The 123110-nt window shown below is 36.0% G+C and overlaps 1 protein-coding gene across 1 annotated transcript; it reads left to right on the forward strand.

Moving 5' to 3' along the window:
- Positions 1-26350: 26350 nt before the first annotated feature.
- LOC107561068 (uncharacterized) lies at positions 26351-93081 on the forward strand. Its single transcript, XM_016245410.1, has 19 exons — positions 26351-26489; positions 39173-39315; positions 42049-42191; positions 46716-46829; positions 53477-53558; positions 53782-53833; positions 54739-54851; positions 58089-58184; positions 63848-64036; positions 66033-66186; positions 70142-70253; positions 74084-74187; positions 78902-79020; positions 79185-79246; positions 79493-80388; positions 81534-81760; positions 85345-85504; positions 89082-89240; positions 92761-93081. Exons 1-19 carry the CDS (start codon positions 26351-26353, stop codon positions 93009-93011), a joined length of 3315 nt encoding a protein of 1104 aa, XP_016100896.1. The 3' UTR covers positions 93012-93081.
- The last annotated feature ends 30029 nt before the right edge of the window (positions 93082-123110 follow it).

Genomic DNA, 123110 nt, shown 5'->3' on the forward strand with positions numbered 1-123110 from the left:
CACATGCATGGGGTGTTGCTTCTTCCTGAGGCAAATTCCCATCTCATCATGTCTTCCAAACACACAGAATTTTCTCTTTTATCGGAATTCTTTGTCTCTGTCTCCCTCTGTTTCTTTTCTCTCACTGTTTTTCCCTCCTTTTCAATATAGCTGATACTTCTACAGGAATAGTTGATGTGAAAATGAAAATGATTATTATTTATTCACTGTAAGGTCATTCTGAACCAATATTATGTAAAGATATGTTGACATACTCTACCTTTCAAAAGTTTAGAGTTGGTAGGATTTAAAAAAAAATAGTCTTATTCTCACCAAGGCTGCATTTATTTGATCAAAAATGCAGTAAAAAATGATTTTTGTGAAATATTGTAATTTAAAATACCTGTTTTCTATTTGAATATATTTTAAAATGTAATTTGTTACCGTTAGGTTTCAGCATAATTAATTTAATGTTATTAAATGCTAATTTAATGTTATTTTGTTTTAAGTAACAAATGTTTTTATTATGGTTTTAATTCTTGTTGTTGTTCTTCTTATTATTATGATCAATGCTTAACAGTTGTGCTGCTTCATATTTTTTGTGTGGAAACCATGATACTAATGTTTTTCTTTTTCATTTCAAAGGTCATTTGTATCATCATAAATGTCTTTACTGTCAATTTTGGTCAATTTAATGCATTCTTGCTGAATGAAAGTATTAATTTCTTTAAAAAAAAATCTTACTGACACAAAAAATGGCTAACTTTTAACCTGAAGGCTACATAAATGACAAAAATATGATTCAGACTAACTGTGCAATCAGTTCAGGTCGCAGCAGTTGTTCCAACAGTCAAGTTACTTAAATGCATATAAAAATAAAATCCAAATATTTGTAAATTAAATACTTTAATGACTGACTAAAAATGACTGGTCGTCACCTTATCGTATGTTACTTCGGCAAGTTTCCATTGTTGATATCTTTCTTGATTATGAAACTGATAATGGGAGTTTTGTTTTGCTAAAGTAGTCCATAATATTAATATATATCTACCGTTCAAATGTTTGGGGTCGGTAAGATTATTTTATGTTTTTGAAAGTCTCTTATGCTCCCCGAGACTGCATTTAATTGATTTCAGTGATGACATCTTTCTTGATCATAATAGGTGTTTTGTTTTGTTCGACTAGTAATGCCTGTTTTAAATACCATTAATTATACCTCTGGTGAACAGCAGGTTTTAGGGCCCAGTGTGGATTTGATTATTTTTGGTGGACGGGTGGCGAATGTCACTGCAGTGATGCTCCTGGCAGACATAACCGCCTCTCATCTCTCATTCTGCCCATGTCCCGCGGTCCTCCTGTGCCCTATGGCCCTCTCGTCTCGCTCGCCCTCATTTCCTGGAAGATATAACCAGCAGGGGGTGTTTGAAGAGGCTTCGTCTGTATCACCAGTGCTATTTGGCATCTTAACATAATGTGCTTGTCTCTGTCCAAGACTCATCAAAGAGAAAATCAAAACAGCTCGCTTTTATCTCTGTCCGGGTGTCTCAGAAAGACACGGAGCAGTTTGTGTTTATGTAAATGCAAGTCTGTCTGTCTGTGCGTCTGTGTTGAACGCTCACGCTCATCAAAGACGATCTCAAACAAATTCGCTGGGGCTCTGAAAAAGAATGTGGGAATGATAAAAGCTTCATTAGTAGCTGCTCTTGTTTTATCAAAGCTGGCTGTGTGATTGTGTGTTCACTTCCTCTCTGTGATGCTGAATGCATGTTGCCTTCTTCCAAAGGAAACAATACATTTTATACAGCGTAATGAACTCCGGTTCAACTCCACGAATGCACACAAACACACTTTAATAATGCAAGTTATCTCATTCTACACAGTCATTTCAGGAGGCAAAAACATTTTTGCTCAATGGTTTGAGTTTTGTCAGTGACGGCACAGACTGAAGAAAATGGTACTATTCGGACTGTGACATTCTGCAGTACAGTGACCACTATAATTTGGTTGGCCTATGCTCTTTCTTCTGTGCATAATAAAATAATTTCAACTCAAATTTATATGTTTATGTTTTTGTTCTATTATTTTTGCTTGGTGTTATTTTTTATTTCATTCTTTGCTTATGTTATTTGTCTTGTTATTTTGTTATTGTTGATTTAAATTTTTTTATTTTAATATCTGTATTTTATTGTTATTTTATATTATGCTTTATGTTATGTTGTTTTTTTATTTGTTGTTTTATACTTTTTTTATTATTTAATTTTTTGCTTATGTAAATGTTTTGTTATTTTATGGTGTGTTTTGATGATTTTTATTATTGTTTTATATTTATATTTGTTTTTTTTTGTATTTTATTTTCATTATTTTTTGCTTTGCTTAAGTTAAATATTTTGTTATGTTATGTTTTTATTGTTTTATATATATTTTTTGTTTTGTTAATTGTTTATGTTGCTATTGTTATTTTGATTTGTTTTGCAAGTAGATGTGCATTTTATAAGCAGACTTGCATCATTGTGATGCCAGGTTTTGCATTGGTAAACGCCACTCACATTTTCTTCATAAAATCTTTAACAACATTATATTTTTATAGATTAATGAACCATCTATATCCTGCATGCTATAGTATTTTGAAAGCCATAAAAAAGTAGGTCGCACCAGGGTTCAGTTTGTCCTGCATTTCAAAAGAACACTGAGGAGACAATTAGAGGGTGATAAAGTGGAGATGAAGAAGCATGCAAAACATTGTGTGTGTGCATCTGAAAGAGAGGACACACTGCAGTGTGAACGGAGCATAACTAACAAGCTATTTGAAACATTCCTCCTGTCTGAATTATCCTGATGCTCAAATTATATTATGTTTACTGGAGCGTCCCAGGCTTGGATGGCGGCGCAGTGAATCTGCATAAGAGAGAAGCCTCTTTTGACTGTTCCTCTCCTCATCAATATTCAAACTCACTGGGTTTTTCTCTCACACAGACGTGGCTACGACAGCGATGCCCGCAGCCAAGCACACATCAGGACTGTGGCTGCACGCTGTAGTGAGTTTTTCTACACAAACACGCGCACATTTTTACACTGCTCTTCAAGTGTTCCTTGACTCCATGATTATGCTTGCAAAAAAAACCACACAATTTGTTAATTGTATAATAATAAAAAGAAAACAGAATACAAAAAGATTAGAAAAGCTAGTGTTAGTTTTTTTTAAGAGTTTGAGTAGAGTGCAAGTCTAAAAGGGATTTTTATTTTAAAGAATAGAATTAGAATAGAGAGTGCTAGAGTTAGAGGGTCAAATAAAGATGGAAGAGATGTGTTTTTAGCCGATTCTAACATTTAAAAATGTTAAATTATTTAAAAATGTAATTTATTCCTGTGATGGAAAGCTGAATTTTCAGTGCCACATGATCCTGCTTCAGACATATTTCTTAGTTATTTTGAAAAAAGTTGTGCTTCATATTTTTATTGAACCTGTGATGCATTTTTTTTTAAAGGATTCTTTCATTAATGGTAAATTTGAAAAATAGCATTTATTTAAATTAGGAATCTTTTGTAACATCATAAATGTCTTTGCTGTCACTTTTGATCAGTTTAAGGCATCATTGCTGAATAAACGTATTTCTTTTGTATATTTTTTGAAATAATAATAATAAAATAAAACACTTAAAAACTTTTGAATGGTAGTTCGTTTATACAATTTGTGACCGAAAAATTCTTATGAGTCAGATTTTATCAATAATTTTGTTGATCCAGTTCACAAAACTAATCTGTGAATCATTCATAAATTGGACTGATTTGTTTTTTGAATTCAAACGATTTAGTGATCTGATCATCTGATTTACAACCAAAATTTCTATCTGTTTGCCACACAGAGCTGTCTTGTTACTTAAAAAGACTTGAAATATAGCATGCACGCAGGATAATTAAGTTCATTTTTTAAGCTTAAAGCTTCATTTTCCATTGATTGTTATTGCATGTTAAAAGACCAATCAGAAAAGTCTTCTTTTGAGTTCCACAGAGTCTTACGATCTCAGACCGAGGGCTCTAGTTTGAGAAGTTTTATTGTAAGGTAAACTACTCCTTCAGTCACACATTAACATTATGAATCACAAGGTTTAGTGTATGATGTTCACTCAGGAGAGTTGAGACACTGTCTTTTCTGCACACCTCAGCAGCTGCATTAGCACACTGATTGGAAAGGATGACTAGCGTGTACGGGACAGTTGTTCGGGACCTTGAATAAGTATATGGCCAGTGGGCAGATGAATAATGGAAGTTGAGTTTCTCCGCACCAGAAGCCATAACACAGACGTCTTTAGCATTCCTCGTGTTGCTCTCGTGTGATCTGCGCCTTAGTTTGACAAGCACAATGAGAACTTTTGATGGTGTTTTTTGTTAGGAGCTGTGACAATGAGATATAGATAAACCACAGAAAACGCCCTGCGGAAACTTTGAGGCTTGATGGCAAAACCTTTTTAACGTATTCACTTTGCAACTTAACTGAGCTGTCAAATGCTCTGTCTTTCAACCAAACCTTTCACTGAGCAGAATATCAATAGAGTTGATGTTTAACTCTTTGGAAAGGTCGCTGCTTATTCTTCCTCCTTGTTGTAGGCATTGCTTTACACATCATTCAGGTCCTCTTGGGAAAATTGTATATGAGCTCAGAAGCTGTACGTAAAGAAATAGTTCATTCAAAAAATTAACATTTGCGGAAAACGTGTTCACCTCAGGCCATCCAAGATGTAGATGAGTTTGTTTCTTCATCAGTACAGATTTGGAGAAATGTAGCATTACATCAGTGGCTCACCAATGGATGCTCTGCAGTGAATGGGTGCCGTCAGAATGAGAGTCCAAACAGCTGATAAAAACATCACAAGAATCCACAAGTAATCCACTCCATCAGTTAACATCTTGAAAAGCGAAAATGATGGATTTATTTCTAACAAACGCACAGCTTTTTTAACTTCAAACTGTGGCTAAAATACCTGTATAATATTTATTTCTCCCGTGAAAAAGTTATCTCGTCTGAATCAGGAGAGAAATCTGCAGAGATCAAGGACTGTTTACAAGCCAAAACGATTCTAAACATATATGTGGGTGGATTTTGATGTGAGAGGACAACAGGACTTTTTCACCGGAGGAAGCGTTATTATGGATTACGGACTCATATTTTAGCCAGAAGCAATGGTTTAAAGTTAAAACACCTTAATGATCAATTTGTTTCTTACAAATACTCAGCTTTTTGCTTATTGGGATGTTTTTATCAGCTGTTTGGACTCTCATTCTGACGGCACCCATTCACTGCAGAGGACCCATTGGTGAGCAAGTGATGAAATGCTACATTGCTCCAAATCTCTTCTGATGAAGACACAAACTCATCTACATCTTGGATGGCCTGAAAATGAGGACATTTCAGCACATTTTTTAGGCGAACACTTCCTTTAAGAGGTGATTTCGGTCAGAACCAAGGGACACAATTTCAGATGTCTTTCTCTATCAGTTACTAACAAACCCAGGAAGCTTTTTAGGAGCACTTTAACACAATGAAGAGTAAAGGATGCACATTAGGTGTGTAATTGAATCTTAATTTGTGTATTTTATCATCAGCCACAGAGAATGAGGAGAAATGTTGTTTGGTGGTACAAGTCTGTCTCATAAACTGACTAAATGAGTAGTGTATTCTGGCAAGCTTCATTGCTATTCTTCATTAAAAGTACATAAAATGAGTACAACAATCACATTTTAAAACTTATGATTGATACTAATTTGCTTCTGACATAATTCTTTAATTTTTCATATTCAGTGCTTGAAGAAAATCCAGTGCTCATTAGGTCTTTATGGTCTCGTTAATTCCTGCTTAACTTGTAAATACAATCATTCCGACGTGACTTGAATGCACCATTCGTCAAGTCCTCATTTATTTGCTTCATTCTGGACTCTTCTGTGTCTTGTAATAACTTCAGACCTTTTTCATGGAGGAGCAGCTTCCAGATGAACACGGATGATGACGGTACAGTTGAAGTATTTATATTGTAAAAGCATGGTGTTAAGTTTGGGTGCAAAAGATTGGGGTCAGAAGTTTTTTTTTTCTTTTTTTGAAAGAAATGTTCATTTTTATTCAGCAAGGATGCATTGAATTGATCAAAAGTGACAGTAAAGACTTGTATAATGTTACAAAAGACTTCCAATTCATATGCATTCTGTTCTTTTAGAATTCATATTCATCAATGAATCATGCAAGCAATAAACAAACAAACAAACAGTATCATGTTTCCACAACTGTATTAACCAACACCGTTTCCAAAATTGATTTGAATAAGAATGAATGATTTTAAATTGAAAAAAGTATTTTATTCACATTATTTAATATCCACAATGCTGTTGTATATTGTGCAATATTGTAAAAATCAAAAATAGTTTTTACTTTATTTTTAATCAAATAAATGCAGCCAAAAAAAATCAAATCAAATATGATATACCCCCCATATGATTGTAAAGCGCTTTGGGTGTACAACAATACACAATAAAGCGCTATATATATAAATGCATCATTCATTCAAATAAAAAGTGTTATTTTAGTATAATTGAGATATCATATTTTTTATTTTTTGAATTTGTTTTTAATTATTATTTTTTTGTGTTCATTTTAATTTGAGGTAAGTAGTTAGTTTTAGTTAAGTGTTAGTAATTTAGTTGTTTGTTTTTGAATTTTTTGTATTAGTTATTTATTAATTATATAGACATTTTAAAATATATCTGTGTAGTTTTTATATCAGTTTTAGGTTTAGGTTAATCAAGTTAAACAACATGAAAATATGAAACGTTACTTAAGATCTAACTGAAGTAAAATAAGCAAATAATTAAAAAAAAATATTTGTTCACATTAAATTTTTTTTCCATTTAATTTTATTTTATAATTTCATTTTAGTTAACTATAATACGCCTGCTTTCAAAAACATTACAAAATCTTACTGACCCCAAACTTTTGAACAGTAGTGTACTTCAAATAATACCATGGTATTAGCATGGTAAATGTACAAAAACTGTTGTATGACAAAATATTTGTGGTAGTTAGCTTATACATAACCTTAATTCTTAGTCCTAAAAGTGGTTCTTCCACAGGAGGGCAGATCTAGTGTTGTTTTGCAGTTCCAGTGGAGGAAATATCTTCTTTTGAGTCCCACTACATAAATAACGTCATGATGAGAGAATTTCTATTTTGAGGTGAACTGTCTCTTTGACTCCAGGTTGCTTCAGGAGATTGTTCCTTAAGTTGCTTCAAATGGAAAAGTGTCTTCTGAATGAATGATAATCGTGAAAGCTGATGCACGTCTCTCACGTTAGCCATAAACCTCCCTCTCAGTTAAATCCATCGATTCTGCTTGTAAGCACAACTCAAAAAAATCATTTCCATCTTCGTGACGGGTGATATTTTCAGGAGAGAAATGTTCCCGCTCATCAGCGTTACTGTCGGATGTACCCTTTTGTCCTTGAGAGACAAAGCGTGCCTGACATCACAACAGGGTGATTGATGACTCGAGAGCGGGGTGTTTGTCAATTCCTCATAATTTTCCAATGAGGATGGATTGGATATTCATTCTCATTTTACTGCTTTAACAGCTCATGATAGTTTGTGGCCTCACATTTAGCTGTTTCGACAGCACGCTTGTTTGATGTAATGGCCTAACAGACCATGTAATGGATTACTACCGTATCTCTGCAGGAGAAAGTGGCAGCAGTTCAAATACCCGTCTGTCTCTCTTTGATGATGTGTTTCAAACTTATTTGCCTTTTATAAACTTAACTTTGTGGATAGGGGTCAAAGGTCTAGCTGGTTTGTTGGTGTTCTACACTACTGTAGTATGCAACCATAAATTGCTGTGTCAGCATGTTTTCTTTATACCAAATATCTTGCATATGTAACATAGAATCATATTTTTGTTACAAACAAAGTTTGTTTCTGGTCTGACAACTGTAGTAGACCAATTTGTTTTTCAAACAGCTTCATGTGTCGTAGTATATGTGCTGACTGAATAGAACCAAAACATTTTATTTTAAAATAGTTTTAGGTTTTTATTTATTTAATTTTATGTATACTTTGTCTTTGCATGTTAGATTCGACATTTTGTGAGCAAAAAGTTAGTTTTTCTCTTTTGATGGCCAGTTTAAAGAGGGGTGTATTTATTTATTATTATTTTTTTATTTATTATTACATTTTTAGTTGTTTTTATTTTTTTTATTGATTGTATGTATTGTTCTCTTAATTGTAAGCATTAACACATATGAATGGATTATTTTGCTACATTTCAGCTTGCTTATTTTTTTTACATACAATACTTTTGCATACAATACTTTGTTTACAAATATTATTTATTGATTACTCTTAATTGTAAACATTTACAAGTGAACCAATCATTTGGTTTAAAAAAATGCATACGATCATTTAGCATGTTAATCATTTTAGCATAAAAATATTTATTTATTTTGCTCTTAATTGTAAACATTTACACATGTGAATGGAATGTTTTGCTGCATAATTTTATTACAATATTAATTTCATTTATTACAAAAGGTAATTACAAACTTAATTTTAATTGTTGCGTGTAAATTGCATTTTAAATCCCCTAGTTTAATTTCTCGAAAGAACCACATTAAACACACTTTTGTGTATTATTTGCAGAAATATAGGTTTCGGTCAAACCAAATTTACATCAGGAGATTACTTATCTATAATTTACAGATAAAATGATATTACCTGAATGAATTTAAGAGTACTTGGAGCACAGCAAGATTCATGCTTTCTTTTTCAAATGCATATATTATTTATGACTGCACATTTCCTGTTAATACTCTGTGATGAAATATAGAAGAGCTTATTTACATCCCACATTGCTCCTCTGCAGGAGAACACGCATATGGAGTCAGGACAAGCTGTAAATGCGCTGCATGTGAGAAATGTGGTAATCTGCTCTTGACAAATAGTGAGATTAACCTCCTACATCATGCTGAGCCAAATATGTGCACTTGAAATGCAGATGCATTTTTAATAAGGGGCCGGAAGCTTAAGTCAGCATTCAGGATGACCTCCGGATTCATTATGTGAAGCTAACTTCAGCAAGGTTTGGATATATATTTATATTCCACTTTTATCCTTTGATCCAGTGGCCTCATCTCATTTTGGGTTTGATTGCAGAGACTTTTGTGACATTTAAAGTTCTTTCCCCCGCCGACGGAGCAGATTTATGAGATTTCCAGCGGATATGAGGAACGTCTCGCAACTTGAGAACTACATCAGGGTTAATAACTCCCTGAGGATCCCTGTGAGATCAATTATTCTGACAGACGTAGCAGAATCAGGGATTTTCGTGAGTATCACAGGAACAAATGCTAAATATGTGTAGCTGCTGTTTTCATTTCATCTCTGTCATGGAAACAGAATTAACTCTGTTTACTCAAGTTCACTCTCAGGACATCCAAGATGTAGATGAGTTTGTTTCTTCATCAGATATGGAGTTTAGCATTACATCACTTGCTCACCAATGGATCCTCTGTAGTGAATGGGTGCCGTCAGAATGAGTCCAAACAAATGGTAAAAACATCACAGTAATTCACACCACTCCAGTCCATCAATGAATATCTTGTGAAGCCAAAAGCTTCACGAAAAGTGTGTTTGTAAGAAACAAATCCATCATTACAACATTGTAACTTTAAACCAGGGCTCACCAAACTCGTTCCTGGAGGGCCGGTGTCCTGCAGAGTTTAGCTGCAACTTGCCTCAACACACCTGCCTGGAAGATTCAAACATACACAGTAAGAGCTTGATTAGCTGGTTCAGGTGTGTTTGATTAGGGTTGGAGCTAAACTCTGCAGGGCACCGGCCCTTCAGGACCGAGTTTGGTGACCCCTGCTTTAAACTATCACTGCTGGCCAAAATATGAGTCCATAATCCATAATAACACTTCCTCCAGTGAAAAAACATTTCATCTCTGTCATGGAAACAGAATTAACTCTGTTTACTCAAGTTCACTCTCAGGACATCCAAGATGTAGATGAGTTTGTTTCTTCATCAGATATGGAGTTTAGCATTACATCACTTGCTCACCAATGGATCCTCTGTAGTGAATGGGTGCCGTCAGAATGAGTCCAAACAAATGGTAAAAACATCACAGTAATTCACACCACTCCAGTCCATCAATGAATATCTTGTGAAGCCAAAAGCTTCACGAAAAGTGTGTTTGTAAGAAACAAATCCATCATTACAACATTGTAACTTTAAACCAGGGCTCACCAAACTCGTTCCTGGAGGGCCGGTGTCCTGCAGAGTTTAGCTGCAACTTGCCTCAACACACCTGCCTGGAAGATTCAAACATACACAGTAAGAGCTTGATTAGCTGGTTCAGGTGTGTTTGATTAGGGTTGGAGCTAAACTCTGCAGGGCACCGGCCCTTCAGGACCGAGTTTGGTGACCCTTGCTTTAAACTATCACTTCTGGCCAAAATATGAGTCCATAATCCATAATAACACTTCCTCCAGTGAAAAAAAGTCCATCTTCTGCTGTCCTCTCACAACCACGTATTTCTTCAAACCTGTTTTGGAGTGTTTTGGCTTGTATAACTGTGCATATTTCTCTCCTGATTTAAACACGATGACTTTTTGACTGGTTCCTTGCCGCTGTCGCCTCTGGCTTGCTTAGTTGGGGACACGCTTTAAACTATCACTGCTGGCCAAAATATGAGTCCATAATCCATAATAACACTTCCTCCAGTGAAAAAAGTCCATCTTCTGCTGTCCTCTCACAACCACGTATTTCTTCAAACCTGTTTTGGCTTGTATAACTGTGCATATTTCTCTCCTGATTTAAACACGATGACTTTTTCACTGGAGAAAGCAATATTATGGAGGACTCGGTTTGAGATTTAAAAATGTCTTTGATGGATTTATTTCTTACAAACCTGCAGCTTTTCACTTCTCAAGATGTTAATTGATGGACTGGAGTGGTGTGGATTACTTGTTAATTATTGTGATGTTTTTATGAGATGTTATTCTGACGGCACCCATTCACTGCAGAGGATCCATTGGTGCACGTCGATGTAATGCTACATTTCTCTAAATCTGTTCACATGACGAAACAAACTCATCTACAATGGATCGCCTGAGTGTGAATACGTTTTCAGCAGATTTTCATTTTTGAGTGAACTATTCCTCTAATACAAGATCCTGGTCTCCTCGGAGACAACTTTCCTTTCCGGTGACATCACTGGTGAGCTGTTACTTAGTGTTAACAAGCAGCCAAAGTTAAACAGCAAATCTATATAGAAAGATTTGAAAAAGAAAGATTAGGAATGGGATACATGGAGATGCTTTGGAGGGTGAACTTGACTTTCAGCCTCCACATCCAGGTCATAATCCTCCTCAAAAGTGTGTGCCAGTGGAGTTTCAGGTGATTTGACTGCGTTTTTAGTCGTGTTTTTTATTTGTGACTTTTCAAAAGTGTTTGTCTTTGCAATCTGTGTTAACTAGCTAAAGACAGACAGCTTAGACCCACAAGCTCTATTATATGAGCATCCAAATGAATCATACCTCCTTGAGGAATCAAGTGTGTGTGTGTGCTGTTGTTTGTCCAGATGAGTGTCACACCAGAAGTTTAGACAGACCTGCTGGTCACCTGTTTGTCCTTTTTTGTCTGTTTCTGTAACAGCTGCTCGGTTTTGGCTGTACGCATGCAGCTGAAATTATTATTATTATTATGTGGAACCTTTCCATTCCACAAATGAAAAAAGGTTTTTAGATTATTGCATTTAATAATAATGATGATGATGATAATAATAATAATAATAAATACTTGATATTATTATTATTAGTATTCACATTTATTAATAAATAATAATAATAATAATAATATCAAGTATTAATTATTATTATTATTACAACACTTGGATTATTTAAATTATTATTTTGCATGGTAATGGAATAATAACAACAACAATAATAATAATAATGAGATTAGTGACATTAATTCACCTCTATATGCTTGAAAGAAACCATAAAATCACTTTAAAATCAAATAGCAATTCTTTTTTTTACATTTATTTATTTTGTATTCTTGCTATTATTATAATTATAATAATAATAATAATTATTATTATTATTATTATGTGGAACCTTTCCATTCCACAAATGAAAAAAGGTTTTTAGATTATTGCATTTAATAATAATGATGATGATGATAATAATAATAATAATAAATACTTGATATTATTATTATTAGTATTCACATTTATTAATAAATAATAATAATAATAATAATATCAAGTATTAATTATTATTATTATTACAACACTTGGATTATTTAAATTATTATTTTGCATGGTAATGGAATAATAACAACAACAATAATAATAATAACAATAATAATAATAATAACAATTATTATTATTGTTGTTGTTGTTGCTGGTGGTGGTATTAATATTATTATTAAATTAAAAATGTTATGCTATACTTTATATAATTTTATGTATAACATCATGATTATATATTATACTATTATTATTATTACACTCATATGTGTATATTTGTGCTTTATAAAAAAAACTTTATAAAATTTAGATTAAAAACTTTATATTAAAAGGCACAAAATTATTGATAAAATGATTGATTTTATTTCATGTGGTCTTTGTTGAAACTGCAGTCGTTTTGGTTAGTTTTACATTATAGAGTCAGCAATTTTATAAATATTCAGAGTTTCCAAATTGCAATTATGAGTGTGACAAAGACATGGATGATTTTACTAATCTGAAACTCCTAAAGTAACCCCAAAATGAATGGAGCATGAAACTGTATTGTGACTAGAAGTTGTTTGCAGTATCTTTCAGGGGCGCAGATGGGATTTTTTTAACTGGGGGGGACCAAGCTGTCAGCAGTCAAATTTTTTCAGTCCAGAAACATCACCAGCTCTGTCATAGATGATAGTACACGATCACTATGGTTATCGCTAAAGGCACAATTGAGGCAGCTACTAGCTCCTCATAGGACCCCGGGGTCAGGAGTCGTAGCACATACACACACAGAGAACGTAAACGTAGATGGCAGCACCATCGTCATGTGTGTTTAGTTACAACAGAACAGCGTGTAGTGAGAACGTGGGTACAAAGTAATGGTGACCGGTAGATTATTATTGTGCTTCAGCCCCGACCCGATCCTGAAGCAGTGGCGGCGATAATTAAAGGTGCACTAAGTGATTTTTGCCAAACGATGTTGATATTTGAAAGCACCAAAACAAACAGGACCTTGCCCCTATTTTGACATCTCCACCCCACACGTACGTACGCAACCATGGCAACGACGATGGCGGAAACAAGTGAAGATGACACACAAGCATATTCAAACAAAAGCCAACACGAATAAGTTGTGTGAAACGAAGCGAAGTCAACGTTACTCACCTATCAAGAAGAAACAGCACAACCTTGGGGTCCGATTCGAGCCCTTCCCGCTCCTTGAGTTTCTCTCCACTGCTAAAAAGCTGCTCCGATATTTACGCGGGTCCTACCTCTTGCCTGATCGTAACCCTTCGTTTTAATGTTTTGTTTCTCTGATATTTTCCTCTTTTTTTTTATCTGCCATCTCTCTCTATCTATAGTCGATCTGCTAATATCTGTCCTGTGCACTCAAATTTAGCGCTCTCTTCTCTCTGTCAGTACAAGACACGCCCCCTTACTGCTGATTGGCTACAAGGGACCTTTTTCACATTTCCGGGTTTCTCAGCAGCGGAAGTCGTCATAGTTGGGTTAACTTGAAGAGCAGTGAATGGGAGAGTACCACAAATATATTTTTTGCATTCCCATTTGCTCAAATAGCAAAAGAAAAACTCCACGATAGTGTTTTCATGACTTTCAATAAGAGGGAAAAAATTGAGAGAGAGACTGTTAACGGTTGTCAGAAGAGAGAACGATGTCAAATTTACCGTCCCTCCCATAGACGCTGCATTAGAAACACCCTCGCATTAGCGTTAACTGTTTTTTTGTAATTTGATGCAAAGGTGATATAATACAAAGAACAGTGTTATAAATGTACATACATTTAAAAAAAAATACAAATGTGAAAAAACTTTCGAGGATTTATGAAGCTGATGACCGTTAAACGCCTCATCACAGTCTTGTGAAAAGGGTCCATTATCAAAATAAAATACAGTTAAAGAAACAAATAAAAAGTTACACTGCTCCGTTGTGCAACATTTGTTGCGTTCAGCGTGACCAGCTGTGCTGATATAGCCAATGTAAAGGATGATGAAGTACAAAGCCTGGCCTATAATAAATATTTTAGCATCCATATATGTCGTGAATATGGAAACATTTGGATTCGTGCCGAACGAGAGAGGTAGGCATCAGTTTCACCTTAAATTAATTTGTTTTTGGATTGACGTTTTTATAGCCTAAACACATAGCCTTAACTTTAGAGGATTTGTTGTGGAGAGAAACTAATTGTGTTTATAATGTTTGTAAACATTTTGCTTTAGCCTACCAGCATTTTAGCCTACATTATATCTTAATGTAATGGGGCTAATAAAATGCGCCGCGAGCCTATACGCGACTTTTTTTCACTCTCAAAACGCAATCTTATACAAGGAGCGGTTTTTAACAATGCAGCAAACATGTTTATATATCTTAAAATACTTTTTTTTCTCTTTTTCTTTTTTGAGTAAAGAAAACGCTGTACCGACGTCAGCTGACATTGATATTTGTTGTTTTTAGGTTGTGTAACCAAAATCTAATGTTAAGTCAATGTCAAATTGGCATCAAATACTGAGGTCAACCCGATTTTCATTCTCAACCAAAATGCAAAGTTTGTCTGACGTCATTTCTAACACCAACCTGACATTATATTGACGTCCTGTGCCTGCTGGGTACACTTAAAAATAAAGATCCTTTATTGGCAGCTGTGGTTCCACGAAAATCTTCTTTAAAGAGATAGCTCACCCAAAAGTGAAAATTTGCTGTTAATTTGCTCACTCTCAGGCCATCCAAGATGTAGGTGATTTTTCTGCTTCGGTAGAACAGTAAAGAAGATTTTAAGCTGAAACTGTGGGCCTTGGTGATTCATAAAATGCAAGTCAGCGGCTGCCCATCTTTGATTGTAAAAAACTTTATCAAGGAACACAAAATTAACACCCATGGCTTCTGCCAATATATAGAGGTCTTACGAAGCAAAACAATCAGTCTGTGCAAGAAACTAAACATTACTTACAACATTAATACCTGGAATCTATATCTTCAGGCAAACGGAGTGATGTCCGGCTCACAAACAAATTATTCTTTTGAACCGGGTCTTTTTGGTGAACTATGAACCAGTTCGGACTGAACCATGAACAGTGATATGCACATGGACTTGATACGCACCGAGGACTTGAATGAAGGGCTGAAATGAAGGTTTTGAATTCTCATTGTTTATATAAAAAGGTAAAAAGGTTAAGACTAGTTTATTCACTTTATATGCTTTAGACATGTAAAACATACACGTTTCGCACCATTATTGGGTGATTGGGTGATTTAATTGCATATAAGTTTTGTCATTGCGTGATTATGTAAACAAACTGTCTGAAAGAACCAGTTTACAAAAAATAAATCGTATTTCCCTTTTGCCTGAGGCTCTGGATTACAGGTAATAATGGACTGTATTATCGTTGTTATTATTATTACTTCGAGAAGTACATTCTACTCTACAATAGTAATACATTTCTGCACTAATTTCTTTAAGTTAAGCCAAACTTTTATTTTGGCAGATTGTAGTGAAGTGACCTTTGAGTTTCTGTAAGTATGATATTTGGTAAAGTGACTCTCAAAGCAGCTCTGGGGATGAAGTTTATGTGTTCTTGAGACAGAAGATGCTGAAAACAAAACAACATTATGCTTATTTGACTTCATGTTTCAATAGCATTTTTTTGCAGTTTCACATAATATTCATGCTAGTCCATATTGTGATTTGATTGCGTGTACAATGATACTTTAATTTATTCATCCAAATTCATTCCGCATTATAAAGTGAATTCCATTCTTGACTGCATTCAATGATTTAGTCCACATTTTCTGCATCATGGAAATAGTAAGGCGCTACATCTGTGTAGCAGAAAGGTGAGACATTATATGTACAGTCAATGTCCCTTGAAGAGGACCATTTCCAGACTGTTTAATTGCATCTTCACATCATGAAATGTATGGAAACCATTAAAGGTTGCACAGGCAGCAAAAACCATGTTAAATGGACGATTTTATGTCCAATTCATTGTCATTTATGTTCAAGTTTTCTGAACTTGGACCTGCAAATTTGCACAACAAAAAGACGTTTAAGCAGATTGACCCCTCAGTATGAAATTCTTGTACTGGCAATGCAAGTTTAAAAGGATGCAAACTTCAATTAAGAAGAGACACTGTGGTTTGCAGTTGTGGGAAACTGATGTAGATTTTAACATTCTGAATTTATAATTATTACGCAATACAAATAATTTTGCACACCTAAAATCTAATGTGGCCACCCCTTTAGTCTTCATTTATTCTCATTTTTCTGTTCACTGTCAGCGTTTTTTCAGTTCTGGCTCTTCTAAGAGGTATTACATGGGCTTTCTCGATCTCATTACGCATGACGTTCTCACTCACTGGCGTTTGGCCCCATTTTGCCACCGTTAAGATGGGCTGTTGGGTGCTGCGTTTTCACTTGAACTAATCTGCTAAAATGATCTCAGTAATGCATGCTGGATGAATGCAGCAAAACTCATTATCATTCTCGCCTCAATCCTTTTGCAAACTCTGAGCTTCCTCAAGCTGCCTGAAGAAGCATGTTCATGAAGGGGAAAAATACGCCACTGTACTCATCTGAAATTCAAATTCGCCCTGTACGAATTATTTGAGGCCCAAATTCTCAATTAATTTTATCCACAGCGTATAATATATGTGGTGCATACAGCTTTTGGTGATATACAAAAGCAGTAATTGCCTGAAAGGCAATTTTGTAGTCTTGTGCATGTGAGCTCGTGCCAGTATTAGCATTTCAAATTGAGTTATGTGCTTAAACAAGCAGCGGAGATGCTTCTGGTGCTCTTTTCAAGAGACCACTGCTATTTGTCTGGCATACCATAAAACTGCAGTCGCACTCTTTTTACTCCAGTATTTGTTTGAACACTTAAAAAACATACTACCATTTCAAGTATGTTTCTTCATCAGAACAGATTTGGAGAAATTCTTTGAAGTGAATGGGTGCCGTCAGAATGAGAGTCCAAACAGCTGATGAAAACATCACAATAGTCCACAAGTGATCCACACCACTCCAGTCCATCAATTATGTTTTGTGAAATGAAAATCTACATGTTTGTAAGAAACAAATCCATCATTAGGACGTTTTTACCATTTTAAGTCCTCTATCCATAATGTTGCTTTCTTCTCGACTGAATCAGGAGAGAAATCTGCACAGATCAAGCACCGTTTACAAGCAAAAACAGATCTAAACAAAAGTGTCTGTGGATTTTGATGTGAGAGGACAACAGGAGATGGACTTTTCCACTGGAGGAAGCGTTATGATTATAGACTCGTATATTTGCCCTAAGCAACACATTTTGAAGTTAAAATGTCGTGATGGATTTGTTTCTTACAAACATGCAGATTTATGCTTAACAAGATGTTAATTAATGTACTGGAGTGGTGTGGATTATTGTGATGCTTTTACCAGCTGTTTGGACTCTCTTTCTGACAGCACGTGAGTCATCAGTATTTTGTAATATTAATGTAAAAACTCTGTATCATGCATATATTCTTAAAGTTACTAGTTACTCAAAAGGTGTGCAATAGCATATCGATTATCCTCAAAGCTAACAGACATGAACTAGGAACAACACCAACCTGACATTATATTGACGTCCTGTGCGTGCTGGGTACACTCTTAAAAATAAAGATCCTTTATTGGCAGCTGTGGTTCCACGAAAATCTTCTTTAAAGAGATAGCTCACCCAAAAGTGAAAATTTGCTGTTAATTTGCTCACTCTCAGGCCATCCAAGATGTAGGTGATTTTTCTGCTTCGGTAGAACAGTAAAGAAGATTTTAAGCTGAAACTGTGGGCCTTGGTGATTCATAAAATGCAAGTCAGCGGCTGCCCATCTTTGATTGTAAAAAACTTTATCAAGGAACACAAAATTAACACCCATGGCTTCTGCCAATATATAGAGGTCTTACGAAGCAAAACAATCAGTCTGTGCAAGAAACTAAACATTACTTACAACATTAATACCTGGAATCTATATCTTCAGGCAAACGGAGTGATGTCCGGCTCACAAACAAATTATTCTTTTGAACCGGGTCTTTTTGGTGAACTATGAACCAGTTCGGACTGAACCATGAACAGTGATATGCACATGGACTTGATACGCACCGAGGACTTGAATGAAGGGCTGAAATGAAGGTTTTGAATTCTCATTGTTTATATAAAAAGGTTAGCTCATGAAGACTAGTTTATTCACTTTATATGCTTTAGACATGTAAAACATACACGTTTCGCACCATTATTGGGTGATTTAATAATATAATTGCATATAAGTTTTGTCATTGCGTGATTATGTAAACAAACTGTCTGAAAGAACCAGTTTACAAAAAATAAATCGTATTTCCCTTTTGCCTGAGGCTCTGGATTACAGGTAATAATGGACTGTATTATCGTTGTTATTATTATTACTTTGAGAAGTACATTCTACTCTACAATAGTAATACATTTCTGCACTAATTTCTTTAAGTTAAGCCAAACTTTTATTTTGGCAGATTGTAGTGAAGTGACCTTTGAGTTTCTGTAAGTATGATATTTGGTAAAGTGACTCTCAAAGCAGCTCTGGGGATGAAGTTTATGTGTTCTTGAGACAGAAGATGCTGAAAACAAAACAACATTATGCTTATTTGACTTCATGTTTCAATAGCATTTTTTTGCAGTTTCACATAATATTCATGCTAGTCCATATTGTGATTTGATTGCGTGTACAACGATACTTTAATTTATTCATCCAAATTCATTCCGCATTATAAAGTGAATTCCATTCTTGACTGCATTCAATGATTTAGTCCACATTTTCTGCATCATGGAAATAGTAAGGCGCTACATCTGTGTAGCAGAAAGGTGAGACATTATATGTACAGTCAATGTCCCTTGAAGAGGACCATTTCCAGACTGTTTAATTGCATCTTCACATCATGAAATGTATGGAAACCATTAAAGGTTGCACAGGCAGCAAAAACCATGTTAAATGGACGATTTTATGTCCAATTCATTGTCATTTATGTTCAAGTTTTCTGAACTTGGACCTGCAAATTTGCACAACAAAAAGACGTTTAAGCAGATTGACCTCAGTATGAAATTCTTGTACTGGCAATGCAAGTTTAAAAGGATGCAAACTTCAATTAAGAAGAGACACTGTGGTTTGCAGTTGTGGGAAACTGATGTAGATTTTAACATTCTGAATTTATAATTATTACGCAATACAAATAATTTTGCACACCTAAAATCTAATGTGGCCACCCCTTTAGTCTTCATTTATTCTCATTTTTCTGTTCACTGTCAGCGTTTTTTCAGTTCTGGCTCTTCTAAGAGGTATTACATGGGCTTTCTCGATCTCATTACGCATGACGTTCTCACTCACTGGCGTTTGGCCCCATTTTGCCACCGTTAAGATGGGCTGTTGGGTGCTGCGTTTTCACTTGAACTAATCTGCTAAAATGATCTCAGTAATGCATGCTGGATGAATGCTGCGAAACTCATTATCATTCTCGCATCACTCCTTTTGCAAACTCGGAGCTTCCTCAAGCTGCCTGAAGAAGCATGTTCGTGAAGGGGGAAAATACGCCACTGTACTCATCTGAAATTCAAATTCGCCAAAAAAAAAAAAAAAAAGCGAAAGCAGTAATTGCCTGAAAGGGAATTTTGTAGTATTGTGCATGTGAGCTCGTGCCGGTATTAGCATTTCAAATTGAGTTATGTGCTTAAACAAGCAGCGGAGATGCTTCTGGTGCTCTTTTCAAGAGACCACTGCTATTTGTCTGGCATACCATAAAACTGCAGTCGCACTCTTTTTACTCCAGTATTTGTTTGAACACTTAAAAAACATACTACCATTTCAAGTATGTTTCTTCATCAGAACAGATTTGGAGAAATTCTTTGAAGTGAATGGGTGCCGTCAGAATGAGAGTCCAAACAGCTGATGAAAACATCACAATAGTCCACAAGTGATCCACACCACTCCAGTCCATCAATTATGTTTTGTGAAATGAAAATCTACATGTTTGTAAGAAACAAATCCATCATTAGGACATTTTTTTACCATTTTAAGTCCTCTATCCATAATGTTGCTTTCTTCTCGACTGAATCAGGAGAGAAATCTGCACAGATCAAGCACCGTTTACAAGCAAAAACAGATCTAAACAAAAGTGTCTGTGGATTTTGATGTGAGAGGACAACAGGAGATGGACTTTTCCACTGGAGGAAGCGTTATGATTATAGACTCGTATATTTGCCCTAAGCAACACATTTTGAAGTTAAAATGTCGTGATGGATTTGTTTCTTACAAACATGCAGATTTATGCTTAACAAGATGTTAATTAATGTACTGGAGTGGTGTGGATTATTGTGATGCTTTTACCAGCTGTTTGGACTCTCTTTCTGACAGCACGTGAGTCATCAGTATTTTGTAATATTAATGTAAAAACTCTGTATCATGCATATATTCTTAAAGTTACTAGTTACTCAAAAGGTGTGCAATAGCATATCGATTATCCTCAAAGCTAACAGACATGAACTAGGAACCACAAAAGTACTTTTTAATTCATGTAATCTATAATATTCTCCCCTGACACCCATTACAGAAGTGGTTAATTTGGGCAAATAAAATTTCATGTCCTGTAAGATTAATAAACGTTAGGAAGATCTCCTCCGCCTACTGCAGGCCTAACGATCCTCTACACTGTCACAACATTAATGAGGCATCAAAGATGGTGTTTTAATGCCCACTCTCTGTCCTTCCTCACAGCACTCACTGATATGATGCCATTATTGTTGTTTGTTATTAAGCAATTTTATATGAGGGAGAGAAAAAATACTTTAATTGAATTTCTGTTCAATTCAAGTGCAATGCTGAGGGGGCTGAAATTTATGCAGATTACTCTGTGTGAGGAGATGCTTCTCTCTCTCTCTCTCTCTCTCTCTCTCTCTCTCTCTCTCTCACACACACACACTCACACACACACACACACACACACACAGGTTTGTTTTTATGGTTTATGGGGACTCTCCATAGGCGTAATGGTTTTTATACTGTACAAACCGTATATTCTATTGCCCTACATCAACCCTACCCCTAAACCTACCCCTCACAGGAAACTTTCTGCATTTTTAGATTTTCAAAAAAACTAATTCTGAATTATTTATAAGCCTTTTGAATTACGGGGACACTGAAAATGTCCTCATAAATCACCTTCTCGTTGTAATACCTATGTCATACCCATGTTATTATACAAATTTGTGTCCTCATAAACCACATAAACATGCACACACACACACACACACACAAACAAACTCCCAGGAACTTAGTCTTGCATATGATCAAACAGGAACAGAATATTTTATCCTTTGCACACAGATGCACTACAGGAAAATTAAATGTATATGAACAATTCTATTTCTGCAGCAGATCCAACTCCCAGGAACTTAGTCTTGCATATGATCAAACAGGAACAGAATATTTTATCCTTTGCACACAGATGCACTACGGGAAAATTAAATGTATATGAACAATTCTATTTCTGCAGCAGATCCCAATGTCATTTTAATGTAAAATTCTTCCGAGCTTTCATGGGGTTTACACATATTAGTATTCTGTTTAAAACACACAGTGTTCATATGGAAATCCTAATGCATGTATAATGCAATGGCGTGAATGTTTATGTCTTCATTAAATGTTCATGTGAAATGTCATATATATGTATGTACAGTAGCGTTCTGGGGATTTGAGGTCAAACACAAGTCAAACACTTAGTAGAGAGTGAGGTAGAAGCTGTGAGTTTATTTGGGACGATATTCATCAAAGGGGCTGCGGGTTTCATATTGGTTGAGTTGTTCCTTTAGCCCAGTTGTATAGTTGCTTGTGTTTTTTTTAATGGCATACCTGTGGAAATCATCTCTCTTGTCTTCTAGCATAGTGATGACATGTTGTTTTTGTAAACCTGTTTTTGCTTCCAGTTCTATCGTACCAAAATGGGTTTTTGGTTAAAGGAATTGTATGTAATTTTTTACCATACTAAACCATAAAAACTGCAGATATTTAGGAAACATGCTACGTTTACATACTTGTTTCTCTGAAAAACAGTGCTACAGCAAGTTATTCGATTTTGAAATGTGTGTTCCGTGTCGGAATGTCGGTTTTTGTTTTGATGTGTGTGACTCCGCCCAGTGCCAGTTTACCCAATTGTATTTCGACACGCCAGGTTGCAAGTTGATGGAAAACACAGCATACTGCAACCATGGAAGCCAGTAAATGAACTAGATCACAGACTGTACACAACCTAAAAAGCCTTAGCATCCATCTAAAACGTTGTATGACCAGAAGAATATTAAATTTCAATTCACATTTATTTGTATGCCACTTTTCACTATACAAATCGTTGCAAAGCAGCTTCACAGAAAATGAAAATAAAATTATATTTCTGGGGATTTGAGGTCAAACACACTCCGTTGGAGATGCTTAGTAGAGAGTGAGGTAGAAGCTGTGAGTTTATTTGGGACGATATTCGTCAAAGGGGCTGCAGGTTTCATATTGGTTGAGTTGTTCCTTTAGCCCAGTTGTATAGTTGCTTGTGTTTTTTTTAATGGCATACCTGTGGAAATCATCTCTCTTGTCTTCTAGCATAGTGATGACATGTTGTTTTTGTAAACCTGTTTTTGCTTCCAGTTCTATCGTACCAAAATGGGTTTTTGGTTAAAGGAATTGTATGTAATTTTTTACCATACTAAACCATAAAAACTGCAGATATTTAGGAAACATGCTACGTTTACATACTTGTTTCTCTGAAAAACAGTGCTACAGCAAGTTATTCGATTTTGAAATGTGTGTTCCGTGTCGGAATGTCGGTTTTTGTTTTGATGTGTGTGACTCCACCCACTGCCAGTTTACCCAATTTTTTCGACACGCCAGGTTGCCAGTTGATGGAAAACACAGCATACTGCAACCACGGAAGCCAGTAAATGAACTAGATCACAGACTGTACACGACCTAAAAAGCCTTAGCATCCATCTAAAACGTTGTATGACCAGAAGAATATTAAATTTCAATTCACATTTATTTGTATGCCACTTTTCACTATACAAATCGTTGCAAAGCAGCTTCACAGAAAATGAAAATAAAATTATATTAAAACACAGATAAATCAGCTCATCAACAGTGTATGGCTCTTTGATTTCCATGCGTTCATTCCTGTTGCGCGTCCTCAATCTGGCAACCCATGTGAGAATCAAATCTGAGGAGGAGGGGGCCGGACAAACTTTCCAATATTTTGAATTTGGACTTACGCTAGCTGTTAATATTACATACTGCATCCTTAAATGCCTGAAATAAGTCTGTGGTAACACAAGCTCAAGATATTTTCACATTTTATTTTACGACATAAATTACGTCGGCAACTTTAAAACATGGAGCTTACATGGAGCTAAGTTCTGTTTTTCCCTATAGGAATTACAGTTGTAAAGCATAACCAATAGTCTACCCTCTTTGAAAACAAAAATAATATGAAATGCTTTAAATATAAGCACATGCTCACTATTTCTACTTTGAAAGCCTCTGGCATGATCACCTCATAGACTTCCCTTATAAATGTATTACTGTACAGTAAACAAGTTTTTCTTTGTTTATGAACTAAAAAGAAGGTGAACTGTGTAAATTCATAGAGGTGGTTTGTAAGTCAACTGGTCTATTACCCCTGAGGGATGTAGATTATAGTAAGTGTAAAGATAATATGATTGGACCATTTAAGCCATCCTCATTTGCCCCTTTTTATGCAAATTAATTCAGAAAGCACTTACGGCTCTTTATTAAGTCGTTAACATTGGTTTGCTGATTCACATTTTTATTTGCTGTTTGATTGCCAGTAAACATAACCTTTGCTGCACTGCAGTTGCTAATGGAGTTGTCATTTTAGGATTGCTGTCTATGATTTCTACCAATTAGGCGTAAAATGGAGCTTTGTTTGTGAAAAGGTGTATGAAATCTTTCCTAAACATACCAGATTCTCTGTCATAGCTGGACTTTTGACTATATTCACAGTCCACAGTGTGCTATTTGTAGCCAAGAACGGATATGTTTGCTGGAAAACAAACACAAAAAGTGTGTTTATATGCTTTCATTGATTCTTGCAGGTTTTGAATGACTGACGCTCAAATTGAAAACTTTTTGTTTTGCACAAGTACCCTATTTTTATTTTATTATTATAATTTTTTTTTTTTACATTTTATTATTATTAATTATTAAAAAAAAATGTTTTTATATTTTTTAAATCGTATTTTTTTTTATCATTTTTATTTTAAGGTACTTTAAGGTAAGATTTTTGACCTGCTTTTTTGGGAACTTTTATTTAAATTTTATTATTAATATAATTTTAAATGCTATTATTTACATTTTTAATGTGAAGTAATTTATTTGTTTATTTATTTATTTATTTTTTGAGCAAGTACACTTGTTTAAGACAAACTTTTAGTTTTTTATTTTATTATTATTTTTATCTTATTCTTTTTTTATTATTTAATTTTACAATTTTAAATTATTTTTATTTTTATGTTATTATTTTATTTTATTTTAAAAGTGCCATTTTGGATTGTTTTGGCCTGCTTTTTTGGACAATTTTATTTATTTATCTTTTATTTTAATATTATTTTTTATTTTATTATTTATTTTTTCCATTTTAATAAAAAAAAATCTATATTTTTGAGCAGGTACACTTGTTTAAAGGGGTCATGTGATGTTGCTAAAAATAACCTTATTTTGTGTATTTGGTGTAATGAAATGTGTTTATGCAGTTTAAGGTTAAAAAAACACATTATTTTCCACATACTGTACATTATTGTTTCTCCTCTATGCCCCGCCTTTCTGAAACGGTGAGCGGAGGCCGGTGGCTAGAGTGAGCGGAGGCGGCGACTGGCGAATTTGACGAAGGAGCGGCCGGCGGGCTTGCGGCAACCACATGTGACGACCCCGGGCTGAAAGCCGATCCAGTGATCCACAGCGTGAAGTTGATGTATTTCCTCAGCAACCAGCACGGATCAGCTCCAGGCATGACGAAGTGAATAGCGTCCTCTTTTGGAAGCCCAAACAAAGTAGTTTCACTTTCACAACGAAACACACAGCGCCTTCACGACATGGTGGTGGCAACAACAAAACTACAGTGAGAATAAAAGTTGCGCCTTCTTTCTTTGCGTGAACATTTGGGTGGCGTTATGCAAATCTTCCCACATCGTGACGTAGATATGTGGGGGTGTGTTAGATAAAATGCGTTGCACACATCTGAATATTTGGGTTGAAGTGTTCTGGAACAGTGTTGTAAATACAACTTAACCACTGATTTCTAGTCGTGTCCTCTTTTGGAAGGCCAAACAAAGTAGTTTCTCTTTCACAACGAAACACACAGCGTCACACATTGTGGCCTAGATATGTGCGAGTTGTTTTAGGTAGGCGTGGTTAACTCTTAACTTTTATAAAGAATATCTCTTTGGATTTGAGACTTTAGTCTTTGCAACTTTACAGATCTTCTTTATGCACCAAGAGCTTGTAACACTCCAAAGAGAAAGGAAGAATTGAAATCGCATCATATGACCCCTTTAAGACTTTTTTATAATTTGATTTGATTTTGATTTTGAAAGGTGCCATGCCTGATTGTTTTGGGCTGCTTTAATCCCTGTATGTGCCATCTTGTCCAGAGATTTCACATAGAAACACATCACATGTGAAAACCGCAGACTGTAAAGGTTAGAAGCCATAGAAGATCACTAGCTCAGGTATAATACATGCAGCGGTTTGCATTTTCACAGTAAACGCTCAGCTCGCGAGTCTGGCAAGCTTCTGGTCCCGCAGAGCAAAGCTGAATGATAGTAGTGAAACAAAAGAGGAGGGAGTCCATTAGTGAGACGTCAAGAGATATATATTTCAGCCGCCTGTCTTCCTCACTTCTGCGTAGCGGTAACGAGATCTGAGACTACTTTTCCTTCTCTGTCTCTTTCTCTCAGAGCACACATGTTTTTTTTGTCTGTCTCTTTGCTCAGATAAGAGCAGGGTTTCCCCTGGATGGCGGGTGATCGGGGAGATAAACAGGCTGAGAGCAAATGGAATCTGAAGAGAACTTGTTCAGGAGGCTTTTGTGTGGGAGCACAGATGGGGAAGAGGTGTCAAAAGTGCCTCTTCACGTCTCACTGCCGGCAGAGGCAGATGAGAGGCTCAGGAATGAAGTGATGGCCTTTACTGGTAATAAGAACAAAACACACTTGCAAGGAGAAGGCACATAAAGAGAAACGCGCTGTACTCATGCAGTGAACTGCACACTGATGAAGTCTGGACAAAACAGAGTAGTATTTTTGATAGCAATGAGTACAGACCTGCTGCTCAGTTGATAAAGCAGGATGGGAATTCACATACTGATAAAATGTATACCTTAAATGCATTGTAAGTCGCTTTGGATAAGCATACCTGCCAGATGAAAAAGCTTTAAACTGACATTTATTTTCTAGCATTTTTAGAAGCCTATGCTTTTCTTGAATGTCAGGGAACATTTGACCCTGTGGTTGAAGGCTCAGAGATGACAGGTAGGACATTTTAGAGACTTTAAATCCCAAAGTTATTCAGCTTTTCAAGCTGAATGCTCTGCTGGCTAATGTGTACTTATAATGCACTGAAAGTTAAAAGTTGCAAATGCTTACACTACCATTCTAAAGACAGATGCATCAAATCGATCAGCTTTTTATCACTTTTTGACAGTCAACATTGATAATTAATAATTAAAAGAAATGTTTCTTGAGCAGAAAATCAGCATATTAGAATTATTTCTGAAGGATCATGTGACACTGAAGACTTGGAGTAATGATGCTGAAAATTTAGCTTTGTGTCACAGGAATAAAATAGAAAAACATATAAAATTTCTAGTAATATTTGACAATATTGTTTTCTGTATTTTTGATCAAATAAATATAGCCTTAAGAGACTTCTTTCCAAAACATAAAAAAATGTATTTCCAACCCTAAACCTTTGAACTATGTTGTATTTACATTTACATTTAGTCATTTAGCAGACGCTTTTATCCAAAGCAACTTACAAATGAGGACAATGGAAGCAATCAAAATCAACAAAAGAGCAATGATACGCAAGTGCTATAACAAGTCTCAGTTAGCCTAACGTATACACATAGTTTTTTAAAATTATATAATAAATAAAAAGAAAACGGATAGAATAGAAAAAGAATAGAGCAAGCTAGTATTAGGGGGAAGTCGTGGCCTAATGGTTAGAGAGTCGGACTCATAACCCAAAGGTTGTGGGTTCGAGTCTCGTACCGGCAGGGATTGTAGGTGGGGGGAGTGAATGTACAGCACTCTCTCCCACCTTCTCCCACCACGACTGAGGGGGCACCAGTAAAGTGTTACCAATTTTCTCAAAATTGCATGATATAAACTCTGTGGGTTATAAAGTCAGTATTGCATGATAGAAACTCGCAGTTGTGAGAAAAAAACTCAGAATTGTGAGATCTAAACTCGCAATTCTGACTTTTCCTTGCTCTGAAAACTTGGAATTGCAAGAAAAAGTTTTTATCTCGCAATTCTGACTTTATTTCTTTATCACGAAATTCAGAAAAAAAAGTCTAATTTCTGAGATGTATACTCACAATTGTGAGAAAGAAGTCAGAATTGTGAGATTAAAACTCGCAATTACCTTTTTTAAAATGATTTGTTATCCAGTGGCGGAAACGGGCATTCATAGGAAAAAGACTTCTAATTTCACGTCTCCAGTTTCTCAAAAATGTTCTCTAAATTGTTGAGGATGCTTTTTGCCTGATGGATGATGAACAGGTGTAAAAATTTCAAACTGATCAACATTTGCAGTTACATGTACATTTTATACAAATCAACTTTTATTAAATGTTTATTTATTTTGGCTAAACACACATGCATCTGTCGCTTTAAATTCCCCAGCTCGTTATAGCACGATGGATTCTGATTGGCTGTCAAAGTTTGTATCGTTCATCAGCTGGAAAAAAAATCGTTTTGAAAGTGATTCCAACGATATCGTTTCTCTGTGCCTTTATCGTTATAGTTGTGGTGTGGGCTTAGCTATTCTTTAATATTGAGAACGATTTTTAGAACTATATCTTTATCGTTATCATTATAGTTATCGCGCTTGGTGTAAACGGGCCTTTAGACATAAAGGTTTCAAAAGGATTTGTTCCCCACAGCAATTCCATAGCAAGAAGAGCCTTCTAGTGAACATTTTTTTTCTTATACCAAATTTACACGGCAAAGGTGGCACAGAGGCGCTTCTGAAGTGGAATTTAGGTGTCTTTAGACAGACTGTTTAATATTGCTCAGAGGTGGCATACATGCATTTACACAGCATTTGATATGAGGAGCTGAGTCAGAGCTGGCTTAATTTAGTCTGGCTTTTATGCTGTACTATATCTTTACACATCATTTTGAGCAGGCATATAGATGCTTTAACTCAGCTGTGTTAAGATGCCTTTAGTGTAAGAATATTTTAATAATCTGATGAACAGTTTTCATTATAAATATCCTTTTGTGCAATTAAAAAAGGTTTCATAGATGTTAAAGGTTCTTTGTGGAAAGTGTAGATCTCATTCAGAATACCATTCAGATGCATTCTTTGGACTTGCAGAGTAAACAACCACAACCACTTAGCAACACACTACAAAACCCAGTCAGAGCACACCCCCAAAACAAATCTAGCTTAGAGAACATTGAGACATTTCATACTTGAATGAAAGATGATTGAGAACTCGATTAAGTCAGTGAGTTATGAAAGATCAGCCTCTGGGATTAGTCGGTTGAGTTTGACCCGAACTTTCATAGATCTTTTTGTGAAGCTAATGACATACAGCCGCATGTCAGTAGCTTATTCAATCTTTCTCTGGCTGATTTCATCTGCTGTGTCTCTCATTGCTCTTTCCCCGCTCTCTCAATCTTTTCTTTGTCGTTCTTCCACCCAGCCGTTCTTCTTCTACAGATACTAGTCAACTGCTCATCTCGACAGCTGTCTGTCAGACCATCACTGCGGTTAATGAGGGGGGAAACCGAGCCAAAGCCTCACACACTCTTTCCCAAGCGATCCCTCATCAACCCAGCACTTTCATCATCTTGACGTGAGGGAGAGGCCATTAAGACAGTGACAGATGATTATGCCGACCAATCGCCAGCTGAGATTGATAGATTTGTGCATGTGTGTATAGGGTTCATTCATAAGGAGCCACTATTGCAGCCATCTTCAAGGTCATGGATTTATGACTAACCGTTTTTATATTCTTCATATTACAGATCCACACATTTAACTGTCAGATGAACTGAATTCACCCAACCAGATTTCCTTTTGTGTTGCACAGAAGAAAGTCATATAGGTTTGACATGACATGATGGTGAGTAAAGGATAACATTATAAAGCAAAGTTATAACTAGGCCGCTGTTAGTAATAGTTTCTCTGTTGACGGTACGGGGGAAATATGATAAAATGTGTTAAGCAGAGCTTTGAGGAGTTTATGCAAAACTCTTCGAAATGCAATTATAATAAGGATAAATAAAAGAGTTTGCACATTTTGGGGAATGTGTTGAATTTTGTGAACGCTGGGCATTGGAATTGATCTTTCTATGTTAGTATCTTTCAACCATCATGCGATTCAGTTCATATTGGCATGGTTAGCAAAGACTGGATGGGCACAGAAGATGGACATATGAATCTGTTTTTTAAAAGCTGCAGACTATGATTCCATCCAGTCTGAGTATATAAAACATGTTTTTTAGAACTCAAATAGATTTTTTAGTTTTCTCATGCATTTCCTAGCGACGAGGCATGTGTTTCTGTGTCAGTTTGTTGTGTTAGGAGGGACATGAAAGTCTATTGTGTGATCCTAAAATGCATCATGCCCAGTTTTTCTCTGTAAACAATTACAAAGTCGGCAAGTTAAAACTCATAAGTCAATATATTTCCAATGATGCTATTTCAATACTTGTACTTTGTAGCAAGCTAGTATGGAAACTTGTACCTTTCCGGGTTGTTTGTCTCGGCTGGCATAACCTCTCAGAATATTCAGGTACAGTAAATTTCTCAGTCTCTTTGATTTTTGTTTTGTAACTGGTCATCCACTATGTCCCACTCAGTCTATTTTTTGCACTCGTATTGGTTATATACATTTAGGGGTGATTTGCATTTAAAAATCTGAGTAAGAGTATTGGAATAAATAAAAAAAAAAAACCCGCAAGGTATAGAAACACGTTGAACTACTTTTAACTTGAGCGCCTTGTTTTTACAACACTGTTGTGTGAGAGATGCGTGTGTAACAGTCAAACACATTGAAAAATCTGCACAGTGGAATGCAAAAACATGTTTTTTTCTCCCCATTTTACTGCCCATTTTGTTTATTCTGTTGCTTTGTGTCTAGGGGCTGTTCACACAGAATGCGTTTTTGCATTTAACTTCTTTGAGACGTCGTTCTCAAGCCTGCCCGCCCGCCACCGCTCACTCATGCCGGCCTCCGCTCAATCTAGCCCGCCGTGTGTGACGCTGTGTGTTACACACGGCGTAACACATATGGTATCAAAAAGTTGGCCTTCCAAAAGAGGACAGGACTAGAAATCAGTGGTTAAGTTGTACTTACCAACACTGTTCCAGAACAGTTTAATCCAAATATTCAGATGTGTGCAGCGCATTTTATGGAGGACTGTTTCCTGATCCTGGTAGAGTAGACTACAATGCCACCTGTACTGACTCACAGACTGTAAGTACGTTTTTTATATTTAATGAATTTGCCATTGACGAATAAACGCGAGTTTTGAGCAGTGTAGAGTAGCGCTTTTTGTTTGTCATTTCTCCGATCACAAATGCAAACATGGTTTTATGTTTACACGGCGCGATGCAACACAACGTGTAAAAAGACAGTATTATAAGTCATTATAATCCGTAATTATGTCCCCACTGGATGCAACAAATGCCTCGTTATAATGGGTTTTAATGTTTTTGTCTCGTCGTGCCGGGACAAGGCATCACAGCATAGTAAGGGGCGTAACATTTCCGTCACACGCTTGAGGTATTCGGCCAATCACAACGCACTGGATAGCTGGCCAATCAGAGCACACCTCGCTTTGAGCTTTGTCAAAATCTACACGTTTCAGAAAGGCGGGGCATAGAGGAGAAACAATAATGTACAGTATGTGGAAAATAATGTGTTTTTCGAACCTTAAACCACATAAACACATTTCATTACACCAAATAATTTTCTTTTTAGCAACATCATATGCATAAGCATTTTTAGTGGCCTTTTTATTGATTTAGTGACTCTAAATTTCTATATGTTTTTGCATTTAAAAACACAAGACAGGGCAGTGGAATGAAAAGTTAAAATAAGTTAAACTTTATTAAACTAAAAAAAAAAGATTGTTTTTCAATTTATTTAATGTTACGTTCATGTTTATGTTAAGTTTATGTTCAATTTATTTTAACTTGAGCGCAGTGTTTTTAGAATGCTGTGTCATAAGTGAAAGCAAACAGCTGAGAAAGAAAACACTTTTAACAGTATATTGCATCCGGGCAGCTCTTAAAGTGACAGCAGTCTAATATTCCGGCTGTCTTTCATTCATGGTAATCACACAACAAAAGGGAGACAATCTGTCACTGCTTCTGACTAAATCACTTTTGTAACTTTAATAAGAAGAAATATATATTTAATTTACACAGTGAAGAATATGCAGTGTTTTTATACATTTGATTACTTTATACAATGTATGTAGCATTTCTTATTTATTTGCTCTACTGTAGATTTTTTTGTCCTGTAGTTTAGTTTCTTATTATTTAATCGCTGACTGTTCACTTGTCTTCAGTGAGCTTGAGTTTTAGTTTTTTTTCTTCTCTCTTTAATTTAGGCTAGTATTAGTTTTTTGTGATATTGACACTGGTGACAATAATTATGAAATGTTTATATGGAATCAAAAATGTTGACATCATAAAGAACTTATTCTTACGGACTGAAGCAAAAATAACTATATCATGATATATATAATTACTGTGAAATGATATAATAAATAGACATGATATAACTATCTGTAAAACCTTGTTTACACGAGTCAGTAACTCATAAGCAGAAGTTACTCCACTTGAAAAACTACTCATGTCCCCAAAGGATCATGAAACCACTTTACAGCTCAAATAACAAACCCTAATAATAAACCCTCATTGCATTGTGCATTACTGTAAACAAGCTTCCATTCATTTTTACACACTGAGGGACGAGTCAAAATAATTTTCTGTGATAACAGACAGTGGGTTGCAGATGCTGTCCATTCACGTTAAGTTGTAAATAACCTGAGACTTTCCTATGAACTCTTTGCACTACAAGTTTACCACGTTTCGCATCAACATTAATGTATAATGCGGCCCGGTGTGTATCTCTCATGCCAGCAGAGAGGATATAGCAGACTGCATTTTCCATTCAGACGACATGAGAGCGTTAAGGAGATACATTAGCACCTAGATATTACTCTGTGGGTGCTGTGTCATTTCAGTGTGTTAAATCATTCAGGAGAGCTATGGCTTTTACCTCCTCTGTCAGAAAAGTACCCAGAATGCAGTGTGACAGTGCAGCCCCTCGGCCACATCCACAGATATAACTTCAGCTCTAATATCTCGCCTTGTCCAATTTCAGTGGGCATGGGGCAGGGGGCACGAGAAGGGTTATGCATACAGAACATTTCGTCTTTCTCCTCTGGTTCCCGCAGTGGTTGCAGTCCCTAGAGAGACACCCGGCTGCTCTGAGAGCTCTGAATAATAAACTTGCACACAAATAGGGTGCTGTTAGCAAGCACTCATTTTAAGTGACTCGTCTCGGTTGCTTTGAGACTAGAATTGGGAATCAAGAACCGGATCCCTTTTTGAAATAAATACCGGAACCAAATTATTTTTATGACCTCATTTCTGTTAATGGTATTGCACGTTTTGTGGTAAGACCACAGAAAGATTAAATTGTCTATTGTTGTTATGTATTCCACTTCAGATGGTTTTGCAGGTGTAAAATGTAACAAATATTAAGTGGCAACTTGTTATTCTTTATAGTTATTTTTCAACAGCTTATTGAGGAGACGTATGGAAGCCTGTTTTCGCCACTGAATAAAAAGTACAAAAGGTAATGGCGACTTTTTATCTCAATTCAGACTTTTATCTACCAAATCTGAGAAAGAATTGCAAGATATAAACTCTAAAGGTTTTTAAAAGGTTTCACGTATACACGACAACGTTTTCAAAACGATTCACGTTTACACATATCCGCGAAAATGGCCAAAAACGCTGTATTACATATATGCCAGGCCAGTAGTTGGCGCTCTCACCTTGTTAGTAAACAGTACCTGTAGGAAAGTGAAGATTATATGATGTATATGCTGCATCTCCGTTGTTGGTTGTAATATTGGTGAAGTAAATCCACACTTTGCTGAAGAAGCGTTAGCAAACTATTGAGAAGCAACAACAGTACCATATACTCCGCCATTGTTGTGTATGTTTGTTCGTGCTTGCCTTTAAAATCGACACTTACTGCGCATGTCTACATACCTAACACGTATTACGCATGTGCATGACGTCACTGTTTTAAAATATTACTGTTTTGGGTGTTTACACGGAAACGACAACGGTGCCGTTTTCAAAAACTTCCACTTTGAAACCCATTTTCAAAAATATGCGTTTTCAGTCCCCAAAACGCTGTTGTCATGTAAACGAACAGTCAAAACGCATAAAAAGTTTCCCATTTTTGGCTGAAAACATTGTCGTGCAAACGGCCCCTAAAAAAAAAATTATATAAAAGAAAGCCACAAGCCGCATTACCCTTTAAATTGCGCTTTTTTTTTTATTCAAAAATTGCGAATTAAAAACACACCTAATGGAAATGCATCGATTTCACAAAAACTCCCATATGTCACAAAAAATTTTTTTACGCTCGCATGAGGTGGTTTTTCAGGCAATTCGAAAAAGGAATATGTCGCAAAACTGCAAAGGAAACATTTTTTTCGCATTTACAGGTCACCTGGCGTATGTAAAAGTAATATGATCATTCTTTAATGTACTGTAATCTCCAAGAAACACCTCATACATGGCTGCTCTCACGTATAAAGGGCTTTCCTTGCCATTAATGCTTGGAAAACCCCCTTTTATTTACACTGCATTTCGGCTTTGACAAGGCCACCGGAACTGATAGGGCCACTCTAGTCAATGCTTGTGTTTATACCAGCCGCGCCGTGGCATGTTTCAGAAGCATCCCAGAAGTGACTCTCTTTGCTTTGCTAAAGATACATGTCTAAGTCACCTTCAATTAAAAATAATGGCTAGTGCGGTGGCTGCAATATACATAAACCTACCAGCATCCATTGCCATCAATTGACTTATCACGAGAGGAAAAAATATGTTTTAGTTGCATAACTTCAGTTAATGGAAACGAAAAGGGGCTTTGATAGAGAGATGTGCTATTAAATGATCAAAGTTCATTCAACAAATTTCACCAGTTGGACGATAGATGGAAAAAATTAAGTAAGGCCTGATTACTTAGACTTGGGCCAGTAAGTAGCCACCCAGAACCCCTTAGCAACAGCCTAACAACTACTTACCTAGCAGCTCCATTACAAAATGCTAGTTAAAACCACTCAGACCACCTTAGCAACTGTATAGCAACACCTTGGAAACTACCCTAGGCAACAGGTTTGCCCCTCAGAATTCTAGGAAGAATCTTTGAAAGGAATCTGAATCAAAATCCTTAGAATTTGAATTCCCATCCACCTGTGCACTTTTTCCTTTTAGTTTGCCATCATTTAGTTCACTCCTTTTACCTCACTTGGTTTCCTTGCACTTCTTAATTTTGGAAGTGATAATGTCCTGTTCTTGGTTAATAAACACATCTTTTGGCCTTATGTGTGGCCATTTGCCGTGAAATTATAAACATTTACGCCGCATAAGTTTAATGGAAAAATGGATAGTCCCTGTGGAAGATGTGTACAGTATATCGCTGTATTGTTAATGTGTTTTCTCCACATACTGTACTCATAAAGTGCATAATACAAGGCATTTTGGACTCAACAAGTCAGAAACGACTCGAGAAGATGGTTTTATATCAGAATGACTGACAACTCCAGGAGGCTCTACGCGGGACAGCACTGTGGTTGAGCCGTCTAACGTGGCACAAAGCAGTTTGGGTTTGTTTATCTTGTGCAGGGCCGAGACTGACTCATGCCTACTCTGCTAATTAAATCTCAGTAACACATCAAAGCAGGGCTAAGCTAATGTTTCCACTGGCTTACTCTTGAGGTAAGACTCTGCGCTAATTCATAATGAGGGAATTAAAAGATTATCCTAAGAAGATTACAATGATGCATTGTATCACCAAAGTTTTATTACATATTATAAATAATGCAAGTCATTTATTTGTCATAATAATCACTGCGCTCAGAGGCGAGAGAAAAGTACTCTGTGTGTGTCAGGTTTTCCTTCAAGGGGCACTTCATCACTTTTCAAACCATCCATTATGAAAAAATTACCTTATAGGAAAACAGCATCATTTAGTGGTGCATCAGAGGCTGTTGAGATGCAGGACGCTGCAGCCCTGCGGCGCTGATAGAGACGGCTGCATGCTTCCATAGTCAATTCCAAACGAAACACATTTTTCTCTCGCTGAACATTTGATACTCATACCACATTTTTAATTAATGTGAGGTGCCAGGGGCCACCGAGACTTGATTTAATAGTAATTGTGGCTCACTGTTTAATTGCAGCTCGACGCTTGAAACTTCAATATACGATACAATGCGGCACAAACAGCAAGATAGAATTAAACCATTCTCTCACTTTTCTCAGAGAGTAGTTTAATTAGCAAAATAATTAACATTGTAATATCTATCTATCTGTCTGTCTGTCTTTCTGTCTATCTATCTGATGTTCTATCCATCCGTCCATCTGTCTGATGTTCTATCTATCTATCTATCTATCTATCTATCTATCTATCTATCTATCTATCTCTGTTCGTCCGCCCGTCTGTCTGATGATCTATCTATCTGTCTGTCTGTCTGTTTGTCTATCTGTCTGTCTGTCTGTCTGTCTGTTCTTTTAAATAAATATTTTTGAGAATATCAGAAAAATGTATTTCCTAGCTATACATTTTTTTTATTTGTTTGCTTGTTCGTTTGTTTAAAAATACATTAATTTTGTTTTATTTAAAGAAATATTTTTATTAAAATCAGAAATTGTCCGCCCGTCTGTCTGATGATCTATCTATCTGTCTGTCTGTCTATCTGTCTGTCTGTCTGTCTGTCTGTTCTTTTAAATAAATATTTTTGAGAATATCAGAAAAATGTATTTCCTAGCTATACATTTTTTTTATTTGTTTGCTTGTTCGTTTGTTTAAAAATACATTAATTTTGTTTTATTTAAAGAAATATTTTTATTAAAATCAGAAATGTGTATTTCCTGCTAGATCAATCAATCAATCAATCAATCAAACTAAATTTTGTTGTCTGCACTAATTGAATGTTTTTAACAGATTTAAAATTCATGTATATTACAGAACAAAACATGAATGTCTGTTTAAAATTGGGACCGTTTTGCGACAGTTGCTAATGTTTTCTGAGTGGTTACTAGGGCGTTGCTGATTACTAGATTGTACTGTGTGGTTGGGTTCTATTTAGTGTTTTAATTTTACAATCTTGTATTGTACACATAAGTATCACATGTGTATTCTCCCAGCAATTATGTTTTATTTATTTATTTTTGTTCATTTTATTGTCCAGTAGTCTCCTCCTCAGCAAGCTCCATGATTAAATCATTCATGTCTGTTGCCTCAACATTACTTCCTAAATGCTATAGGAACTACAATGAGTGTTATAACAGTAAACCCATGGTAAACTTTTATAAGGAGTAGTTGAGAGTCTGTGCACAGGTACAGTCACACAATTATTAAACGAAACCCACCTTCTAGACTATCAGCATGTGGTGAATGGTGTCACCCGTGCTGGACGTCCACGGCCGCTGGTCACATGAGGACACGTGTCTTATCGCCCCACAGCAGCCCTGACAGCAGGTCGTCACACTTATCTTCATGCTGTTGTGGAAAAACAACAACAAATCCTGCTTAGATCAAACCTCAGGTGAGAAACCAGCCTGCTGGCCAATTAAATATATAATGCAGGATCAAACGCATGCTAATCTCCTTTGACTTAGAAATGAAGGGATGGGTTGAGGTTTTTAATCAATTCTGGCTAGAAAAATGGCAAAATGGGACATTAAAGATCCCATGAAGAAGTCATTCTGCTAAGATCTGAAGACAAATGGTGTCTTACTAGTTCCAATAGTGACCTCTAGATGGTAGTGTGGCTATTAAAACAGTTTAGCTGAGCAATGCAGTGAAGTACATTTATCTGACTGTTTCTAAGCTATTGAATTGCTCTGTATGTAACCCAAACAGGTTCAGTGCTCAGAAAATGGTTGAAAAGGGGAGGTTACTGAAGGTCAAATGATGTTGTTTTCATTGATTATAATGAGCAGCATATGAAAACATCCCGGAAGGAAGAAGCCGTGCCGGAGTGCTTTTATCGAGGGCTGTGGGCTGATTTACTCCCTCAGACGCCGAGCAGCACCTGAAACTCGCCAGAGGTGAAATAGGAACGTCATAAATTTTCATGAACATCATAACAAAGTCATTTGGTCACACCCTAAAAAAAGATTATACGGGATGGAAACGGACGTTGTCTGGAGTGCAGAAGTGTGTCCTCAAAGTCCTGGGGCTTCGGTGAAGAGATGTCTGTCAGTCTGCCAGCTCTGAAACACAGGATGAGGCCTGACACTTTTGGCAGGCCCCTGTGTCAGTGCTTTAACAGATGTGACACTATCTTTTTCTCGATTCGTCTACCATCTTAAATATATCTTTTTTCAATGACCTTCTAAATAAGTAAATAAGCAAACGGTAAATCAATTACATTTTAATTAAATTATTTTATCAGCACTTTTCTGTATTTTTAGTATACTTTTATGATTTAATAATTACAATAGTTTTATAATATAAAATGATCTTAAATGATGTTTTTCAATTTCAGTAAATAAACCTTTGTTAAAAGTAACATTTTAATTAAATTATTTTATCCATAGTTTTCTGTATTTTATACTTGTACTTGTATACTTGTACTCTTAAATAATTATTTTCAGATTCTTTTCACCTTTTAAAATAATTCAATTATAATAAACAAATCAATTTTATTTTACAATATTATAATACAATTTATTTCATCCTTCCGTTTTAATATTTTTCTTAACTCATCCACTTTCTTAAATGCTTTTTCAATGACCTTCTAAATAAATAAATTAAAGTTAATAAATAAATATTGGTTAAATAGTCACATTTTAATAAAAATATCTATATTTTTCAGTATACTTTTTAAAATATTTCATGACTCATCCACTATCATCAATGATTTTTCAATGACCTCCTTAATGTATGTTTTTTTCAATGACCTTTAAAAAAAGAAAAATAATTTTTCATTAATTTATCCATATTTTTCCTATATTTTCTGTAAACATTTTTCACATCTCCTCCATTATCTTGAATTAATTTTTTGTTTTGTTTAACAAACTTGATTCAATGCATTAGAATGTACTTTTAGGAGGCTGGGGTGCTCCTTGTATTAAAGGTAACACTAATTTTCAAGTACTTTTATTGTCATAATGTACAGTCTATTAATGTACAACAGTATCCTAAAACTACCACAGGCCTTAGTGACATCAGCAGAGAAAGAAAGTCGTTTCAGAGATAAAGTTTGATGAAAGACTATAAAAACAAACCTTTTCTTTACTGACAAATCGCTCAGGATCAGTTCTGATTTCATATGGACTTTAACCTTGTCCTCTAATGTTTGTGTTTCTAGATTTCAGGACGACTGTCAAGACAGGGCGTTGTGTTAATGTGAAGAGTAAAAACACACCCTTCGATGTCAGTGACAGCATCACAACCGGCTGCTTTGGCTTGGGCCCGTGGCTTTGTGGAGACCCTGATCAGAGCAACTTTCAGGCCTGTCTGATTTCCATCAGTTTCATATATTTCTCAATATAATCTCTCACTCTGCCATAGTTTGTCTCTCATAGCTCGCTTATCTCCCTAACCCCATACTCTCTCTCCCTCTTGCTAACAGTGGTGAGTTTGGAAATCCTGCTGTCAAAAAGAGCGTCTGCTTTGCGAGTGAATAGGTCACTTTTTCTCAGTTTCTTTCCCGGAGCGGTCAGCACTACATGCGTTTCCCCCCTGATATCACGTCAATCTCAGAGCAGCCAGAGATGAATGCTTCTGACAATCTGACCCTTGGACTTCGGTGACCTCTTGACCTCTCCTCACTGGCAGCATGGTGGAGGTCACTGAGTGGTGAGAAAAATCTGACCGGGATGAACTAGCTTGTCAAACCGACCCATCATGTTGTCACCACAGCAACTATTACAAGGTCTGTATGTCTTTTTACTTTCATGATCAGGTCATTGCTACATTGCTACTGCCTCCACAGGCAGCTGTCTACTAAAACAGCATCCTAACTGAAATGAAACCTCATAAGTAATTGATTTGGACATGGACAGAAACTCCTGTGTCCTATAGGAGACTCCAGTTATAATTGATTTCCATAGACACCGATGTTAGCATGTTGCTTAGCTGAGGCATAGAAATACATAGCATGCACAGATATTGGTTAAAAGTCACTTTTTTTAAAAGTAACTGAATGTAAGTTTTTACCCTGAAATATCAGTTTTAAAATCATTCTGATGGTACAGTGACTTCTCATAAGGCGAATGGCTTTTGTCTCTTTCCAATTGTCTGTTCTAGGATTATTTAAGTTTGGTGAGCGGATACGAAATTCCACGAAAAGGGATTGTTTCTCGGCAGCAATAAATGCGCATGTACAGCGATCTACTGTAATTACGACAGTGAAATGAACTCTTTTAACTATAGGGGGCTCCAAATTCGCAAAAATACATACTGTACGGTTGCTCTAAGCGAATAATTTCAAATGTTTTTTTATTTAGTTTTCTATTTTCAGCATTCATTATTTTGAATTACTTTTTTTTTTTTTTTTTTTTTTTTTTTTGTGCAAATAAATAGCATTCTCAAAAATTGATTAAAATAGTTATATTTTTGTATTTTATTCATACTTTTTCAGTACACATTTATATTTTTTATATATTAAATAAATTTTTGTGCACAAATATTTAAAAAAAGGTATCCATTTTTTTCAGATAATTAAAAAATGTATTATTTAGTCAAACTTAGTATAAATAAATATTTTTTAATGAACTTCTAAATAACTTAAAATAATTGGCGTGCATAAATATGGGTTAAAATATTCATATTTTATTATTTTATCCATGTCTTTCCTGTGTTTTAGATATACTTGTCTAAATAAATAAACAGTATGTGAACATGTTGGTGCAAATAGTTTTGTATTTAAACAGTACTCATTTCAGCATTTTTCTTATCTCATGCATTATCTTAAAAAAAAAGAAAATAAAAAATGTTCAGTACATTCTGAGATTGCGTTTACCACAAAAAACACATGACAATTACTAAGGTGGTCAAAAGACCATGTCAGCATAACTGAACGTACCTATGATGCCTTAAAATTCTGTCATGACTGTATTTATTATTTTTTATTTAATGACCCTTTTTACAACGAGATATAACTGCCATTTTGGGAATGTGTAACATATGTGCTGCACAATATGTGTGTAAATGCTGAGAAATAGAATGTCTTGTTAATATGGTACATTCGTCGTCCTAGTCAGACTAATGATTTTAAATTGTTAACCGCCCTCTGGTCATAGCTCAGCGGATTTCACAATATTTTAAAATCAGTCGTCCCTTATGAAAGCCAGAGTTAACAAATGACATTTGAATCAGCCGCTGTGATCGAGCACCATAATGGATTAAATAGCACTGACATTTCAACACATGCGCCACATTTGACCTCTCATCTGTCACTGTTACACCACATGACCTCTGTGCTTTTAATCTCTCTCTCTCTCTCTCTCTGATTGTGATGTCCGGCTCATTTGTATTCTGTCCTAGTCTGACTATTTTGCTGGTGGCTGGAGCCAAAGTTGTGGCATCGGATAGATTTGAAAAGATATTAGAGTGAATCTCACAAAACTGTCAGGAACATGTCTGGGTCTTATTTCATAAGAAATTATAATTTGCTTAAAGAGAATGACGCCAATTTTTAGGACCATGATGATTTTTGTTTTGCACTGTGACATTATTACAGCACATTCCCCCCATTTCTTATTACTCAATTCTAAATATATAAATAATTTATAATAATAATTGCGTTCTCATTACTGTTGACAGGAGAATGTTTGGGAATTGTTTCCCCATTTTTTTTTCTGACAACAAATCATTATTTAGAAGTTCACCTTTGTCATGCAAATAATGTAAAAAAATGCCAAGAATCTTAATACAACCTCAGTAGCAGCAAAAGTATTTTGCATGTTTCGTAAGTATATAGTATTTGAAGTTGTGTAATATAAAGTAGGCAATCAATCAATCAATCAAAATACTAATAATAATTTTGGTGCAATGTGACCTGGACATGTTTTCTGTGAGACCCATACTGTTTATTAGCCTATATAATATTTTGTTAACCTCTCAATCCTAAAAATACTCTCTCTCTCTCTCTCTCTTTATAAACTAACTGTGTATATAAAGTATCACTCATAGGACAGGATCCATCTGTGGGTCCCAAACTCTTTGGTCAGGCTCATGCAGGAAGGTGAGAGGGAGAAGGCAAAATCCACTATCAACCTTCATCTGTGTTGCCTTGAAAAAGGGAGGGCAATGCCTGCTTCCTACTCTCTTTCGTCTTGGTACAGAGAGAGGCAGGGAAGCAGCAAGGAAGGAGGAATGGAGAGGCAAGACCAGATCTGGAAGAATACCTTTGCAATAGCAGATCTGAAAGTTTCAACTGCAGCTGAATACAAATGAGGACAGACTGTGTTGTAAAGGCAGGCGGCGGCTGAGTTTCTCTCCATGAGCACACACACGCTTCAGCTCACCGTGCTGGGGTTTAGTTTTCAATAACAAGTGATTATTACACGGCTGCAAATAAATAAATAAATAAATGGACACGAAATATTGATTGGATTTTAAATTAGTTTATTATGTGAGCCGAAAGAGACACAGAGTGGTATGAGACACTTGAAACTAGCACAGATGTGTTAGAAATCATTTTGCTGGGACGATGCTCAATTATACAGTTTAGCATCAATATGCAAAAATATTTTGGAATGAAAATTATTTTTAATAAACACCAGGTCCAAAATATCTGCATGTGGCTGTAAGCATTTATTCTGGCAATCAATTTATTCAATTACATCTGAATAATTTGGGCAGCGGATGCACATATAGTAATTAGCAGACATTTTAAAGGGGTCATATGATGCGATTTAAATTTTTCCTTTGAAAAATTTTTCCGTTGAGAGAGTGTTACAAGCTCTTGGTGCATAAAGAAGATCTGTAAAGTTGCAAAGACTAAAGTCTCAAATCCAAAGAGATATTCTTTAAAAAAGTTAAGAGTCAGCCACGCCTACCTAAAACGGTTTAGAAAGGCGGGGCATAGAGGAGAAACAATGATGTACAGTATGTGGAAAATTATGTGTTTTTTGAACCTTAAACCACATAAACACATTTCATTACACCAAATACACAAAATAATGTTATTTTTAGCAACATCGTATATGACCCCTTTAAAATAAAAGTGACTTGCAAGTTTACACTGATTATATAGTGTGGTTGATTGTATAAAAGTATGTTAATATGTTATTATTTTAAATATGAATACATTTGAGGGTGTTTGAATTTGATGAAAGAAAATAAATGCATAACGCTGAAATGGCTGACACAAAACTCTTGTGAAAACAAAACAGTAGACTAATTTTTGTAGACTAATTGAGACATACGGTGCTGACGCTTTAATGAGGGTTCTTATGACTGCAATCAAAACATCCACATGAAATTTGATTTTAGTGCTGAAATGATTTTAATTAGGGAAATCAAGCTGTCCATAATTACAGGAGCAACAGAGGTCTCTCTCCTCCATGTCAGAAAGCCACAGGACGCTTGATGTACGTCAGGACTTCATTAGCACAGACATGAGGTGCCAAACACAAAGAAAACAGTAAAACTGCTATTTATTTTCCCTCAAGAAACTTTTTAACAACCCCTCACACGATGTGAGCTCACACTCTCAGCTTAAAACACAGATTTCCCTATTGTAACCTAAAAATACATTGTATGGGTCAAAATGATTTTTCTTTTATGCCAAAAATCATTAGGATATTAAGTAAAGATCATGTTCCATGAAGATATTTAGTAAATTTCCTACCATAAATATATCAAAACTTAATTTTTGATTAGTAATATGCATTGCTAAGGACTTCATTTGGACAACTTTAAAGGCAATTTGATCAATATTTAGATTTTTTTGCAACCTCAGATTTCAGATTTTCAAACAGTTGTATCTCGGCCAAATATTGTCCTATCCTAACAAACCATACATCAATGCAAAGCTTATTTATTGTGATATTTATTATGATGTATAAATCTCAATTTCGAAAAATGCACCCTTATGACTGGTTTTGTGGTCCAGGGTCACATATTGTTATTTTAAATTTGATTATTTATAATTATTAATTATTATTAGTATTTTTTTGACAGTTCTGCAGCTGGATGGAATTCATTTTTATTGTTATTTTATTTTCTTAATTTGCTTAAATTAAGGCTACATTATGATGTAATTATGTCTCATTTTTGTAATCTAAGTGAATTTTTTAAAAACTTTTTAAAATGCAAAATTGTATATGACATGTGATTATTTTTTATGTATATAGTTATGATAAATATAAATGATAAATTAATAAATAGGGTCTAACATTAATTCATCTGTCAAATATAATAATTAAGTCTACCAAGCACTGATAATGTCTGAATGTTATATTAACAGACTATCCAAATTTTAATAAAACCTATACACAGATGTGTCCGTCACTTTAAAGGTATGGGTTATCCAAAAAGTAATTTACCCAGGTTGTCCTAAACCTGCATATAAAGTTCTTTCTTCTGTAAAACACAAAAGAAGATACTTTGAAGAATGTGGGTAACTAAACGGCTTCAGGTCCTCAGTAATTTTCATAGTAGAGAAAAAACACTATCAGACCAGAAACCCACATTCTTCAAATATTCCTCAACATAAGAACGAAGTTATTACAGGTGTGGAACAACTTGTGGGTGTGCACACGTTTCATTTTTGGGTGAACTGTCCCTTTAAGTCAGACAGTCCACCGTGAGCAGCTGAAATGCTCCTCTGCAAACTGCGCGCTCATCATTAGTTACAGCACAGACCCATTGATAACTTTCCCATTCACCCTACACCTGGAGCGCCTTGTGTTCAAAGGGCAGATGTGAGCTCTAGATGTTTTAATAACCAAGGGCTATTAGTATTATAAACAGTGCAACATACTTATTAGTTGATTAACTATGTGTTGGCATTTGCAAATCGCGTCCCGTATTGATCTGATACGGGACACACCATTTTACCTTTTAAATACGGGAAGATTCCGGGTGGCAACCCTAACTACTACTACTACTACTATTACTACTACTACTACTACTACTAATAATTATTATTATTGTTATCCTCGCTGTTTCCGTTGTTCTTTGTCATAGACTGTAAGGAGTTTTGTTGTTGAATTCAGTCAGGTCACAAACTATCGCGAGACACGTTGCTATAACGACAGATGTACACAGTTTCCACAAGCGGTAGTTCGGGAGACCGGTGTTGATGTAAGTAACGTTACTTAAAAAAAAACTAATTTTGATAAAGTATTGTTGATAAAGTATCTGGAAAATAAACACAATTAGTTCCTTTTAACAGCCCTCGCCTTTGTTTCTTATAATTATTCTAACTTAACGCCTAAATGTGCAGGGAGCAAGACTAATGAGAATATATTTGGCAGGTTTCACTCTTTTATCTCTTTTATATCTTTCATCTCAGTACATAAATAGTGAGGAATTATGATAATACCATGTTTTAGATGTGTAATGAGAGACTGTGAGGGTAGGTGTGGAGGCAAAGACAGAAGAATTTCGACAAATAATTCATCCAAAATTAATATTCTGTCCATGTTTTTTCACCCTTCCAAAACCTGTATGTAACCTGCATTTTTTCTTGAGTTTCCCCCCATACTATGACAGTTTAAAGTGGCTATGGCTGTCAAACTCCAAAAAACGACAACAAAAAAATCTCCATAAAAGTAGTCCATATCACACAAATCCTCAAATGCCATACATTTACATTAATTTATTTGGCAGACTTTTCTCCAAAGTGACTAACGTTGCATTGAAGGCCCTCCTTTCCAAGTTGTATCTCAAAAATAAGATGTCATTTTAAAGTTACACATATTTATTTTTAAATATGTGCTTGAACAGCAAAAATCACATTGGATCTGCCATTTTCATTTCCTATTTGAATCACTTTTATACTTTGTAAACACTTTCATGTGACTTTGTAAATATACATTAATCTAACTTGACATTCGTCATAGAAATGCCAATGCCAATCAAACCCAGTGCATATGTGCTTTCTCAAGGGTGTGGGTCACCTAAGTGCAGTGCCTTGCAGAAAGACACTGACATATAGTTAAAGGTCGCCAAAGACAACCTAAAGTTCTCAAAGACACCATTTGCATTAGGTTTCCGACTACTACACATCCATACAGTTCTGTTATGTTCCTTAGAATTTCGCTTTTGTCTAATGAAAACGTGCGGGTTAGTAAAGGAATAGTTCACCCAAAAATGAAAATTTGCTGAAAAATGTATTCACCCTCAGGCCAGATGTAGATATAGATGAGTTTGTTTCTTCATGGGAACAGATTTGAAGAAATTTAGCATTCCATCACTGTTCACAATGGGTCCACTGCAGTGAACAGGTGCCGAAAGCGAGACCAAGCAGCTGATAAAAAACATCACAATAATCCACAAGTAATTCACACATGACTCCAGGCCATCTATTAACATCTTGTTTTTAAAAAACAAATTCACCATTAAGACATTTTTACCTTCAAACCATTACTTCCAGCTAAAATACAAGTCCTTTATCCATGATATTGCTTTTACCAGTAAATAAAATTAATCTAATCTGAATCAGGAGAGAAATATGCACAGATCAAGCATTGTTCATAAACGAAAAGGTCCAGAACAGTTCTAAACAAAGATGTCAGTGGGTATTTATGTGAGAGGACAACAGGGGATGGACTTGTTTTTTTTTTTTTTTTTTTTATTGCTATAAGCAGAGCGACACTAATAAAACAGGAAAAAGTTAGAGTCACAGTAAATATGTAGCATGTAAAACGTATATTTATGTGTATTTTTTCCCCCAGGAATCTCCAGGAACTGCGTATGGAAACAGTGCAGCTGGATCAACATGCCAAGGAGATGGAGAGCAGACTGGAGGAGCTCAGACAGCGTATGAACCAGGAGAAAGAGGAGAGGGAGTGAGTAAAATAGGGAAGGGAGTTAATGAATGAGTGAGTAGATGAATAAATTAACGAGCCAAACAATGACTGTGACGGAGAGCGTTGAGATAAAAGAGGAAATGTAAACAATGAAACGGCAATGAATAAAATGAAAAACGTAGGAAGAGATAGCAAGTGAAAGAAAGAGAATGAGAGACTGTGAGGGTAGGTGTGGAGGCAAAGACAGAAGAATTTCAACAAATAATTCATCCAAAATTAATATTCTGTCCATGTTTTTTCACCCTTCCAAAACCTGTATGCAACCTGCATTTTTTCTTGAGTTTCCCCCCATACTATGACAGTTTAAAGTGGCTATGGCTGTCAAACTCCAAAAAACGACAACAAAAAAATCTCCATAAAAGTAGTCCATATCACACAAATCCTCAAATGCCATACATTTACATTAATTTATTTGGCAGACTTTTCTCCAAAGTGACTAACGTTGCATTGAAGGCCCTCCTTTCCAAGTTGTATCTCAAAAATAAGATGTCATTTTAAAGTTACACATTTATTTTTAAATATGTGCTTGAACAGCAAAAATCACATTGGATCTGCCATTTTCATTTCCTATTTGAATCACTTTTATACTTTGTAAACACTTTCATGTGACTTTGTAAATATACATTAATCTAACTTGACATTCGTCATAGAAATGCCAATGCCAATCAAACCCAGTGCATATGTGCTTTCTCAAGGGTGTGGGTCACCTAAGTGCAGTGCCTTGCAGAAAGACACTGACATATAGTTAAAGGTCGCCAAAGACAACCTAAAGTTCTCAAAGACACCATTTGCATTAGGTTTCCGACTACTACACATCCATACAGTTCTGTTATGTTCCTTAGAATTTCGCTTTTGTCTAATGAAAACGTGCGGGTTAGTAAAGGAATAGTTCACCCAAAAATGAAAATTTGCTGAAAAATGTATTCACCCTCAGGCCAGATGTAGATATAGATGAGTTTGTTTCTTCATGGGAACAGATTTGAAGAAATTTAGCATTCCATCACTGTTCACAATGGGTCCACTGCAGTGAACAGGTGCCGAAAGCGAGACCAAGCAGCTGATAAAAAACATCACAATAATCCACAAGTAATTCACACATGACTCCAGGCCATCTATTAACATCTTGTTTTTAAAAAACAAATTCACCATTAAGACATTTTTACCTTCAAACCATTACTTCCAGCTAAAATACAAGTCCTTTATCCATGATATTGCTTTTACCAGTAAATACAATTAATCTAATCTGAATCAGGAGAGAAATATGCACAGATCAAGCATTGTTCATAAACGAAAAGGTCCAGAACAGTTCTAAACAAAGATGTCAGTGGGTATTTATGTGAGAGGACAACAGGGGATGGACTTGTTTTTTTTTTTTTTTTTTTTTTTTTTACTTGAGGAAGCATTGTTGTGGATTATAAACTTGTATTTTGGCCAGAAGAAGTGGTTTAAAATTAAAATGCCTTTATGATGGATTTGTTTCTTACATACTTTACAAGACATTAAATGATGGACTGGAGTGGTGTGGATTACTTGTGGATTATTGTGATGTTTTAATCAGCTGTTTGGACTCTCATTCTGACGGCACCCATTCACTGCAAGGGGGTCTATGTTGAGCAAGTGATGTAATGCTAAATTTCTCCAAATCTGCTGAAGAAACAACCTCACGTCTTGGATGGCCTGAGGGTGAGTCAATTTTCAGCAAACTGTCATTTTTGGGTGAGTAATTCTTTTAAGACCAGTCTCTGATATGGGTACATTTAAAACTTTGAACAACGGCCAACTTGTGGTGTGAACGTACCCTTTGACACTTCGGATAACGCGAGAGGAAAAGGCATGCGAGTATATGTAGCCAAGGTAGAGAAGAAGTGGAAATGGAGCGAGGTGCCATTAGCTTTAAAATCTGATCGTCACATGGAGTATGCAGCTCCTGCAGGTAATCTCAGGTGATGGTTTGACTTCAGAGCGATCTGGTGTGATGGAATTAGCACAGCCATCGAGTGGAAGGAAATTGAGTCATCTCGGCTCCAGCAGCTCCGCTCTCACTGCATCGCCATGCTTGTCTTCCCATTTCTCCCAAACAAATTAAGATTAAGTGGGACCCTATGCCAAAACGAGGAAGGCAGGAAATTAGTTTTCTGTCAAAATAAAAGAATAGGAAAAAATAACATCAGTAGTTATTAATTTGATGTCTCTCTCTCTCTCTCTCTCTTTCTCTTCCCAGCCCGGTGCCTTTCCTTCAGCTCTTCATTAATAACAATAAAATGTGACCTGTGTAGGTCCACCTCATGAATTTATAGTGGCGGCCGTTTTAGACTTACATATAAGCTCATAACTCAAAAGGGGAGGGAAACACTACGGTAATGGGGTAGATGCAGCAAATACATCATATTCCCATATATACTTCCCAACAAATGCAAACATATACATGCAATCGGTCAGGATGAATTATGTTGAGATAGCATGAGGAATGAATTTATCCGTAATTTAACATATTTGTCCCTGGAAAGCGGATATATCAGTGAGGCGGAAAGCCAATCGGAGACAATAGCATGGCGTTATTCCTGTGATTTCTTCATGGGGATGGACGGCACCAAATGCACCTGTATCAATAACATAAGGCAGCACTTTGCGATAATTAGATGAATGAATGTAGGGAGAATGCAGCTCTAGACAAGATGTCTGCCAGATCTGGGCTGCGTACCGGAACTGTCATATTAAGGGATGTAAGCGGTACCATATCTAAATTGTGATTGCCTCCATACGGACGTTTTTAAATAAAACTGTTTTAGATTAGCTCTTATCGGCGACCATTAATCAAAGCAGAACTTCTGTTGCGGGTGCCGTGCTGGGAATGGTTGATGTTATCTTCCTCCATGCTCAACCTGCTCGCTGTTTATTGTAGCGAAGGCAGAGGACTAAAGGGCCACAGCTGAATTCATAAGAATAGATGAGAGCCGATGGGCTCTGGCCTTATGCTCGGTGGGCAAATAAACTGTACTCACAAAGTGGAGCGCTGAAACAAACTTGTAGTTTCTTTGCATACTTTGTTGTTGCTTGTCCCTGCAGAGCTGGACATCATACACTACGGTTTAAAAGTTTGGGGTCAATAAATTTGTTTTTAAGAAATTAATACTTTTATTTAGTAAGGATGCATTAAATTGGTAAAAAGTGACAGTAAATATATATTTATTTTTGGCAAACAGTAAAGACTTTTATAATGTTAGAAAAGATTTTGAATCCTGAAAAGAATGAATCACAGTTTCTACAAAAATATTAGGGCAGAACAGCCGTTTCCAACATTCATAATAAGAAGAAATCAGCAAATCAGAATTAGAATGATTTCTGAAGGAGCATGTGACACTGAAAATTCAGCTTTGCTTCACAGGAATAAAATACAATTTAAAATATATTAAGACAGAAAATTATGGAAGCCCATTTCTGCCACAGAATTAATTAAAAAGGTAATTGCAACTTTTTATCTCATAATTCACACTTTTTCTTGCAATTCTTGCAGTTTATATCTCACAATTCAGACTATTCTCTCAGAAACATAATCTCGGAATTGTGAGATATAAACTTGCAATTCTGAGAAAAAAGTTGTTTACATCTCGCAATTCTGGCTTTTTTTCTCTGAATTATAAGTTTACATCTCTCAAATCCATGACATGAAAAAAAAGATAATTGTGAATTTTTTTAGCTCACAATTATGTATTTTTTCACAGTTTTAAAAAGAGTTTATAACTTGCAATTCTCCATTTATGTATTGCAGTTCTGAGTTATATCTTGGAATTCTGGATGAATTTTTTAATGATGAACAAAAAGGTTATAGCATTATGAGCTAAACAAGTTTTTTTTTTTTCTTCATATTTGTATCTTTCCGAAACAAGCTTCCATAGAAAACATTTATTATAAATTGTAAAAATATTCCATCAATAGTTCAAGATGTTGTTCAAAATGGGACCAACATTTTGTGTATTTTATTTTTATTAAATGATGTTGTTAATAAATGGTAACTTATTAAATGATAATTTTTCCAAGTTCATTTATTGAGAAGACTTGCACTTCCAGAGGCCGTTTTTATCATTCAGAAATTTGATTTAACACCAGATTAAATGTGCAGTAGTGTAACCTCTCACCTGTCCCACTGCTGCCACACGATGAACTCGAGTAGCAGAAGAGTCTGATGTCTGTGACCCTGACAGGAGATAAGTGTTTGTCTTGTTGGTTGGCACTCAGTGTGCGTACGATGGTAATCCGCCAGTTGTTAGCACAACTGCCACATTGCCTGCGCGTTTCCCCATAATGCTGACAGGCAGGCTTGAGCGCGGTTAATCCCCATCCCAAACGCCCGTCTCCATCAGACTGATAAAGGCCAGCACATAAACAGCCCTTAATGAGAGTGGACAGCGTGCAGAGGAAGTGTCCTCTCTCCCTGCTGGCCCCTTCTAAAGTCTCTGACTTTCTCACTCTTTTATAATATGAGATTTTAGTGGAGCTGCTGAGCTGTGTATTTTTAGTTTGATCTATTCATGACTTTTCCTATTGCTTATACTTATGGTTAGATATTTAAACAAATTCCCTAAGTATTAAAGTATTACTTTTCTGCGTGATTAGATTTATTATTTTTGCCTTGCAGAAGATAACATTCTGTTAAATATATATGTATATATTTTGGTTAGATTTTTTTAAAGAAAATTTGGTAACACTTTACAATAAGGTTCATTAGTTAACTACATTATTTAAAATGAACTAATAATGAACTGCACTTATACAGCGTTTATTAATCTTTGTTTGTTAATTTCAACATTTACTAATACATTATTAAAATCTTGTTAACATTAGTTAATGCCCTGTGAACTAACATGAACTAACAATGAACATCTGTATTTTTATGAACTAATGTTAGTAAAGATTAGTAAATACAGTAACAAATGTATTGCTCATGGTTAGTTCATGTTAGTTTATACATTAACTAATGTTTAACTAATGAACCTTATTGTAAAGTGTTTCCGAAATTTTTTATATATTTGGATTAAATAGTTTAAATCAGCAACAATGCATTAAAAGTGACAGTAAACATATTATTGTTACAGAAAAATAATTTCGAATAAATGCTGTTCTTTTAAACTTTCTATTAATCGAAATCCTGAAAAAATGTATCATGGTTTCCACAAAAATATTCAAGAAATTTTTCTTGAGGATCATGTGACACTGAAGACTGGAGTAATGCTGCTGAAAATTCTTTTATATATTTGGATTGATTTTTTAAAAGAAAATAATAGTTTAAATCAGCAACAATGCATTAAAAGTGACAGTAAACATATTATTGTTACAGAAAAATAATTTCGAATAAATGCTGTTCTTTTAAACTTTCTATTAATCGAAATCCTGAAAAAATGTATCATGGTTTCCACAAAAATATTCAAGAAATTTTTCTTGAGGATCATGTGACACTGAAGACTGGAGTAATGCTGCTGAAAATTCAGCTTTGTATTGCAGGAATAAATTACATTTTAATAAATATTCAATGAATAAATAATTATTTTAAATTCTAATAATATTTGACAATATTAATGTTTTACTGTATATTTAATTTAAAAAAATGCAGCTTTTGGGAGTATAAAAAACGTTAAAAACATTAAAAACTACCAACCAACCGTGAACATTTGAACAAAATAATAAATAACGTTGCTATAGCACTCTAATTCTAGAATAATTTTCCGTTTTAAGTGTGGCTTAAATGTCTAGATACTTTTGGGGCCACTTTATAATTTTGGCTTGATTTAACCTAGCATTTAAATAACTTTCACTGTCGTGTCCCACAGGAAGACACTTAACCTTAAGATGGTTCCAAGGGGGCTGTCTCTAATTAGTATACGGTAAGTTGCTTTGACAAATTAGTAAATTAGTAACTAGTAAAAACTCAAATACGAGTGCGTACCCTGCTTCCTCTGAGCATGTGAACCTGTTTTTATGTGAACACACTGAGCTGAAGCATTTCAGCGGTAAAGTCACATGACCGGTCACCAACTACACATTCCTCTGGGATTTTGGTATGATTTGGTCTCATTCCTGAATCATTTTTTTTTTTTGTAGAATTTTTCAGGCAGCCATCCAAACAGTTTTACAACCGACATAAGAGAAAGAGACATTTCAAGAGCACGGTTACCTCTTTACTTTAATATATTGTTCAGGCAGACACACATAACATACATTTCCATCCTTTGAACACACTCAGGCTTGCGGCTCTATGCCAACATGACACCCCACTCTAAACAAACGGCTTCCCCCGCAATCACGCCGTGAATTATTTAGACTGATGATTTGATGTGGCAACCAAAACAACAAATCAGAAAACAAATGAAGTCGACCTCCATCTGTGTATCTGTGTGAATTATGTAGGGCAAAAGCTTTCATGTATTGTTTGTGTTTGTTTTCCACTATTTGATATGCGCTTAATTAAAAGTTAACCACGAGTTATGCACTAGATTTTAATACTTGGGGTTAGTTTTTTTTTTTTTTTTTACAGTAATAGTACGTTCTCCAAATGATTCACACCACTGGCTACTACAACTAGTTGCAGTTTTGTGCTGAACTGAGCAACTTTCTGTGATATTTCCACGCAGGAAGATGGGAGCTTCTCACTGGAGTTCAGCACAGCCCGGGATTCAGAGCGTCAAGACGAACAAGGAGAACGCACCTCGCAGAGTAAGAGTTTTCTCACCAGATGACGTCATTTCATGCTGATACACAAAAAAAAAGTCAGTCAGTCTATCTTGTTTAAAATATTCAGTCTCATTCAGGCCGACTTCTCCTCCTTTCATGCCAGGGATGGTCCAAAACTTTGGACGCACTTTTAGAATTAACTGCTTGAACGGTTCACCATGGTTTTGGTCATAATGTGATGTTTGAAATATGTTGTTTCGGGCAGCTCTCTCCGGGCAAGATGAAGATTAGAGTGCTGAAGGACGAGCCTGTGCCAGGTGGGTGGACTGGAATCTGAGATGTGTTTTGCCTGGCTTGTTTTGAACTCCTTTTTTCCTCAAATTCAACACTAGTAAAGTATTTTTCTGTTAGAATTTCAGAATGGTGCAAGTCAAAATTTTCTTTAACTCTGTTCCAAACTCTAGTAAGCTAACTATCTATTTCTTGACTTAACACTTGTTAGATAGCATAATTAAGGCATCACATGTACTGTAACTGTCACAGAAAAAGTCATTTTCTTGATCATTATTTTTTTTAAACTTATTTTCCAGTAAACATCCTCATAACAAGATAAATGTACTTGAGAAGCAACACACTGAGTAAGATAAGATTTGTTTTCAGAGAACATATATTGAATAATCTTTTTTTTTACCCCATTCGCAAATTGATCTTGTTTTAAACAGAAATTAGACAAACTAGAATGAGATTTGTCCAAGAAAAAAACACAATTTGCTAGTGTGGTAAGAAAAATAACTCAATTTAAAATTCATTCTCTGAAAATTAGCTCCATCTAATTAAAAAAACGGACTATTTTACCAAATATTTGTTTTTTAAGAACATTCATGCAGGGGTTTGTGCTCCCCAGATTTATGTGGCACATAATAAACACATGTATTTGAACTAAACTACTGAACAGTAGTCTAGATATGCTCCCATATTAAGTCATTATCTTCTAACGCATGCTATGGACCAGCTCTGTTGGAATCTACTGTGACTGTTGAGTCTCACAGTTTGAGTACTATTTGTGTGATGCACATGATGAACAGTTAAAAGAGTCGCTGCCAATGGAGAACATTCATAAAGGTACCGTCCTATGTAGGCAGTTGATGAGGTAGCTCACTAAATTGTGGAATAGAAATCATGTGTAGAGTTCTGAATTGTGTGTGTGTTTGTATAACTGCAGCAGAACAGAAACAGGTAATAGCGGAACCAGCCGCCAAGGTACATGGCACTAACAGGAAGCTCAACCTGAGGGGAAAAGTCTGTGGACAGTGTGAAGTTCAACTGGCTGGACTGGTGAGTTTTCATCTGTTCTGTTATACACTATTCTTAATTCCAAACGGTCCATCCCTTTCATTCATCATGCATCATGTCTCAGGTATACACTACCCCTAAAAAGAGGTTGGTATAAGTTTTCAGTGTGTTTGAAACTCTCTATTACTCATCAAGGTTGCATTTATTTGATCAAAAGCAGTAAAATTGTGAAAATGATTGCTATTTAAAATAAGAGTGTTTTTATTTGTATGCATTTTAAAATTAAATGTATTCCTGTGACACAAAGCTGAATTTTCAGAATCATCACTTCAGTCTTCAGTGTCACATGATCCTTCAGAAATCATTCTTATGTGATGAATTGCTGCTCAAGAAACAATTCTTATTATTATTAATGTTGAAAACAATGTGGAAACCGTGAAACATTTTTGAATAGGAAGTTCAAAAGAATAGCATTTCTATTAACTCTCAGAAGATTTTAGCATGGTAATGGATATGACAGTGTTAATGTATTTGGTCTTGGCGGAAGAGATCTGCTACGCTGCTGCTAAATTGCTGCTAGTTATTGCTGTATTTGTAGATTATTGCTGCTGCTGCAAGCAAGTACAGGAGCTTGCTACTGACAATGCATATGGTGATATAGTGCTGTGAGTATTTAAGACATACTGCTGCTGCACAAATGGCATATAAAAAAACCCCGTAGCAGATCTATACAGGTGGAGCTGGGGAAGGTGGAGGGTTTCAGAAGGAACTCTGAAAGCACACTGCAAAATGCTTAAGTGAATGCTAATCAGCCATTTAAATGTAAACATGAACCAATCAGCTTGTGCCAGGTTTTTTAACGCTGTGAATATCATCAGTTACGTTAAGAACCCATCAGCCTGCGCCATCTAGAGTTCCATGAAAGAACTTGTCTTTACTGTCACTTTTGTGATCAATTTATGCATTCATGCTGAATAAAAGCATGAATTGCTTTCCAAAAACATGTTACTGAACCCTAACTTTTTTTTAATGCGTGTTTCTGAGGAAGCTAATCAGAGTATTTGCAGAAGTTTGCAAAGTTTGCAAAGTTCAGGGTGCTTCAACTTTAAAAGACATGCAGTAATTTTCTTTGAGCAACTTTGTAGCAAGTAAACAAGATATCCTTGAGAAACAGTATATTCCATTTTTTTTTCTATGAACGTATCATTTCTGCACATACAACCATTCATACAGATCTGCCATGACACTTCTTTTATAATTTTTTTCCCACACTGCTCTATTATAGTGGTAGCATGAACTTCATATAAACCCATCCCTAGGCAGACGTATTGGTCAAGCAGTTTTCTCAACCAGACTAAGCTGCAGTGTAAACCAGACTTCATACCGATAGTCAAAGTCTGGCTCTTCAAGACTAAAGTGCATGACACAGGGTTTGTTATCCTCCATCAGTTCGAATAAAAGAGCTCTCTTAGCTCCTGACAGTAAGATCCCACTTTTTACTTTGAGCTATGACTGGCAGCAGTAGATTGAACTGCTGCTAAATGCAGTGCTGCAAATATATTCCTACTCATCCTATAGCAAAGAAGACATGAACTGCAGATTCTGCAGTCCGGAAGCCCTCTTAAAAATCAGTTTGGGAAGAATGCCGCTGCTGTAATTTATTTCAGCGGTGTCGTGCTGAAATGAGACCTTTTTTTATGTGGCCATTAAAGGAGCCGGTAATGGGCACAGCTGTAGATTCACAGAACAGTACTGTATTTACCCTTTTCTTTATTCACTGTGAGTGTGTGTGTGTGTGTGTGCGTGTTTGTGTGGCCGTATTAAAGGGGACCCTGTCTCTCTTGGGAGATTTGGGACTTTCATGTGCTGCTCGAGTGTGTGTGTGTGTGTGTGTGTGTGTGTGTGTGAGAGGGGGCTTGAGTGCTTTGAGACAGACAGTCTCGAGGGGAAATGTACCTGTGGAATTTGCACATAGGCATTTGGCTGTCAAAGACAGCAAGTGTGTTAAAGCGAATGTTCAGTGTGTGTGTGTCTGTCTCGATGTATTTACGGATGTGTAGAGCCAAGGCTTCCTAAGGGTTTCCTCCGTGCTTACTCACACAACCCTAGAGGAAGCCACAGGAGCTAAAGTTGAGCTGAAAGCTGTTGTTTTGTTCAGGATAGAATGTACTGTACTGTTTACTGCAAAATGCCTAGTATACACTGGATAATGCCTACCACATACCACCTTTATGTTGTTTATCTTTGTCTGGCAGAAATATTATGAGTTGTATGCTAGAGTGTTTCCATCTATTTTAAGTTGCAAAGCTATTTCAGACTATAGTCAGTGTTGTTTTAGTAGTAATATTTTGGATGAGCTTTCATTTTTATATTTTCATTTTAATTTTAGAAGTAATTTTTCATCGGCATAGTTCTTTTTATCTTAATTTGTTTTAATTTTTTCATCTAATATTTAGTTTTAATTTTGTGTGCTTTGTAATGTTGGGCCGATAGACGATGCCATTGTCCATCGCCGATGGCTGATAGACATCACAATGTTGATTAAGTTTGAGTAAAATCCACTACATTTTAGTTTTAGTTAACAATAACAACACTGACTATAGCATTCTGCATTGCTGTTGTTTAATGTTTAATTTTGTGGAAAATAAGTCTTAAGTGAAAAAGTCTAATAAGGAAAAAGGAAGCTTCTAGTTCACACTGCATTGTGGGATACAGTATTGCATGCAGTGTGCTTCTGCATCCACATTTAGCCAAATGTCAGAGGCTAAATGGATATTCAATTCAAACATACACCTACTGTGCAACAATGTTCATATAGACTACAGAAATATTATTCCCAACCTATCCAAAGTCTGTTCTTAGAAATACAAACTCTTCCAAGCATCATGCATCTCACAAGCTGAAGTGCTGCATCATCATACAGAGAAGACATGCAAACGTTCAGACCGAATTAATCAAGACAGCAGGCTGGATTCATTTACAAGTGGCTCTTCAGCTGCGGGTTTGATAGACCTTTCTTTAAATTCCTGTGCTGTCTTTCTACCCATCTGTCCGTCAAACGGGCTCTCCTATCACCCTCCGCACTCATTTACAATCGGTAACAAAATAATGAGCTCCCTTAAGATACGTGCAACTCCCTTCTCTCCATTTTAATATGTATCGTGTTGAGCAAAAAGTGCAAGATATTTAAATATGTATTGCTGATATTAATGTTTTTGGGGTGAATATGCCTTGCTGTACGCATGCTGAGTTTATTTAATTGTTTGTGATCTGTTTCAGATGTGTGCGGAATGTGGAGAGGATTATTGTGTGGGCTGCTTCGTCAAATTCCACCAGAAGGGGGCACTGAAGCGCCATCGTATGGTTCCCGTACAGGTGAGGAGGTGTTCTGACAAACTCTGTCCATCCCACACAAACACACGCACACACACCCGCAGCAGCGCCTGGCACAAACCTCCAGATTCAGTCTTCCTCCTCCATGCCATTTCTCAGAAACGTGGAGAGCTGGTCACCATTAGTGGACAATCTGCTCACTCTAACCCAACTCTGATTACACACACCTGTTCCCAGGTTAGAGAGCAGCCACACAAACAATGTTCACACACACACTCGCTCCCATCAGCTGGAGTTTGTTTTAGAGACTTGAGTGGCCCCGTGGTGAGGTGTTTGATTGAAGCCTTTATCAGACGGTCAATACATCTGTCATCGCACCGGATCGTACCATCAGTGCCTGAGGAGGGGCTTCTGTAGTGACCATTACAGTCCTGTTGGCAGTCTTTGCAGTCACATTCTCTTCTGAAAAGTCTTTGTGATATTCTGGATTTTGGTCCCATCTTCACTGTAATATACAATATATATATATATATATATATATACAGTGGGGGAAAAAAGTATATATATATATATATATATATATATATATATACAGTGCCTTGCAAAAGTATTCAGACCCCTTCATTTATTTCATGTTTTGTTATGTTGCTGCCTTATGTTAAACTGCTTTAAATGACTTTTTTTGTCTACATCAATCTACACTCCATACACCATAATGGCAAAGCAAAAACATAATCGTCACAACTTCGTAAATTCGTCTATAAGCCACTCTTGTTGTGTGCTTAGGGTCATTGTCCTGTTGGAAGGTGAACCTTCTGCCCAGTCTGAGGTTCTGAATGCTCTGGACTGGGTTTTCATTAAGGCTATCTCTATATTTTTGTGCATTGAGCTTTTCTTCTACTCTGACGAGTCCCTCAAAAACAGCCCCACAGCATGAGGCTGCTACCAGCACACTTTACTTTTGGGATGGTACTCTGCAGGTGATGAGCAGTGCCTGGTTTCCTTCAAACATGATGCTTGGAATTGAGGGTCATCAGACCAGAGACTCTTGTTTCTCACAGTCTGAGGGACCTTGAGGTGCTTTTTTGCAAATTCCGAGTGTGTTTTCACGTGTCTTCACTGAGGAGAGGATTGAGTTTGGCCACACCGCCATAAAGCCCAGATCGGTGGAGTGTTGCAGTAATGTTTGACCTTCTGTAGGTTTTTCCTATCTCCACTTATGATCATGGAGCTCAACTAGAGGGAGCATCAGGTTCTTGGTCACCAGTCTAACCAAGATCCTTCTCCATCAATTGCTCAGTTTGGCCAGGAGGCCAGCTCTAGGAAGAGTTGTTTCAAACTTCTTCCATTATGGATAATGGAGGCTACATGCTTCTGTGAACCTTCAATGCAGCAGATTTTTTCCTGAACTCTTCCCCAGATCTGTGCCTTGACACAATCCTGTGTCTGAGCTCTACAGACTTTTCTACAGACTTTTCCTCTTGACCTCAATGCTTGGTTTTTGCTCTGATATGCATTTTCAGCTGTTACACCTTTTATTAAGACGTGTGTGCCTTTCCAAATCATACCCATTCAATTGAATTTGCCACAGGATAACTTCACTTAAAGTGTAGTAACATCTACAAGCAAATAGCAACATGATTTGAGGTTTCATTCACGTTCAGGATGGGTTACTGCTTTTTTAGGGATTTCCAATATGACGTGACATGTGGCCAAGTATGGTGACCCATACAGAATTAGTGCTCTGCATTTATCCCATCCCAAGTGCACACACACAGCAGTGAACACACACACCGTGAACACACACCCGGAGCAAAATGCATATGAGTAATACATGCTTGCCTTAGCCAATACTACAAATAAGCAGTATTATATTTTTTTTCCCTTAATTTATTTTTGTTCCCATTAAATGAATTGTATGTATGTAAAAATAACAGTGCTCATTAAATTAATTAACTCTTAGCTTTATGTGATTTTACTATTACTATTATTTTACTATTATAGTATCACTACAGTCACTTAATTGGTAACGAAATGAAGGTTGACACTAATTACTCTACCTTCTGTGTACCTAACTATGTACAACTATAATTAGTACATTTCTTCTAAGAAGAGAAAACCATATACAGTACAGTAATGTCTTTACCATCACTTTTGATTAATTCAATGCACCATTGCTGAATAAAAGTGTTCTTACCCTAAACTTTTCAAATCAACATATTAGAATGATTTCTGAAGATCATGTGACACTGAAGACTGGAGTAATGATGCTGAAAATTCAGCATTGCATCACAGGAATAAATTACATTTTAAAATATATCACAATGTTCCTGTTTTTACTGTATTTTTGGTCAAATAAATGCAGCCTTGGTGAGCAAAAGAGACTTCTTCCAAAAACATAAAAAAATGATTACAAACGTAACTATTGTGGGTTTCTGATATTTAGCTGTGCATTTATATAGTAAAATGCATTTTTTATCTTTTAAGCCACATTTTAACTTGACCCTCAGGGACATTCAGACTGCGTTGAGTCAACTGGGAGAAATCAGCTCATTATGGTCTCCATCGCAAGCTAAGCGCTAACCCCAGGGCATACAGGGAGCATACCTCTCCAGGACCCCATGACCAAAAGCACTCCACATAGGCATACAAATATGTTTATGCATCATCGTGTGTGTGTCAGTGTTGATCGTAGTGTTTGAGGTGCTCCAATTATTGCATGCTACAGGTATGCTGAGATTGGCTCTTCTTCTGAGAACATGACCTTGGGTGACCCACATAAATCTTTCACATCTGTGCTCATGTTTACATCTCATCATGCAGCATTAGGCAGCACATGTGCACCACCAAACTTCCTTCTGCCCTGTGTGACGCTCACCCTGCACTGCCGCATGCAGAAAGCCGTTAAAGTAGTTACACAAACACAAGCAAACAGACGTCCAGATGGAGGAGAAACAGAAGAACCCATAGGCTCTATTCATAAACCCAGTGAGTTTTCTCGCTGTCTAAAAGTATAGTTTCCAAAGAAAAAAAGAAAAGAAAATTCTGTCATTGTTTACTCACTACTCACCAAGTTATTCCAAACCTGTAAGAGTTTCTTTATTCTGTTGAAAAGATATTTTGAAGAATGTTGGTAACCAAACAGTTGAGGGTAGCCATTGACTTCCATAGTATTTTCTTCCCTACTATGGAAGTCAGTGGATACCAACAACTGTTTGACTACCAACATTCTTCAAAATATCTTCTTTTGTGTTTAACAGAAGAAAGAAACTCATACAGGTTTGAAACAACGTGAGGGTGAGTAAATTATGAAAATCATATCCCCTTAATATTTTAAATGTGCATTTATTTTTATTTTAAATGCATTTATTTTTATAAAAAAATGTATTAATTATTTTTTTTAAGCATTAGTTTTACTGATTTTAGTACTTTAGCTTGTTAAACTATAGGTTGAGGTTTTTCATTTCATTTGTATTTTTTAATTTATTTTCAGCAATTACCAAAAATGATTTTAAATAGTTATCAATTACAACATCGTCTGCATAGGCATCTGTCTTCTAAGCATCTAAACCTAAATGAAACTGAAAAAACTGAAGTAGTCACTTATTTAGAACATTTTACGTCAGCTGCATCTTACAATTGATTCCAATAGAACTTGGTGTTGGTTAATCAAACGACATAATACTCTAATAAGAATAAATACATACCAACTTCTAACCATTTTTGCTTTCAGTGTGGACAGAAATAGCCTGTTGCTAGAAATTTGTGTCATGCCTGTTTAGGTCACAGTGAGGTAAAATGGTTTATTTTTATCGATGCTATAATATATAATATATATAATATATATATCTTATAATATAAGATCATAATGTTACTATAATTACTATAATATTATTAACTATAATAAGAGTTTATTTTACTTCTCACCATATTGCTTTTATTTTTTCACTTTGCAATGCATCGCGTCACAATGCACTCTGGAATTACTTAAGAATTATATTGTGGCCAAAAACAAGGTCTCTTAGAAGTGTTTTTGGATCCGTCTTTTCATTGGGAGCTTGATTATGATGCCTTAAAATGCTGCCTAAAAAGGTGCACTGAGTGAAAGAGAGAGCAGTCACAAAATTGCGCTCTGCTTGAAGGGAGAGCGCAGTCTTGGCAAGCAACTGAGAATTGTATTTTACTACGCTCGGCTCTGATGCAGCTATATGCATCCTAATCCTGTTTAATTTGCTTCCATGGGGGAAAAAGGGAACAAATATTGATATTTTTGTCCTCGGGTTAGTTCTTTACAATCTTGGTTTGTCTTCGTCTGTCTTTGACAAAGAAGCATTTCCCCATTTGATCGATTCATTCTCTTTTATCTCTGTTTTCAAATTGCACACATTTCTTCTCCCTTTAATCGTTTCCTATTGCTTTCTATTGTCTGCAAATTGATATGCAGAGATAAACTAATACATTTGCTAATGTTTACTGTAGTTTGGGTGCATAATAAAAATGTATTCACAAGACAGTCAAGGTCTTATCTGTGAGGTAAGAGAAAGCATCATTCAGCAGCCATAATGGCCACTAACAATGTTGTCTTAAGGACATAATGTCATAAAGAGGAATTATTTGACTGGCTAGTGGTTATTGGGTGAATTATGTGATTTAATCAAGCTTTTCTTCATGGCTGTTATTAATTTGCACTTATTTATGGAGGGATTTGATAATGTTTGCAGTAATCAGTAATAAAAAGAGCAATTACCTGGTGTGAATATGATCAAATTAAAGAAACCCTGCCAAGCTACATGTAAGTACAGGGTTTTCATGGATTTTAGGTTTCGCAATGTATTGTCCTTTTGTAGTATGACATATTTCATGGTTGCTACTTTCAAAACGAAAAAAGTACACATTTTTTTCAAAGTTGTAAATTAAGCAAATATTATTGGTGTATGTCATACAAGAAAATAGTATTTCAGTTTTTCTACTTTAAAATTTTATGTTTAATTCAATGTGTATCTTGACATTTCTTTGCAATTGTTTGTCAAATTGTTTGCAATTACTGAGTAAAAATTGCAAAAATCTTCACCAATTTTTTTTCCCAGTGTGTGTACAACGTCCTGTCCAACAGTGTTATTTTTGAATTAGTTTTTATTTCTGTATTTCCGGTTTTCATTTTAATTTTTGTTAGTTTTAATAATTTTGTTGTGTTTTTGTCATTTTTATTATTATTTTTTTTATATATGTATAGTTTTTTAAAATTATATTTCAGTTTTAGTTTCAGTTGATAAACACGTTAACAGTTTAAAAGTTAAACTAAATAAAAAATGTGCTGAAATAAAATAGTATTATGTTTTTAAAATTTATTATTTATTATTATTTTATTTTATTTCAAGTAACAATTTTAATGGTTTCAGTTTTAGTTTTAACCTTGCTGCCTCATAGACTTGCCCCATTGTCAATGCATTACCATTTACATGATAGTTTCTTGTTTCTACGAACTGACATATGAAAATTTCATTGGAACCAACAGCATGTCACAGATGCTGTCCGTAAAGCTTGTTTTGAACACAGGACATCCATTTAATGATTTGGATGAATGCTTTACCTATAGAGAGTTTGCATTCATTCGGCTGCATCAGTACATTAGCCGAATCATTAACAGGATGCATTTGTGCACTTTGAATTAAAGGTCTGATTGAAATCTATGCTTCGTCCTCCAGGCAGAGCTCCAGACCCCTGTCAGCACTCGGGATGTGTTGGGCCGCCTCCAGCAGCAGGTAAGCAGCGAGGAGAATCAACATACACGAGGTGCATCCCACAAATCCGCTGATGAAAGTGAAGCCACAGAGAAAAGATCAGCTCCTAGGAACCTTCAGCCCATGTCTGATAACCAAATGCACCACACACAGGTGAGTCACTGATTGTTTTGGGTGGTACATCAAAGTCCTTATTATAAGGTGCATTACAAGACATAATTGAGGCATTAAAAGTACTTTTATAATGAGCTATATATAAAGTTTTACTTGTACCTAAATGTTGCCTCAAGCAATAGGCTTTTTTTCCACTTCCAGCACTTCACAGTTTTTTTTATTTAATAAATTGAAGGGGTCATATGATTCGATTTCAAGTTTTCCTTTCTCTTTGGAGTGTTACAAGCTGATTGTGCATAGATAAGATCCCTGAAGTTGCAAAGACTAAAGTCTCAAAACCAAAGAGATATTTTTATCAAAGTTAAGACTCTACCACGCCCCCCTAAAATGGCTCGTTCTAACATGTCTACATCACTATGTGGGAATATTAGCATAATGCCGCCCAAATGTTCACGCAAAGAAAGAAGGCGTGGTTTCAGTAACCGCAGTTAGTGTTGAAGCAGCATGTCAGGGAGACGCTGTGTGTTTCTAGGCGAAAGCAAAAGCACTTTATTTGGCCTTCCGAAAGTAGATGCATTTAGGAATCTTTAAGATCACTTACAACAGAACAGCAATGCATTTTATGGACGACCGTTTCGTGAACCTAGGAGAGGAGGTAATTCTGACTTTGCTATGACAATCTGGCGCTTCTGAATCAGCTACTGTTTTTATTAAAGTATAAAATATTATAAAAATATATTATATTATATTTTTATAAAAGTATAAAAATATAAAAAATATATTGCATGTCAATATATTCTGTACACCAAATAATGATCTTTAAAAAAGCATCATATGACCCCTTTAAGAATACAATGCAAACAAGATGATATATTTTGCGATAAAGAGCATTAGAAGAAGACAAATAGTATATGTGATAAAAAACAATAACAACAACAACAGACATTGAGTATGAGTTCAGTGTTTTTGACAGAAGTTTTTTTTGCTGACTAAAGCTGGATTTATTTGATCTAAAATAGAGTAAAATAGTGGGAAAATAAACTTTACTTGATGCCTTTATGTACAATGCTTTATAAAGGCATTCATATACAGTATATTTTCATAAATAATTGTAACCAAAGTTAAAATATATTATATTTGCAGATTTGGTACATCTGAAATTGGTTGTTTGTAATGTGTTTAAATGCATTACTTTTTCTGTGTAACAATGAATAGATAGATGAGGTCATAAAATACATTATAAGGTGCATTAGAAGGCATAATTAATGCATTAAAAATACTTTTATGATGCACTTTATATGAAGACTTTAAGTGGTGTTAAATATAGTAAAATATAATAATAATTTAAAACAAAAGTTTTTCTGTGCATTTATGTGATGCGCAGCTGAATTTTCAGCATCATTACTCCAGTCTTCAGAGTAACATGATCCTCCAGAAATCATTCTAATATGCTGAATTGCTGCTCAAGAAACATTTTCAATTATTATCAGTGTTAAAAAACAATGTTGTGCAGTGGAAACCATGATACAATTTTTTTTCAGGATTCTTATTTTTCAAAAGAACAGCATTTGTTTAAAAATAAATCTTTGCAACATTGTAAATGTATTTACTGCCACTTTTGATTAATTTAATGCATCCTTGATGAATAAAAGTATTACGTTCTTTCAGAAAAAAAACCTTACTTAAAATTTCTTTAACAAAATGAAGAGCAAAAGATGTGCGTTAGGCGTCTGACTGATGTTTTACCAATGGATTTTATCATTCTTGTACTTCCACAGAGAATGTCACCTCATAAACCTGCTAAATAAACATTTCTAGCCAGCTTTATCGCTGATTGATATCTCACAGCCAGTGGCCTGTCTCTTTCTTATTCTGTTTCTAGGTAGATTCAATTTTATTCGTCGAAAGACTTGAACAAGAAACTACTCGCAACTTTCTGTAGAGTGTGGAAACTTGGCCATGTGCTCCATTTAATTTCATCTCTTCCTCTCACTCTCTCTGTCTCTCTCATTGTGTTCTCCGTGTCTCGCCTCAGGTGTTGTTCGTGAATGACGGTGTTGACGTGGAGGATGAGGAGGCTGCTGAGGAAGAGGACAGCTCTCTGCTGAGAGGAGGCTTTGATGAAGAGGAGTCAGCCAGGTCCTTCCAGGAGGCTCTGAAAGAGTGGAGAGAGAGAGGACAGAGACCAGGTAACACACACACATAAGTGTCTGAGTGTGTTTGGATGTGCTACAGTCAAACCGCGGTAATAAAGTGACATGCTGTCAGGTTCGTGTGAGCTGCCACGTATATTCTCTGGCAGGCTGTCAGAACACACACAAAACAGTCTCTCATAAAGCACACTCATGTGTGGCATTGACTGAAAGAACGCACGCCGCGAATATGACAGGGCTGCTGATTGGTTGCCAGGTAACTACATATACTGACGCACAACATATATTGACGCACACGCGCATGTGTGTGTTTCCAGGCGCTGCATGTGGTTTGCAGAAATGCCTCCGTGATTTGACAAAAATATGACTCAATGAGTTAGAGAAACTATACTCAGAAACTTGAATGATGATGCTAGGTCACAAGAAATTCAATCTGTTAGGGATATTAGTCAAGAACAGCGGGATATTTGTTTGCTAAATGAGATCAGACTTGAAGTTTCCATGCACTTGACTTCAGGATCTCCTTTAAGAGAATCACTGTACTCTGTTTGAAATCAAATACTAGCCTAGTGCATTCTAAACCTACTATGGTGTAGGAATAGTATATAATTTAGTGCACTTTATGCAGTGATAAATGTCACAGCCTCACCACATCAGGGGAACTTGCAGTTAATTAGTGGCAGATTCACATTAAAGCTCTTAGATTAATGAGCTTGATGCTAGACTTCATAAAAGGTAAAATGGCTGAGTAACTTAATTTTCTACTTTATTTTAAAGCAAATGCATTTATTTGATTATTATTTATATAGTATTGCAACACTTATGATCAGAAGCATATTAGTAAACCAGAGACAAGAAATGTCATGAGCTGGCTTTGATGTAACGGTCAGAATTAATAAAATTCCTAGCTATCAATTCTCCCACATGATATTTGTAATCAAAATCATTTTATTTCTTAGGGACTTGCAATAAAGTGACTTGAGTGTCTCTGCAGCATGTCAATAGGAGCAATTTATTTTGATGCATTATGATGCACATCACACATCCAGTGTAGACAGGATGTCTAGTGAAATTTGATGATTTATTTATTTATTCATTTTTCACCCCCAATTTTATATATATATATATATAAAAAGCATTGAAACAAATGTTTTTGGATGCATTTAAAGGGATAGTTCACCCAAAAATTAAAATTCTGTCATTTAAAGTGCCCCTATTATGGGTTATGAAAGGTTCATATTTTGGTTTTGGGAGTCCCCAACAACAGGTTGACATGCATGCAAGGTAAAAAAAAAACACTTTCATTCTCTTATAACATGCATTTATTTTTTTATCTTATTTGCTCAACGACTCCCAAACGATTCGCTCAACTATTCATTTTTTCAAACCCCTGTTTTGCATGACGCTAATCTGCGGTGAATGGTCCGATTGGCGATTGGTCGATTTCATCATGCCTGTAATGCCTGATAAAGCAGCGTTTGTGAGTGCAGTGCTACTGTGTGTACAGCGTTACCGGGGAAACTGCTATTTTTACCACTCCAGAAGCGGCACCTAGTGGCAAAGAATGAATTTGCATTTTCATTCAGGCCAACGCGAAAAGACCGCGAATGAACTCGGGAAGAAGTGGGCAGGCAATATGCTAAAGTTTCATGATGACGCCATCATGAAACGGCTTGGGATTTGTTTTAAAAACGACTTGTTTCAATGATTCAGAGTTGACTCTTTCTATTAAGAGACAATAACTTTATACACGGTGCTCTTTCAGATTTAAAACTTCATGCAAAATGCATGAAAGGTAATTTTCAAAAATCCATAATAAGGGCACTTTAATTACTCACCCTCATGTCCTTCCAAAATCGTAAGACCTTCGTTCATCTTCGGAACACAAATTAAGATATTTTTGAAGCATTCCGAGAGCTCTCTGACCCTCCCATAGACAGCAAGGATCCTTACTCGATCAAGGCTCAGAAATGTAGCAAGGAGATCGGTAAAATAATCCATGTGACATCAGTGGTTCAACCGTAATTTTAAGAAGCTACAAGGATACTTTTTGTGCGCAATTTACTATTTTACCGACCTCGCTACATTTCTGAACCTTGATGTAAGGATCCTTGCTGTCTATGGGAGGGTCAGAGAGCTCTCGGAATGCATCAAAAATATCTTAATTTGTGTTCCGAAGATGAAAGGAGGTCTTACGGATTTGGAACGACATGAGGGTGAGTAATTAATGACAGAATCTTTATTTTTGGGTGAATTGGGTGAAAGCTGTCTGTTTCTTTTTCTTTTCCATTTTCATTTGAAATAATAATAATTGCATTTCATTTACATTTATATGCATTATATTCATAAATAAAGAGTATATTATAATAATAAGATATTAATATAATAATAAAATAATTATTTATTTTATTTAAATGCCACTTTTAGAATTTTATCCATTCATTCATTTGCACAAAACTTGTGCCACAATGCTACCAATGCATTTTGCTCACACACACACACACACACACACACACACACACACACACACACACACACACACACACACACACACATATAAACTAAATGAATAAATGTAAAATAAAACACTTTCTGTTAGGTCTAGCAATTAGCACCTTTACCATTAAGATCAGCACTTCTTTTATAACAGTCATACTTTTGCTCAGCTATCTTTAAAAACAAATTAGTTTTATTTATATAGTAGTCTAATGTGAGGTTAATGAGCCTCTCTAGGCCACTAAGTGGTCAATAATCTAGAATCTTGAAAAGTGTACCTAAGATGGAACAGCATGCAGCGCTTCTGTCCCGCCTCGGTGATCATCTTAAAGCCATCCAGGCAGCAGTAACGGCGGTGACAGTTCCCACAGCAGAAGGTTATGAGCGGGCAATCAAAGCCATTATGCCAGGTGCCATTTTTGTCCACGTACCACAAGCAGTCCTCATTTGCACTCACTAAAAGAAATAAAACAAAACTGGTGGTTATAAATATCAAAATACTAACAAATATTGGATATCAGATTCTGAAGGTGATGCCAAATCCTATAAAACACGGAAATTACAGTTATAAAATAAAATAATATAATAATTGTAGGTTGGCCTACAAATTAACAGCATTAACATAAAAAAAATCTGGTAAAAAATGGTTTCATCATAAATTTTAATATAATATTTGAGGATCGGGAACATTTAGTAATGTAATATGCATTAATAAATAAAACACATATTGGAATCTGTTATTACATAATAAATCACACACACACACACACACACACACACACACACACATTTAAATGTGCCAAATGTACAAGTTCATATAAGGTACTTCATATACAGTCATTACTTATTTACGTAGTTACATAACATTTACAATCTACATATTATATACTGCAGCTATAGTAAGAGTAGTATGCTAGCCTGTTGTTCCAAACATATCTTTAATGTATTGTTGGGGTTTAAAGCTGAATAGGACAGCTGTTCTTACAATGGAATGGTCAGATCACACTGCAGCAAACTAAAGTTAGTCCTTATCATGTGTCAGACTCCTTGTGTTTGTTCCTCTCTCTCTCTCTCTCTCTCTCTCTCTCACTTCCCTTTCTGTACTTGGCTAGCAGGAGTCTCGCCCGCTGCAGTGCTGCTTGGCTTGTGCTCACTGTGATAATGACTGCTGTGTTAAGGGGGTTTCAAATGCACTGAAGTCTAACCGCCCTTTATATTCTCACAATACAGCAAAATAACTCTCAAAACAAAGACGGAATTATGTCTATAGTACTGCTTGAATTCTGCACCAGACAGCTTATTTCTCTCATTTAGTCTCACGAGTCTGTTTAATATAAATTCTTTAGTGGTTTGCTTGAAGCTGATAAGAAATCGGGTTATAAGTGTCTGATCGACTGCTAGGCCGCATATACACTGCAGGTAAATAGGGCTATTTTCCTGTTCTGTACACACACCGTTTGGACTGAAGACTTGATTGGTTTCACTTTCTCTCTAGTGTCTGTGATGGAAACACAAACAGAGAAGGGATCCCAGCAGTTAATTCATGTGGAGTTCAAGGAGGACACTTTGAGCTACATGGAGAAACTCCTCCTGAAAAAACACTGCAGGTTAGCGCTTGACACCTCGCACTTTATAACCGAACAGACACACGTTGAATAAGAGCATTACAAGCTTCATTTACCTTCCCAGGCCCCAATTAAGGTCCATTTAAGATCAATTAATGACTTATGGCTGCTAATTACACAGCCTCACATTTAAGTTGTGCCACCGCAGAGTCACTTGAATTTACTGAGCTAATCAGCCCCAAAGCAGTCTCGTGGTATTGCTTTAACTTTCTGAAATCTTCTTTAAACAAACGCACTGGCACTCAAACCTAGTGGGCTGCCTAGTTAGGGACCATTTTAAGACATCATAGGCACACTTCTAACATGAAGCCTGTTCCAAATTGTAGGCAGCAACATGACGTAAAAAATAAATGTATTTTCTTCATAGGGAAATTGATTTTTAATGATAACTTATAAACCTTTAAAGGCGAAGCTGTTGTGAGCTCTGAGGTTGATAAACGATGATATGTGCTTTTATTGAAGACATCTGTTCAACTAATTTTTTTAAATAATTGTGTTTTAAAACGGAATTTGCGGTTAAAAAAAACTACATCACCCATGATGCTGTACAGAAAATTCCACCAATCAGAGAGAGTTGCGGGCAGTAGTTGCAGCCAGTTAATTGCAGCAAAACACTGTTTAGGGCCGCCCACTCCCATGAAGCATTGCAAATGATGTGATTGAGTTGGTCTGCCTACACTCTCAGAATACTTAAATATTTGTATTTATATATATATATATATATATATATATATATATGTATGGATATTTTTTAATAAAATTAAATTATATTGTTTCTTTAGATATAATTAACAACTTTAAATGAATGGTTTTATATTTCACCATTTTTAATTTTTATTATGTCATTCACAGTGTTTCATGGGATTGTAGTTTTTGTACCTTTGTACCTTTTTTTGTCCAATTTTCAAATACATTTTTGCTTCAATCAAAGTTTGTAATGTTGTGATTCACCTTGTAACTGTTTGTTTTGATTCATGACTTATAATGCTTTAATGAAGACATTTTTAAAATCCCTATGGGAGAAATTAATGGAAAAAGTACTTACAAAGGCACTGAAAAAGTAGGCAGACACTAATGCACTCTTTTAGAGAATACAATCCCAGAATGCATTGCGATAACCTCAATAAAAAAATTATCCAAAATCGATGAAGTGAGAGAAACGTAATTGAAGATATTTAAATTATACAGAAATAAAATAAATATTAGATGATAAATCCAAAACTAAAAAATAGAAATTGGCCACTGAAATAATTTGATGTTAAAATAATACAATTACTAAAACTGAAACTTAAGAATAAATTAAAGCTAAGAAACAAAAACAAATAAATAACAAAATAACCAAAATGAAAATGAAAACTGAAAAAATAAAAGCTGAAGCATTAATAAAGACTGTAGTAGTAAATAAATAATGCTAAAATAACACTGTGCAATACATTCTAGATCAGTCATTAAGAAGGTTCTGTTTCAGTTAGGGTGCTGCCTTTGAAGACAGCCACCTATGTAGGCAGCACACTAAGTTTTGAAACAGAGCCATTGAAACGGTTGTTTTGCCCCCCAAAAGATTGCGAAAGCCTGACAAAAGCAAGCAAAACACACAAACACAGTATCTGTAAACCCTCCTAAGCGCTTTGAACCGCATCGCAGGCTTCTTGAGCGTTATGGTATCTGTGGCAGCAATGGTATTTAGGTCGGCTATTCAAGAAGGGTCTAATTGTGAATCCGTCAAATTGCCTTCTTTTGAGGCCAGGTGTCTGAAGAATCACGGAACAGGAAGCTGGATTTTTGCAGCATGTGTGTGTGTGTGTTTGGGTTCTGTGGGAGGAGGGCAGACGCGTGGCCCAGGGCTGCAGCTCACACTCTGGAGGAATGGAGTGTGTGATAGGGGTGTCTAATCCCTTCATACACTCACAAACACACACACACACGCACACACAATGAGGAAAGCAGGTTGTCCTGCTGAGGCAGCAAGAGCTTCAGAAAGAGAGACGAGAGCACAACGAATAAAAGAGAAAGAGACTTGTGTTCAGGGAAAGACAGAGGGTTGATGGCTTTTCTGCTAATGCGTTTGTATGGTAAATCGCCAGGAAAAGGTTTAAAGGACTAAACCTGTGGGTCAGGGGAATCTGGCTGAGCTGAGATTTACTCTTGAACGGGAAGTCTGGGTCATCAACTTCCTACAGCCGCTTTCATTTGTTATTGGATTGAAATTATGTCGCTTTCCTTGTATGCACCGAAGAGAGAATAGTACACTCTTTGTATGCTCTGTTGAAATAGCATTTACATTTAACTTTAATAATATGACATAAGTTTGGGGTCAGTATTTTTAAAGAAATACATATTTTTATTAAGCAAGGATGATAAATACATATAGTGGGTACGGAAAGTATTCAGACACCCTTACATTTTTCACTCTTTGTTATATTGCAGCCATTTGAAAAGATTTCTGTTTCAAACAAATGTTGTTCTTTATAAATAACCCTGAAAAAATGTATCATGATTTCCATAAAAATATTAAGCAGAACAACTTCTTGAGAAGCCAATCAGCATATCAGAATGATGTCTGAAGGATCATGTGACACTGAAGACTGGATTAATGATGCTGAAAATTCATCTTTGCATCACAGGAATAAATTACATTTTAAAATTTAATAAAATATTTTTAAAGAGACTTCTTTAAAAATATTAGTTTTACTATTATCACAGTTATATATGCTGCAAGAACATCTAGGTTTTTTGCTATAACTATTTAAGTATTCATATATAAACAAACTATGGCAAACAGGTTTTTCTTGCTTTGAGCATAAACCTCAAATCTTTTAGACCTTAAGATCTCATTTTGCTTCTTAGAGTAAATTTGTTTTGTTTCAAGGATATGTATACTAGAAAACAAGAACAATTTGTGACCCTGGACCACAAAACCAGTCTTAAGTCGGTATATTTGTAGCAATAGCCAAAAATACATTTTATGGGTCAAAATTATAGATTTTTCTTTTATGCCAAAAAATCATTAGGATATTAAGTAAAGATCATGTTCCATGAAGATATTTTGTAAATTTCCCACCGTAAATATATCAAAACTTAATTTTTGATTAGTAATATACATTGCTAAGGACTTCATTTGGACAACTTTAAAGGTGATTTTCTCAGTATTTAGATTTTTTTTGCAACCTCAGATTTCAGATTTTCAAATAGTTGTATCTCGGCCAAATATTGTCCTATCCTAACAAACCATACATCAATGGAAAGCTTATTTATTCAGCTTGATGTATAAATCTCAATTTAAAAAAATTGTGACTGGGTTTATGACTGTCACATATTAAGAAAAGTATTACATATTTGTCACATTCATAAATCATGGTATGTTACTCAGCTACTCTATTCTTAACGTCAATATATCGCTAAGAAACTCAGTTGTATTTGAAGAACTTGATCCAAAAAGTGGCCTAATTTTACAGATCTTCATTAACATTGACTAGAGTACTCACTCAGACAGCCCACCAACTAGCCGTTTCTTTGTGTAGTTGTACACATCCTTAAAATAATGTAGGGCAGGATTTGATTTCATACATCAGGAATTGATTAGAAAAAGAGCTGAAAAGAAGTGAAACATGTCAGGCTATTACATTATTGGTTAATGTTATTTTTCCTACTGGGGAAATATTTTTCAGAGGATAAAGCTATTACTAAAGTGCTGTGCTGTGCTGAAATGTTGTTCATTTATAGTTGCACTGTTAAGGAAAGGGAGCCTGATTAATTATCCTCAAATTTCTGAGTGTGATTTACTGGGAACAGCGTTATTTTCTCTCCCTCAGAGGACAAATTGAAGAATTTCAGGCCCGGTCTGTCGTCCAACGCCGGCTGGAGCCACCCACACCTCCACCCGCAGAGATGGATGAACTGAGCCGAAAACTGACAGGTGCGACCCGTTTCATCACACACATATGCAATTAAACCGTAAACTGATAATAGACATTCATGTCACACAATTTTAAACATAAAATCCCAATTGACCATATTTATTTTTTATATAGAAAAATAAATGATGAAATTATATCTATATATACAGTTGTGGTCAGAATTATTACCCCCTTGGTAAATAAAAGGACTAGAAAATGTAAATATGAATGGGAATATACTTCAGAGATATTATATTCATACGAATTTCTAGGGGTGCTAATAATTGTGGCCACATTTTATTAGACAAAGTTTTATTTCATAATTAGTTTTCCCCCCACTTTCAATTGTTTAAATTCAATTAAAGGTTAGATTTTTATTCATTTTTTTTTAATGAAAGATCACAAGGATAAACAGTGCAATTTTATCCTCAAGTTATTGCAAACCTGTATGAGATTATTTCTTCTGTTGAGCACAAAAGAAGATATTTTGAAGAGTTTTAGTAACCAAACAGTTGATGGTAGTTGTAACGTAGTTTGTAGGTCGGGAAGAAGGAGGCAGGAACCGGCGAACATTTAAACAAACTTTAATAATAAAATAAACTCAAAATAGTGCGACAGCCCCTCGCGGACGACTGTCGCGCACAAACAAAACCAAAACACAAAATAAACTCCAGGCCTGGTCCTCTCTCGTCTTTCCCTGTCGTCACTCCTCCTTTGTATCCTTCCGGAGCTCCTCCGTGAGACTCGAGACCGGTGAGTGGCGCAGGTGTCGCGCATTCGCAATTACTCCACCGGCCTCGCTCTGTTCCCACGGCTCTCGGCCCCGCCCCTCTCGTTACATACCCCCATCGCCCCTCGCAGGCCGGGGGGTACACCCGAGACTGCGCTCTACTCCCCCCCCACCTACCTCCCGGGGGGAGCCGATCACGGCGGCCGTGGCGTACCTGGGGGTAAGGACAGACAGACGAGGCGAGAGAAAAGGAGACGGAAGGATGAGGAGAGACAGAGACGAGAGAGGGGAGAGAGGGAAAAAAAAAAATTCTGGTTCTGGTTCCCAGACACACTGCCGCTTGGTCCTCAACCGGCTGAGAGGCTCTCACTCGCGGTGCCATGCGATGGTACTGGACATCGTTGGCGGACGGCCCACCACTCCTCCGCCTCCTGATGGCGATGGCTCCTCCTCTTGAGGGCAGTCGAGCGTCCATGGCGGCAGACTGCTCCGCCATACTCGATGGCACCGCGGACTCACCCCAGCGGCGAGGGATCTCTGGCAGCGTGCCCCTCCTTCCTCCCGGGTTTCGGCACCAATGTAACGTAGTTTGTAGGTCGGGAAGAAGGAGGCAGGAACCGGCGAACATTTAAACAAACTTTAATAATAAAATAAACTCAAAATAGCGCGACAGCCCCTCGCGGACGACTGTCGCGCACAAACAAAACCAAAACACAAAATAAGCTCCAGGCCTGGTCCTCTCTCGTCTTTCCCTGTCGTCACTCCTCCTTTGTATCCTTCCGGAGCTCCTCCGTGAGACTCGAGACCGGTGAGTGGCGCAGGTGTCGCGCATTCGCAATTACTCCACCGGCCTCGCTCTGTTCCCACGGCTCTCGGCCCCGCCCCTCTCGTTACAGTAGTCAATGGCTAGCCAAGTCAATGGCTACCGTCATCAGTTAGTAAATGTGAACTCTCCCTCAAAATAGGATTGATATTTCAAAACATTTTTATATATATTTTTGTCACTGGAAACTTGGACAGAGGATGATAAGGAATAGTGGGTGACCGGTCATGTACATGCTGCGATTCACGTAGACCCGTACAAGTACACTCTCTCCAAAAAGTTGGAGAAATGAGTTGTAAGAGTCACTGCAGTGGGCAGCTTTTCTCTCTCAGCCGGCAGCTCGGATCCATCACTGCGTCCCTGAAGGGTAATCACAGAGCTCTTATTACACTGGAGGGATGGCGATGGTCTGACAGAGCACTCCGACAGCTGATTGAGAGAAGTTTCTAGGTGCTGCTGGGAGGCCAGTTGATCACAGCTGTCAAAGAACTGACCACCTTTAGCTTTTCCCAAACAGCCCCATGATGAGCGCCGTCTCTCTTCATCGGCACCAGCCCGAGCCTGTCGCATCTTTTCTAAAGCCCGTCTCCATGGTGCTCACGCCCAAAACACTTTTCTGTCACTTTTTCGAATGCAAAGCCGTCTTTCTGGTGGTTCGTCTGATTTGGATTCTGCTGTTTGGTCATTACCTGTTCAGTCTGTCAACAGCTTTTCTTGATTCAGCCTGCATTTAAAAACATGACACAACATTCACAAATCATTTCACTTTTGTAATGTGACATTTTTTAAATCTTAATTTTACGGTCTGTTTCCCAAAAGCATCGTAACTTAAGTAGCACTTGTAAATCATCGTATATCTACGAGTGCTCTGGAGTAATCGTAAAGCCCTAAGTGCATCGTAAGAAGACACCTGCAGGACAATCGCCAGATTTCCTTTCCGATCTGTCAATGACTTACTAACGTGCACAAAAACCAATGTATTGGACTCGGAAATAATGTCTCTACAGATATTATATAACTACTATAATGTATATTATTATATATAGTAAATTAATATTATATTATATTATATTATAGGCCTATTATATTTAGGGCTGCCCTCGACTAAAGATTTTTCTGGTCGACTAGTAGTCGTTCATTTTAAGCATTAGTCGACTAATCGCACGTTTATTAATACACCATTTAAATCATTATAATGAGCCTTTAATTGCCTTCAAAGCCTAATAAGCGCTCAAGCACACGCATAAAGCTTGCCACAGCGCACCAGTGTTGTGCCGAATTCTGCACCCCTGCCAGATTATGCACCCCCTCGTTGAAGTCGCTACCTGATTGCCTAATCCCAACCCCACCCCTAATCCTAACCCCTCCTCCACACCTACTCCTAAACCTACCAATACTAGGGGGTGCATAATCTGGCAGGGTGCAAATTTCGGCACTATGAAACTATGATTATGTATGTGTCAGGGAAAAACGGTACGGAGGCTGCATTAACATTTTAATAATTCACAGATAAACAAGTGCTTTCTTTGTTTTGGTCTAAGAGATTAACTCGTCGACACCGACTCGTCATCTCCGCAGTAGTGATGCGCCTGTGTGCATGTTTCACACGGATTACATAATCTGAGAATATTTGTTTTCCATTTGAATTGGTTCATTTGAAAGTAGACATTTCACTCTCTATAGATATATTTTAATGTCTGTAAGGCAAAGATATACACAGAGTTTCGCGCTCAAGTTCACAGACCGAGATGGCAGAAAGCGCATCCTGTTTGCTGTCATTATTTTACAAAAGCGTGTTTTGTTGTTATTGTGAGTGCACACAAATAAACAAAGAGTCTTTACAGATTTGAAAGATGTATTACTCTTATCTGTATGACCAAAAATTACGGAGTAGCCTATTTTAAGAGCAAGTGAGCGCCCCGGCGCCTCCATCTGTCCTGCAGTGAGCGCTAATGTTCAGCTTCCACACAGACACTTGAATAGCAGACATTTCTCTAGGTTAACATTAGATTGAGCGGCCATGTAAAGTTGCTAATAATTACATATTTCAGATGATAAGCCATATTTGTGGTGGATGATTGATAGGCGAGCGTTTGGATGTCCTGCCGGATGTATTGTATTACCATCAGCCGTCAAAGATCTGCGTGACTTTGCCAATGTGGATTTTTTTTTTTCTGCGACTAAAATTTTTTTGATCGAAGCCTCTTCTGGTCGATTAACGGTTAGTCGACTATTAGGGGGCAGCCCTAATTATATTATGTTATATCTGAGCTGTCTGGAACGCAGCATTAGGTTAACATTTCAATAAACAAGCGTGTACTACAGTTACGAGCCATTCTATAAATTGACATTTCAGGACTTGACAAACGGATAGCGACTCCTAAGTAGCACTTAAAGCAGGGCTACGTGCGATTGTGTTAAGTGCATTTTGGGAAACACACGTGAAACTATAACATACGTTCATAAAAATGACTCGTTGAAAATGCTCTTAAGCGCTAAGATCGAGAAACGCAGCCCTGAAAGTTTTTAAGTTGAAATCATTTTTTATGCTGAAAAGAATATGTGGCAAGAATTTAGTAAGATCATTAAATAATTGTTTCTGTTATTTTCCCCCCGATGTCCACAGCCTTGTTTACTTTATCAGAAGAAAAACCCACATTATTTCAAAGTTGGAAATTTGTTATACTCCACCATCTAAAAGTCTTAATTTATTTGCTGCATTTATTTGGTCAAAAATATAGTAAAAACAGTAACTGAAAAACAGTGATTTTTTTTTTGATGAGTAGAAAGTTTTTTTAAATTTTTTAAAAAATTGAATAAATATTAAAAAGTATTGCATTTATTTAAAAAAAATCTCTTTAATTTTGTTAAAAGTATTCAAATCTGACTGACACCAAATCTTTAAACAGTAGTGTATTTTGAAATATTATGAAAACATTTTCTTTCTTTAAGTGATATGCATGAATTAATTATGCACAGATGGGGTATTTATTCAGAAAATAAATAGGCAACATTTTTTATTTAATGTCTTGAAAAAATACACAGGGCACGGACTGAAATATAAATGTAGATATCTGTCACTCTGTATTATGTATAAATACATTCATACTGATCATTGAGCTGATTTAATTTCAGTTTAACTCTTAACATAAATCTGTTTTACTGCATCTCTGATTTGCAGCAGAGCGGATGGAGCTGCATAAATACTTTACATCTCTCTTCACGGTCGCTCCTGCTGAGGATACTGGGAAAGCGGACAGCCCTGCAGAATCCTGTTTAAGCGTCGTAGAGTTAGATGAGGTAATTCGGAACCCCACCACCCTAGTTTCTGTAATGGACTACTGGGCGATAGCCAGCTAATGACTCCTCAGTGATGTTTCCTTGCACTTGTCATTCTTGTCTTCTCCAATTTCTTCTGTCATTGTTTGTTTTGTTTCATTTTTTTGTCACTTTAATTTTTCCAGATGGTTGAAGACGCTACAATGTACAGATCCTTTGGAGTCAAGCAGGGAAATGAGAGCAAAATGTAAGAACGACAAGATCAAGGCGAAAACCCGAGACTTTTTGAAAGGAAGCGACAGAAAAGTTCACAGTCTTGAAACAACAATATAACTGAAGTAGCTGTGTTTTTCCTCAACTCAGAACTGACACAAATACAGTGTCATCTTGACATTTACATTTATATCAGCCACAACTAGACTTAAAATAAGGCTGTTAACTATGGGTGTAAGTTGTTAGATGTTATATATGCATGTCTGTTTTCTTCCTTAAGGTTTGCAGCTGTTGGCAATGTAGGAGATTTTGGATATTCGGTTTTGCCTTTCACACCGTGCTTCTCCGAGATGACCAAAGCATCCGTCGGTGAATGTAATTCTGACATAAAGATAAACTCTTCTCCTGAGATGTGGCTGCCGTCTCAAGAGGCTGAACAATCTTTGTCATTATTGCCAAGATCAGAAGGCTTTTCTCCACTTCAGACGAGGCTTCAGAGATCACAGCACCTGTCGACTGCCTCAGAATCCTTTCTGTCAAATTCACGAACAGGAGGCCAGAAAGTGGAACTCAGTGACTCTCCAAAACCAAGCCCATGGACGAGATCTTCTGCAGCACAGCAGGACAAATCCTCAGAGCTTCTGCCAACATCATCTCCTTCACTCCCAAAAACCAAATTAAATCAAACTCTCCCAGGCTTTGAGGACCATATTTCCACTGGCAGCCTCTCTCCTGGTGGAATACCATCTGTTCGGTCTTCTCGATGTCATTCTCCTGCTTTTCTCATCTCTAAACAAAGTCCAAAACCTCCAGATTCTCCGTCCCCAAGGTCTAGATCAGTTTCTTCTCCAGTAAACCCAGTCCAATCCAGACCTGCTCATTCAACACCTGTTTCTGAACCGAAATTAGCTCAGCTGTCTCCAGAATGTGCCATCACTTCGCCAAGCGCTGCAGTTCCTTCATTAAAGCTGTCACGTAGAGAATCATCACAGTCTGGATTAGTCTCAGATAGAAGTATATCTACTATGCCTATCTATGACTCCTTCAGTTCCTCTATGCCGAGGGGCGAATCTTCTCATACTGAGGGTCATCGTTCACCTCCGGCCTCTAAATGGTTAAAAGGCTCACGGAGGTCACCCAAAACCACAATGTTCTCCTTACAGCTAAACATGTCAGGTTAGTATGATTTCTGTTGGTAAATTAGAATTGAAGCTGTCGGAACATTGAAAATATTAGTTAGCTGCATCTAATTGCAATTTTGTTTGTCTTCCATGATGTGCTTGTGCCACTGTGTTTATAATGATCCTTCAAAAGTGTTTGTGAGTGATGAAGACTGTTTCCTATGTAATTAATAGCAGTTTAAATATTTTTAAAACCAATATACCACTCAAAGCTGTGCATTACAGTGTTTTTACCATGTTTGAGGGGTATTTTTCAGCTAAATGTAAAGCCTTTAACATTTAATCAAGGGGAAAACACAGTAACACTGGTTTATTGATTTGATAAAATGATGGCAACATCAATATGGTAAAAGACACCAATGTACAAAAAAATAAATAATTAATTTTGAGAATAATTTAAAATGTAATAGCTAGATAATAAAAAGTTCATCAAGACAAAGTTTTTTTTGTCAATACAAAATATTAATACTATAATAATATTTGCTAGAACATATATATATATATATATAGATATAGATATAGATAAGTATGACATGAATTATAAATTAGAGCTTAAATATTTGTATTATTTGAGAATAAAGAGGAGAAGGAGTGACAACAGAGACATGAAACAAGTGCAGTGCTATGAAGGATATAAGATGTGTAGGACAATTATGCAGTTTATCATCTTTGTACAAAAATATTTGACAGTCGAATGCATGATTGACAAATCCAAATCAAGTATTCCAAAGAGCTGTTCGATAAACATTAAAAAACAGCTCCTAAATGACAAAAACCTGATTTCCACCATCCCTTGGGGTCTAGCACATCTGCATCAGAGAGTAAAGATGATGAGAAAACACCAGTGTAGACATCAGCCTTCATTCACACAGCGGTTGCTTCTGCAGTATTTGCTGACTAGCAGAGTGATGGAAACTTCAAGCTGTGTAGGATCAGCATTATTAATGCAGGAGGCAGCAGACGGGAAGCAGGGAAGAGAAACACACAAGCTCTGCTAGACCATGTCCAGGCGGCTCGCTGCGAGCGTTAGATAAGGGTGTGCGTTTGCATCCTCACTGCCGGCCGTCTCCTTTCTGCCTCGATGTTTTCTCTCCTCCTGTCCTCAGTGTTTCTCCTCTCTCACTATTTGTCACTGTTCAGATTCAGAAGAGGAAATGACAGGTGAAGATGCTTGCCTGGTGCCCAGTGAAGAAGACTCATCTGATGAAGAACTGAGACGAATCACAGATGCAGAAGAACAAAAGAATGGCTTTTCCTCTCCGTGCCCCACCACGACCCCTCCGGCAGAGCCTCATTTCACTTTCACAAACCTCTCAAAGTCAGAAAACGACAACACAGAACCAGACCTTTTTACAGGATCTTCTCAGGTGATCAGAGACCTTTAGAATCTTCAACCTCAGTTACTTGAATCAGGTTACCCATAACCCACTATTAGACCAGTTAATACACAACAAGTTTGTTTTTTAAATATTTTTTAAAATAAGTCTCTTATACTCACCAAGTCCGCCTTAATTTAATCAAAAATACAGTAAAAACTGTGAAATAGTATTATATAAATGCTGATTTGCTTGTCAAAAATATTCCTTATTATTATCAATGTTGAAATATCTCCATATTTATATTTTTTTGTGTGGAAACCATGATACATTCTTTTTCAGGATTATTCGATGAATAGAAAGTTCAAAAGAGCCACATTTATTTGAAATATAAATCTTTTTTAACATTATAAATGTCTTTACAGTCGCCTTTGATCCATTTAATGCATCCTTGCTGAGAAAAATATTAATTTATTTAAAAAAAATCTTTGTTCACAAACTTTTGTTAGTCTATGGATTTTATGAAGATGGAAATGCAGCCACTGATATAGTGAAAAACATGGGCTTTCACAGACTCTGCTGGAAATATTATATAAAAAACAGAGTATGAGAACAATGAAATTAATTCTTTAGTTCATACTGAATGGCCTTGCTGGAAACTCTCATATACTAAACACTTGATCAATTAGATATTACTCCTATGTGATTTAATTGTAGATTTCATGCTGTGTTAGAGGTAATAGCAGGAAAAGACAAAGACTACTCAGCTGATGAGGGGCAAGAGGAAACAGAGCTGTCAAGTCGGCTGCAAATTGACTATCAGAGTTTAATGGCATAACAGAAAGAGAGAAAAGAAAATGAATTATATTAAACACCTGAAATTAAATGTCTGATCAGAAAGCGGCCTTATATCTGCTCTTTTGTCTGGCGATCAGAAAATTTGTGTCCTTAATTACCACCCGCCGATTCTTTTCCCCTACCTCATTTTCCACTTAAAGGACACTGACTGGGACTCAATCAAATCATAATTGTTTCTCATTTCATTTCAGTTTAAAAATATGATTTTTTTTCTTTTAAAAAGATTTCTGTCTGTCTGTGTGCTCCATCTGAAATTGACAAATTAAATTTGGCATAATTTAACCTGCGTAAAAGAGAGAGAGAGAGAGAGAGAAAATGTGTGCTTAAATGTCCAAAAGTGAGCAAAAGATGACCATAAACAGGTAGAGAGCACTAGTTGTATTCCTTTAAACAAAATTAATACTTTTATTTAGCCAGGATGCATTAAACTGATCAAAGGTGACAGTAAAAATGTTTACGTTGTTACAAAATTGAAAATAAATGCTGTTCTTTTGAACTTTCTATTCATTAAAGGTGACATACCATGAAAATCGGGCTTTTCCAGGTTTTAAGTGCTATAATCAGGTCCCCAGTGCATCTACCAACCAAGGAAACATGAAAAAAATTAACACAGTAACTTTGTTTTGGTAAGCCTTTTTCGGCAAGCGTCTGAAAAAACGAGCGCGTCTGATTTTGCTCCCTTGGTGACGTGGCAAAGGAATCTTATTATATCGGTACATTCACACGGGGCATGGGCATCAGCGTCGACGCTTGATGGAGGGCGTTTCTGAAGCTTGGTGCTGACGCGACCATCATAGTGACAACAGCCAATCACATTAGTTTTCTGGTGTTGCATGAACGTGATTGGCTAGCGTCTGCACCAGGGTATTTGCGTAAGACGATCTGATTGGCTTGTGTTGTGCCTGTGTTGGCGCTTGAAAAGTTGAAAAGTTTTCAACTTCTGCCGTGAGCAACAGACACGACGTGACGCGACGGACCCACAATTAATTTCGGCAACGCTTGACGTCACTCCATTCAAAGTAAATGAGAGGCGTTGACGCCGATGCCCTGTGTGAATGGGGCGTAATATTACCGCCCCTTAATCTGTACGTTTACACCCACGGCGCCATTATTGTGTTTTCGCAAGTGACAACAGTATATTAGTTCTAATGCCATGACGAAAGTTTGAGCAAAACATGCTAACTGTTCTGTCATTGGCTGCACCTAAACACTATTTACAGTCCCAGCCTCAGAGGAGACAAGAGAGCAGTGTATTTATTGATTTATTTACTGTATATTGCTGCTGCCACACAGATCTAAAATAAACATGTGATTTATTTCCCAGCTGTTTACCTTCACAGACATAATCGACTGTTTTTTGTAACTCGTGTGTTTTTAATGTAAACCTGTGTGTGAATGAGAACTTAGTTTAGTACTCACATGCTGTGACAGCCGCTTTCTGTGCGTGTGCTTCGGATGTGTGCACTCAGAAAACTGTATATAAGAAGTTTAAACTCATATGGTTTAAAACGCATGATTTCAGTGCGATAAACATGATAATCAGAACCAAAACAGATGTTTTTTAGCAGGTAGGAGCTGTAATGGCGCAGCTCTATTCTGGAAAAGGGGGCGGGGAGAAGCAGCTCATTTGCATTGACAGAGCCAGTCCAGAAAAACAGCACATTTCTGCTTCCACTCAAAATAGGCATTTTCAAAATGATATAATAAATGATCTGTGGAGTATTTTGAGCTGAAATTTCACAGACACATTCTGGGGACACCATAGACTTATATTACATGTTGTAAAAAGGGGCATAATATGTCTCCATTAAAGAATCCTGAAAAATATATCCTGGTATATTAAGCAGCACAACTGTTTTCAGCATTGATAATAATATGAAAAGTTTATTGTGCACAAATACCATACAGCAAATTAGAATGATTTCTGAAGAATCACGTAACACTGAAGAATGGAGTAATGATGCTGAAAATTCAGCTTTTCATCACAGAAATAAATTAATATTCAAATAGAAAGAAGTTGTTTTAAAGTGTAATAATATTTTACAATATTACTGATTTTACTGTATTTTGTTTTAAATGCAGCCTTGACGAGTGTGTTGCTTGGTGAAAGTGTTACTGTAATAAAATAGAATTTCATTGCATGACACCATATGACATGGATATATGATATGAGTAGATATACAGTATATAAAATAATTAATTTGGTTCTTATTCAGTAACAAACAGCAGTTTCAGAATTAGCTCTTTTAATATATATTTTGCATAATGCAATATTAATAGCCCTTAATAATTAATCAAACTTACCAATATAATGTAAAAAAGAAAGAAAAATTACTCAAACTTCAGTCTACTGCAAATACTAAAACTGCAGTCTTGGTGAAAATAAAAGACTTCTTCCAAAAACATTAAAACGTCTTTCTGACCTTAAACTTTTGAAGGTTAGCGTATATGGCACCAAGATCAACGTGAATGATAGCAGATCATTACAATTTTAGCCTTTTGATTAATTTTTTCTTAGTTATTTATTATTTATCATGATCTCACAACAATTACCATCCAGACATTTTTTAACTTTAAGCCTGACAGAAATGTTAAATGAATCTTAATGCAAAAATTGAAACGTATTCAACATTTAAGAGACGTATTCAAGTCATTGTCTGTATAAATTGCATTTTTATGTAATTCGTGCAATTTTATTTTTTTTATGACATTCGTGCCATGTCATTGACCCACTAATGACTGATGTTGTTTCTAACTATGTTTCTTCTCTTGCACAGGCCATTCATTCTGTAGCCCAGCGACAGGACATCCAGCCGGGGCAGTACCAAGACCTAGAGGGGATCCTGACTTTGGGACTGGACCCCGGAGTCCTGCAGCCCAGCCCAGTTCCAGCGCAAAGCTCTAGAGAAGAGCAGAACCACACAGGGAGTTCACTAGGTATGTAGAGAAGCAAAATAAAGTTCTGGCAAAACAAAGCCATATATTTCTGAGGATTAGAGGGCAATATACAGCAAGATAAAACAAGTAAAAATTCTATAAAATCAGTCAATCAGCTTGGAGCCTGCCATTTTGAGGAAGCTCCTGACATTTTTGTGCATAGTACACCTGAGACTGTTGAGTCAAGATGCCTTAATGACATTCATAGAGACATGAAACATTGTCTACACCACAGTAAGGCTCATAATATTCAAGTGTTACAGTAAAACAGCACATTATACTGTAAGAACTGACCTCACAGCAGATTATCTCCTTTTCACTCAAGCAAGCACAAGTATGCTTAATATGAATTTTACTAGAAATGACAGAGCTCTGTTGCGTTAAGATCCACATGATCTGACACAGACCAGAGGTTAACAATTTCACTATGAATTTTGCTGTGGAAACTCTCGAAATCAACAAAGTCTGAACCCTCATAATGGATCAGATGCCATTTTAAGAACATATGCACTACTGTTTAAAGGTTTGTGGTTGGTAAGATTTTTCAATGTTTATAAAAGGAGTCTCTTATGCTCACCAAGGCGGCATTTATTGTATAAAAAAATAGCAATATTGTGAAATATTTTTACAATTTAAAATAACTATGGTCTATTTGAATATATTTTCAGATGTAATTTATTCCTTGATGCAAAGCTGAATTTTCAGCAGCATTGCTCCAGTCTTCAGTGTCACATGATCTTTCAAAAATCATTTATACTATGCTGATTTGCTGCTCAAGAAACATTTATTGTTATTATCGATATTGAAACAGTTGTGCTGCTTAATGCTTAATATTTTTGTGAGATAGTTTTGTTCTTTGATGAACAGAAAACAGCATTTTTTAAAAATAAAAATCTTTTGTAACATTTGTAAATGTTTGATCATTTTAATGCAACAAAAAAACAACAAAAAACAGTAGTGTACACGCTCCTCACAAGTCATGCCTCTAAAACCTTACTTACTGCAAATGCAATACTAGGTGTTAGTTAACACATCCACTGTGCGCTATTTACATCTTTCCCAACACAAATACATCCTTTATACTTTAATAATAGAGATAAGACATTTGGAATGCAGCGCTTATGTGGTTCTAACACTAATATATGACCGCGCTTTAATGAAAACCACAGCCATCTCTCTTAATAGTGCATTTTGTGCCGCCCGTATTATTTAGATACCTAATTATTGCATACTTAGATGGATTGGCCATTGAAGAGAGCTGCTAGCTTAAAGATGAGTGTAAATGATGTCTCTCTTATACATTCATTCATTTCCTGGCATTATCCTTTAGCTCCACAGTGTTAATGTGCTACCTTGGCGAGGCCATTAGCTTGACTGTAAACACTAATATTTCTTTTTAAACAGCTCTATTTAAAGCCGTTATTTAATTATGCAGAAACTAAATATGCAAAAGGCACTTTTTATCTAATATACTGTAAAAAAATGAAGCATCTGTTTGGTTCGTTGAGCTTCAAGGTTAATGAAAACAGAGGACAAATAAGTCCCGGTTTCAGTTCTGTCTCTGTCATCTCTGTTTTTATTGGCTGGTGAGTCCCTCCATCATTTTCCTGCAGTCTTTTCCTTTTCCCATCTCTTTTTGTCTCTGTCACAGTCGAGCCGTTTTTATCGGCCTGTCTGTGCATTTGCAATCCCTGACATGCACTGACAGGAGCAGCGGCCAGTCGATTGGAAAAAGCCTTAATTACAACAGGCGTTTAAGATGGCGATGGAAGGCACACATGTTTAACCTTCAACCGCTCACTGTCTGCATGTCAAGTCAGGCTGTCGCAGGCGCATGTGGTTTTCCAGCTAAAGTTTGGAGTTTGTTACCGGTTGCTGGTTTGAAGCCCAAAATGTGTGAGCCATGAAATGCTATTGTGTCCTTGAGAAAGTCACTTAACCCCAGGTTAGATCAGTCCCTGTGTAAAGAGTGTACTGCAAGTGACTTATGATAATAGTGAGTATCTAAAACCTGTCAAGAACATGCCTGGGTCACATTTCACACCAAAATCAAAAGAAATAAATAAGAAATTATATTTTGCTTAAAGAAAACAAAGCCTATTTGCATTAACATTAAGATATTTTGCACGGTCACAATTTCTAATGAAAATTAAGCACATTGCCCCACACAATTCTTATTACTGTAATCAGGGTTATTATAGTTAACAAAAAAATAAACTGAAATTAAAACCATAAAAAAAATCATTGCTTGAAATAAAATAAATTAGTTTAATTTTTAGTTTAACGTGTACTAAAATAACTAAAATAAAATATATAAATAATACAAATTAAGAAAAACTGTGTAAACGTGTGTGTGTGTGTGTGTGTGTGTGTATATATTAAAGTTTTAGTAATTTTGTTGAGTTTTGTAATTTTTATATATTTTTATGTATTAATATTAGTGCTGTCAAACGATTAATCGCGATTAATCGCATCCAAAATAAAAGTTTTTGTTTCCATAATATATGTATATGTACTGTGTTTTATTTATTATGTATATATAAATACACACAGATTCAGTATATATTTTGAAAATATTTACATGTATATACATTTATATATTTATATTATTATATTTTATATTATATATAAATATATTTAATACATAAACATAACATATTTTTCTTAAATATATACATGCATGTGTTTGTATTTATATATACATAATAAATATACACAGTACACACTCATATATTATGTAAACTAAATCTTTTATTTTGGATGCGATTAATCGCTATTAATCGTTTGACAGCACTAATGAATAAATATAACGCAACAAAAACTCTAAAACTTGAACTTACATTAAAATGTAAATAAAAATAGAAAATAGAAACTGATAAAATAACATTGAAAATTAACATTAACATTGTAATGTAAAAAAAATGCTGTATTGAAAATGACAATTTTGGAGAAAAATTTTATAAATGTCATGAAAATGATGTAACAATGCATACATTTAATGAACCAAAATATACAGTAGGTTTAATTTTCTTTGAGCATAATATATTTCCTTACTTTTTCTTTTAGCATCCAAAAGTTGCATGAAAATGAGGCAGCATATTTTTAATGTTGCATGCAGTGCAATATCAGCTGGTATTGTTGAAGTTAACTATTTATCATGAAAAAAATATTAGCAGTGTAATTCTTACCTTAGCCTTTCTTGATGGTAATGAAGAGAAGTGGATGCAGAGGTCAGATAACTGGTGCATTGTGTTCACACGAATGCTGTTTGTAGGTTTTTGAAAAGAAGGACCAACTTACATTTACTGGCACAAAAAAACGTTTGCAACTTTTGTGTTTGTTTGAATGTGGTCCTCTTGCCTTCTGAAGTTGAGTACCTTTAATCTATGTCTGCATCTACTGGGATGCTTTTAGACAGTTTACATGTTTAGTGTTGATATGTAGAGCTGTGATGTACAATAACTTATGGACCTACTTTAGTAAACTGTATGTTAGCTTTGATAGTGGATTATCTTCAAGACCACGTGATGATGGTTGTCTTGCTGTGTGGGGTTCTCATTGTTTGTTTTAATTGTAGTTGTAGGGCAGGAGTCCTGGAGATCCAGCAGCAGTCTTCAGCATAAAGCAGAGGAAGAGCTGGTCGCTGCGCTGATGAACGCTCGGCCCATCAGTAGCACCCCTTGTCCCCTCACACCAGGCCGTAGCAGAGTGTCATCACACAGGCTGTGTTTCTCAGGTCATTTGCTTTCATTTCTGGTACAACACCAGATTTAATTTGATGTGAATGAAAAAAAGGCTGTGAAGAATATAACTTCTTTCTGTTGTAAATGTCATACTGGTATATCAGTCTTTCAGAAAAGAAAACATTGAAAATATCTTTCCTGTTGACATGTTGTGTCAAATCTTGTTTCTCATCATTTTATGCCTCCTCTGAGACTGTCTATCAATAAAGGGCCAAAAATAAACATTTTGAAAACAAAGTGAAATTCTGGAAAACATGGGATAGGACATACACCACCATTCAGAAATGTGATTTTTTTTAAATCTATTTGAAAGAAGTATCTTATGCTCACCAAGGCTGCATTTATTTGATCAAAATGCAGTAATATTGCGAAATATTATTACAACTCAAAATAGCTGTTTTCTATCTTAATATATTTGAAGAGTTTATTTGCAAAAACTGATAAATGCCACTGAAAAATGAGCCGTGCATTATTCTCCCCATATAGCACGTTCTGAACACTAAACACGTTTTGTCAAAAAAGCCGGTTTTGTCCACTTTCAAGGCATCGCAAGTTCACGTTTTACTGCAGAACCCGACAAGCGCCATTGTTGTTTTTGAACAGAAGCCGATAAGTCCATTTTTGCGAATCAGCGCGCTGTATTCAGGTCAGGTGACAAGGCTACTTTCACTTTGAAAAGACGTGCTAGCTGAGACGAGAGGAGTTTCGTCAAAGCTGACTAAAAGTGATCGAGGATGGATAATTTTGACAAACTTGATGAACCTGTGATATCTTCTTCAGGGCGAAAAAGGAAAATAAAAGCTGAAACGTTTTCACGGAACTGTGCAAAAGCAGCGCGTTACAAGCTCAGTGTATTGCGTGTAATCACATCCATACAGTTTATGATCACAACAACAACAACGTTTGTCAGGCATCTACATTGTCATCTGAGGAGATTACAAAGATTAAACCAGTGTTTTTTTTAAGATAAAACATGAAATGTGGAGTTATCTGCTTTTGCCAAAAAACTAACTTTTAATAAGTAAAAAAAACATACTTTCAATTAACTTAAATTTTGTAAATTACCTGTATTTGTTTAAGTTATTATTACTTAATCAAAACAACCCAACTGCAGTTTGATTGATATTACTTGGAATGCGCAATAAAAAAAACGCGATTTCTGAAAATAAAAATGGAGTTATCGTTTTTTGCAAATTAACTCTTCATTTTAAAATGTAATTTATTTCTGTGAATTGATTAAGCTGAATTTTGCTGATTTGCTGCTCAAGAAACATTTCTTCTTATTATCAATGTTCAAAATAGTTGTGCTGATTAATAGTGTTTCTTCAAGATTCTTTAATGAACAGAAAGTAAAAAAAAACAGCATTTGAAAAATAGAAATCTTTTGCAACGTTATAAATGTCTTTACTGTCACATTTGATCAGTGCATAATTTAATTGAAGCTATCAATCGTATTTCCCAAATCAGGGTATTGGTCTGAGTAAAATAAAACCTTCATCTCTCCTTAATATCCCTTCTGTGTTCAGACTTAATCCAGACTTGTTCGACTAAATCTTTGTTTAAAATGTTGAGCCGGTCTGATGTTGCATCTTTGCCGTTACTAAAGGATCATTTACAGAGAGCCTCGGCCAACCCTTCGGACACGGCGTTAAGGCCAACGGGACATCAATAACATGGCTGTAGAAGAGTCGTGCCGACGCTCGGCCGCGGCGTGATTTATTGGCTCACGCGCGTAATTAAAGCCGAGCTGATTCCTGAGCTTTCTGCGCCAGCACACGCGGCTGAGGTTTCATAAAGAGATTACTGTGTTTGTGCAGGGAACGTGGCCAACGGCGCGCTCCTCAATCTCTCGGCTCAGCTCAGCTAGCTAGCTCGTGCTTTCTCTTCCTCTCGACACGTCTTCCTCTCTGTCTCTCGGCTCATCACTTGCAGGTCTGCAGAGGAGGGAAAAATAATCTGGTTAACAGCATGACAGCTGTGATTTCGGCTGGTGGAAATCAAAGCGTCAGATATCCGTCCATGCTCTCTTGCCTGCTTTTCTCTCTCTCTCTCTCTCTCTCTCTCTCTCTCTCTCTCTCTCTCTCCCGTTCATTCTCTGTATATCTCATATACTTGTGTCAGGTTCGAAACGCTAGATTGGGCCTTTTGCATCAGAGGATACTCAAAGCCGTCGGCCTCCCGAGCCCAAATCGTGGGGAGTGGTATCAGCTAATACATGATCTCTCCTGCTATGTCACCTGGGCATTTCACTACTCGGTTTTTAAATATATCTTTTTCAGTCAATGAATCATTCTTATTAGCTTCTGCAGTACTGTTCAAATATATGAAATAATAATTTTGTGCAAGGATGCATTAAATTGATCAAAAGTGACAGTAAAGAGTTTTATAATGTTACAAAATGTTTCTATTCCCAATAAAGGCTGTTCATCAAAGAATCCTGAAAGAAATACTAGAATATTAAGCCATTTTCAACAATGATAATAATAATAATAAAAACATGTTTCTTTAGCAGCAAATCAGCATACTGAAAATTCAGCTTTGCATCAGAGTAATAAATTATATTTTTTAAAATTATGAAATTATTTTAAATTGTAATAATATTTCACAATATAATTGTTTTTACTGTATTTTTTTTTTTTATCAAATATGCAGTCTTGGTGAGCATAAGAGACTTCTCTCAAAAATGTTACACAACCCAAACTTTTGAAGAGTTGAGTTATATCACCTTAATAAATGACTAGTAATCCATTTCTTTCACCTATAGATGTCTTTTTATTGCTTGATAAATCCCACAAGTTGACAAAATAGTATATCTGCTGATATGATTCATGATGAGTATGCTTATGATACTTAAACACTGTTTTTGAAGGAATCTGATGAGTAAATCATTCGATCGACTCCCCGTTTTATTCACTGGTGTAATGATGTAACCTACAGAATGAGTCACTAAACTGAACTGATTCAAAAGATTAAAAAGTGTGAATCACTTTCCTCACCACTACTGTAATGTTAGCTGAGTGCTGCTCGGTGAACATAGAGGCGTACACTTCACTATCAGCAACAGAAAGATCACACAAGACAAGAAGAAACTAGGGAATATAATGAAAAAAGTCACATGGAGGAGAGAGAAGTGTGTAAGTGTGTTATTGTGATTTGCTGGATCAGAGAGCATAGAAGCTGATTAGGCCAGCGTGTGACAGTAAATAATACTGACCCCGCTAACTTAAGCCGTCAATCCCAGCGCTGTCTTTCTGTGTGTGCTTTTCATCTCTCTCTTTGCCTTTCCCATCATCTCTCTAATTATCTTTAGTCACAGTTATTAGTAGTATAACTGTAGGCAACCATCACTATTACTGTTGCTCATACTTGGCGTTAGAGATCTGTACAAACCACTAACCATAATTATTCAACTTTGATGTGTAACTCATGCTGACATGAATGATTCCTCAAGTCAGAGGGTGTGTTATTTAGCAGCTCTCATAATCTCATTCAGCTCTTATTATTCTTTTTTAGGCACCATAAGCAGATGTTCTCCCATCTCTTCTCGGCCCCTGAGTGCCGGGACTCGTTGGCCAGTGTCTCGTGCTGCTGAGGAGATCATGGAGGTCCAGAGCGTGGAGCAGCTCGATCTCCAGGACTCTGATGAGGATGAGGAGGATTGCCTGGCTCTGGCCTGCCTTGAGGAAGAGTTCAGACATATGAGCACTACACCATTAGACGAGGGTGAGGATTCAATTTGTCTGGACTGCAATTACACAAATTAAGGATTTTGATGGAATTTTGTGATAAGTAGTAATAAGTGATTTTGTAAAAAAAAAAAAATAATAATATGAATAGAGGACAAGAAGAAATAAAAGTTATGTCTGTAGTTGTGGTTAATCTATTAAACAACTATTTAGTATAAAATTGCTTTTATAGTATTTCATATATCAGTTTTAATATGATTTTTTTTTACATTATATTGGAAAGTTTTACTAATTATTAAGGGCTATAAATGTTGCATTATGCAAAAATAAAAATATACATTAAAAGAGTGAATTCTGACACTTTTGTTTCTTATTGAATGAGAACCAGATACATTTTTCTATATGTACTCATGTCCATATCATATGAACTGCAATTAAATTCTATTTTAATAAGGTAGCACTTTATAATGATGTTATATTTTTAAACATTACGTAAGTGAACAATAATACAAATTAATATTTTTATATTTATACATTTATTTGATTGTTATATACAGTAAAACTGTAATATTATGAAATAGTACATTTTCAAATAACTGTTTTCTATTTTTATATTTTTTAAAGTGTAATTTATTTCTGCGATGCAAAGCTGAATTTTCAGCATCATTACTCCAGTATAAAGTGCCACATGATCCTTCAGAAATCATTCTAATATGCTGATTTATTTTCAGTGCTGGAAACTGTTGTGCTGCTTAATATTTTTTTGGAACCCGTGATAAATTTTTTCAGGATTCTTTGATGATTAAAAAGTTAAAAAGAAGAGCATTTATTTAAAATATAAATTTTTTCTAACAATATACTCTACAGTTCAAAAGTTTGGGCTCAGTAAATTTGTATTCTTCAAAGAATTTTTTATTCATCAAAGAATCCTGAAAAAAGTATCGCAGTTTCCAAAAAAATAAAATCCATTCCAAAACAACTGTTGCCAACGTTGATAATTCTAATAATAAATCATCATATTAGAATGATTTCTAAAGGATCATGTGACACTTTATACTGGAGTAATGGTTGATGGAAATTCAGCTTTGCATCACAGAAATAAATTATATTTTAAAGGATATTAAAATAGAAACCATTATTTTATATTGTAATAACATTTTGCAAGATTACTGTTTTTTTTCTGTATTTTTGATCAAATAAATGCAGCCTCGATGAGAAAGAGGCTTCTTTAAAAAACATTACAAGTCTTACTGATCCCAAACTTTTGAACGGTAGTTTGTGTATATATATAATATCTCTGAATACTTGTATCCAGGGGCGTAGCCATCATTTCAGAAGTGAGGGGGACAGAAAACGTTTCTGAAAAATTTGAAATGTTTCTGTTTTTCTGAAAACAACTGTTTTCATACAGCAATAGCTGGACGCTTTTGTTCATATTAGGAATTTCCTCATACGACTTTCTGCACGAGAGCGCCCTCCGGCTACGAGTGTGAATGAAAAAGACACTGCACGGAGTGTTTAGTGCTCAGCGATGTTCATCTCGCCTTATTCTGGGTCTGAATAAAACATCAGATCATGCACAGACTATCCTGTCTCTTTGAATTTAAATCTATATTTATTCACACCGGCTCTTGAAGACCTCTATGCGAACACACTTGCCCGAAAAAGTGCGGGGGACGAATTTACGTGATATTAAAAGTGGGGGGGACACGTCCTCCGCGTAATCTACGCCCTTGCTTGTATCGATAATGATATCGATGCCAAAAACTGCCCACTTCAATTAAAAAATTTAGCATTTTACCATTAAACATTGTTCATGTTTTTAATCTTGCTGCCTATTTTTCAAAAATCCAACTTATCAAAATAATTTCTGGTTTGAAAAAAAAGTCTCTTTGAAAACATGTTATGAAAAATATGCAAAGATTCCCACTTCAGGTTTTTTACTTTCCTTATCTCATTAAATTACTGAATCACTTAGGGCTAGAAAGCAATTGAGAACCATAACTCAGAGCTATCAGCAGTAATCTTGTAAGAGAAGTTCAGATCTGGCTAGATTTAGCTGGATTTACGTGAGTGTGTGTGTGTGTGTGCGTGTGTATGTGTGTGTGTGTGTTTGTGAGTGTGTGTGTGTGTGTGTGTGAGAGAGAACTGCACCTCTGCGGTGGGTCTCGCCAGTTGTATTTGTGTGTAAGTGTATAAGTGTGTCTGTTCACCTACGGGATGTGAATGAATGCTGAAATAAGCAAATTAATCAAGGCTGAATGCGTGTGCTGGGCTAGAGAGGCTGTTTTAATGAGTGTGCAGACTGAACACTAATGAGCTGACTCTAATAAGGGGATCTAATGAGCGAGTTGCCACGGTAGCAGGTACCCGGTGCATGATGTGTGCTGTTTTGTGGGACACGTGCCTCTCTGAACCAGACGGGCGGTCAGGAACATAAGTGTGTGCTAGGATGTTGTACCTAACACTTTATAAGGACCTTCATTAATAATTCATTATAGTTATCCAACTTGTCATCAATTCTTAATAATGTTATGAAATATTTATTACACACACACACACACATACAGTATACAGTGGGTACGGAAAGTATTCAGACCCCCTTAAATTTTTCACTCTTTGTTATATTGCAGCCATTTGCTAAAATCATTTAAGTTAATTTTTTTTCCTCATTAATGTACACACAGCACCCCATATTGACAGAAAAACACAGAATTGTTGACATTTTTGCAGATTTATTAAAAAAGAAAAACTGAAATATCACATGGTCCTAAGTATTCAGACCCTTTGCTGTGACACTCATATATTTAACTCAGGTGCTGTCCATTTCTTCTGATCATCCTTGAGATGGTTCTACACCTTCATTTGAGTCCAGCTGTGTTTGAATATACTGATTGGACTTGATTAGGAAAGCCACACACCTGTCTATATAAGACCTTACAGCTCACAGTGCATGTCAGAGCAAATGAGAATCATGAGGTCAAAGGAACTGCCTGAAGAGCTCAGAGACAGAATTGTGGCAAAGCACAGATCTGGCCAAGGTTACAAAAAAAATTCTGCTGCACTTAAGGTTCCCAAGAGCACAGTGGCCTCCATTCCTGAAATGGAAGACGTTTGGGACGACCAGAACCCTTCCTAGAGCTGGCCGTCCGGCCAAACTGAGCTATCGGGGGAGAAGAGCCTTGGTGAGAGAGGTAAAGAAGAACCCAAAGATCACTGTGGCTGAGCGCCAGAGATGCAGGCGGGAGATGGGAGAAAGTTGTAGAAAGTCAACCATCACGGCAGCCCCCCAGGTACCCGGTGCATGGTGTGTGCTGTTTTGTGGGACACGTGCCTCTCTGAACCAGACGGGCGGTCAGGAACATAAGTGTGTGCTAGGATGTTGTACCTAACACTTTATAAGGACCTTCATTAATAATTCATTATAGTTATCCAACTTGTCATCAATTCTTAATAATGTTATGAAATATTTATTACACACACACACACACACATACAGTATATATATGAGGCAATATCTAATATGCTATCACTTCTTAATTTAACACATCCTTGCTGAATAAAAGTTTTAATTTCTTTCAAAAAAAGAAAGAATAACAAATTTACTGAGCCCCAACTTTTGAACGGTAGTGTATATTGTTAGAAAATATTTCTATTTTAAATAAATGCTCTTCTCTTTAACTTTTTATTCATCAAAGAATCCTGAAAAAAAGTATCACAGGTTCCAAAAAAATATTAAGCAGCACAACAGTTTCCAGCACTGAAAATCAATCAGCATATTAGAATGATTTCTGAAGGATCATGTGACACTTTATACTGGATTAATGGCTGATGGAAATTCAGCTTTGCATCACAGAAATAAATTATATTTTAAAGGATATTAAAATAGAAACCATTATTTTATATTGTAATAATATTTTGCAATATTACACTTTTTTTCTGTATTTTTGATCAAATAAATACAGCCTTAATGAGCATAAGAGACTTCTTTAAAAAATATTACAAGTCTTACTGATCCCAAACTTTTGAACGGTAGTGTATATATATATATATAGAGAGAGAGAGAGAGAGAGAGAGAGAGAGAGAGTTGTCCTTTCTTTAAAAAATACTGACTTCAAACTTTTGAACAATAGTGTAATTTATATGCTTCATCTTTGATTTTTTTCTTCACCAAGCTTATTGCAGTGCATTTTGTGAATGAATGTGATGCTGCCCTAGACTTCTAAATATGCTATCTTAGAAGGTTCTCTACACTAAAATACTCTAAAATGTTGTTTAGGTAGGAAGCCAGATTCACCAAACTCCTTGCCGTCAGCTACATTCTTGAAATTCAAGATTGCTACAAGCGTTTGTTAAAGCATTACTTGTAAACCTTTAACCATGACAGCTTGCTTTGAGCAATAATGTAAGCGTAATTATATATGTGTGTTTGTTGCTGTAATGATGGTGTATGGTACACATCTCTCCTCCAGCAGTGTCGCTTTACCTTTCCTGACAACATTATGCGTGTAATGGAATATTAGCATGTCTAAAGGCTTTGGCATATTTTGGGAAAGCGTTTTGTATTGCCGCCGTGGCTCAAGAGTTGCCTGCAAAACAGTGTTATCTGTGAGCCCCGGTTGTGTTTATGTGTATTTGTGTGCTTTGTGTACGTGTTTGTGCGCGATTAGACAGACAAATCTCTGCTGGAGGCTGACTGCTGCTTTGCTTTTGGAGCCTAGTGTGCTGTATGGAGCTGTAACGGGATTATAAGGCCTACTGAACACACTCTCTCTCTGTGCGTGTGTGTGTGCGCGCGTGTGGATGTACAGGAGTATAAAAATGTCTCTTCCATCAACACACGTTCAGACTGGCCCAGAGCTGAGCTCACGCAAAACACATCTTTACTCTTATATGTTCTCTCTCACTTTCTGTAAAATTTCTCACAAACAAGAACATTCATGTCTGTCACACTCATGTTTCATTCATATCAGGGCAGCGAGAGCATGTGTGTGTGGGTGAATCTCATGAAAACTGTAATGTCCTGGTTATATCACTCCAAAATCAAATGAGAAATTACGGTTTGCATAATGAATAACAGTTTTAAGCTCAACTGAAAAATTAGGATGAATTTGATGTTTTTTTTTTCTTTAAAGAAATAAAAAATGACATTACACAAACAAATCCTGATAATCATGTTCTCCATGATTTGAGATGATCCAAGAACTTTGTGCTTTAATGGAAGCAAGACGATGTGAGTGTCTGTACAAAGAGTCATGTGATCAGTGTCAATAATTATGTGATTAAGAGAAGAAACATCATAATGTTTCTAATGTTTTGTTTTTTTAAATCTTAAAGATGTCTATATATTTTCAGGTCTAAACTGGATTTTGAATAATTTATTTTTTAATGTGATCTCAGGTGTTTGGACCCCATAATATAATTATTTAACAACTATAGATTTTAGTTTTAATATTATTTTTAATACTATTTTAGTATTTATTAATACTCTTGAGGTATCTTGTATTTTCATTTTGTCAGTTTTATTTTAGTTTTAGTTTTAGTGAATTTATATGCTTTTGCCACTTTTATTAGTTTTTTTCTATTTCTAATTGGCTTAATTTTTATTTTTAGTAATTTTGTTTTATTTGTTTTTAGTAAAATTGTTTTATTTCAGTTTCTCATTTCAAAATTTCTAATTTTTTATGCTATTTATCTATTTAATTTTAGATTTTTTTTTCAATAAACAAAACATTATTTTTTATAAAGTTTTAGTTTCTAATTCTGCGTTTTAAATTTTTTTCCCCCATGTAATATTTGTTATATATTTTTTTAAATTACCGAAAAAAAAAAACTTTTTTGTTGTGGTTAACAATAACCACACCACACCACACCATATCATTTAATTTATATTATTCTTATTTCTATATTATTCTTAATTATAATTATAATTAATAATAATAATTGTTCTATTATTTTCATATTAGAATTATAGGAATTTGTACTTAGTGACATGAAAATAAAACAATGTTTAATTTTCTCTGTGCAAAATATATTTCTCCTTTGCCTTTTTCGATTTTGAGGTGACATATGGCATTTCTTTGTAGTCATTTCTTCGCCAGTGTATATGTGTGTGTGCAGGTTTTTAGTTGTTTCCAGGCACCGGCGGCTCAAAGCCTCGTCTCTGTCTTTGATGTAGCAGGAGTATTGACAGGGTCACACAGATGAAGAGGAGGAGATCTTCATCAGGAATGCTCTTGCTATGGGGCGTCTGATGACCTGAGACTGATTACAGTACTATCACTATCCTCCTGAAATCCAGCCAATCAAAGTCAAAACCCTGCAGTCCCCCCCATGCTACCATACACCTTATATTTCATTACAGTTTTGGTTGTAAATTGCGAAAATGTTCAGTTTGTTTTCATAGAAACTGTTTTGAGAGATTCACAGGCTGGATTCCTCCTCCCTCACCGCTGCACTCTGGAGCTGGATGCTGGGAAAGTGCTGCTTTGGTCACTGGTAAAGTATCCGCTAAATGAACAGAATCCAATTGCCGTTTTAACTTTTCTAATTAGCTGCTTATGGCTTGACAGGATTCGTGAGGGTTCTGGAGGAAGAGAAGATGAAAGCTTTGAAGACTGCATGAAGCAGCAGTGTGCAAATGAAGGCATGGAAAGCAAAGGGATTTCCCCTACAGAGTGAAATTCCGCCACTGGTCACTGAGTGCAGACAGGAAAGCATTAGCGCTGACATAAATGCTCCCGCCGGACACATCAGGTGAGCTGAACAGAGTCAGTACTAGATGGGCCTTGAATTCAGTTGGGCTGTATTTGCAATGGCTATATTCAATATAAAATGTCTTTAAAATCAAAATGTTTATGTTTTATGTTATTATTTTGCCTATTTATTATATTATTCAAACCAGGACTTCTCAAATATTTTTGTCATCTGAGTCCATTAGATGTAAAATATTTACTTAAAGCTCCCACTGGGATTTACAAAACAACAACAATATTTTAAGAAACATTCACATGTTCACGGTTCTCTGATGTTGGTTAATTGTCACACTGACATGCAAATAAACAGAATATTGTTTTTATAATTTCATATCGTTTAAGTAGAAATATTTATATTTTATATTTATTTTTATATTTGAAGGGGTCATATGATGCGATTTCAAGTTCCCTCTCAGTCGGTCACTCTCGACGTCACGTCGGAGGACCGACGAATTGGGATCTCGCTTAGAGGGACCAATCTACTTCGAGTGTAAACTAAACGAGCCAATGCACATTGGCATGCGATTATTGCATCCAGCTGCTGCTGATCACAGCGTGAGTATAAGTAGGCAGCAGGTGCAGCGCATATTCAGCTTTTCGCTTCGGAGCCGAGCGGTTCTATCGTTCTGCTCCTGACCTCTGCAGTAGTGATAAACTACAGTCAAGCACGCTCTTCGGTGGGCTCTCGTGCTGGTGGTACGGCGCTTCAGCGGTGGTGGTTTCCCGTGTCGAGTGGGCTGCACACGGCAGGCTGCACTACCCCTGTGTGTGTTGCAGACGGCCATCTCCCCTGTGCGCTTCGGCACACTAAAAGAGCAAATTCCATACTAAAAGAGCTTCACGGGTGGAACGTCTTTTTAAAGACCCGTCTTTGTAAAGATGTCATACCATCCGTGCGTTTCTGGGTGCAGTCGTTACCTGGTACAACACTGTTCCAGAACACTTCAACCCAAATATTCAGATGTGTGCAGCGCATTTTACGGAGGATGAGGACTGTTTCCTGGGAGAGTAGCCGCCGGTGTTCCGGTGAATTCAGCTCCCCTGTTTCCCCTTCTGCGCGCATTCTGACCACAGTCTATGAAGCTGACAAATAATGCTGACTGTAAGTACGTTTTCATATTTAAAGGATTTGCCACTGACGAATTTATTTTTTTATGTGTTATTTTGATGTGTATTTGTGTTTATTTTACATTTTACATTTTTTATTTTTATTATTTTTAATTAATTTATTCATATATTTATTTTTACATTTATTTATATGGTTGCTTCACGTTCTTCTTATTGTTATATTATTACATCTACTGTAGGTAAATTTGTTGGTATATTATCAAATTTACCTACAGTAGATTTTACTTAGTGTTTTGCTTGGTGACAGATGAATGTGTGCCAAAAATACAGTATATTTTAATTGGACACAGCCACAACAAAATATATTGGAAACGTTTTTGTTTGTTTGTTTGTTTTCAAAGTTGATTAGCATGTTTATTTTGCTATTCTAATCATTCTAACGTGTGTGTGTGTGTGTGTGTGTGTTATTATTTGCAATTTGTATTTTTCCAAGCTGTCATGTGACCAATTTTCCATTAATCTTCTCCATAGACATAAAAAAAAAGTATGATTATAATTAAACTGCTCATGAAAGCAACCAACATTATAACATAATAACATTTAAAATTTTGAAAAGAAAATGGCAGAAGACCGTTTACATGAGGATTATGAATGGATTAACTACTCATCCCATGAATCCAGGGTCCAAACTTGACTGGTTTCCATTCCTGCCAATGCAAGTTAACTGGTAAAAAAACCTTTAAACTGTATTCTACAGTGTCTTCTTGCATTATGTATTATCTTATCTTTGGATACAACTTTTTCAAAGAAGCAAAACATTTTTAAGTGTAGGAATGCGTAACAAGAGAGAAAAATTAAATAAAATAAAGTAATAGTCACATCAGACAAAAATGAGAAAAAAATATAAAGGCTCAACCATATTATTATTATTATTATTATTTATTATTACTTTTAGACCCTACAATAAAGCATTGTAAATGATGGCTTTTTGTGTGTTTTTAATGTATTTTGCTCGATGAAAATATTGTCATCTAGCCTCTGCTAGCCTTCAAAAACTCTCAAAAACCCTGTCGTGGATATCGCTTCATTGTGAATTTCAACAATTAAATTTTTTTTTATAAATGAAGTTGAAGTCTAAAATTGTATAGTTTCAGAACATTGCCATTTTTTAACAACTTTAGAAGTCATAGAATCTGTCTTGAAAGGTTCATACATTAAATGAATACATACAATCTCTCTATGGTGATTTTGAATGGCATTTTTACTTTTGGAACCCTACTGATGTTCTCCGAAGCACTTAAGATCATTTAAAAATACCAGAAAGACACGGCAATCACAATAATAACAGATCTGAAGGTTCGAAATGACCAGCTTTTTCTTTGTCTCCCATCCTGATGCCTTCATAACCGCTGAAAGTAAGAATTAACTTGGTCATCGTTCTCCCAGGACAACTAGTTCCTGCAGCCGTGGACTCGTGCTCTCTGAAAATAATGCCTTTTATAGTTCTCACCCTTCACTGGGTCTGTTTTCTCAGAGCAGACACAAGAGATGCGGCCCGTGACCCGCTTCATTGATTCCTATCAGAGACGGGCTTGCAGAGGCAGCGTATGAAAGTGCCTGTTGTGACGAATACACGCTATTACATTTTTAAAACACACTGTCGTCTTTTTTACCGCACTCTCACTTTTCACTCTCAATGCATTGTGGAAAATAGCTGCTGGGGTTTTAATACTCATACAAGGTTTTGCCCAGAGGACACACACCACATAGAATATTTTTACTCCATATTTTTGTCCTGCCTTATACCTGGTATTCATTCAAAATGCTGGAGTTTTTGAACTCGGACTGCAATTACGAATCGCACTGGAGAGGACTTGAACTTGACATGGACTCTGACATTTTGGACTCCAATACAGCCAAATTCATGTCATGTCTAACACGAAAGATCAAAGTAACAAAATGAAATTTAGATAAGACATTAATAAATGTCTCTCACTCAAACTCACTTTGATCCTTCGCTAAGACCCGCCCCCTTCATTAGCTGTTGCTCTATGTCCGAAAAGCAATGCCGCTCTCATGCCACATTACGCAGTGAAAAACTTATGTTCCTCTTTACTAGTTACAGCACAAAATAAACGTCACTGAACATCAGAAGGTATCTTGTTTCAACCGTGGAAAGACGTCAATACACACCATTTTTCAAGTTCAAGTCAATCGACATCAATCGATAATCTACTCTCCTGTTTGGTTTGTCGGACAAAAATGGCAGATTTGGCATTATGATTGGTCAGATCGCCTGTCAATCAAACTCCCTGTGAAGGGGCAAATCGCAAATCAAATGTAGCAATACAATATGCCCCGAAAAGATCAATAAACAACACAGCTCTGCATCTTGGTAAAAAAAATAAAAATCAGCTGATTTGCCAAAAAGCCTAATATTACCTAATTTGATTATGCTGAGATTAAAAATTTCAATACAAACATGTTTTCTCCCCACAAATTAAGAATGAAAATTTTTTAAATTATAGACTTATGTGTATCAGCATTAATGCACTCATTAAAATAACAAAAGCAGTCAAATTTCAAAAATGTGTATTCAAAATGTATCATTTAATTTACAATCTGCAAAGGAGTCAATAATGTGTTGAAATACTCCATTTGATGTCAAACATCTTTACAAAAGAAGCAAAATAAATGTTTTCACAAAATTTGGATGTAGCAAAACTCCCACAAATTTAGAAGAAAATGGTCATGTTTGCATTTTTTTTTCTGTCACATTTTTTTTTAATCAGTTAATGCATATGTTTGAAAACAAATGTTTGTTTCTGACAGACGGCTGGACGGAAATGGCTGGAGCAGCGGCAGCGTGTCTAGAATAAAAACATTTGTCAACTGAAATGTGCACTTATTGCATACTGGTAAGCTGAAATGACTTATTTGCCGTCCAAATGCATGTGTAGTTCCTCTGTGTGTTTATGAATACATTTTCCCTGGGCTTTGTCACTCCAGAGCTGATCTATCATTCCGGTGACGGGTCTCCAGCTGGACCCACACAGATTTTTCCACCTTGTGCATAATCCAGTCGCTGGAGAACAGCAGCAGGTATTACTCACAGTCACAAACCCACTCATGCCATTATATGTCACAGGGGGTTTGTTGATGTATATGTTTACACTCAGCTACATGTTTATGTCTGGATCCACTCATGTTTGCACGTATGAGCGTGCTTGTCGAAATGTAATGCAATGAACAAACAGCGTGCAGCGAAGTGTTTATTTCTGTAATCCCATCCACAAATCCAGAATCAGACGTAAGCGATGGTCAAATATGAACAAACTGTGTAGTTAGAAATTGATAAGCAGAAATGTAGACAACAAGGACATGGATTACACATTCTGAGCACCAGACACAATCACATGAAAGAGGTTTATCAAATGTGCAGAAGAAGGGGAAAAAATCGAATTAAATACAATAAATTAATTAATTGCTGTTTAATATTTTTGTGGAAGGTGTGCATATGCATATATTGTTTATTATGTGTATTTATGTATGTGTGTGTGTGTGTGTATATATATATATATATATATATACAGTGGGTACGGAAAGTATTCAGACCCCCTTAAATTTTTCACTCTTTGTTATATTGCAGCCATTTGCTAAAATCATTTAAGTTAATTTTTTTTCCTCATTAATGTACACACAGCACCCCATATTGACAGAAAAACACAGAATTGTTGACATTTTTGCAGATTTATTAAAAAAGAAAAACTGAAATATCACATGGTCCTAAGTATTCAGACCCTTTGCTGTGACACTCATATATTTAACTCAGGTGCTGTCCATTTCTTCTGATCATCCTTGAGATGGTTCTACACCTTCATTTGAGTCCAGCTGTGTTTGATTATACTGATTGGACTTGATTAGGAAAGCCACACACCTGTCTATATAAGACATTACAGCTCACAGTGCATGTCAGAGCAAATGAGAATCATGAGGTCAAAGGAACTGCCTGAAGAGCTCAGAGACAGAATTGTGGAATAATGCATATTATATACAGTATAATAAAACATAAAAAACATTAAAATAATTAGGGCTGCACGATTATTATTACAAAAATCATAATTGTAGATTATTCCCTTGAAATTGTAAGTATGATTATTAATTACGATTATTACATAATTCAATTTACATTGAATGATGTTTATACCATTGTTTGATGCAGGCCGCATATTTATATGAAAATAAACAAGCTAAAAACTTAAAAATGTAAATTTAAAGGGGTCACATCCTTGGGACACTTCATTTCCAGCGATATCGTTGACATGATTGCAAAGATATTATTTAAACTGAGCTGGATGTTGACATCACTGAATTCAATGATGAACTGTCTTTAACTGAAAAATGAGTGTTTACTATTGTCATTTTGCATTATTGACACTATTTTCCTAATTAATGCTGTTCAGTTGCTTTGTCACAATCTGTATTGTTAAAAGCGCTATATAAATAAAGGTGACTTGACTTGACTTGACTCATATGATGTTGTTAAAAAGAACATTATTTTGTGTAGTTGGTGTAATGAAATGTGTTTTTGCGTTTAAAGTTAAATAACACATTATTTTCCACATACTGCACTTTATTGTTTTTCCTCTATGCCCCGCCTTTCTGAAACGTGCCAATTTTTACAAAGCTCATCGGTCTGAAAATTGAGGTGTGCTCTGATTGGCCGGCTATCCAGTGCGTTGTGATTGGCCGAATACCTCAAACGTGTGACGGAAATGTTTCTCCCCTTACCATACTGTGATGCCCTGTCCGGCCGGAGCGACTAGACAAAAACATTCAAACCCATTATAAACGAGGCATTTGTTGCATCCAGTGGGGACAGCCGGCATTGTAGTCTACTCTCCCAGGATCAGGAAACAGTCCTCCATAAAATGTGCTGCACACAAATGAATATTTGGGTTAAACTGTTCTGGAACAGTGTTGTAAATACAACGTAACCACTGATTTCTAATTGTGTCCTCTTTTGGAAGACCAAACAAAGTAGTTTCGCTTTCACAACGAAACACAGCGTCACACATGTTGGGCTAGAGTGAGCAGAGGCCGGTGGCTAGAGTGAAGAACGGCTGGCGGATTCGACGAAGGAGCGTCCGAAGGGCTTGCGGCAACCACATGTGACGACCCCGGGCTGGACTCCGCTTAGTCCACGGTGAAAGCCGATCCGGCGATCCACAGCGTGAAGTTGATGTATTCCCTCAGCGACCAGCACGGATCAGCTCCAGGCATGATGAAGCAGATATCGTCCACTTTTGGAAGACCAAACAAAGTAGTTTCGCTTTCACAACGAAGCCAAAGAGAAAGGAAAAATGTAAATCGCATCATATGACCATTAAAAAAAATTTCTATAGTATTAAGCCTCAAATGTCAACTATACATTGGATTGATTTCTTTATATTATAAAAAAGTAAAAATATGAATGGTATTATAATGTTATACTAAAACTAAAATTAAAATAATGGAAAAAAACCCTTATGATAACATGTAGAATGAAAAAAACCCCGCATCTTAAGCACGCAGAATAACATAAGTGGACTTTGAACGATTAATTGCCGCTTTGAACGATTACGTAATTGTGGCATCCATAATTGTAATCGCGATTAGAAATTCGATTAATTGTGCAGCCCTAATAATAATATAAAAATATATATTTTTTATTTTTGTTTATTTTTTTGCTATTAAAGTAAATTGCTTTATTGCATTAAAACATTTGGACAAAAATGGACAAAGAAAATACCTGTACAAAAAATTTATAATAAAAAAATATATATATGATATATATGAACGCCTGTTTCTGTCTAAGAAAAAAAAGTAACTGTGAGAAAGTTTAAACTAAGAAACCAAGTCACTTTGTGAGCTCTAATGTAACAACACAGTGAAATATATTATACTGCAAGATGAAAATTTGCATTTTTGAGAAATAAAGCTGTGATTTTCCCCTTTTATAATTTTCTGGAATACAGACTTCCACATTAACTCTTTAATATCATCAGTGTGATTCAGTAAAGCTCATTAAAAAATATATTTGATGTAAATTAAGTAGTCTTACTCCCAACAGATCATCAACCAAAAGTCAACTTGTCACACAGTGTAAGATCAGAGCATAGAAGAGCTAGACTCATTCTGTTCTTAATTATTTAGGCTCGTCTTGTAAAGGCTAATCAGGTCTGTCTGAGATGTGAATTGTGGTCTGAACAACAAACTCTCTTTAAAATAGAGAAAGAAGCTGATGGAAAAAAGAAAATAAGGTGGCGAAGGAATGAGTCCGCGTCCTTCAGAAGGACCTGTGAGATAAATGAATATTGGAAAAGTTGCAGTGTAAGTGATGCATGCTAAAACTTTTGTTTTGACAGGAAACGTGTATTCAGATGCATAAAATATTTTCTTTTTACTGGCAACTTTTATCTCACATGCCTTTATCAGAGTTTGATTACTTTAGAACAAGAATGATTTATTTATGCACCAACAACAAGTTTGGTCGCATGAACAAACAATCTACGGGCTAATTGAGGCTCTCGCTGTGCTTTCATTAGACCGTTGCTTCATGTACCGGAAGGTCATGTAGGCTGTTTATTTGTCGCGTCTGATTGTCCTCCAGTCAGGTGTGCTGGGAAGGATGAGCTAATGAACGGGGTGTGTGGTGTTTTCTCAGTGGGTGGGAGAGCTGAAGCGGACCACTGTTATGGGCACTGAAGACAGAGGCCAGATAACAGGTGCTTCTCATTACTGAGGACAAGAATACCAGAAAACAAATGAGGGAGCACAACTGAACGTGTTTCATTAGCGACTGTTATTTTGACTTTAAAATGGAGCGAGAGTTTTACAAAATACACTACTGTTTAAAAGTTTGAGGATGCTATGAGTGTCTTTTGCTCACCAGGCTGTATTTATTTGAAAAAAACAATACAATAAAAACAGCAATATTGTGAAATAATTTTTACAATTTATAATACCTGTTTTATATGTGAATATATGTTAAAATGTAATTTATTGCTGCGATCAAAGCTGAATTTTCAGCATCATTACTCCAGTCTTCAGTGTCACATGATCCTTCAGAAATAATTCTAATATGCTGATTTGCTGCTTGAAATTGACTTTTTTTTATAACATTATAATGTCTTTACTGTCACTTTTGATCAATTTAATGGATCCTTACTAAATAAAAATATTATTTACCATGCACCTTTTAACAGCAGTGAATCACAGTTTCCCCGAAAATACAATATTAAATTTTTTACTATATATATATATATATATATATATATATATATATATATATATATATATATATATATATAGTGTGTTTATTTATCAAATAAATGCAGTATTGGTCAGTATTAGAGACTTATTTCACAAACAAACAAACAATAAATAAATAAAATTTTATTTAATACACTTGATGCATTTATCTAATTTTACATTGTAACTCTTTTATTCTGTTGTGTCTGATTTCTAAAGACTTGTCACAATAGTTTTACTGTTGTTGAGAGTAACACTGACAGTGTTGATTTTTCATACTTATTGAGTGTTGATGATAATTAGTCCACTAAAGTCCTTCAAAGCCATTTGTGTGCAGTCATTTTGAGTTTAGTCATTATATACAAATATTTGCTATAATTGACCAATCAGAATCAAGTGTTTCAGATAGTCATATAATAATATGTGCATAATGTCCAACCATTACTGTAACCATTACAAAACTTTACACATGATGACATTAGGCTCCCATCATTTCATTTGACCTGATTTTAATTAGTCTGATGGATGTATCCTGTGCCAAGAAGATGGGCTTCTTATTAACCTTGTGTTCCCCCATTTCCCTCAGTTGGCTGCTGCCAGCGCAGTAACCTGGACTGCGCCAATGCAGGAGGGAGGGAAGGGGTAGAGCTAGTTAAACACATTAGGCCAGGAATCCATTTTAGCGATGTATTGATTCATCTCAGAGGGACGTGGAAGCCGTGGAGAGCCACCGGGGTCTTTTATCCTTAAGCCTGTGTTATACTTTCCGCATGCGCAATCTGGATGCGTACACGGACAGCGCGAACGCGGACTACTTGTATTTATACTACCGAAAGCATACGCTGATGGTCCGCTCTGTGGACGTGCTCCATACATACGCAGTAGATCGGCTTGAACAGTAAACACATGTGAACAAACAATTGCCCGTGACATGACAGCATTGGATAGAGAAATTAGTTAATTTACAAGCTTAAACTTAAGGGGCTGTCACGTGATGAACGAACGACTCGAAAAACCCGAAGACTCGAAGACTTGAATTACTTGACTAATTCCAGTACAGAACCTATAGGATGTTGCACGACTGAACGAATCACTCCCCGAGACGACTCGTTCTTCCCGAGTCACATTAAAGATTCGTTCAAAATGAACAAATCGTTCAAGAACGACCCAACACTAATAACAGGCTTTATGCTTAGAACATCAAGATGTTTCTCTCTCTGGGAAATGGGTAAAGAGACTTCTCAAACAGCTTCCTAATTTGTCCAGAACGGTCACTATGAAGACTACAGTGGTTTTCTATATAGTGGGCTGATGCCTCTCAAGCACCGTTTAGGAAGAGAATGCATGAACGTCTCCGGTGACAGTCAGTTAAATCTCATGGAGCGGTCGAATGTGTGCTTTGACCTGTGTGCCCTCACTTGTCACCAAGCCTTTGAGATTAAGTGAGTTAAAATGCTGCGTTTAGTTGAAGTCAATGTGCTTTAGCCCACTGTGGGTGACTCGAATGGCAAAAGGGAAGTGGTGACCCAACACAAGATAGACCTGCAGCAGCGTTCTTCCTTTCGTAATGACACAACGAGTTGCGCCAATTGCTAATTTGACATTTGTGACCCTGGACCACGAAACCAGTCATAAGTAGCACGGGTATATTTGTAGCAATAGCCAACAATACATTGTGTGGGACAAAATGATTGATATTTATTTTATGCCAAAAATCATTAAGTAAAGATCATGTTGCATGAAGATATTTTGTAAATGTCCTACCATAAATATATCAAAACTTGCTAACTTTCTAAACTGCTAAGGACTTCATTTGGTCAACTTTAAATGCGATTTTCTCAAAAAAATTTTTTTTTTTTCTCAGATTCCAGATTTTCAAATAGTTGTATTTTGGCCAAATATTGTTCTATCCTAACATATCACCATAACCATACATCAATGGAAAGCTTATTTATTCAGCTTTCAGATGATGTATAAATCTCATTAAAAAAAAAATTGACCCATATGACCGGTTTTATGGTCCAGAGTTACATTTAGCTGATGCTTTTATCCAAAGGAACTTACTACTTATTTATTACAGAAAGCGGCATGTGCTGACATATTTCTTTTTTAAACAGTTGTCGGATAAAAGATCTAAAAAAGACCATTAAACATTTACTTTTTTTTTTAGAATTGCCTGCTAAAGATGGTTCAGAAGGTTTAGTTTCCATTTGATTTTATGTACATATCACTCTGTTTTGTAAGAATTTCTTTGCATGTTACAAATAAAGAAATTTTGATTCAAGTATTTTGTATCAAATATTTCAAATATTATTCAAGCCTGTCACTCACCAGTTTCAAACAATCGATTCCATATTCCAATTGGACTTCACTCTGCAACACAATAACCAATAGTATTTTTTGTGAAATATTTGTATTATTGTTAAAATACCATTTATTAGAATACAAATCTGCTGTGAATATATATATATATATATATATATATATATATATATATACCAGACAAAACTGGACAAGTGGAAATGCATCTGGTTGTTGAAACCACATATGTAAATTTTACTTCTCCCAAAATGTTAAAATAATAAACGTGTGAGAGCGTGTTATAGGCTATATGACGTTATAGTCAGATATGACTGCGCTAATGCAACATGCATCGCAGTGGACGAGTAGCTGAGTATCTCTTCAGCAAGTGACGTGCAAACTGCCGCGAATAAAACAAAGTAATACGCAGACAGTCAACACACAATCATCTTCATTAAAAGTAGTAAGACAAACTTATACGGTTTGTGTGTGTTCACTGCTGTGTGTGTGCACTTTGGATGGGTAAATGCAGAGCACTAATTCTGAGTATGGGTCACCATACTTGGCCACATGTCACTTCACTTCACTTCACTTATCTTTCCAGTGCTGATGCCATGCGCTCTCCTATCTTTGATCTTGAAATGAGCTGATAATTAATCAAATGCAGTGCTTATCTTTTGATTTCGTTGACATAAACTCAACTGAAGAATTGAAGTTTTGAAGCGGGAATTGAAGATCGGATTTATATCCGTTTTGCGACGACACATTTATGTGGCCAAATGTAAATGGAAACATTTGAACAAATCAGATAGATATCCGATCAGCGAAAACGCATGAAATGACCAGGTGTAAACAGGACCATGGGCACGCACAAATGTTTCTTGACTTTATTTTATTTATTTTCTGGTGATTTATTTAATTTTTGTCGCATTTGCTGCCGTTTTATTTGCAGTCTGGATTTTTGAGGTATTACAAGGTATTACAATTTATTTACTTTTGTAAGTTCGCTTGGTGACATAGTGGCTTAGGAATTAGACAGATTACTATTTAGGCTAGTAGGCTTATTAAAAGTTAATTAGATCAGCTGACTGGAATTTAATTGTGAGCTGTAAAATAACATTTGTTTACCATAGAGTCTCTAATGAGCATGCACTCCCATTGGTCTCTGATTGGATGAGTGGACAGCCGATGCATGGAGACAGCAGAGGCTTTGTGTTCTCATTAGCAGCTAATTTGCACTCCCACTTTTCACTCTTTTTATTGTTTTGTGGTTAAGAGTATGTCAGTCTGTGTTAAAGAAAGAATTTAGATGGAAAAATGATTGGTTATTCTGAGAAAAATAATGGATTTTTAGCATTTTCTAACTACAATACCTCAAAACGCCACAGAATTACTGTTTTTGATTGCTACAACCTTATAATTGACAGTTAACACCTCTAATTCTCTCATTCTTAGGATTTTCATGTGTAGAAACAGCCACCAGCACCATAATCAAGACTTGACCAGTCTGGTCTTCTGCATCAATCAGAGCCACATGAATGGATGAATGAGTGAATTCTGTGAGCTAATTTGATGCGACATGCTTGAAACATCAACTGGGAAGGTGAGAAGGTTAAATGGCCAACAATGTGTTTGATCCTCAGATTTATCCTGGATGGATCGACAGTCATTAAAAGCATGTTGCTGTCTCACCAAATTCAATAACTCCCCCATCATGTCATGAAAATCTCATTATCTGCCACTGAACAATATCTCCAGATATCGATTTCTCTGATTCTTTCTTTCGTTCTTCTCCTGTCTGGCTTTGTCATTTGTTTTCAGCTTCTTTGTGAGCTGTACGAATGGGCAGTGATTATGTTAATTTAGATTAAGGGGAAGCAGACAAAGCACTTCACATTGACAGAATAAGATCATAGACTTATTCTTCCGTGCTAATAGAAACAAAGTGAACGGATTTGTAATATGGACCTGCTATTGATATACAGGGCTAGGCTGGGCAATATATCAAATATTCATGATTTCCTGCAACATCGAGAACATTGTAATCATTAAAATGCACTTTTTATTTTGTCATTAAGTTTCCTAAAGACATTAGATTAGTTTTGTGACCCTTGTTTGTCTTGTGAGGAACAGAGAGTCTAGACAGATGATTCATCTCTAGTTTAAACTTTAGTAGAATAATGATTTTAGAGTTTGATTCATCAAACTAGTGAATCAAAGTATAACTTAAACTATAATATAATAACTGAATAAATATAAGGGTATATACAGTGCCCTCCATTAATATTGGCACCCTTGGTAAATATGAGCAAAGGCGGCTGTGAAAATAAATCTGCATTGTTTATCCTTTTGATCTTTCATTCAAAAAAATTCACAAAATTCTAACCTATCATTGAAGTAAAACAATTGAACTTGTGGGGGAAAATCTCATTGTGAAATAAATGCTTTCTCTAGTTCATGTTGGCCACAATTATTGGCACCCAATTATTGCAACGTCCTTTTCCCAAGATAACAGCTCTGGGTTTCCTCCTAATTTGACTGAAGAGTTTGGAGAACATCTGATAAGAGATCAGAAACCATTCCTTTATTCAGGTTCACAGCTCCATGTTGGTGCTTGTTCTCCTCAGTTCACTCCACTCATTTTCTATAGGATTCAGGTCAGAGGACTGGGACGGCCATGGCAGAAGCTTCGTTTTGTGCTGATTTTGATGTTTGTTTTGGATTATTGCCCTGATGGAAGATCCAACCATGGCCCATTATAAGATTTCTAACAGAGGCAGTCAGGTTTAGATTTTTTATCTGTTGGTATTTGATAAAATCCACAATGCCATGCATCTGAACAAGACGTCCAGGACCTCCGGCAGAAAAACAGGCCCACAACATTAAAGATCCAGCAGTATATTTAGCCGTGGGCATGGGGTACTTTTTATCCCATCTTTTTATATTTGTATTACTTTGTACTGGTGGGTTTGCTGCCATTTTTTTGGTTTCATCTGACCATAGAAGCCAGTCCCATTTGAAGTTCCAGTCGTGTTTGACAACTGAATATGCTGGAGTTTGTTTTTGAATGATTGAGGAGATTTTTTCTTGAAACTCTCCCAAACAACATGTGGTGATGTAGGGGCTGTTTCTTTTAGGTTTTCTGACCCCAAGACTTAAGTAACCTCTGCGATTCTCCAGTTGTGGTCCTTAGAGAGTCTTTAGCCACTCAAACTCTCCTCCTCACCGTGCATTAGGACGATATAGACACATGTCCAAACTTCTTAATTATTGCCCTGATGGTGGAAATGAGGATGTTCAATCCTTTAGCTCTTTTTTTTTACAGCCACTTTCTATTTTGTGAAGCTCAACAATCTTGTTCTGCACATCAGAACTATATTCTTTGGTTTTACTCCTTGTGATGGATGACTAAGGGATCTGAATTTTTCTTTCTTTCTTTCTTTATATTATTTATTTTTATAGATCTTAATTAGGGCGATGGTATTGAACTTGAACCAATAAATGTACACAAAATTTAACATCAATAAATTAATAAATAAAAACATGCTTGTGCTCATGCTCAGAATTAACTCGTTTTCTACAAAAAAATGCCTCAGTGGGACCTACAGGGCCTCAAATGAATCAGTAAATCTGTGATTAATTTTAGTGAATCGGTTTATTCAAATGGTTCTTTGCAGCAGCTAGAATTACGTGAGCCATAAAAGTGAACCCATTAACTAAACTTAATGTGACATATGAGAGAAGGGGGCCAGTTTAGAAGAAGCACGTTTTGAAGATTAGATGAGCACAAAGCTGAACTTTCTCTCTTTCCAGAGCAAATGTTCCAGCTGTTACTGCAGGATTGTGCTTTGATCCGGGACATACTGTATTAAGGAAGGATGATGTCTTTGGAGAGACACTCTCTGCTTGTGACCACTGCGTTTTTCTTTCATGGTTTGACCTCTGTGGACAAAAGAGTCCAGGAAAAAAGTCAGGATAAAAGAAAAATGAAAAGAAACAGATACTCTTCTTAAAAGCTGTAGAACTCCAAATGAACTTCTTCTGAACTTCCATTCGACATTATAAAAAAAAACACGACAACTACTGCACGCCAACCTCCAGAGGGGTGTTTTAAAAATGAAATAAAAGGGTTGTTGCTTTTTCATCTCACAACCTCGGTGTTTACCCTCAGTCCAGCAAGTTGAGTGTGAGGAACAACAGCAGCGAAGGCCTGCAGCAGCTTTTCATTTACTGTCATGCAGCCTTCGTGGCTGTGGCGGTTTTGCGTTGTTGAGTCTCTGGGGTCTGTCATTTCCAAAACACGGCTACTAATTAGAGGCTTCACAAACTTTTTAAGTCTTTATACTGTAGGCTAGGGTTGGGCTGTATAGCTCAAAAGATTACACTTCGATATTTGTTAGCCTTTTTGATAATATTTGGTATATATAATTATATGTTTATTTATATATTCGCTCTTTGCCAAGTATATTCAAAATGCTTCATATAAGTAATGCTTAAATTAAAACTAGTATAAATCTAGTTTAAAATAAGGCATGTTGTTCTGAAGTGCTTGAAAGCAGATACAATAGATTGGGGTCATAAGAGTTTTGAAATAAGTCTCTTATGCTCACCGAGACTGCATTTATTTGATCAAAAATACATTAAAACATCAATACTGAGAAATGTTTTTACAATTTGAAATAACAGTTTTCTATTTGAATACATTTTAAAATGTAATTTATTCCCGTGACCAGAGCTGAATTTTCAGCATCATTACTCCAGTCTTCAGTGTCACATGATCCTTCAGAAATCATTCTAATATGCTGATTTGCTGCTCAAGAAACATTTCTTCTTATTATCAAAAACAAAAAACTTTCAAAAACGGAAAAGAAACATGGGGAGGAGAGGTGCCGCTCACTTTTTTTTTTGGTCCGCTGTTCTGTCACGATCTCTCTGGGAGGAACGAGGAGACGCAGGAGAATACTTCCACATAGATTTTAATCCAACAAGCAAAGGGATATAAACACTGGAACTCTAGGATGACATAACAGCGGACTCAGACTCAGGGAAACACAGGGTTTAAATGCAAGGGGAAAACGAGATAATTAATCAAACACAGCTGGATACAGATTAACATGAGGACAGGAACAGGAAACATGACCAAAAAAGGACAAACGGGAACATACACGTGACACAGACATAATGCAGACTATATCCAAAGTGACTTTATCCATTCAAGTTATACGCTTTATACAAAGTTAAACACAATGACTCAACTCCCTGTCTGTTTTTCTTTCTAGATTGAGTCTTGCTTGCAGTTACAGGAGGGCAGCTTATCTTAACACGTTCCTAAGCTCAGGGAAAACTGACTGAAATTTTGATTGAGTTTTAATGTTGCATCCGCATCCAAAAGATGCAGGCGACAACGTTCCAGTCTTTCTCTCTTGCTTCTCTCTAATGTTTCCCTCTATCTTTTTACTCTGGGGGTAAAGCTAAAATAATAGAAAGGCTTTTGTAAGTAAACGAGTCGTGTTTTGCTTTTGATATTCATTTCAGCTCTGATGGAAACTCCCTGCTGATGTGGCAAAGAGAGGATTCACATTTTCACTCTGCATGTTTGGAGGGGATGAGAATGACTAAGAGAAACCGCGTGAACCTCAGTGTTAACTTACCAACACAATTACTGATGACGGTTTTTTGAGTCACAGTGAAATTAAATGAATAAATATGACAAAACATTGACTAAATTGAAAAGTTACGTTCGTCAAAAAAGTTACATGGCATCAGTGGGTTCTATGAAGTAGGTTCTTTATCGTTGAAAAGGGTTCTTTAGATTTTTTAAATGTTCTTCCAAATGGTTCTTTTAGGAACCAAAAATGGTTCTTCTATGGCATCACTGCAAAAACACCCTTTTGGAACCTTTATTTTTAAGAGTGTATTTTTCTAAATTCCATCTAAAACTACACCGTAAAGAATACGCTTTACAAGAAAATACACTCTAAAAAATGGTGTTAAATAGCACTAAAGGTGGTTCATTGGCTCACCTGGTTCACCTATCTTCTATAAAGGTTCTATACTTTGTCAAATGGTGCCGAGTAGAACCATAAGAGGAACCCCATTCTCCTCCTTAGATTTTAGATATATTATTCTGCTCTCATATGCTTGCTACGAATGGGAATTTACTACAATAGTAAAAGCTGTTTTGAATGCTTTTCTGAGCTCAAAAAGTAGTGTGTGGGGGCCTGGACAATTTCCTTATGGGGGGCCTTGGGGGGGGGGGGGGGGGGATATCTCCAAAAATATATATATATATATATATATACATATTTTGCAGTGTATTGTAAACAGAAATAACTTTATTAAATTTTTTTTAAGACAAACAGACATTTTTTTGGGGGAAAAACATTCCAATAACCGTTTTATTTACAACTTTGAAAAATACGTTTTTACATTGTATAAATATTAACCTAAATCATGATGTTGATTAAAACAAGTTCATGACAGGTTTTGGGTATGGTAAAATTTACATTAAATATTATTGACATTTCATATCAGCCTAAAATGCTTAAAGCTCTGATTGTTTGTCTTTTTCTAGCATTTCAACATATGATTGGTCACTTCCAACAGCAGTTGTTCCAAACCTGGATGAGTTTTTCTTCCACTGAACACAAAAGAAGTTATTTTGAAGAATGTTGGTAACTTCCATAGTCAATTTCTCCATACTTTGTAAGTAACTAACTGTTTGGTTACCAACATTCTTCAAAATATCTTGTTTTGCGTTCAAGAGCTTAAAGAAATTCATACAGGTTTGGAGCAATTGAGGGTGAGCAAATGATGACACAATTTTTTATTTTTGGCTGTATGTGTTTGTCTAAACAGTGCTCATCTGGCAGAATGAAGAGTCAGGTTTAGTGTGGTCCACTGTATTATTTCAACCCTAGTTGAGGACATAATCTCCACTTGATCTGAGGTACAGTGTTCGCCCTTTGACTTTATATCTTTTTCTCGAATACACATCACATGTGTTGCTTCTAATGAGACATTGGAATATTGAACTTCAGCCACCAGAGAGCATCAAAACCTTATTCCATTTGATCTCTCTGTCTTTGTACTGCAAACGTATATACAACTTTGTGATTGCACTTTTATTTTATATAAAAGACCAAAGTGGACTGAACATGTGAAGACAAACTATAGGGTTTTTAAAGTGAATAGGTTTGAAAGAAATGAGAATTGAAAGCTGATAGAGAGAGAGAGATAGCCTATTTGCATCGCAGGAATAAATTACATTTTAATGTATATTAGATCGATTTTTTTAATCAAAGAAAGGGATGTAAAATAAATCATAGTTTATAAATACTATAGATAGTTTACGAACCGATTAAGTAAATCAGAAAGAAGGAAATATGAAATGAATGTCACTTTTTAAATTAAATTAAATTCACTGAAAAATGTATACAGTAATTAAAATAATATTATATTATTTGTAATGAATACATTTTATTAAATTAGAAAAAAGTTAAATAGGAATATTTTCACGTGGCCTTGTGCACACTAAAAACAATATAACAATTTTCACTCAGAAACTGCTCGTAAATTTCACAAATAAATACAAAGAGACACCAAGTAGCACTGAATAAAACATAAAATAAGTAGAAAGACTTGTAAAATATACTACAATAATCTTTGTTGTATTTACATATGAAGAGTATTAAATTATGGGAAAGAAATTGAGGACATTTTTAACAAAAAAACATGAGTACAAAAAATGTTATCCCTATTCACATACACTACCGTTCAAAAGTTTGTGATCAGAACGATTTTAATGTTTTTTTTGAGTTTCTTATGCTCATCAAGGCTGCATTTATTTGATCAAAAATACAGGAAAAAGTTTAATATTGTGAAATATTACGATTTTGCTTAACCCCTGATTTTTAAACTTTTGGACCTCATATGTGAAACCTATCATACGTCATGAAGCAGTGGGTGGTATCGCCACATTGAGTTTCCAGGTCTTGTTGACTCATCGGGATGTTCATGTGGCTTTGTCTTTAACAAGATCCGTCACCCAACTTCCTCCACAGCAAACTGGGTGTTAAAAGAGTTGACAGCGAGCCTTAACACACAGGCCTTGTTATTTTAGACAGTGACCCTTATGTCTCCAGCACCCACATTTCAACACGGCTCTAAACACATTTAGATCTCTTTGATGGCATCTCTCATACGTTATTTTATGTCAGCTGAGTAAAGAGTGCAGTGCCACTAACTAGTTTTCTTTTCTCACATGTTCAATCCATGTCTGCAGATCAGAATATCACAGAGACTTGGAAGTGGACTCTTTTGACTTGGACTAGTAAGCTAAAAGTTTTGCATGTGCAAGCACCATTCGCATTTTCTTAAAAAAAATGTAGTTTGAAATACATGAAAGTGTCCCACATTGGATGGCCTTCTCCAATTTTTAATGCTCACGTAGCAGTTCTGAATGGTCTGGTTATGTGTGGCTTTGATTGGCAGTTTTGGAGAGTGTAGGGCTCTTGACAGATCTCCCAGCAGCCTCTTCCATCCAAAATTCATCAGAAAGCAGTCCACTATAAGAGGCCTGAAGGAGAGAGGAAAACGAATTAAAAACTCTAGGGGCATCAGAAGAAGGTTCTGTGGTAACAAAAAGGCAAAGTTTAATTCAGTCCAGTTAATTGAATCTACAAGCCCTCCGCCACTTTTTGCTGCTCAGGCGTTCTGCGACATTGGCTCTAAAGGACTCTTCATTCTGCACTCGTTTCTTTCCTTTCCAGTGCTTCTCGGGGGTTTGAAATCAATTTCGTTCAGGGGCCACTTTTGAGTGCCCTTCTAGAACATACACAGAGCTGTTTAGTAAAGGGTCACCGCTGTCATTTTTAGTGCATGTAATGCCAATGTTTGGTTAGGGACGACATGAACAATGAAAATTAAAAGGTGTCATTAATCACCTTCACTTATGGGGCCGCCGTGTGGCCTGCTGTGAAGGGTTCAGACCTGACGATGCAAAAAACCCCAGTGAACAGCCGGACTTTGACAAACTGTCATGTCTGGTTTATGTTTAAAAACAAACAGGAAACGGCACTTTCACGCCAACCAAATGAACCAAACTTCAATGTCACTTGGACTTGAAATCGTACCAAAAACTGTAGTGAAAGCACCATTACACACTTGTGAGATTATAGCCAACGTAAAATCAAAATCAACCTTGTTTACTTTCGTAATGCTAATTACTGGTCTTATCGTGGATGTTATTCCGAATACCAAATTATTTGGCTTTGCAATCAAAATGTATTAACTTGATCTGCCCACTTTTCTGCTGGCGTCATTTAGGGGCGTTTACATGAACTGTTTTCAACTTGTGCGTTTTGGCCAATCATTTACACAACGGCAGTTTGTGGCCTGAAAACACAAACTTTTGCAAACAATACCATGTAAACTGCATAAATGTTAATTTGTGAAAACGGTGACGTCATGCGCATTAATATTACGTGTTCGGGCTATAGGTACGTGCACAGGTGTGTAGTTTTTCTTTACAGAAGGCGTTTTTAGTCACTTTCACAGATCCGTTCGATCAGGGATAGTTTTAACAATGTTGTCTGTACTCAAAACTTTTCAAAAACACAAAGGGAAGTCATTTCTATTTCTACTGTTGTTGTTTAATTAAATGAACCCTTAGACCGTGTAGGCCATTGGATAATGTTAAACAATAGCAGGACTTAAACCACCCTGAACATCAAGGGCCCCCCAATAATGAGAAATTATTAAGTTATTCCCCCTCCCTCCTCATTTTTTGATATTTGACAATATTTGTGACAAAAAGTTACAAGGTGTGTAACTTGTGCAAGGTATAATGTAAGAGTGCAATAATAATAAATATAATAATGAGTACAAGGTATCATGTAAGCAGCTAAACATTTAATATTCTACAAAAGAAATGTTAAAAAAACAACAGTAATATCCAGTGGTACAGACTTCTCAACCTTTTTTTTTTTTTTTTTTTTTTAAATATTGTCATTTACTTGATTCATGCAGCCAAATTAATAACTGAATGTGACCAGAAGCATTTTTGTTTTCAGCTATGTATTAGTCACTAGCTATTTGTATTAGTCATACTAGTAAGATTGAATGTGTGCATTTTTAAATAAAAATTATTTGCAAACATTGCAAAAATAATTACTTTACAAAAAAATATTTTACTGTTCTTATTTCTTTTTCTTTATTTCTCTCAAACTATTTAAGTCAAATTATTTTATTTATCGAATTCTTTCAAATAAAAAGACATATAGCTTTGACCAATATCCAAACAGCTGTTTAGCCATTGCTTTTAGCAAACTTTCATTCTGGTCTGTCTAATTCTGGTACTTAACGTCTAGCTTCACAATCCAGTCAATTCCAAGTGGATAAAATTCAGTCCAACCTTACATTTTTTTTCTTAAGTCAGATATCCCGATATTCACATTACATTAAGTTTTTTAAATTGGTAGCAAACATCAATTTGCAATGCCTTGAAAGCTTTTTAGCATCTTGATTTCAATACCCTCTTGCTCTTACGCACAGCAAATATACAACCTGAGCTCTTTTCCTGTCATCCTATACTTCAGCATGAAGTGGATTCCATACAGCGCTCTCAAAGTCAAACCTTGAATATCATCCATCTGCACCACCTTCTCAATTGAAGTACACCCCCATGTACATACAATTCCCTCTGCGCCACAGCTCTTACCGCATGAAGGCAACATGCTTTACTCTTTCAGTCATCTGTCCATCTTCTCAAGAAAGGGCCTTGCATTGCATTATGTCTGTGGCTCATCGATTCGCTTTCACTCGTAAAGTACTATTGACTAAAAGTATGCACGCTCAGTAGTGCAACTCCTGCAATCGTGCACAAACCCTTTGATCCTTCTCACCTCCACACCACTTTCACCTCTCATTCAATTATAAATAACCACAGATGGTTTACACTCAAAACCAAAACTCTTTCATCCGTTTGGTATGAGTGTTGTTTCAGAGGCAGGTAGAGTACAGTAATTACAGTGGTGCTCATCTGGTTTGGCTTCTGGATGCAGATTTCACATTGAACATCAAGTGCAAGTATTTGTTTGTTTGTTAGTGAACAAAAATGTCATTAAAACATTGAAATGTGTTTATATTGGTTTATAGCCTACAACAGTTGTTTTTTGGATTTTTCCATGACTATTTTTGCAGGTTACAAAGCCAGTGGCAATAAGTGACTCATGAATCTTTCAAAAACATTGATTCATTCAGAACTGAAAGCCTTTATGAGTGGATGTCAGCTGCGTACTGACTGGATGTCGCGGATACGTTGTTTTCATTCTATTCAAAGTGTAAGTACAACGTAGAAAACATATCCGTGTGGCGCAGCTGACACAGAATAGCATACGCTGTTTGCGTTCAGTGGATATTCTCCAAAATGGCGCTAGGCTAGAATTTAAATAAAGTGGGGGCTTTTTTCTTTTGCGCACAAAAAGTATTCTTGTAGCTTCGTAAAATTACAGTTGAACCACTGATGTCACATGGATTATTTTACCGATTTTCTCTCTACGTTTCTGGACCTTGATCGTGTAAGGATCCTTGCTGTCTGTGGAGGGTTAGAGAGCGCTCAGATTCCATCAAAAATATCCTAATTTGTGTTCCGAAGATGAACGAAGGTCTTATGGGTTTGGAACAACATGAGGGTGAGTAATTAATGACAGAATTTTCATTTTTAGGTGAACTATCCCTTTAACTATTTGTTGGGTTGTCTCAACCCATGGTCAAATATGTACTAACAACTGTTGGTTTGCATTATTAAATTACATTTTTAACATTTGACCCTAAATTGGGTTGAAATAACCCAGCATTTTTTAGAGTGTAGTTTTATGATTTTGCCATAGATGTTTGATTGGATTTGCAGGCTTTAATATGAGCAAAAGAAATAGTAATCCTCCTCTTTTCAAATGTTGATAAGCCGTTGATAAGCCTTTTTGTATTGTTGTCCCCCTAAGTATACATGATTAAATGGTTAGTTGCATTTTGCATTGTTTACCAGCAGAAAACCAGCAACCCACCAGTTGAGAGCCACTGGTTTAGATCATAGCCTTCCAACTGAGAACTCAGAGCGCTTGATGCCACTGCTGAGAGATTTTAATTAAGAGACCTAATTCAGCCGGGGTGAGATGCCAGGAAAAGGCCATGCCATGTGGGCTGGCACAGTCCGTAAGAGCTTGACTCACTGTATGTGCATGTTTGAGAAAGGAATAATGTGTGAACAAAGAGTTTCAGGGTTTCAGTGTTGCTTGGCAGCGGCATTGGATGCTGGATGCTGCTATGTTACACCTCAGAGAGAGAGGTGCTTTTTTTGAATGGCCTAATCAAAAGTCAATCGCCATTAAAAAGAAATGCAGCGACGAGCAATCATTCACAATCACCAGCGGTTTGACAAGCAACATATTATGTTTTGACATTTTTCCCCCTCCTATTCATATATATATATATATTTATTTTTAATTTTTTTTATTATTATTATTATTATTTTTTGCATAAAAATGTTCAGAATGAGCTTAATGTGTGATTTTAAGTCACAGACAGCTTTTAAAAATAAGCATTTTAAGTGTTATTTTAGTTGATATTAATATTGATATACTATTATATTTTTTGTTAATGTTTTGAGGTTCTGGTTTAATTTTAGTAAATGTTTTAATATTTTATTAAAAACATTTTTTTTTTTTTTTTTTTTTTTTTTTTTTTTTTTTTTTTTTTTTTT

This window comes from Sinocyclocheilus grahami, unplaced genomic scaffold (assembly GCF_001515645.1).
Source record: "Sinocyclocheilus grahami isolate Dianchi unplaced genomic scaffold, SAMN03320097.WGS_v1.1 scaffold756.1, whole genome shotgun sequence".
NCBI lineage: Eukaryota > Metazoa > Chordata > Actinopteri > Cypriniformes > Cyprinidae > Sinocyclocheilus > Sinocyclocheilus grahami.

What these genes read in the sequence shown, in the direction of transcription:
- LOC107561068 (XM_016245410.1), top strand. Translation starts at nt 26,351, where the DNA reads ATGGAATCTGAAGAGAACTTGTTCAGGAGGCTTTTGTGTGGGAGCACA. An exon ending in TGAAGTGATGGCCTTTACTG is followed by an intron (nt 26,490 to 39,172) that starts GTAATAAGAACA and finishes TTGTGTTTCTAG; the next exon opens with ATTTCAGGACGACTGTCAAG. An exon ending in CTCCTGAAAAAACACTGCAG is followed by an intron (nt 70,254 to 74,083) that starts GTTAGCGCTTGA and finishes TCTCTCCCTCAG; the next exon opens with AGGACAAATTGAAGAATTTC.